At 40.2% G+C, this 144,179-nt stretch overlaps 7 protein-coding genes and 1 long non-coding RNA gene across 13 annotated transcripts; 5 read left to right on the top strand and 3 right to left on the bottom strand.

Annotated features, from left to right (window-relative positions):
- The first annotated feature begins 13,066 nt into the window (after positions 1 to 13,066).
- On the top strand, positions 13,067 to 22,593 carry LOC117823841 (pro-opiomelanocortin-like). Its single transcript, XM_034699087.1, has 3 exons — positions 13,067 to 13,484; positions 16,917 to 17,043; positions 21,779 to 22,593. Exons 2-3 carry the CDS (start codon positions 16,924 to 16,926, stop codon positions 22,364 to 22,366), a joined length of 708 nt encoding a protein of 235 aa, XP_034554978.1. The 5' UTR covers positions 13,067 to 13,484; positions 16,917 to 16,923; the 3' UTR covers positions 22,367 to 22,593.
- A 2,398-nt stretch (positions 22,594 to 24,991) lies between these two features.
- LOC117823840 (protein EFR3 homolog B) lies at positions 24,992 to 73,848 on the bottom strand. Of its 2 annotated transcripts, none has more exons than XM_034699086.1 (24): positions 73,741 to 73,848; positions 73,058 to 73,197; positions 55,450 to 55,526; positions 49,675 to 49,802; positions 48,868 to 49,018; positions 44,831 to 44,952; positions 44,390 to 44,539; positions 35,843 to 35,977; positions 33,152 to 33,230; positions 32,682 to 32,817; positions 32,413 to 32,574; positions 32,147 to 32,258; positions 31,951 to 32,002; positions 31,163 to 31,335; positions 30,978 to 31,053; positions 29,375 to 29,536; positions 29,073 to 29,204; positions 28,911 to 28,978; positions 28,676 to 28,803; positions 28,171 to 28,262; positions 28,000 to 28,048; positions 27,693 to 27,799; positions 27,536 to 27,585; positions 24,992 to 27,440 (listed from the first exon to the last, which is right to left on the bottom strand). In XM_034699086.1, the coding sequence occupies exons 2-24, from the start codon at positions 73,062 to 73,064 to the stop codon at positions 27,335 to 27,337; spliced, it is 2,454 nt and encodes an 817-aa protein (XP_034554977.1). In that variant the 5' UTR covers positions 73,065 to 73,197; positions 73,741 to 73,848; the 3' UTR covers positions 24,992 to 27,334. The 2 variants fall into 2 exon arrangements, with proteins under 2 accessions (XP_034554977.1, XP_034554976.1); XM_034699085.1 differs by having other exon boundaries at positions 73,641 to 73,844.
- Positions 50,585 to 54,402, top strand: LOC117823842. The gene is made up of 2 exons (XR_004633502.1): positions 50,585 to 50,650; positions 54,165 to 54,402. It is a non-coding gene; the product is annotated as an uncharacterized LOC117823842 (long non-coding RNA).
- Positions 73,849 to 84,181: 10,333 nt separating the features above from the next.
- On the top strand, positions 84,182 to 101,535 carry si:dkey-206f10.1 (adenylate cyclase type 8). The gene is made up of 20 exons (XM_034699084.1): positions 84,182 to 84,337; positions 86,439 to 87,182; positions 89,755 to 89,904; positions 90,053 to 90,183; positions 90,301 to 90,412; positions 90,524 to 90,651; positions 90,840 to 90,998; positions 93,001 to 93,235; positions 93,377 to 93,547; positions 93,652 to 93,752; positions 95,263 to 95,464; positions 96,299 to 96,391; positions 96,483 to 96,643; positions 96,806 to 96,887; positions 97,079 to 97,237; positions 98,150 to 98,296; positions 98,381 to 98,473; positions 98,606 to 98,720; positions 98,916 to 99,118; positions 100,658 to 101,535. The coding sequence occupies exons 1-20, from the start codon at positions 84,182 to 84,184 to the stop codon at positions 100,871 to 100,873; spliced, it is 3,558 nt and encodes a 1,185-aa protein (XP_034554975.1). The 3' UTR covers positions 100,874 to 101,535.
- A 4,248-nt stretch (positions 101,536 to 105,783) lies between these two features.
- parp1 (poly (ADP-ribose) polymerase 1) lies at positions 105,784 to 120,887 on the top strand. The gene is made up of 23 exons (XM_034699671.1): positions 105,784 to 106,180; positions 107,503 to 107,665; positions 107,919 to 108,034; positions 108,138 to 108,352; positions 108,798 to 108,888; positions 108,984 to 109,100; positions 110,353 to 110,529; positions 110,695 to 110,857; positions 112,175 to 112,315; positions 112,397 to 112,636; positions 112,718 to 112,783; positions 112,869 to 113,001; positions 113,894 to 114,089; positions 114,183 to 114,311; positions 115,668 to 115,751; positions 115,906 to 116,028; positions 116,112 to 116,240; positions 116,325 to 116,423; positions 116,526 to 116,678; positions 116,782 to 116,909; positions 117,000 to 117,061; positions 119,455 to 119,569; positions 120,123 to 120,887. The coding sequence occupies exons 1-23, from the start codon at positions 106,058 to 106,060 to the stop codon at positions 120,202 to 120,204; spliced, it is 3,045 nt and encodes a 1,014-aa protein (XP_034555562.1). The 5' UTR covers positions 105,784 to 106,057; the 3' UTR covers positions 120,205 to 120,887.
- A 3,082-nt stretch (positions 120,888 to 123,969) lies between these two features.
- Positions 123,970 to 125,034, bottom strand: LOC117824579 (adenosine receptor A1-like). Its single transcript, XM_034700111.1, has one exon. The coding sequence runs from the start codon at positions 125,032 to 125,034 to the stop codon at positions 123,979 to 123,981; it is 1,056 nt and encodes a 351-aa protein (XP_034556002.1). The 3' UTR covers positions 123,970 to 123,978.
- Positions 125,035 to 126,423: 1,389 nt separating this feature from the next.
- Positions 126,424 to 139,905, top strand: lin9 (lin-9 DREAM MuvB core complex component). 4 transcript variants are annotated; one of them, XM_034699966.1, is made up of 16 exons: positions 126,589 to 126,636; positions 127,116 to 127,180; positions 129,286 to 129,318; positions 129,694 to 129,785; positions 130,946 to 131,059; positions 132,954 to 133,084; positions 133,231 to 133,356; positions 134,329 to 134,486; positions 134,658 to 134,791; positions 134,974 to 135,102; positions 136,850 to 136,951; positions 137,038 to 137,118; positions 137,216 to 137,341; positions 137,443 to 137,625; positions 138,702 to 138,799; positions 138,915 to 139,905. In XM_034699966.1, the coding sequence occupies exons 4-16, from the start codon at positions 129,777 to 129,779 to the stop codon at positions 139,018 to 139,020; spliced, it is 1,497 nt and encodes a 498-aa protein (XP_034555857.1). In that variant the 5' UTR covers positions 126,589 to 126,636; positions 127,116 to 127,180; positions 129,286 to 129,318; positions 129,694 to 129,776; the 3' UTR covers positions 139,021 to 139,905. The 4 variants fall into 4 exon arrangements, with proteins under 4 accessions (XP_034555856.1, XP_034555859.1, XP_034555857.1 ...); XM_034699965.1 differs by lacking the exons at positions 126,589 to 126,636; positions 127,116 to 127,180 and adding an exon at positions 126,424 to 126,518; XM_034699968.1 differs by lacking the exon at positions 127,116 to 127,180 and having other exon boundaries at positions 126,537 to 126,636.
- Positions 139,906 to 141,887, bottom strand: mixl1 (Mix paired-like homeobox). 2 transcript variants are annotated; one of them, XM_034699970.1, is made up of 4 exons: positions 141,589 to 141,887; positions 141,186 to 141,406; positions 140,935 to 141,061; positions 139,906 to 140,658 (listed from the first exon to the last, which is right to left on the bottom strand). In XM_034699970.1, exons 1-4 carry the CDS (start codon positions 141,683 to 141,685, stop codon positions 140,087 to 140,089), a joined length of 1,017 nt encoding a protein of 338 aa, XP_034555861.1. In that variant the 5' UTR covers positions 141,686 to 141,887; the 3' UTR covers positions 139,906 to 140,086. The 2 variants fall into 2 exon arrangements, with proteins under 2 accessions (XP_034555861.1, XP_034555860.1); XM_034699969.1 differs by lacking the exon at positions 141,589 to 141,887 and having other exon boundaries at positions 141,186 to 141,573.
- Positions 141,888 to 144,179: the final 2,292 nt, after the last annotated feature.

Raw genomic sequence — 144,179 nt, 5'->3', positions numbered from 1 at the left:
AGTGTTAACCGTCCTGTTATGCTTGTTTCTCTGGAACAGCAATAATGTTCCTGGGTCAATTTGACCCGGGGCATGTTTAATTATCCAGAAGTGTCAGAACTCAAAAAAATCCCAATAAACATTTTTTAATCTCATTAATAACTCCATTACTAACCATTTAAATCAATATTTAGTGCAATGGTGTTCTTTAATCTTCACAGATCATGGTTCAATGAGGATGGAACCTCTGAATGCCTCCAGCCTTTCATCCACTGTGACATTAGGCCCTGGGTTATAGAGTAGTGGAAGTTGCTCTACCCACTTGTCCCTCACTGTTCTAATGACTGACAGCTTGTCTCTATTTGATCTCAGCTCCTGCAGTCAAATGTCGAAGTGTCCTTGGGCAAGACACTGAACCCCAAACTGCTCCCCCAGTTGTTCAGCAGTGTATGAATGTCTAGAATAAGATTAGCTAATACTGATGGTACCTTACTATAGCAGCCTCTACCATCATTGGGTGAGCGAGTAATGTAAAAGAGCTTTGAGTGGTCAGAAGCCTGGAAAAGAGATATATGAGTACAAGTCCATTTACCATTTACTATCTATTATGACCTGCTCAAAAGCTGACTTGATGTCTGTTACACGAGTCACTGCTATCCTAGTGGCTCTGTCTTTATAATGTTTTCTGTAGACAGTTTTGCCTGACGTATATTTGGGGATGAAGATCGCTGTATATCCCCATTATTGATGTGAATGTCTGCTTGGAGGAATATGAATATCTGTATCCTCATTTTGGTTCAAGATCAGAATCATCAGACTCAGAATTGACCACAAGATGGTCTTCATCTTCAGACACACCCTCCTCTCTTTCACTGTCATGATCAGGAGTGCCAGAGTTATCACCTGTTTACTTCTGCTGCTCATTTTGTAAAGCTCTCACAGAGAATGTATCATTTGTAGATGCAGAGTATAATGTTGACAGGAATCCAATGCAGAGAATCTGAATGTTTTTCCCCTCCCCTGCTGTAGTGATGAAAAGTTCGGCTCCCTCCAAGGCTGTAAACCTAGGGGAAACACTGACTAGGGTAAGGGTTAGGGTTATGAGGGTTAAGGTTTGGGTTATGATGAGGGTAAGGGTTATGATTAGGGTTAGGGTTAGGGGTTGGGTGGGTTGCTGGTGTCCCCGTCACCCTCCATCCCTCTGCTGTCCCCTCCGCTGGGGGGGGCAGGGGGGATTGGACCTGCCCCCTCCGCCCTCCCCCCGCTCCGGTGTGCTGGTTGGCTGGCTGTGGTCCGGGTCCTGCCCGGTTGCCTGGCTGTCTGCTCCTGGTGCTGGGCCCCCTTGGCCCTGGTGGCTCCTTTGGCTCTGTCTTTGGGGGCTGTGGGGGCGGTGTTGTGGAGGTGTTCCTTGGGGGGGCTGTGGGGCCTCTACCCCATCGCCCCCCTTTCCTCCTGCTGGGTGACCTGGGGGTCGCCCTGGATGCCCCGGCGGCACCTGTTTGCTTCCAGTCTGGGTCCTTGGCTTGTCCCCTGGCCTGGATCTCCCGCGGCGTGTTGGGTCCTTCGGCCTGACTGCTCTCGCGGCCCGGGTGTCAGGGTGGACCACTCGGCTGATCTGTCCCAAGGGGTATCATCTGCACCAGTGGTGGTCTTGTTACACAAATAGAACACAGCACGGCGACCCTCTGCAACCCAAGCTTCAGTAATGATTGTGGACACTAAGGGTTGCTTAATCATTAGTATCACCGCACAGAGTTTTTGGAGTCATTAGGATTAGGATTAGGGTTGGGGTTAGGGTTAGGGTTAGGATTAGGGTTAGGATTAGGGTTAAGGTTTGGGTTATGAGTAGGGTTAGGGTTAGGATTAGGGTTAGGGTAAGGTTAGTGGTTATGAATAGGGTTTAGGGTTAGTGTTAGAGTTAGGATTAGGGTAAGGGTTAGAGTTAGGATTAGGGTAAGGGTTAGATTTAGGGTTAGGATTACTGTTTGGGTTAGGGTTAGGATTAGGGTTAGGGTAAGGGTTAGGGTTAGTATAAGGATTAGGGTTAAGATTAGGGTTAGGATTACGGTTAGGATTAGGGTTAAGATTAGGGTTAGGATTAGGGTTAGGATTAGGGTTAGGGTTAGGGTTAGAGTAAGTGTTAGGATCAGGATTAGGGTTAGGATTAGTGTTAGTGTTAGAGTTAGGGTTAGGATTAGGGTTAGGGTTAAGATTAGGGTTAGTGTTAGGATTAGGGTTAGGATTAGGATTAGGGTTAGGGTTAGAGTAAGGGTTAGGATTGGGATTAAGGTTAGTATTAGGTTTAGGATTAGGCTTAGGTTTAGGATTAAGGTTAGGGTTACTGTTAGGGTTAGGATTAGGGTTAGGGTTAGGGTTAGGGTTAGGATTAGGATAAGGATTAGGATTAGGGTTAGGATTAGGGTTAGGGTTAGGGTTAGGGTTACGATTAGGGTTAGGGTTAGGGTTAGGGTTAGAAGCTGAACCAAACTAATGCAAACAGATCCAGAACCAAACTCAAGCAAACAGAACCAGAACCAAATTCAAGTAAACAGAACCAGAACCAAACTCAAGCAAAACTAACCAGAACCCAACCAGAACCCAACCAGACCCAAATCAGAACCAGAACCAGAACCAAACTTGTGAGGGTTATGATTGGGTTTATGATTAGGGTTAGGGTTATGCTCTATTTGTTTTTCTTACTATCATCAACACTCAGGAACCACTAACAGGTGAACTGTCTGTAGACATGGGCTTCTCTGTTTCTAAGGTGTTGATTTGACAAGCATCTATTTTCCTGGTCCCCTGACTGACCAGTACTGCTCCATCTATGTTATGAATGGCTTGAGCATCAACATTTGTTACTAGCTGGAATATTGCAGTAACAGGTCCAGGAGGAGATCAACACACACCAAACAAACACTGGGTGCCCTGAAATAGATTCTGAGTGTTTTTTTCCCCCTGTATAATCACATGCTTCAGGTTACGCTCCCTTCTTCTTTGGAACAGCTCTACAAAAATGTTAAATGAGTTACGTAGAATGCAGGCTGATTGTGGGGAACTCTAATGAGCTAACATTAACTCATGATCGATCACCTCGCTGTCTCTCTGCTGCATGCACAATAAAGCAAAAGGTGCCTTTCTACAGCTGGAACTAGGAAACTTTTTAGGAACTCAAATTCTGATAGCAGGAACCAGGGTCTCAATTTGGTTCTTGGGTAACTGATCTACCCCTTAAAAAGTACCTGCTTAGGGGATAGTACTTTCTGAAGGTACAGGAACTTTGGGAGACAGGGTCTCATTGACATTAAAAACAGGTCCTGATTTTGCGTATTAAAAACTAGTAGCAGTGTGCTCAGACACAGACACAGACACAGACACACACACACACATGGGGGGGGGGGGGGGGGGGGGGCAAATAACTTGACTTGATCCACTGGCTCCCCATACAGCATTGAATCCACTTCAAGATCCTGCTCATCACCTACAAAGCCCTCAATGACCTAGCCCCCTCATACCTGACCGACCTCTTCAAACGTCACTCCCCCCATCTCGCCGCCTCAGATCATCAGATGCCAATCTTCTGACCCCTATCACCTAGTCCAAGCACCGCACCTTGGGGGACAGAGCCTTGCCATCGCTGCCCCGACTTTCTGGAACTCTCTCCCTCCACACATCCGCAACTCTAACTCACTTCAATCATTCAAAAACCACCTCAAGACCTACCTGTTCAAAAAAGCATACAACACATGACCTCTACCCCCGCCCCACCTCTCACTCACCCATGCTAAAATAGTGCATAATGTCATATTTTGACACCATTAGTGAGTGTGTAAACATGTGAATGATGAATGCCGTCTCAGTATCTTGTTTTATCTCTAACATTTCCTGCTCGGAGCAGCACACAAGCAAGACGGAAATGTCAATTTTCTGCATTCACAGTCTCCAAAGCCCTGCAGATTAATGAGATGATGATACTTGTTTGCATGGCAGTTGGTTAAATGGCAGAGGTTTTATTAAGCAGTGATTCACACCCTGCACAGCTTTGTCTGGGGGCTGCAGTATTATTATTATCAAGCAGTAGAAGTGGGCAAAATGAACAGGGGGTTGGTTGAATTTCACTTTAAAGTGTCAAAGGAATGCATCATCATCTAAATTAGTTTATGATCTTTATTTATCCATTAAAGAGGAGGCTGAGAAGGCATTTTCTCTCTCTTTTTTTAACAGAAAGAACAAACACCTCCAGCAGAGAAGAGGCCATGTGGAGGTTAAGTGGGTTAAGAGAGGTTTAGGCACCTAACACTGAGGACTGAAACAGAATTATCCCCACTTCAGATCATCCAAGTTTACGTGTTAAATCCTATTTCTCCTTTTTCTGCAACCGTTTTAAACCTGAGACCGTATCCTTAAAATCATTACATCTACTACGCGCATGCTCCTTTTATGGTGACTGCTGTTCTTGAGGTAACCAAAGCCCAAAGATCAAACTCGGAGCAAAACTGTAGATTGGTGGTTCAATTTGGCTGGGTTCTTCTTTTGATCTGCAGTATTTACTTGAATTTCTTTTTTCTAAATGCATGGCTACAGGGCATCTTTTCCCCCTTTTTGTTTCAGAATTTATACTCTGTGTAATTCTAACTTTGATTTCAGCACAAATATATCCTTTTTTATATAAAATCCTGGCCTCCAGACAAACAAATGAACCCTATCAATGTCTCTTGGCTCAACATATCTGTTCTGCAAACTAAAAATGTACTTTTTATACTTTTATTACTTGTTTATAAATAGAATAAAAAAAATCTGAAGAATGGATGATATTCAGATAATGTTTTTTTTTTTTATGACTTAAATTTTATTGGTTTTAAAATGTTCAACAGCACATATCCACAATATACAGGACCAAATAGTGCCAGGCCGAAGAGTGAAAAAAAAAATAAATAACGATAAAATATGTGCGTTTGATCGGCATGAAAAATAACAAAAAAACAAACAGACAAATAGACAAAACAATAAACAGAGAAGAGAAAATACCACATAGACAATACATTTAAAAAAACATTATTTTTTTATAATGCACAAATAATGAGAATAACAAAATTGAGCTGTCATTGGCTAATCAGCAGCGGCGTCATCCAATAGCTCAGTGGCACGCCCTTATCGTCAGCCTATCAACTTTCTGCTGTCTTTTTAAATGTATCTCTCTCTCCTGCTAGTTCCTTCTTGCATTGATGGTGCGCACCCCTCCACCTCCCCATCTCCACCTGGTCTCTGCAAGTCTTCAATTCCTAGGATCATCAACCATCACCACCAGAGTCTGGACTCTAGGGGGATTTCTTCAGCTGCCAAATTCACACATCCTACGCTCACAAAATTATCCCGATAGAGTCCTTACGCCAAAGATTTATGTCAAGTTTCATCATTCATTCAGTTGTAATAAATAACATTTAATATTCAAATTGTGTCTCTCCTGATTGAAATAGATATTTAATCAATGTCCCCATCCAACAGTGTCCACACTGCTTCCTTTCACCGTGCCATCGCCACACCTCCTGCATTCAGTTCAGAGTCCCAACAACCACAACGCAATGAAAATGTCTCTATATGTTTACAAATACAAACAACATCATACAGGACATCTCTGCAGCATTAGCTAACATAAAGGCTTTGAGTTCATGACTGAATGACATGACTGGAATTCTTGATATTATTACAGGAAGGGCGCAGAAGCAGGACCATTGAAAACTGTCTGTGTGGTGGGTCATAGAAGGTTTTATTCACTACTTCTTGTGCAACATAAGGTTGCATAAAAACAAAGGGTTGAGTAGGAAGTCTCCCTAAACCATGAAGATAAATACCCTCAAGGTGGATTTTGTGATAAACCCTCTACATGTGATGAGTTATATAATTATATGAGGAATCAACATTTACCAGGAGTTTTATTCTTGTTGATTACATGTTATTCTCAATCAATGTTTGCCTTAATTTCCTTTCACTTGATGAAAACTCTTCTTAACTGTCCATGAATGTCTATGACTTTTGTTAAGGGAAAAGAATTCAGCCTCCTTGAGTCTTTCTTCCGGACAATACATTTCTCCCTCCTTGCATAACAGGAGGAATGTTGTAAACAAACTGTTTCTTTGTATTTTACCAAAACCAATAAGCAGAGCTATTTGTTATGTCTGCTGCCTGGCCCGCACTTCCAAATACAAGTTTAATAGTCAAAGGAATGTGGATTATCTCATTGAATTCATGATTTTCAGATAAATTTGGTATCCAAACATGATTTGGGTTGACAGAGATACATATGTATTCATCTTGTTGTTGGATTTGAACAGAAAAAAGGTCAAAAATGAAAGAAAATTTAAAAGAAAGTCTGTCTCTGAACAATATTCTCAACATTCTGTCTTTCTATGACTATAATTAAATCCTGGTTTAATCAAAAACTTTGTCATTTAACAGTATGTACAAAATAATGCAAGCCATTTGGAGTAACAGGTATTGTCTTTATTACCCGGCTGTATTCATGAATTAACTAAGGACAGCTGAAGATACTCAGGAAATGTAGGGGGGAGAGAGTGGGGGGAGACATACAACAAACAGCCGAAGCAAGGCGTCAAGGAACAAGGAATACAGCCTCCACACATGGCGGGCGTTTAAAGCACTAGGCCAATGGTGCCCAAGTATTTGATTCTTATTTGTTGAACCCACATGAAAATGGTGTTTTATTTCTCCATAGCACATTTTTGCCAGACAAACTGATCCCACAAGTCAAATCAAATCAATCCAGCACATTTTCCCCTCTGCCTGTTGACACTGTGGCCAAAACGTAATTTCTGTTCACATTCTGTATCGATTAACTACTCAGAAGATTCAGGAATAGAGGAAGTGAACGGCCCAAAAACAGCAAGGGAAGTGAAAACACATGAGGAGCTGAATTAAAGAGACGCCGACCAAATTGAAGAAGACAAACACAGAGATCACAAAATACGGTATGGACTTTGGCAGAGTTAGAGGACTGGTTGAGGGAAAATAAAATGTCAACAGAAATTAAAAGTCACAGAGAAGAAGAGTTTAATCAGATGCTGAAGTCATTTTATGCGTCAGTTCAAAATGCCCACCAAAAGTGCCGAAAGATGTTTTGACTGAAAATGAGTTTAATGTCAGTTCAACCCACAAGATGATGCCATCGCCAAGGAAGCACTATCAGCTGTGGAATCTGAGAGACCATCTTTGTAGCTGTACAAATACATCTGTTTAAGATAAAATAAAACATCTTTAAGTCAACTTTGTTCATTTCTTTGGTAAATAGTCCGGTAGTAAGCGGGATAATGTATAGTGACTGGGTCATTTAAGTGAAATGAAACATATGAAGAGACTTAACACTTGCAGAGGAAGAAGTAGAGTAGGATTTGGTTTTAAGACTACCAAGAACTTTTTCTCTTTCTTTATAAATCCCAAATCTCTAGGTGATGTCAAAGTTAGGGCTACAACCAGGCATAAAATTAACTTTTATCTTCATCTGCCATTGGCTAGTAACCTCCAAAAATGTACCCACCAAAAAATATTTTTCACCAGCCAAATAAAAAAATCCTGCCTTATTTGATTTAAAATGATGACCATACGTCTTTTATTGTGAAAATCGAACTTTAGCATCACATAAAGAATACAGTTATGTACAGATAAAATTAGATAATTGCTATTTTATTAGGTTATACTTAATTTCAAGGTGACTGCTGCATCATCATGTATTAGAAATATTCAAAAGTGCAACCTTTTACATTGACTGAGTGAGCCAAATGTCTGTCTCACAGCTTTAACAGGAACGTTCCGTTTCCGGGAATGTGTCACCACATCTTCGCCGTGCTTCTTCAATCAAGCGGAATGAATAGATCTCCAGTAGCTGACGTCACGCCGTTCCCGATGTACCAAATCACAACACAAGTACAGCGTGCTGCGAGGGTCAAAACAGCCTGACAATCGGCAGAAATGGGCAAAAGTATGAAAACAAAACCTCACATGCAATACAAACTATTCCGTCAGCCACCGGCGGGATTGTGTTTTTGTTTTACAAGCCAAACAAATTTTTTACCCACCATTGGCACTTGGCGGGTGTTCATTTTACACCCTGGCTACACCACAGCAGAAGAAATGAAAAAAGATGTGAAACAGAGACAAATAAAGATTAATAAATAAGTAAATGAGGGTGATACAAACAGAAACATATTCTTAGTAACAGATAAATAGAAAGATAGATGAAAAGTCCAAAGATTGATCCGTAAGGCAACTGGACTGGTAGAAATTCTTGAAGACATTTCAACCATAGACTGTATAAATAATGGACGTAGTATCCGTGACGTCACCTATCTGCTCCTGAGCTCTGTTTTGAAGCCAATCGGCGGCGGCAGCCATAATGGAAATGTAGAACTCAACCAGGCAGAGTGTGACGTTAAGAGGCTGAGTTTGAGCCTCCTAGCCAACAGCTATGTGTTCCCGTCTGGGAGTCAATCAAGTCATGTCCTTATTTGGGGAAAAACTTGTAATCTTAATATCTTCTGAACCGATAGAGAAATAAGCTACGTAGAGCCAAGCTGTTTTTTGAACCAGGCTGTAAACTTGTTTATTAATGCTGCAAAGATCGTCTTTTTTTGAATTGGTGTCTATGTGGTTTCCAGTGTTTCTGCAGCCAGCCTCAAGTGGACTCCCAATGAATTGCAGTTTATAACACTTCCGCATGGGCTTCATAGTTTGAGACCGGAGGTTGCCGCTTGGTTTCACCTCTTCTCCAAAAGGCTTCTTCAGTACTGACCAGACTGGGGAAGAGCTAGAAAATATAAGCCTCTCACAGTCGTGGGTGACTTAGTAGTTACAAAAGGGTCCTAAGTAGGGTCATTAGTCTAGTTCCGGGCAGTTGTTCTCCTATCACCTGACAGTTGTTCAGAACCTCCTGACAGTCGTTATAGTGATGGGTCAGCTGTGAGTCATCAGAGTCACATGCTGTCTTGTCTTACTTGTTTTGACAGGGAATTCAAAACAGCATTGTATGTAGGAGACAAATGGTGTCTTAGTCCACTGCCTCTGTTATGAGAAGGGTGTTCAAGCTTCACGTGGATGGCTTCCTTGACCCCTCTTTCATACCAACACTCTTCTCTGTTTACAAACTGAACCTTGCTGTCCTCAAAGGAGTGTCCCTTCTTCCTTGAGGTGCAGATGTCTGGCTGAGTCCTGGCCTGAGGAGCTGGCTCTTCTTTGTTGGGCCATGCGTCTGTGGAGAGGTTGTTTTGTTTCACCAATGTACAGTTCCCTGCAATCTTCGTTACACTGTATGGCATAAGCTACATTACTCCTTTTGTGCTGAGGTGTTTTGTCCTAAGGATGAACCAGTTTCTGTCTCAGTGTGTTGGAGGGCTTCAAATGAACTGGGATGTTGTTTTTGTTGAAGATCCTCACCTCTTCTTTTGTAACTAACTGGACTCACTGACGACTGTCAGAGGTTTATATTTTCTAGCTCTTTCCCAGTCTGGTCAGAACTGAAGAAGCCTTTCGAAGGAGAGGTGAAACATCTTCAATAATTTCTACCAGTCCAGTTGCCTTATGGATCAAGCTTTGGATTACCATGACCTGGATGACTGAGAACCTTCACAGACATAGATGACAAGTCTTTAAAAAGGCTATGAAAGGGAGTTTCAAGGAGCAAGGTAGGTTGTTCCAAAGTCAATGGGCCCTGATGTCAAAGGCAAGGTCACAGGTATAAGCGCCCCATCAGAGGACCAAAGGATCCATGATGACTGATGAGGGGTCTGTATTCTACAATGTAAATATGGGCAAGACCAAAACAAGCTTTATATGTGGCTACAATCTAGACATCAATTCTAAACTGGACAGAGACATATATTTAAGATCTGCTGGAAAAGCTCAGAGCAGCTAGCCTCAGACTTCAAGCTATAGTTTGAAATCTGGACATCAAATTCGAACAGACCCAGGCTTTCAATTTTAGGCAAGGGATGCAACTGCTGATCTGGTCTAACTCAGAGGGAGATCTTCAACATGTGTTGCAGTTTTTTAAAACACTGAAACTTAAAACCTTCTGCTGAGCTGAATCCATTTTTACTGTTTTATTCTGCTCACGCACACTCCCTTCAACAGGTTTCATTCGACAGATCTTGTGTCTGCCCTTTGTTGAAAAAAGAGAAAGACCTGCTGGATTGTGCTTCCTACAAACCAATATCATCATTAGATACAGATGTAAACCTGCTTGCCAGAGTCCTGGCCCACAGGTTGGAGGATATCCTCCTTTTCTTTGCCAAACTGGGTTTAAAAAAGTCATTCGTTTTACAATATCCAGCGATTACTCAACATTTAGCATCCCTTTAAGCTGAGTGAGTTAGAATGGTTTGTGGCTGAAAAGGCATTCAATAAAATACTACATAGGACACTCAGAAAATATAGTTCTGGACTGTTTTTTTCTTGGGTTTAACTACAGTATACCTGTTCCTAAGCCTCTGTACTGTACTCAAATATTTTGATGTTTACCAGGTGGCTTGGCAGGGTTGCCCTTTGAGCCTGCTCCTATTATTGCTTGTATTAGCAATAAGAAGCAACAAAAGAAAGAATGATAGTCAGGGGGGAAGTTGATTGACTTTAGGTTTAAGATATATAGATAGATCTTTATTTGTCCTTAATAAGGAGATTTGTTGCCACCGTCTGTACAGGAATACATGTATGAACACAATAACCATAAACATCCAGCCTCACAGCAATGGTGCCCCGCATCCCACAAATATACACACCAGACACATATGCACACACTGGGCACATATAAAACACACCGAACACATATGAACACACTGGACACATATATGCACACCGGACACATATAAACACACCGGACACATTACAGTGGCATTCTGTTTAGCAGTGCTATGGCCGATGGGAGGAAGCTTCTGCCAAACCGGGCTCGCCTACAGTAAGGGGATCTGTACCTGCGACCAGAGGGGAGTAGTGTGAAGACCGAGTAGAGGGCTTTAGATGGCTGATTTTGGTGTCTAGTTTGTTGTTATTTAGATATACTATGTTCTGGCTGAATAGTGTTGTTGAAGGGACAAAAAAATGTCCCTGAACAATTAATTTCTTACTGCTGAATCATAGACTGTATAAAATAATGGACATAGTATCCGTGACGTCACCCATCTGTTCCTGAACACTGTTTTGAAGCCAATCGACGGCAGCAGCCATATTGGAAATGCAGAACTCAACTAGGCAGAGTGTGATATAAAGAGGCGGAGTTTGAGCCTCCTAGCCAACAGCTATGGGTTCCCGTCCAGGAGTCAAGTCAGTCATGTCCTTATTTGGACAAAAACTCTTAATCTTAATATCTTCTGAAACGTCGCGTTAGAAAAATATTCACCACCGTACAGTGTGTGCCGATAGAGAGATTAGCTCCATTGACTGAAGCCGTTTTTTGAACCAGGCTATAAACATGTTTATTAATGCTGCAAAGATCGTCTTTTTTTAATTGGTGTCTATGTGGTTTCCGGTGTTTCTGCAGCCAGCCTCAAGCAGATTCTTGATGAATCGCAGTTTGTAACACTTCCGCATGGGCTTCATAGTTTGAGACTGGAGGTTGCCACTTGCACTGGGCCCAGCAGCTCCTGTCTGCTCTCGGCTTCAAACATGCGTCCTGTGTAGCAGCACGCGCACCATCGGATGGAGCAAATGACGGCACACAGCTCCCTGTATAAATTAGGCGGAACAATCATTATTTCCTGACTCTTAAGACCTACCTTCCATGAAAACAAAAGGTTTACCAGTTTACAATGCTAACTCAAACTAACGTCTTTGCCACAGTGTCAACAGACTGAGGTGAGATGTTCCCAACACCTTAACGCAGACTGATTTGTTGTTTGTGCGTTCAGTTTGTCTCTTGCATCTCTTTCTGTGAGAACTCACTGTCACTTCATTACCAAGCTGTATTAAATCCTTGGTGTTTGACCTATCAAAACCAAGGATTTAATACAGCTTGGTAATGAAGTGACATAAAACACACATGTGGCTGCTTCATATCTAAAGGATTTTCTCTGTAACCGGCAACCACAGCACTAAATCTGCAAGACGGATTCTCATACGTCCCCAGGGTTTATTAAAGTGTAACATAAGTTCTTTCTCCTAATGAATAATCTTTCTGATTTATAATAAAAGCATAATAGTGGCTGTTTGAAAGGAGAAAACAAAATTTTCTGTAATTTGCTTAGAAAAAAACATGAATGTACTTTAACAAGATTAATGGAAAAGAGACGTTAAAAAATCACAGCATGACTCACAATTTATGTTTTCAACATTTGTACAAACTGTAAGCTTTTGTGCTTTGTATAAACAAACAAAGAAATGTCTTTGCTTTGCTGTAACATTCTGCTTACCTTACTGGAAGTCTATTCATGATTTTAGTTCAGTTCCAACTCATTATTCAGACACAATGAATGAAGAATGAATGAACTTGATCTGAGGATACTACAAAATGACCCATTTCCAGGCTTCAAAAGAAGCTCAAATTATCACAAACAAGAACGCCTCTTACGGCTGTCCAACATTGTGCCCCTGTGCTGTTCTGCGCAGTCCTTCTTGTGTTTTGCTCTAAGAATAAATCAATGCCCCTGTAGGAAACACAAAACTAAATGTGTGAAAAGAAAGTGATTTTCTTTAATGGTATCCCTTTATAGAGCACTGTGTGTGTGTGTGTGTGTGTGTGTGTGTGTGTGTGTGTGTGTGTGTGTGTGTGTGTGTGTGTGTGAGTGTTTGTGTGCTTCTCCATCCAAGGTGTTTTCATGACGTCTGACCAGTGAGTCAGGTCTTCCTAATGAAGTTTCCACGCAGGGAAACATGCACACCTTGTAAACCCGAACCGCCAAAAAAGCATCCAATCAGTCAAATTGATTTGTGCGCTTTGGTCACTTCTGAAAGGATATCGCTCTCAGCATTAAGATGTCAACAATTTTCTCTGACCTTTGGGGAGATTTAGAGCATGGATTGACAAGAGATCACTAATGAACTGTTATTGAAAGCACAAAAAATCACTGAATAAACACACTAAAAGCTAAACAAGCAGGAAGATCCAGAAAAAAAAGCAAGTTAACAACTAGTTATGTTAATGCTTCACCTGTTGTCCAGTGACGTGAGCTCTGCGCCATAGATTCAAAACTGTGTGGGCGGACACACACACATACACACACATATACACGCAAACACCTCCCCGTCCAGAAAGGAGCTGGAGACCCCTTACCTCAATCACACCCCGAGGCCTTGAAACTCCCAGCTCCAAGCTTCACGTGTCTATAAAAAGAGCATCTCCTCAGCCAAGGAAGCAACAGAGAGACCTTTTTCCTGCAGAGCGTTTTTCACCGAGGAGCAGAGAGAAAGCAGAAGAGGAGGAAGAGACGGATCAGGGTATAGAAGATCTGTGGACAAACGGAGAGAGAACAAGAGGAGAGAAGAGAGGAGGAAAGCATTTAGAGAAGGTAAAAACTAATTTCCTGAAGTTGGGTGTGGATTACTGCATGACATTTGTTTCTGGTTGTTGTTGGATTCTTGTTTTTTTTTTTGTATGTATGTATGATTGAGCTCTTCTGCACTGATCACTGAGATTCTGACATCTACAGCGCTAAATTCCCTTCAAGAGGATTTATTATCATGTTTTCAACTCAAGCTTTTTGAGGAATGTGCATGATTGTCTAAGGTGATATCTGATTCACCATCAGTGTACTGTACATGCTCCTTATCTAACTTACACACCCTGTAGATGTCTCTGCGTACTGTTAACACATAAGATTTCAATCTATTCCGATGGCAGCTCTCAAGCATCTCTAATCAGAGAGCGTCTGTAGAGAGCAGCTGAGTCATACTGAAGGAGGGAGAGTGGAGACAAGTCTCTGCCAGAGTTTCAAAGGCGATGGCCCACCAAGGAGTCACTCGTTAGAATAATGAGTGAGGCAGGGAGAAATAACCAAGATGCAATTTTCCAACAAAGGAGAGAAAATGAACTCTGTTGGAAATTAGATGCGTAGACATGGGAAATGTTTTTAAAAAAGAGGGCAGGGTTCTGATGTCAACATGATGGAAATGTATCATAAAGAAAGGCAGTCACAGTTTTTGAGTATTTTTAGAGTTTATTTGTACTTTTCCTTTTTTATATTTGGAACATAGGGCTTCTAAACTGCCTGAATCCCTTGTGTATTAGTTCTCCTACGACGTGTGCTCAAAAATGTGCACTGATTGCCAGAACATGTACTCACCACTTACCGCCCAGGGTCATTTGACCTCACTGACCCTATGATTATTGGCTGCAAATCAGCGAGTAACGGTTCAATAGTAAATCCATCTTCCGCTAACTGACGTCATAGAGTTACTACCACTGTTATTGGATTGTGTCCTTGATAGGGACCTTTATGTTCCTTTTCCCTTTTTCTAGTCTGGCTCCATCCTTTCCAGCGTGTTACTACACTAAATTGGACATTTTCCAAGTACTCTTTGAAAACTCTGAAAATAGATGGGAGACTTGTGTTGTACTATATGAGAGGATGAATGACGTGACAGCTCCCACAAAGTGAAGCCAAAACTTTAGGATTTACATACTTAAGAATCCTGCTTTCTCCATGTAAACAGATGAGAAATCATCATACAACAATTCTCATACATGTCTGCTGTCATTACAGTAAGTTCTGATCTATGTCTGGTTGTTCATTGCCGTGCTGAGTTGCATGTTAAATGGCTCTATGCTACAGCAACACAACCTCAGGCAGATTACTTAAACACAACTGAAAAGCAGCCAATATGAAGCAAACAAAATCACATTGTTTTAATAAAGACGTTAGTCATAAATCTGCCTTTTTTCCATTCGTCCAAGAGTACCCACAATCTGATCTCGTGCTCGGTGCAACACAAGTCTTTTCTATCTAATGGCTCACAGTGGCTTTTTTGTCTTGTCCTCTCACTTCCAGACAAAATCCCCCTGATAGGACACACACACACACACACACACACACACTCACACGCGTGCGCGCGCACACACACACACACACACACACACACACACTCACAGATCTTTGGTGGACAAATGAAGCCAGTGTAAATCACCACATGGTGTTTCCTCCTACTTTTAAACATCAGCCTCCTCTGGTTTTGCAGGAGTGGTTTCAAAGATGCCTAGTTTGCACCCTCCTGTTATGTTGCGGGTCAAATTTACCCTTTTTATAGTCTACTTTAAGGCAATATATGCCTTCCAAACCAGCTAAAAACAGCATAAACACCTGGGCAGCATGTGACAGAAGAGGTGTCAGGTTAATTTATCAACATCACTTCATAAAAAAATCAAAAAAATCAAAATGTAAAATAAAATTTTAAAAAAATCGATGTCATGTTAAACTATTGTATTTATATTTAGGGCTTTCCAATGTACATTTAAAATAGTTTTAACATTCATTTCAAGGAAAAACGAGTGAGTTATCCCCATTGAACCATGATCTGTGAGAATTAAAGAACACCAATGGACTAAATCTTGATTTAAATAGTTAGTAATAGAGTTAAAAAATTAGATTTAAAAATAATGTGTAATGGGATTTTTTGGGGTTCTGACACTTTTGGTTAATTGAATATGCCCCGGGTCAAATTGACCCAGGAACATTATTGCTGTTCCAGAGAAACAAGCATAACAGGAGGGTTAATTCACCTCTGAGCGATGATGAGGATGACAAAAGTGAGAGCGGCGAGGCTGGTCACACAAAAAGGCAATAACAAACATCAAATAGACTCAATACACCACGATGAGAAGTTTTTTAGGTGGTCATGAACCAGTTTTGATGTCTCTGTATGACCTATAGAAGCACAAGAAACTATCAGAAATACGTCTGATTATTTTTTAATGTTATTTTTAACACCTTTAAACAACATCATCAGGTGTGTAGCAGAACAATGTGAAAAAATTATTGATTTTTCAAATATTTATATGATATATTGGATTGTTAAAGGGGAAGCACTTTTTTATAAGGACTTAAAAAAATGTTTCGAAATGCAACTTTTTTTTTCAATTTCTAACATGCAGTTAAAATGCATTCAACCACAATTAACTACCGAAAATGAAGCAACTAATCAAGATTTTAAAAATGAAGCCCCACTCTTAATCTATACGGCACTACTCTACACATTATTTCTGACGTTATATAGGCCACTGAAATCTGACTCCACTACCTTTGACATAACTGTTGAATATCAAATTAAGTTTATTTACAGAGATGTGAGCACTTTTTAATGGTCACAGGCAGACATGTTGAAAGACTGTTGTGTAACAATTCACCATTCTTTATTAGAATCCATAAATCCTGCCAGACAACCATCAGATAAACTCTAAGTACGAGGCAAGAAAAGCATGAAATCTCACACTTCTTTTCTCAAAAACTTTCAGGGACTCCCTGAACTTTTCACCCCCTCCTAATCACTTCCATACATCCTTCAGTTCATCCCTTATTCCAGCCGTTTTAAGAGAGTCATATTTCCCAGCTTTATTGTTCTGAACCCCTTTTTTTTAAAAGCAGGATGACTGTATCTGATAAAACAGGACCATCTGCAACAATATGTGTAATGACCGGTTGGGGATGTTGATTTCATTACTTGAGCTCACAGTTATTCAGCCATGACACACACACACACAGCTCTAAATCCAACCGTTATCTCAAAGACAGTGTTGAAACACAAGAAGTTATATAAGGAGGGGAGGAAGTATTATGCAAGTGTAATGAGGGACACCTACTGTACTCCTTCACAGTAGTGCCAATTTCCTCCTGTTTGCGTATGATGAAGTGAATCCTTCAGCCTGTGGGGACATTTGTTTCATTACAGGCTTTCACTGTGTTTTGGAGTTCTGTTCAGCTCACTTGTGTCTTTGTCATCCTCACCAGGCTGAAGATGGTGTGTGTGTGTTGGTTCTTCTTGGTGCTGATGGCGTGCGTGTGCGTCCCCGGGTTTGGCTCGTTGTGCTTGGACAGCTCCATCTGCAACAACCTGAGCAACAAGGGGAACATAATGGTGAGTTCATATGTCTTTTCCATTGTCTCTGTCTCTCCTTTTCTTATTGCTCGCAAGGCAATCAGCAACTTTATTGCAAAGAGATTCAATAACTGGAAAGAGACTGGAAGAAAAACGAATGAAAGGAAAACAGGCCTTTCTTCCTTTTCAATCAGTTTTTACAGATTCACTTTTTTTAAATCAAGTTTTCGATCTCATAAAACATTTTTCTGACTGTTTTCTGGATTGTCTTTGTTCAGCCCTTCTTCCACGACTGAGAAGTCCTTACAGATGTCGCAGAAATTAAAATTTGAATATTAATGACAACAGAAAATACAGAAGGCTCCTGAACACCTGCTAAACTAACCTTGAGATGGGATTGTTTACTGAAAACAAACATCTTACGTAACTTTTAGACCTCTATATTTGAAGTATATTCATATATCTGCAAAAAACAAAACATCCTGGACCTTTATAGTATTGTTTTTGTGACTGCAAATAGCCATGGTATTACTTTCTACCATCCTAATGTAATTGCATTCACATCACTGATAGCAGGGAGATTAATCTTTGTTAAAAGGAAGGCTGCAGGCCCCCGCTCCTTTATACAGTGGATTGAGGAAGTTATGATGTGTCTTCAAATAGAGAAGTTTAGATTTATGTTTAAGGTGTAACCGGACAGCTAATAAATCTAAATGTTACTTATTTAGTTTTATTATTATTATCTTGTATGATTTGTTTAAAGTCGTCACTTATTTAAGATAAGGTAAGATAAGATATACTTTATTTGATCTCCCATTGGGGGAAATTCTCTTGTTACAGCAGCTCACAACACGGGACAGGGGAATAAAACAATGTACTTACATAGTTTGAAATATAATAAGAATAATAAAAGTAATGAGAAAATAAAATAGAATAAAATTAAAATAAAATATGGCAAATATTACAGATATAAACACGCTATGTACACTTTTATCTGATGAATAGATAGTAAGTTACTGCACAGATAAAATTGCACCAGGTTATTAAAAAACATACACACTATGAGAAATCAGAGCGATTCAGATGTGAGATTGACAGAATAGTTTGTCGGTGTGAATCATAAACAGTGACATTTAGGACCAGTTGTTGTCAATACTTCTGTATTGTTGTAAAAGCAAATGTATTATTAGAGTGTTCAAAAATAAGATAATTAATTTCTTAAAACATGTCAGAACAATTTCAATTTTAAATGTCAATATATGGCAAGTAAATGGTTGAATCCTTGACCAAAAAGCAGGGGAAAAAAACATTATTTAAAGGAGAAAGACCCAATTTTCTCAATTTTGTGCCAATCAAACCATGATGATGTTGTGCTTTGTCATTATTTACAGTTTTAAATATAGTATATCCGTTCTTTGGATATTCAGCCTGAAGAACTAGCACTCTTTAGCTATAAATAATGGACTCTGAGATATTCTAATTTGAATTTATTTAATTGTTCTTTTAATTTCGTGGGTAGCTATTCATAAAGAACAGAATAAGTCTGATACTCTGATAATGACAGTGATCAATATGTGTCATAGTTAATGCTGTGTTCATATTGTAACCCTCTGTAAGCTTCTCAGTAGTAGAAGAAAGCTTATCACAGCTCAGGGGGTACAACGTGGTGAGCTCAAATTACTCTACAGCTAAGCAATGACGTCTTTCAAGTGTTTGATATTAAACTCAGAGATGTTGTCATTCATACCACATGGACAAATAGCATTTTAACCAATAAAAATACACTTTGTGGTGTGTTTTGGTGGACAAATCAACCCACCACAGCAGGATAGCATACAGCAGCAGACAGGCAGCAGACAGGCAGCGGTGTACGGGGCGCGCCCCTCAAGTCTGCAGGGGCTCCAGCAGAGGGCGCTAATGTGCGCAAAACACAAAACAGAAGTAGCAATAGTCCTCTTCGCAGAGGTCGTAGATTTGATTCCAGCCTCGACCATTTACTGCATGTCCTCCCCCTCTCTCTTCTACCTACATTTCCTGTCTCTCTTCAGCTGTCCTGTCAATTAAAGGCAAAAATGTAAAAAAATATAACTTAAAAAATATGGAAAGGAAAGCTCAGAGCCGGTCCTAACCGACATAGTGCCCGAGACAAGATTTTAACTGGTGCCCCTTGTATTATAACCAATTCCAACAATCACATCACATATACACTGAAAGGCAACTGACATCCAGCTTTATGTTTTACAGGTTTCCTTTGTTTTAAAATAAGAATAACCTCTAAAAGAACATTAATACAATGGTAATAACACTGATATTTAGCAGGAACATGATTATACAACTTCAAAATGTATGTTGTAACAGTAGTAGAATTTATTCAGTCATTATATAACACAATAATTTTCACAGTGCAGACACTTTCAACAAAGCAACAGTCTTAAGTGATGTCTGAAAAGGCAGAAGGAAAATGTTTATTTACGCCTAGCCTACATTTTCTATCTAATCAAGCTAAGAGCTTCCAAAGTGTAATGAAAACAACAACAACAAAACAATAACAATTAAATCCTGAACACTTAAAGACTTCAAATACTGATTTGTATACCATTATTTTTAAAAACAAAAGTGAATCACAAGCTTTTAAATGTTTACTGGCATCATTCCACAATTTAATCCAAAATTAAATTAGATAAAACAATATTGTTTTTCCTATTATCTTCAAATTTTCTTCCTCACTCATTTAGCGGCGCCCCCTATGGATGGCCGGCGCCCCTAGCATTTGCCTGTACTGCCTATGCCATAGGCCGGCCCTGGGAAAGCTACATAGAAAGAATACATTACCACTCAGTGTAAATACCACTAATAATAATAATAATGAGGGCAATTAGTGGTAAATAATAAAAAATATTACAAAAAGATGGTAAGTGATGTAAAGAGAAATTATCAACATTAATACATCAGAATTGTGTTCTAATTGAGAACACAATTAGATCTATGTATATTTTGTTTTCCAGAGTAGGTATGAGCGCCAACAACCTCCTACTACTGTAGAATGTTAAAGGTCTTTAATGTCTCGTGGAAAAGTGACTGGCATCCCTGTGAAAGTCAAAAGTACTAAATAGGAATACGTTTTTCAAACCTCCCATTTCAACCCACCCCTTTGTAAAACATAGTGTGGGCTGTTTTCGAAACTGCCCACTATACTAGCAGTACGTACTGATTTGGCCAAAATTCAGTATGTAGTATGCGTACTGATTCGGGAAAAGTCTGCCTCACGTAGTTTCCCACAATGCACAGCGCTCATTCCGCTTTCTCCTTTCTCTTCTTTTTTTGAGATGGGGAAACTCAGTTTTTGCTGTGAAAATTATTAAATTCCATATAAACCACTTCCTAACTTTTTAAAACATTAGCGAATGCTGAAGAAGCAGTTTTGCTCTCAGCTTGGCCATTGTTTACTTCCGCTTTCTGAAACCGGAAATTCAGTGACGTCTGGCCAAACTTACTGTATGTAGTATGTAGTATGTAGCAGGCAAGCGGTAACCTCCGGTCTAAAAATATGAGTCCAATGCAGAAGTGTTAAAAACTGCAGTTCATCGAGGATCCGCTTGAGGCTGGCTCTGAAAGTACCAGAAACCACATAAACACCAATTCAAAAAAGACGATCTTTACAGCAGAAATAAACATGTTTACAGCCTGGTACAAAAGACGACTGTAGTCTGGATGGTTCATTTCTCGATCGGCTCACACTGTAGGGGGGGTGAATTTTTTTCTAACGCTGCAATTTCGAAGATATTGTGATTACAAGTTTTCCAATGAGAGGCACAGCTGACTGCGAGAACACTGTAGCTGTTGGCTAGGAGGCTCAAACTCCGCCTCTTTACGTCACACTGGCTCGTCAGCAGCAATATGGCTGCCGCCGACGATTGGCCTCAAAACAGCGCTTCAGAAACAGATGGGTGATGTCGCAGATCCTACCTCCATATTTAATACAGTCTATGGTAGCAGGCTGTTTCAAAAACAGCAATAGATTTACACAGTGACTGGCTATTACCATAAGTGCAGCCAAAGGCTTTCCTTGCGTGAGTCAAGAAGTTCTTACTCATTTGGTGATATATCATCTGATGATCAGAGACTTAGTTGTGAGGCATGGTCAGCTTCAAAATATTTGCCAAAAAAATTAAAAACTAGAGTCAATTGCTCATTTATGTATCATGGTCATTCTTCTTGCTGCAAATGTCTAATTAATACCAGGTTACTTTAACCCTCCTGTTATGTTGCGGGTCAAATTGACCCTTTTTAAAGTCTATTTTACGTAATATATGTCTTCCAAACCAGCTAAATGCAGCACAAAAATCTGGGCAGCATGTGACAGAAGAGGAGTGGTGTTAATTTATCTACATCACTTAAAAAAATAAAATAAAATAAAATAAAATAAACAAAAATGTTTGTCATGTAAAACTATTGTATTTATATTTAGGACTTTCCAATGAACATTTAAAAAGTTTTAAAATGAATTTTAATGAAAAACGAGTGAGTTATCCTCATTGGACCATGATCTGTGAGAATTAAAGAACACTAATGGACCAAATCTTGATTTAAATGGTTATTAATGGAGTTAAAAATTTGATTAAAAAAAATGTGTATTGGGATTTTTGGGGGTTCTGACACTTTTGGATAAATGAATATGCCCCGGGTCAAATTGACGCAGGAACATTATTGCTGTTCCAGAGAAACGAACGTAACAGGAGGGTTAAATGTTTGCTTTATGTTTGTTTTCCTACAGGACTGTATTCACCTCTGCATGTCTGTGATCCAGACTGAATTCCCAGAGCTGGATGCGTCAGGCCTGAAGAGCAACGATGATGAAGACCTTTTACTGAGCATTGTTCTGTCCAAAATGGTCTCTGAAGACAAGATCTCAGAGTCAGAATTGAAAGCCCACAGAGACCAGCGGCGCTCCTATTCGATGGAGCATTTCCGCTGGGGCAAACCCACCGGCCGTAAACGTCGACCTGTAAAGGTGTTTGCCTCTTCCCTGGAAGGAGGAGGCTCTTTCGAGAATAATTTCCCCTTTCAGGCTCGCAGGCAGCTGAGCATAAATGAAGAGGAAGCAATGGGAGGCCCAAATGGGGAAAGTCATCAAAACAAGGTATTGCTAAATGCAAGGGTTGTCCAGAAACCACAGACTCAGTTGAGCGCCCAGCACAGAAAAGATGGAACCTATCGGATGAGTCACTTTAGATGGGGCAGCCCACCTGTCTCTAAACGTAACAGCCTTTTGATGAAGACTTTGGAGAAGAAACCTCAGGCGCAGCTGGTCAAGCTCTTGAGGAACATTTTGGATAAGGATGTACAGAGGATAATGGAATAAACGGAGGATGAGGAAGAGGAGAGGGAGGGCCGCCGCGTTGTGTAAAAAGTCTAATAGCTGTTGCATGTTAGTTCCCACAGGTTTTACTTTTAACTGACAGAAACTTGTCATTACCATAAGCATGTAGCTTAATGTTTTCTTAGCAAAAGGTTTGTCTCAATGGAACATGAACTGAACATAAGAAACAAGACCGTTTTGCTGAATAAAAACCACACTGCACCCACTGACTGCTTTGTCTTCTTTGACTGACTTGACAGATTTATTGTGGGAAAATTAATTAGTGATCAAAGTCACAAGGGAGCTAATTTCCTCTGACAACACACTGAGGGTGGGAAGCTCAAGGGCTAAATACAACCTATCTGACAATCATGTTTCAATGAGCATGTGAAACATTTCTGGAGGATCTTTGAGCCACATTTCAAAGTGGCAACATATTGGATTGTCTGTTTGTTCGAGCCGAACAGCTTACGTTTGCATTCAACCAGTTGCTAACAATAAAGCTGCTGTTGGTAGGAATGGTGTAAAAAACATTACTTGTTTTTCTGCTGGGTTTGGATAAAAGGTCATAACACCAATCGGTACTCATCGGTAAGTGGAGTAATTTGAGACTATCGCGAAATCTCTGTGTTTTCCAATACCTATGTATAGAGCAATGTTATTATTCCCCTTTCCCGTTATCACGGACCAATCATAGCTAATCTCCAATCCTCTGTCCTGATTGGTCGATTGGCGGCCCCACTGCGTCACCCTGATTAGCTGGGAAGCCACTACTTCCTCATAGAATGTGCACAACTATATTTTGTGGGTCGGGTTATTGGAGCAGAGAGGGGAGAGGTAGTGTTAACATTCGAAATCTCTCTACGAACTGATTTTAATATCACGACTACCAACAGCAGCTTTAACTGAGTTAGGAAGCAAATTCCTTACCAGCTTGTACGAGGTATTACTTAGCAAAAAAATCTTACCCACTTCATTTGAAACCAGGGGTGCAGCTCGCTCGGCTGAGCATGAAGCTTCCACCAAAGCGTCTGCCCCCTGGTGGCTGGCTGCAGTATAGGTAAAAAACTCTGTCTCCCCCATTCATTTGAATGGGGCTACGGTCAAACTTTAAAAAATAAATACACGTCATACGAATGTTTCTCACATCTGTATGCTGTGGTGATATGTAGTTATTATTTGACTGTTTTGTGTTTTCTAAAAAGTTTATTTTTCGTTAGTTATTAGAGGTTTAAAAAATGAGATTTTACATCCAGGTTTACTTTGATTAACAGCTGCCGAAGAGAGAAACTCTGTAGGACCTCGGGACGGTACGCTGTAGAGCTTGGAGTGGAAAAACACAGATTCCCTACTTGCAGACTCTGGCTGCAGAAAATTTACAAGATGTCTGCGTTCTGGAACGGGATATTTTGACTTCAAAACCGTACAATGGGAAAAGGCGGAGCGACGCTGTCCATTTTATATACAGTCTATGGGGTTTACTGTTTTGGAACCATCCTTCAGTGGTCACCCGAGGAATGACAGTTTTTGGCAAAACCCTTTTTACCATCTTGTAAACTGTTGCTGAAAAGTACTCAAATGATGATTCTTGAAATAGGGGAGAACGGGGTTGGTTGTCACACTTTTTACTGTTTTGATGATCGCTCATCATCAAAAATCTTTCAATAGTCATTCCTACATTAAATTGAAGCTTAAGGTGTTGGCTTGAAATGTATATCCCTCTCATTTTCCAACTCATTGTATCAAAGAGGCAATTAACTATCAAAGACACTCTGACACATTGTGACAACCAACCCCGTGATGGGGTTGGTTGTCACAATGGTAATTCAATGAGAAAAATCTTTTAAAAAAGGCAAGAAGGCAGAACTAAATTTGAAAGTTTAATTGCACTGACAAGTGATAGGCCTACATAACTTAATGCATTTTAACATACAATGAGCAAGGAACATGAACAGAAGACACATCTTTAGGCCAGCCTATATAACAAATAGGCCTAACAATAACGGCCTACTCAACTAGGCTACATGCAGTCACTGTCTGAGTTACAGTGATGGCAAATGTAGGGTCTGCGCACTCAAACTAATTTCACCATGCATGATTTTGCCAACATAGGGGTTGGTTGTTACATGTGACAAACAACCCCAAAGAGAATGTGACGACCAACCCAAACTGGAATTTTTTGCTAGCATCAAGGCTAACAACCATCTAACAACTAGTTAGCTAGCTAATAAAAATCTAAACTATAGCTTTCCCCTCACACTTTGTAAGGGTAACACTTGTTTTGTTATAAACCCATCGTTTAAAAGCCTAGAAGGAAAATACTGAGGAGCTGAATATTTACAATTTGACATGAAAAACATAACAAGTCCTCTCACCTCAAGTTCCGCTGTCTTACTCCAGAGAAGACTATGTAGGTGAGTTCTGATCCTAATTCTTGAAATGTCCATACCCCAATTTGAGAGAAAGTGCCCTCTGGTGGCGAGATATAACGAGTGTGCCAACCAACCCGAGTGACAACCAACCCCATTCTCCTCTATTGTTGATACCTCAATCACCTATCCTGTTTTTCCTCTATCAGATTTCTAAGTATCATCAGCTGTAATAAAGCATTGGACACACATCAGACTGTTAATGGTTACAGACAAATTTATTGTACAACACATCAACATCACAAGCATGCAAAGTCAGGTATGACACTCATAAGGCATTTCCTCCAAGTAAAAGCTGCCTTCGTCACTAGGTAATCCAGTTTTTAAAGTGCAAAGTTCACAGAATGAATAGATTTGACCTACAGCACTACTTTGTAAACAGATCTATTAACCAGACATGTAATGACAAAAGTAAGATTGGATTACCGTCAGTTGATATTACATTACTCTATGCAATGACGACGAGCACACTTGTAGATTTACAGGTCTTCACCTCAAAGTCGCAAGATGCTGAAACAGACATTTTACACACGGGTGTTACTGGAAGTTTAAACAGCTGCACGTTGCTTTAGATAGCTCGCTCTTCATGAATGTGGTCGCACTAAACTGTAAACTGTCTGAAGAGTTTGGTCAAGGACGATGATGATGAAGATGAAGATGATACAGATTTTCAAATAACATGAACAAACACACTCAGTCAAACGCACACCTGCACTGACGACGAGGGTAAACATGAACAATCTTACACACTGGCATGTGTGGACATAAATATGCATACAGGGGGAAACGGCATTGAACAAAAATGTGGTTTAAACGAACGACTGGACTGTAACACGTGACAATCAGGGACGAACCAGACAGCATTTTTACATTGAACAAGATGGTTGTAACACATTTCACGCCAAATGCAGTTATTTCATAGAAGCACAGAAGCAAAGCAGGAGGGGCTGTTTCTCACAACTTTACAAAACTGAACCATCACAGCACAGAAAATACAGTTTCAAACACACACAAGCATCTGCTACCAACAGTTGGGCTAGTGCCAAATTATTGCCATTATACTTTCTATACCTGTGTGTGTGTGCGTACATGCACACAGAATGGCTTTTAGACTTTTTTTGAATACCTTGCTGAATGAGACAGATGCACTACTCAGAGGCTGCGGCAGAAGCAGTGAGGCATAAAAAGAGTGCAAAGTTGTTGCAGCAGGACTGAGTGTGTAATGGCAGCAGTATACTCGGTGGTGCCGTCTAAAATTTGTGAAAGGAACTTGTCTTCTACGAAGATGAGCTCATGTATACTTGAGCAGGATGCTTTCAGACTTCACTAGTGTTTCCTACTGGCCTCGAGACGATGCAGGTTTCTGCTGTTTGCTGTTTGGACAGTTGAGAATTTAGATTTCATGTGTTGCTTGTTACTTATCGGACAAGATTTGAACATCTGAATACTAACCAAGAGGCTTTCTCCCTCGTTTATGGACACTATCAGTGCAGTGGCAGTCTAAAATCTGGAGTAATATACAGAATATATACACACACAAACTTCCCCTATTCTGTACATCAGCTTAAAGATTTATATATTTCTCTGTATATACACATTTATATGGGAAGGAGAAAAATAAAGGGAAATTATTTTCTGGTGTTTCTGGTAAACATGACATAAACGTTTCAGAAGTTCAGTGTGTGGATGTGACTGTGGCCCAGTGTGCGTTTTTTCTTTTGAGTCACCAATAAGGCACACTCACTTTGGGAGTATAGCACACAGATTGACGGTTAACCCTTTTTGAAGTAGCGACATAAAAGCAATAAATAATAGTTAGAAAAACAGAGGTGCAGTAAACTGCCTGTCATAAAAGAAAAAGCACTTTTGGCTAATGCTAAAAAAGGCAAATAAAAAAAAACCTAACAGCATAAAAAACACTGAAGAAAGGTTTTCTAGAGATGAAAAACATGGAAGGTAGAAAAGAAAATCATCATATTTCTATGTATCTACCTGTTTTTCATTTCAACTTACATAAAAATCAAGTTAATAAAGCGCACCTAATGCATACACACGCTTACTGTCATAAAATCAACAACAATAAAAACAAAGCAGATGATAAATAAACACGATTGGTCGACCTTGTTATGTGATTAAGGGAAGTATGGCAACCTGTTAGGAACCAAAATTAAGATGTGGAAATAAAAAAGTTCAATAAAAAGGTCCAGTTACAGGCCATGCAGCTCACTGATCTTTCTAAAGTCAAAAAATGTAATGCTAGTTTCCTCACTTCATTTTGTCCTCACAGTTCTTGGTAACTTTGAATTTTTCAGAGTCCAGACAGTGGAGTTTCTACAAACACGTAATGAGGGTTAAAGTTACAGAGTAGCTTGTTTTACTGTGTTATTTTAAACAAATCAGCTTGTTTTAGCTGCATTTAAAGAATCTCATCCAGGGCTTGTTTTTTTCTGTTTTAATCCACGATCATGATGCAGTTACAGTGAGGACTGAAAGCCCTTCTCCCCCCCAAAACCCTTTCCCTATCCTCAAACTTGAAACAGTTCTAGTACACACAAAGGTCGGGGAACTTCATCTCGTAGATGGGGACAGATCGACTCTGGCTTTGGCCGTAACCTGATGAAATGGTTCCAGACGGGCTGGGTGGGGGTCTGAAACAGAAGAAGGAAACAGTCATCGTCAATGATTTAAAAAAAATGATCATCCAGAACAAATTCACTTATACACATCCACAAAAAGCTTTTACCTGATTGTGATCTCGAAGATCTGATTGAGTTTGCTCTGCAGTAGTGTTGCCTAAAGGGAACACAGTATGTCATATTAAACAACAACAAGACAAAGATCCAATTAGTTTTTAAAAAAAGGTTGAAAAATGCCAGAAAAGGAGAAAAATATTTATATACCCTGGCACCGCAGTGGGCAGCTATCTCCTCGAAGGGGGCCTTCTGAAACTTCTCCACCACCTGTCTCCTCCGCTCCCTCTCCTGCTCCTCCATACCAACGCTGTCCACTAGAGGGAGACACCAACAATGTAATACAGTGCATCATGCTGTGGCCATTTGTATTTGGAGCACTATGACCTCATTTCTTATGTTAAATCAATGCAGCTCACAGTTGTAGCAATAATAAAATCAAAAGAAACAAATACAAGTCAAAAGAAGTCTGAGAAAGAAAGAATGCTTTCTAAAGCATGAAAGTTAGAGAACGTACCGATGGCATTTTTCAGGGTTTCAAATGTGATCTCCTCTGCCGGGGTACGCTGCAAAAAAAGATGAATAAAAATAAAGTTTAATGCATCAAAATCTCTGTAACAAATATTTCCTCACAAGTGTAAAACTCCTCTAAGGTGTGTAAATGTTATGAATGATTTTGCCTCTTTACCTCCTCTTTCTCTGGGCTATTCCGGGACTCCACCTCAACCTGCAGGGAGATGGTCTCACCAATACTCTTCCTCTTGGACAGACGATCCTCATCTGGAGATAGATTTGTAATCTTAATTTTTCCAAACAACTATTAAAAGTGTAAACACTCATGTATATGAGGAAACAGAGACTTCAATATGGTGTTCAAAGGGTTGCCACTGTCAGAGAGTGACTGTCCTTTAACTTGAAAATCTTGGCTCAAAGGTCTGCCCCTGATGAAGTGTCCTTCAACCAAACACTAAATCCCCACCAGCTCCAGGGGAGTATTTCAACCCCCTCACTTTAAACAGAGATCAATAAAGCACCCGACAAAGTTGTACTACACTTGCAAGTCGATGAACATTATCAATATTTACTTAGAGAGCAGACAGCCTTACTCACTTGAAGAATTCCCCCACAGCTTTAAGACTTTAGAACGTAGTCTTATATAACGACATCAGAGATGTATTGCTTAAGCTCCTTACCAGTAAACTGTGGGACATAAGGCGTAGCCAGTCTATCTGTGTTATATCCACTGCCACCAAGGACCTCAGTGATCTTCGACTGGAGGAACAGAACATCCCCTTCCACCTTCTCTAGTGAAGAAGGCAGCCTAGAGGGAGAAAGAGATGTGATTTAAGAATTACAGTAAGAAGAAAAACTGTCAACATAAAATGTAATGTTTTTGAAAAAAGGAGGATGAATGTGGTCGGCACTCACTTTGGAGTATCAACAAAGACGTCCTCAGGCAAAAGATAGGGACTTTCCTTCTGTCTAACCTCAATTACCTGCAGGTCAGAGGAGCAAGTTTACTGAAAGAGACTCTTGGAATTAAGACACACACACACACAGAGACACATGTATTGACAGAATAGCACAGACCTCGTGTATGTGCTGGCAGAAGGCTGGCACGGTGGTGAGCTGGCAGATGAGGTTGAGGTAGGCAGCGGAGAGGGCGTGAACAGCACAGCGGTTATAAACAGGCATGGCCTCGTCTGTGGAGAGCGCCAGGTCCTGAGAGAGAGAGAGAGAGAGATGTTGGATGTTCACTACTGCACAAGAAAGAGCTACACGTCTGCGTAGAAACTCTACATTGCTGGATGTAATAGAAGCCTTCATGCAAGAAGGAAGAACATGAAAGAACATGAAAACATAAACGCAAAACACATCCCATGCATCAGTACCTGCAATGCAAGTGCCAGCCGAATGAGGTCCACCACCACCTCTTCGTTGGCGAGCTCCACACTGAGGAGAGCCAGCAGAGTGAAGAGGGACTCGTAGTGCCGTCGGCCGCTGCTCTGCTCCTTACAGCCCATGTATATGTGTCGGTACAGCTGCTGGCCGTGCTGGGAGGGAAAGAGAAGAAGGACAGCGAGTCAGACAACAGAAAGTACCTCTTAGTTTTCATGGTTTTCATTTTCCCCCTCTATTACTCTAGTCCTCCCTTGGTTCCCTGTCACACAATGTAAAAACAAATGTCAGAAACCTTGGAGTGACCTTTGACAGCAACTTATCTTTTGAAAGACATATTAATAAAACCATCCAGTCTTGCTTTTATCACCTTAGGGATATTGCTCGGAGAAGATCTATTCTCACTTTTAATGACACCCAAACCATTATTCATGCTTTTATTTCTTCTAGACTAGATTATTGTAAAGGGCTTTTAACAGGTTTAACTCAAAAATCCATCAATAGATTACAATTGGTACAAAATTCAGCAGCAAGACTTTTAACTACAACCAAGAAGAGAGAGCACATTACTCCTGTTTTAATGACCCTACACTGGCTGCCCATTGCTTTTAGACTACATTTTAAGGTTTTACTTATTACTTTTAAAGCACTTCACAGCCTGGCCCCTGAATACATCTGTGATTTGCTGTCACCCTACCAGCCCGGGCGCAGCCTCAGATCCTCAGGCAGGAACCTCCATAAAGTTCCCGTCACAAAGTTAAAATCTAAGGGTGACCGAGCGTTTGCTGTGCAGGCTCCAGAGCTGTGGAACGACCTGCCTGAGGATCTCAGGCGAGCTGCATCAGTATCTTCTTTTAAATCACAGCTGAAAATATATTTTTATCTTAAGGCCTTCTTGTAATATTGTTTTATCCACGATGTTACATTTACTCTTATTCTACTTTTATTCACTCATTGTTTTATTTGCATTACTGATTTTAAAAGTTTTATTGTTTTAATTGCTTTTAGTAGTTTCTCTTTTACTCTGTTCTTCTTAAATTGTCTTGCCAGCCCATACACCCCCCCCCCCCCCCATGCTTTGTTCTCTTTATTGTGGGTTTTTATGATGTAAAGCACTTTGTAACATCTGTTTTGATAAGTGCTTTATAAATAAACTTTATTATTATTAAATATTATATTATTATTATTGTTATTACATGGTGTGCCTCAGGGGTCAGTTCTTAGTCTCATTCATTTTTCCTTCTAAATACTTCTCTTGGGACAGATCATGAGTCTTTGTCGTTGTATGTTGTAAACCTCAATGACTACAGCAACCTGGTCTCTCAGGAGCACTGTTTGGCCCCAATCAAGGACTGGATGTCTCTTCATTTTCTTCAACTGAGCCTCTTTTTACTGGCCTCAAACACGACACAAACAACATCCTGTGGCTCATTAGTCCACTCTACCTATTTCTCAAGAAATCTTGGCATTTTATTTGATCCTCCTTGACAGAAATTTGATTCTCTCAACTGAGAAACTTTGTAAGAATGAGCCCATTTCATCAGCTCCAGAGTGTGTGATTCATATATAGGACAAGAACACATGTGGAAGTTTCACCTTCTTCATGAACAGGTTGTCCTGCCTGGAGCATTTGTCGACTTTGAGCTTGAGCACGGAGATGTCTGAGATGATACTGCATAGAAAACAGTAGGAACGTAAACACAAGATGTCACTCAAGTTAATTTAAGACACGTCAAAAAAACAGGCCCTCAGTTGATGTCCCTGCAGACATGCCCACACACCTGATGTTGGAGAACTTGGGCATGCTTTCATGCCTGTCGATGAGACTGATGAGGATCTGGAGAACCAGCAGTCGAACCTCCGGATCCTCTGTTAGTGAGAAGGAGAGCAGCGGCTCCAGGAAGGAGGTGGGCAGTGCTGTCAGCATATTGGTGGTCTGGTAACCCGCCGTCACCTGAGAGATTAGAGATCAGATGCTTGTTTGAATTTCATGCCGCTCACCATATTTTTTAATCTAAGAAACATAACATTTCTGATGTCTGATGTTCTGAGTTGGTAACTATTTTGATAATTTCATTCTTGTGTAACCATTCTCAAGGATTCTTTGAAATGTTGAGCTAAACAACACTCTCACTGTCGACCTCCTAAAGCCTGGTTTATACTTCTGCGTTGACCCTACACAGTACTGAGGAAATTAAATGTACGGCCGAATCTATCAAGGTGCACGTCAGGCTGCGTGCGTAAGCTTCTGCGTTGAAAAAGAGCTACACAGACCTACGGTGTGGGTTCAACACAGAAATATAAGCCAGCCAGTTAAATATTTAAAACAAAGTTCCCCTGGTGCGTAAAGATTCCTTGGATCACTGGAAGACAAATCTGGAGCCATGCAGCCTAACCAAAAGGTGAAGAAATATTAAAAACATGAAAGAAGAAGAGCACTGGAATGTTCCTGAGTGTTTCTCAAGGATACTTAATAAATAACTGAACAGACCACAGCCAGGACTCCTGCTTCAATAATATATAAAGTGTATCATTTCATATCAAATATAATGCCAGGTTTGACACTCACCTGGACCAGTGACTTCAGTAACATAACCTGGATCATCCTGGTGCCTTCAGGCCTGGAGGAGACATCAAACAAAGACATCAATTAAAACCTTTTAATCCACCTGCTTTCAGATCTGAATAGATTGAGGAAAGATACGTTGACCTTTATAAGATTATACAAACATAACATGTGCTCGTGGGATTTATGGGTAACTTACCCAGAGCTTGTTGAGAGCAGAGCTGGGTGAACCCCAGGCACAGGGATCTTGCCCATGATGAAGAGCATGACCTCTGACCTCTGGTATGTTGGGAGAGTGTTGGCAAATGAACCTGAAGAGGCAGAAACAGGCAGATGAGCATCAGATGGAGAAATGGAATATTAAAACACATCTGCAAAAGAAAAACTCCCACATGTACACACACATAGTTATCACAAACACAAGTGTGATCAACGCACACACACAAACACCGCCCACAGACTCACCAATGGTCCTGATGACTGCCTCCTGCAGCTGCCTCTCTTCATGAGCTTTGATGATCTTGGTGCCGATGTTGGTGTTGCCGTCATAAGAGCCGGTGAGCTCGTAGTCCACGCTCAGGCGGAGCTGCCGCAGCAGAGTGTTGAACACCTCCAGCACAGTAGGACCTGCATACAAATGATCACAAAGCTAATTCCCTCCAAAAATCTGATCTCACATGTCTCTGATTCCACTTCTGCACGAGCCAGTGTTGTGTGTTTGTCATTCTGCTCACCTACGGAGCCGCTGGCAGCGATGGCAGCTGCCTCCAGCAACACTTCTACTATGCCAGCTCGCACTGTGGCTGAGTTCTTGCTGTTAGCGTCCAGGTGGCCGAGAAGCTGCTGGATTACCAGGTGAGAATGCTGGGACTGGGAGGGAGGAAGAAAAGAGGATGAATGACTGGAACCAAATGATGGAAAACACAAGAGAACATGAGTAGAATGAAAAATAGGTAGTGGGACAAAACATGCCAGTGACTTGCATTTTTTTATGAATGAATCACAGCTTTAAGCAGAGAGGTCGTGATGAAGAGGGTCAGTAAATTAGTTAAATGTTTCTGCTCCTACACCGAATAATGTAAAAACACTTTCAAATATTAAAAAAACACACTAGCACCTGGATGTTTGACTGCCAGAGTGAAAGAGAGAGAAACATGGGATGAAGAAGAGGACTCAGTAGATTTGTTGGAGCTGTATCACTCACCTGGATGGAGTACATAATGATTTTGAAGCAACGCACTGCAAAGGTCTTCCCCTCCCATAGAGAGTGGTTATCTAAGTGCCTGTAGGGGAAACACAGACAGGAGGAGAGGGATGGTGAGGATAACAAGAAAAAGAAAACAACTTTTAAATCTGGCTTTTAACTCAGAGTCATTTCTTGCATTATGACCATTATTACCGTTGTTTTAGCTTCATTTTTATTTTATTCTATCATATTTTATGTCATTTATTTTATGATATTCATCTGATTTTATTTAATGTTTTTATTGTAATGATTTTATTTTATTTGTCTGGTATTTATCAGATTTGATTTTATTGATTTTATTGTAATCTTTCTATTATATTTTTCTAATATTTTCTGATTTGATTTTATTGATTTCACTGCAATGATTTTAATTTATTTAAACCATTTCATATTAATTTTTCTCTATCTTGTTTTAGCCTTGTATCATTTTACCTATTGCTGTCATTTTCTGTTGTTTTTTTTTGAAGCACTTTGGGCTGCATGCTTGAATGTAAGAAAGGTCCAATATAAATAAAAACGAGTTGAGTTATGTGTAGTGATATTATGTAGGAGTGATTAGACACAGACAAAGATAGAGAGACTATGTTGATTTTTTCGCAATTAAGAATAATGCTGAATCTCTGAAATGACAAATATGGATGCACAGTATATTTTCTGGTGTGATAAATGCACCTGAATACACACATGTATTAGACAGGAAACCTCTCAATTTCCATCATTGCAATATAGTCAGGAAGTATAATATTTTAAACATTGAACATTTTCAAACCTACACTGACATCTGTCTTGTTTTTAAAGTTTTAAATGGGCTTGCCCCTCCATCATTGCTCAAATTTATAAAAAAAAAAAAAAACACAATATGATAAATACTAGAGTACAAACTAGTGACTAACAGTGATGTACCGCAACGTAAAACCAAATTCAGTCAAATGATAGTGTCTGTCAGAGGCACACAGTCCTGGAACAAACTACCAGCTCACATTAGGGAGCTTGAGAACTACTGTACCTTTAAAAAACAGTTAAACATTGGTTAAACACAAACCAGTCATTTACTCATGAATAATCTGTTTCCTCATTTGATGCCTGTTCCCGGGGGCTTTGGCCTCACCTTCCATCCTGTTTTTATAATGTCATAAACGTTTCGTATGTAAAATCTGTTTGTAAGTCAGTTCCTGTATTGTCCTGTTAACTGTTTTGTGACATCCTGTAGTTTTAAATCTTGTTGTTTTATGTTTTATGTGAGTACCTGCCTTAGGACTACGGATGAAATTTAGCTATTGTGCTAACTCCGGCATATTGACATTGAGGCATACTGTTGAAATTTTGATTAATGTGCATTGTCCTAATCAAATTAAATGTTTATTACAATGTGCTGCAATGTAAGAATGCACAATCAATAATTAAGGAATTAAGAGACATGAGCATCTAACTTGTGGTAAATGTCGTCAGGATTTGCTAGAAGATGCAGAATGAGTGAAACAGAATGACCCAATAGGGGTCAGATTTGTTACCACCACAAAGCTGCTGGGAGTGAGATAAATATCTGAAGCAAAAACAGGAACACTGATGATGAGCGAGAGCCAGTCTCACACGGGTAACGACAAGTGAGACGAATTGAAGGTACTATTAAGGACAAAGCTAAAAATCGATAGAGTAAGAGCATTCAAAACAGACCCGAATCTAATAAATAACTGCACAGGTAAAATGCTAAATAGTTATTGGAGTTGCAGTCCCATGGATTCTGGAGTAGAAAAATCAATAAAGGCATTACAAGCTTGCAAGACTCTGAAATTCTGTCGATTCCAACTTGCCCATGCATCGCAAGAAATGCTTGTGTGCTTTGTATTCTTGGTACTTTTTATGTCTTCTATGAGGCTTTCAGAAACACTGTGTTATTGTAAAAATTGTGAAACATGTTTATGATGTATTTTATTGTCAGGAGATCTCTGAACTCCACTACATTGAACTTATATTGTAAGCTGTTGGAGCCCAGAGCCTCTGTGCAATAAAAAGCAGGACTGGCTATAAGCCCTGGTTCTGATGTTGGGAAGCCAAGTCGTGCAAACAATAGGTGTATACACAACAGACAGAGAATTCAAAGTCGTTAGGAGAAAGTGTTAATGTCTGCAGCTCTGAGAAACACAGACACATCAGATCACAGTCGAGGCGGATAAAAAAATAATAGTCCAAATGAATAAATTGAAAAATGTTATGCAATAGAGTGATACAGGACGGAGGACAGATGTTAAGAGATACATTCAAGAGAAATAGAGAAACACTTGATGTGGAGGATAATGCTCAGAGACGCCAAAAGTTAGAGGAAGATGACCTTAGAAGCACCAAAAGGAGTCTGTCTGAACGAGGGAACTGTAAGTGTAATAAGATTAAAACCCTGATGATTTCAAAATAAAAGCAAAAATATATTATTCAAATATCTGATCTGCAAATCATATACTCACCTCTTTGCAACAACAACTACACAACCTTGCATTGACCTTGTTTGAATCGCCATTCTAATCAGTACACAGATAAATACGCAGCAACATTGCCCTCCGATTCATCCTCCCTGCATGTTAAGTCAAGAGCAAGATACAGAAAAATATAAAAAGGTTAGATCTCATGCATAGAGGAGTTTAGAGTCAGTCTCACATCAGCACGGGCGTGACAGCGTTCTTGATGTTTCCATACGCAGCTCGTCCCAGCAGCTCCCTGAAGCAGCGCTCCGTCAGCTCCACCGGGCTTTCCTTCTCCTTCTCCGATGCCTGCAGCGGAGACGGGGAGCGGCTAGGGTTGGGAGTGATGCAGGTGAGGAAGCAGAAAAAGAGGCAGAGAGGAGAGGGAAAGAGAGGGGAGGGGAGGAGGCGAGGAGAGGAGAGGGGAGGAGGAGGAAGAGTTGGGAGGGGGGAGAGAGAAGAGGACAAATAAACGAGAGAGAGAGGGAGAGAATGGAGAATTAGAGACTTTATAATGATTCAACAACATCTTTAAAAGGAGTGATTTGGATCACAAAAACTGCTGTGCTCTTTTTTTGTTTCTGCAGACGTCCCTCCCGAGCTGACTTCCTTCTCTGCAGTGTGTCTGCAGTTAACACTCGGTGACACAGCTGGGCTTTTAGCATCTACAAATGTGTGTGTATAGTTATGACTGCGGGGAAACACATTTATGCTTAAGTGTGTACATGTGTGATAACTAACACAGGGTCCTGCCTTCCTTTGTTCTCATGCATAGTTAAAACCTCTGCCACAACTCCATCTTGGTCATGACCGGCCTCGGGTGGTCCACCAATGATGACATTATTTATTAACAGCCTAAGTCTTTCATCTTGTCTTCTGCTGCTGCTGCTGCTGCTGCTGTGGAGGAAATGTAGCTTCCTGCCTGTCACTGGCTCATTTTCTTACTTCAGACAAATTTGAAAAAAAAAAGGCGGAAATTTGATACAGGATTAGTAAACCGCTTTGACTTCAGGAGTGGGGACTTAAGAGGATGATTCTTGTATTTTTTAAACCTGGTTCTCTATTTCAAGCTTTTGGGATATAATGACTTTAAAGGTAAAACGGTTTCCGGGACAGCTGTTGACCTTGAATCAGGCTGCAGTGGTTGCAACTTGTGGAATTGAAGTCAAGTTAAGTCGGTAAGAGGGAGACGTTTGTTGTGTTGGAGTTCAAAAGGTTGGTACAGCTTCATAGACTGTATAAAATATGGACGTAGTATCCGTGACGTCACCCATCTGTTTCTGAAGCGCTGTTCTGAGGCCAATCGGCGGAAGCAGCCATATTGCTGCTGTCGAGCGATTGCGACGTAAAGAGGCGGGCTTTGAGCCTCCTCGCCAACAGCTACAGTGTTCCCGCCTGTCAATCAAGTCAGCTGTGCCTGTCATTGAAAGACTCGTAATCTAAATATCTTTGAAATTGCTGCGTTAGAAAAAATTCACCCCCCCTACAGTGTGTGCCGATCGAGACATGAGCTATCCAGACTACACCCGTCTTTTGTACCAGGCTGTAAACATGTTTATTTCTGCTGTAATGATCGGCTTTTTTGAATTGGTGTGTATGTGGTACTTCCGGAGGCAGCCTCAAGCGGATCCTAGATGAACTGCAGTTTTTAGCACTCCTGCATTGGACTCATATTTTTAGACCGGAGGTTGCCGCTTGTATAGCTTGTTATGCATTTAGCAAAATGATGAGCCCAATGATGCAGGATCATTGGGCTTCAAAACTAATATCCAGAAACCAATAAAGCTTATAGTTAGCGCTGGCTCAGGCTTGGACCAGCTCTTAGTTATACTGCTATAGGCTTAGACTGCCAGGAGAACTGATACTTGCATCCTATCTTTCCATCTCTCTCCTCTGTCTGCCTGTCACTTCCTTTAAGTCTTCCTGTTCCATTAAAGTTACTAACCATAGACCTTTCTAGAGAATCCACGAGCTCCCTTGTCCCGTAGGTTCCTCTGAGTCGCTACTGTAGATGTGCCATACTCCAGCTGCTACAACTACTATCCGTCTCACCACTTTCATCTCTCTCTTTCTGCATCTCACTCTACTCCTCTTTCCAACCCCAACATGGTCTCAGCAGATGTCTGTCTAACATGAGTCTGGTTCAACTCGTGGTTTCTGCCTGTTAAAGGAAGTTTGTCCTTGCCCCTGTAACTTGCTAAATGCTGCAAAGTGCTCTGCTCATGGTGGATTAAGATGAGATCAGACTGAGTCCTGAATGTAAGATGGGACTGGATCTTATCCTGTCTTGATGTTGGGTCTTTGTTAACAATATAACAGAGTACGGTCTAGACTTGCTCTGTTTGTAAAGAATCTTTAGATAGCATTTGTTGTAATTTGGAGCTTTATAAATAAAGATTAGTTGATTGATTGATAACGCTGAAGTCACAGCACAGCTTTGTTATGGTTTCAGTTCAGGTGTTTAGATCTTGTGCACTTGTCCCCATAGTTGATGATGGCGGCCTGTTTTGGTCTGAAAGCTTAAGTGATCTGCAGAAACACTTCGAAATTGTTTTGCACCTTAAGTCATTTCGACCTGAAAATTCAAAAAAGTATTCAAAGTCACAGAATCAAAAAGTTTTTTTAGTGCTGCATAAATGAAAACTAGCTTGTAATGAAAGCTCCTGCTGTTGAAAGGTTGAGCATTTGTTCTGCCGTTCTCAGTGAGCCGTGTCCAACGAAAAAGTGCATCTAAAAGCATCTGTGGGAGACTTCACTCTAAGGTCTCCCCAAATTGCCTCGGTCTGCAGATTTTGTCTGATGAATTGGAAAATTACAGGAAAATGTTTGTGCGTGAGGATGTAAGAGCATTACCGTCATCTCAAAGACCATTTGGCTACAGCGGCCTGACCTCATATCTGCCTCATCTAACAGCTCGACTGTTTGTGATTCAGTGGAGAGAGCGCAGAGGAGAATATTTAAGGTGAGGATCATTTCCTTTAAAATTTTCTGCTGAGGCAATGCCTGCAGGGACGTTGCCTCGAGAATATGAAGCCTTTGCAAAGTATCTCCACGCAACATTTAAACCAATCAATCGTGTTCTCCGCAACACTCCAGATTTTAGTATCCCCAGAAATACACTTTCCACATAAGATTAGCCCTTGCCTGGAGCTGATCTTTGAATGAACCTGTACATGTGCATGGGGATTAATGTGGAGAAAAATGCACCATCTGTGAGTTTAATTAGACTGCACCGACTGCTTTGGGTTTTATGACTGGTAATGTCTGGCTTCACTCAGTGCAGGGGAGGAATGGAGGACACAGCAGGGACATCTTACACGCACGCACGCACGCGCACGCACACACACACACACACACACACACACACACACACACACACACACACACACACACACACACACACACACACACACACACACACACACACACACACACACACACACACACACACACACACACACACACACACACACACACACACACAGAGTAAAAGGAAGCTGTGAGGTAAATGTGTCCCTCTGCTGGAGTGTGTCTGTCTATCTGTGTCCATCTGTCTTTCTATCTTGCAATAACCTCCACATTTCAAATCATTCTTCTCTGTATTATCCCCCGTCTGTCCAATCTTAGCGTTCGTCTCGCTGCTGTCCCACTTTCCCCCTCCTAACCTTCATATCTCAGCATTGACGTCAAAGTGAATGTCAGTACGTGGAATTCTGCCAAAGAGGGGTTAGGCTTCAGACTCTGCATTTCTCTCTCTCTCTCTCTCTTTCTCTCTGACGACTGCTAGCTTTCAATGCTTACAATGCTTTTATTCTCACCACATTATGAACACTCCCCCCCTCAATATCCCCCCTTTATCTCCTACTGTTTTTGTCCTTGATGCTGCAGGTGGACCAACATATGCACATATGCACGTGAGTGCTGCAGAGCTGTCAGCATGCTCTCTTGGTGATGAGAGTGATGATGAATGACAAGTGTGCCAGGGCAAATATGGCGAAACCCAGGATGAACACGAGAGGGTTGGCTACAACAGAACGGCTGTGGACCGATGTGGCTGTGTCAAAACGGACACGTTTAAAGTCATCAACTTTCACAGTCTGCATACACGTTTGGCATGGTCTGCTGGCCTGTTGTGTAATACACTGAAGTCGTATTAACCCTTTACAATGTTCACAGATTTTTTTTTTTAAATCATGTGATCTTCAACAAAAGGAAAAATACAAAATGACACAACAGCCTAAAAGCCAGTAAGAAGTACAGACTCATTATTTTATGTAACAGATTACAGTAAGCTATGAATATTATGTATATAAAACATAATTATGTCTTACCTTTGGGTATTTTGTCTTTGATAAATGTAGACAAACAGACAGAACTTTTATCATAACCTGTCTACTCTCTTAGTCCTTCTTCCTCTATCCTCCTCTTTAAAGTACTTACTAGTACTACTAGAACTACTATTACTAATTAAATTCAACATTTTTCAAATATATTTTTCTATGTATATTATCTCTATAAGTGTTAGTTAGGGCTGTATGTTTGTTCTCTGTGTCACCTTTTTTTTTCCAGCAGGTCGATCTAATCAAGTTAACAAGGTTCACCTGGTCTTGTGTCTTTAAAAGCTCATTGCTTCCTGCAGTAGGAAGAGGCATGTTGAGTTGGGGACTGCTGCCCTGCTGCCTCTCCTTCAGGGGATTGCGTATGCTTTTGTTGTGTTTTAGTTGATTTAGACTTTTGTCACTTTCGTTAAAGTATTTAATTATTTGTGTCAGTGTCATTTCATATTAAATCCCATTTGTTAAGTGTTTTAAGGTGTGATTTTCAATGGGTCTTGGGGTGGATTGTTGTTAGCCTCACAGGACCGTCTTAGGGTGGGCGTAACAATATGTTTCATTACTATTAAGTATTAATAATTATTATCATTATTAATATACACTACCGTTCAAAAGTTTGGGGTCACCCAGACAATTTTGTGTTTTTCATGAAAACTCACTTTCATTTATCAAATGAGTTACAAAATGAATAGAAAATATAGTCAAGACATTGAGAATGTTAAAAAATAATGATTTTTAGTTGAAATAATAATTTTGTCCTTCAAACTTTGCTTTCATCAAAGAATGCTCCCTTTGCAGCAATTACAGCATTGCAGACCTTTGGCATTCTAGCTGTTAATTTGTTGAGGGAATCTGAAGACATTTCATCCCACGCTTCCTGAGGCACCTCCCACAAGTTGGATTGGCTTGATGGACACTTCTTGCATACCATACGGTGAAGCTGCTCCCACAACAGCTCCATGGATGTTGAGATCTGGTGACTGCACTGTCCACTCCATTACAGACAGAATACCAGCTGCCTGCTTCTTCCCTAAATAGTTCTTGCATAATCTGGAAGTGTGCTTTGGGTCATTGTCCTGTTTTAGGAGGAAATTAGCTCCAATCAAGCACTGTCCACAGGGTATGGCATGGCGTTGCAAAATTGAGTGAAAGCCTTCATTATTCAAAATCCCTTTTATCTTGTACAAATCTCCCACTTTACCTGCACCAAAGCAGCCCCAGCCCATCACATTACCTCCACCATGCTTAACAGATTGCGTCAGGCACTCTTCCAGCATCTTTTCACTTGTTCTGCATCTCACTAATCTTCTTCTGTGTGATCCAAACACCTCAAACTTCGATTTATCTGTCCATAACACTTTTTTCCAGTCTTCCTCTGTCCAATGTCTGTGTTCTTTTACCCATATTAATCTTTTCCTTTTATTGGCCAGTCTCAGATATGGCTTTTTCTTTGCCACTCTGCCTAGAAGGCCAGCATCCCGGAGTCACCTCTTCACTGTAGACGTTGACACTGGTGTTTTGCAGGTACCATTTAATGAAGCTGCCAGTTCAGGACCTGTCAGGTGTCTATTTCTCAAACTAGAGACTCTACTTTACTTGTCTTCTTGTTCAGTTGTGCACCGGGGCCTCCCACTTCTCTTTCTACTCTGGTTAGAGCCTGTTTGTGCTGTTCTCTGAAGGGAGTAGTACACATCGTTGTAGGAAATGTTCAGTTTCTTGGAAATTTCTCACATGGAATAGCCTTCATTTCTAAGAACAAGAATAGACTGTCGAGTTTCATATGAAAGTTCTCTTTTTCTGGCCATTCTGAGAGTATAATCGAACCCACAAATGTGATGCTCCAGATACTCAACTAGCTCAAAGAAAGGCCAGTTTTATAGCTTCTCTAACCAGCAAAACCGTTTTCAGCTGTGCTAACGTAATTGCACAAGGGTTTTCAAGATGTTTTCTAATCATCCATTAGCTTTCTAACGCGATTAGCAAACACAATGTACCATTAGAACACTGGAGTGATTGTTGCTGGAAATGAGCCTCTATACACCTTTGTAGATATTCCATTAAAAACCAGACGTTTGCAGCTAGAATAGTCATTTACAGCATTAACAATGTATAGAGTGTATTTCTGTTTAATTTAATGTTATCTTCATTGAAAAAAACAGTGCTTTTCTTTCAAAAATAAGGACATTTCTAAGTGACCCCAAACTTTTGAACGGTAGTGTATGTTTCCTTTCTTCTTTTGTTTGAGTGCTGCTCCTAATTTTTTTTTTGTTTTGGGGGGGGGATGAAAAAATCTCCACCTGGTCTCTGCAAAGTCTTCAATTCCTGGAATTCATCAACCACCACCACCAGAGTCTGGACTCTAGGGGGATTTCTTCTGCTGCCAAATTCACACATCCTACGCTCACATAATTATCCCCATAGAGTCCTTACGCCAAAGATTTCTGGCAACTTTCACTATTCATTAAGTTGTAATAAATAACAATTAATCTTCAAATTGTGTCTCTTCTGATTGAACTATGGCTATTTTCGAAATGGCTTGCTACACACTACCTAGAAATGTAGTATACAGTACGTACAGCATACTACATACTGCATTTGAAGGTCGTATGTCGTATGACTGTTCTGTAGGATCTGGTCTGCAACATGCTGAGCCAGGCGTCGCTTGATTTTCTATTTCGGAAAGTTGATGTCAACAACAGCCAAGCTGATCATGAAACTGCTTCTTTAGTGTCCAGTTAAGATTTAATAATTACTAATTGTATTAGTAATGTGCCTATCATTAGTAGTATGTGAAGTAGTTCCGCTTCCTCATTTTTCCTCCTTTTTCTGAGTGCCCCACATCAAAAAAGGAGGAAAAATGAGGAAGCGGAACATTAGCGCTGTGAATTGTGGGTAGGGGACAGTCCGCAAGGGAGACTGGTTCGCTGCATACTGAGAAATGTTCCCGTATCAGTACAACATCAGGGAAGTTTTGGCATACTGCAGAGTTTGCTCTTGTTCACATACTACTTACTACATACTGGATTTTGGCCAAATCAGTACGTACTGCTAGTATAGTAGGCGGTTTCGAAATCAGCGGAATGCAGAATGTCAAGAACAGGAAAATGCAAATAGGCAGTGAAAATGTTTGTAAAACCTGAACTCATGAATAAAGAAATGAAAAAAGGAGAGGTTGATTTGCATTTGTGTTTGGCTGCTCGTCTCTGGTTCTTTCTGTTGACACAGCTGGCTGATATGTGGATGAGTTGCATTATTTGAAATACACCACTACCACCACAATAATATCAAAACATTTTTTTTATGGTTTTTTAACTTTTATCATGTGGAAGCTCCAGGAGTAGAGCAAGGACAGTGAGGGCAGCCTGGGAGAGAGTTTGTTGGTCCTACACTGTGGACATTAAGCCCGGGCATACACTGTACGATTAATGTCATAGTGGTATGTAATTTCACACTGCAGCAGAGGAATGTTTACAATGCACAACCAAAGCTCATGAATTATGTAATCACACTGTATTGTCAAGCCCGACCTGGGTGCTCACATAGTACAAGCTTTATCAGGATGAAGCGTTGACAGTCGACAATAGTTTCCTTTAAATAAAAAACACTCACAGGGAAACTTCTCTGTAAGATGTAACTGTAATCAAGGTGTTATTCTAGTTTACATTTATTACTGAAGTCATAGTGAGTGGAAGTGGTGAACTAGAGTGCATTACTTGAAAAGGTGACCCTCATATTTTGCCCTACTTATTAACAAACATGTCTGCCATTTATCTCCAGTGCACCAAGGACAAAAAGTTCCACTGAGTCTCTGAATCTGCTCTGCTTTCGCTGCACGAGTATGCTTTCAGCCAACCAGAATTTCTGGCATGCCAGGAGTTCATCCAACTGGCTGGGAGCAGCTGATTGAGCTGTGATAAGCCACCATGCCCCCCCTGTAGATTGCATGGCAAACAAGCTGAGGAGCTGAAATTCGGATCGACTTCAAAATCAGGCATGCGGCCCGAAAAACTGGGTCAGAAACGGCTTCAATTCAAACTGTGTGTGCCCAGCCTACCTGGCAGCACTTACTGCAGGAGGGAGGGATATAAAAATTAGAGAAAGCTTTTCATTGGTTGCATAATTTGTAATGCCAATGAGTGTCAGATTAATGATCAGCATTTGTGAATTATTTCCAGGAAGAATCAAAAACTCTTAACGCTTCAGAAAAACACACAATGACTTCAATCATATCTTTGATGACATTCTTAATAATCCACATTAAATAGGATTTCATAAGCCAGATGGGTTCCAAAACACAGGGATACCACAAGTGTCAGTATGCCTAACTTCTCTGTATACCATAAAGTAAACAAGAGCTAAATAAAGTTCATAAAAATAAAACACAGATGATATTTCTTCTCAACACTCACCTCTCTGTTCGCTCTCCACTCTGCAGGTTGAAAAGCAGCGAGGGGACGATCTTGTCCATGTGCTGAGGGTCCCAGATGTTCGCCTGCAGCTCATCATTCACTGTCTTCCTCACCACACCTTGAAGACCCTTAATACCTGCCATCCGGATCCTTGACGGGAAAAGACACAGACATCCTTTGACTGAATCTATAAATGGACGATTATATTTAGCGAGTCATATTTGTCTCGTTTTATCCTGTACCCTTCATTCTTCGGTTGTCACCCTCAACTTCTGCAAAGCTATATTTAGCGTTCAAAGGTGTCACTTTATCTAATTTTAACAGAAGGCAACAAGATAAATCAAAAGAGAAATGACAAAAATAAGCAGTCCAAAAAAAGACCCTTGAAACAGCAGTTGAAAAGAATCCACCTCCTGTGTTATCAAGCATCTGTCCACTCACTTGGTGCGGATGTCAGGGTCTTCGTAGCTTGAATGGCACATCTCACTGAAGCGTGACACAAAGAAGTCGTAGCTGCGGTGGTAGGATGGCGTATCCTCCTCTATGTTGGCAAACTTCACAAACTGAGAGGGGAAAGAAAGAAGAAAGGAAGGACGGAAAGGGCAGGAGGAAGAAATTAGAAATAATTTTCATGCCAGACCGAAACTGAAAGACTCCGGAGATTCCTTTTAATTAGTGAGGCCAAGTTATTAAAAGTTTATTTCACTCTGATTAAACACTCTTTAATGAAATAACCCCAGATCCCTGCGGTGTATATCTCCTAAATTAAAGTCAAACAGTGACATAACATCTCATTAGAAGTGACAGTCACAGGGCAGAGAGAGGCATTCCCACTGAGCCTCAAAATGTCACCATTTAAACACGCTGACATTTAGCTTCACAACACTCTGCAATTAATAAATTATGACCTGCAATTATTTTGAATCCTGACAGAAAGGATGCTACCTGTAGAGATAATTATATTGTGAATATTCAGATAAACAGATGGTTATTAAAGGGCATAAAGTCCCCATTCAAAAACACAGACCGGATTCATGCAGCAACCTATAATGAGAGAATAAAAAGAGCCTTTAAACATCCAAAGATGCATGTTGCGAATCCATTTCCTGTGTGCACAATGAGTATTTGGAGTGGTGCTGAGATTAAATAAAGCACCCTTGAGTAAATCAAATGAAGTGAAGCCATAACTGCTCTTGTGAAGCTACACGGTAAATTGCTGCAGCAGCAGCAGCTGATACCTGGAAGCTGCCCAGTGCTCAAACTACTCACCCCAAGCAGCTTTACGGTATCAATGTTTCAACTCCTGTCACTGCTGAAGCAGATTTTTATCTGATTGAAAGCTTTAAGAATAAGTCTAAAACCTGAGGCGATGGAGAGCCGAGATTATCAGCGCTTTTTGTGTTGCAGCTGAAGGCTACATCAGGAGAAATTAAACCTCTGCCCTGAAGTCTTTTTTCTTTCACAGAACCATCCATATGGGTATAAGACAGAAGCAGTAGCTCAACTGACGGATGTGTTGGCGTGTATTAGACAGAGCTCAGCTGCACAGAAAGGTTAAGGTCATTGAAAAGTAGTGCAAGGCAACCTGGCCAAGCTTGTGTCATGTGGCGATAAACTCTCTAATCCTCTCCTTTCTCCTCTCCTAGAAACTGATCTGTCTTGGATGAGACAAACAGTTCCCTCTATAAGACTGCTTTGTGGAAGTGAAGCGGGACAACACGATATCTGTTTGAACGGACATTGAAAGCATGTGTGAGAAAGCTCAGCGCTTCCTCTGCCCCGGATGAAATGTATGAACTGAACTATTGCAGGGAAATTAATCCCAGTTAATATGATCACAATGTTTATGCTACACTAACTCTTAAAGCAAAGCTTAAAATTAGCACACACTGCACAAATCCTCTGCAGGATTGTAGTAAATGGAACTTGTGATGCACATTTAATTACTCAGCACATATGTGTGTGTGCATGTGTGCGTGTGACTAGTTAAGCGTATAGCCTTGCATTGGTCCTAAATACACACCCAGGACAATGTGAGAGAGAGACTGATAGCATGAAGATTATGAGTGCACGGCTGGCGTGTCTCGTCAATCCATGTAGATGACTGCAGAGAGTTTGGTGTACGGCTAATCTGATTTCCTTTATTTGTCCTCCTCTGACCCGCCGCTGAAAGCCGCTCCCCACATCGGATGAAACTCATCACTCCCACTCCCTCCGTCCGTCCAACACTCAGGCGCTGAGCTCTAAATTTTCCTCAAATACTAAATCAAGTGTTTTCTCTCAAGGTTAACATCTTTTAGTATGTGCCATCACATCAGGAGAGGAAATGGGCTCTGTCAACTTTTGATTGGATAATACCGCTAAATCCACTCAAATGGACATGTGGCAGAAAAGATTAGAAAGTGAGGCACATTAGAAACACATTAGTGACCAAAGGTTTTTAGGAATGGAAATTCAGCTTAATGTATTTCTATAAAAGCGGGCCTTGGATCTTTATGTTTTTTATCAACACAAATGTATAACCCAAATCCCAAAAGAGTTGGGACCCTGTACAAAATGTTTATATAAACAGAATTTTCAAATAATTTGAACCCTGTATATAATTGTAAATAGTGCAAAGACAACATTTAAAAACAATTAAAAAGTTGATGCCAGCAACACGTTTCAAAACAGCTGGAACTGGGCCATGTTTACTATTTTTTTGCATCCAAGCGGCAACCTCCAGTCTCAAACTATGAAGCCCATGCAGAAGTGTTGTAAACTGCAATTCATCGAGAATCCGCTTGAGGCTGGCTGCAGAAACACCGGAAACCACATAGACATGAATGGGAAAAAGACGATCTTTGCAGCATTAATAAACATGTTTACAGCCTGGTTCAAAAAACAGCTTGGCTCTACGTAGCTAATTTCTCTATCAGCACACACTGTACGGGGGTGATTTTTTTTCTAACGCGACGGTTCAGAAGATATTAAAATTACGAGTTTTTGCCCAAATAAGGACATGACTGACTTGACTCCCGGAAGGGAACACGCGGCTATTGGCTAGGAGGCTCAAACTCCGCCTCTTGACGTCACACTTTGACTGGTTGAGTTCCGCATTTCCAATATGGCTGCCGCTGATGACTTGCTTCAAAAAAGAAAAAACAGGAAAATGCAAGGAGAAATTTGAAGGCAGAATTGTGTTTCTGTCATCAATCTGTCAATCAAAACTGTGTTGCTCCTGTAGTACATTTCAAAAATGTTTAGAAATAAGAGGATAACAAATGTAGAGATTCATTTTGAAGTATTTTGAAAAGATTGAAACTCATGGTTGTGTCTTGTTTTGAGTATTAAAAAAAGCTTGGAGCGTTTGTTTTCCCTTTTTAGTGTTACTAAAACGTAACAGTTAAAGGTAGGCATCATACGCCCAAGTTTCAGACTACATCTCTTAACATAGTGTTGCTGTTAGACGTTGATTTAGTTTCAATGTGTAGTGCGGTTACTATAGTGCCTTAGTAAGCGTTTGCTCCACTGATTCATGGGAAGAGAAAAGGAAGAAAAAGAGATAAGAAGGGGAGAAAAAAAAGATGAAGTATCTCACGGGAGAGCTCCTAGTCTAGCGCTGAGTTTTGTGACCTTGTTGTGTTTCATCAACCGCTGCCATTCTGCTATGTTTTGTTTACCTGTCACTTCCAACAACTCTCAGCAGAGATAGGAAGGATGCTAGATGGCTCACCCCTCAGAAACTCAGATCTGGAATTCTGTATATTTTTTCTGCTGTGTCAAACTAATTGTTCATTTCTAAATGTTTCACTTTGGAATTTTCATGAAACTTCTTGGAGCTTTTGGTGGGGAGAACTTGTCCATCAACCACTACAACATATTTACTGCAGTTAACAGCAACTACATGTGATTAAAGCTGGGGTTAGTAGTAAGATTTAGATACACTTTTTGTTATACTGGTTAAAATGATCTTTATGTCCCGATGGCAATCAATACGTAATGTGTTCTTAAAAAAGAGCGCTATCTACAGCCGGAGTAAACCTGGGAAAACACCAACCAATCCCTTCCATCAGGAGCCAAACTATGAAACCAATCAAATCCTGTCCTGCCATTCTGCCTGCCTCCTGCGCGTACATTTCATGTTTGTTTGTGTTTTTAACTTTCACTATGATAATGTTTTGGTGTTTTCTTACCGGTGAGTGAGACATAAGTTGACGTAGTGCAAAACACAAACGATGTGCTGAGGACCGGTTTTGAATCAGTCACGATCATATGGTCGCGAATCAGCGGCGCTCATGCATGTGAGTTTTGGAGGAGGGTTAGACGGAGTCCTGAGGAAATACTACATTCAAATTCATGCTAGTTTTCTGTGACTACCAACACGAGGCTTTAATGTTGGAAAATGCATATCTTGAAAGAGGACCAAAGACACCATTTATATAAGTTGCAGGGTTTTTTTCCTGCCGGATTTAAATAGTTTAACCCATGAAACTCACAGAATTGGTTCCTAGGATCTGCAGGTTGGGTTTGTCTGACTCCAGCAGCTTGCGCACCATCTTGAGGAAACTCTCCACAAACAGGTTGATGCTCTGACAGTGACAGGCCATCAGCAGCTGGTCCAGGGCTTCCATAGCTATACACACATACCTGATGAAGAAGAACAGACACAGAAACATCTGGATAGCACCTTTAATTCTGTTGGCTAACATGCATCTGGATTTTAAAACACAGACATTCAGAATATATGCCTTCATTTTACTGACGAGCTGCACACATCGCAAACAGAAAAAATCTAAATGTGATCATCTCAGACGGATCAAACTGATGAGACTCTGTCACTGAACAGATTTCAGCGAGACTCTGCCAAGAGTAAATGTAATCTGTGCAGGCTGTTTGCATTGGAGAGAATCCTTACAGAGCGACGCAGGCATGAGTCATATAAGACAACAACTTCTGTGCCTTATAAAGTTAGGACAGAGTGTACGGAAGCATCGACCCTGCAAACATTCCTATCTGGTGGCTACTTCGCACAAAAAGAAGACAATAAATAAATAAATACATGATAACCTGGTTATCATGTATCATAAATATTTTATGTATACCTATAGGAGGGATCTTGATAAGGACTGATAGACTCTCTGAATGAGGAGGCCAATCCTTACAGTACTTTTTAAATTGCTGATAGTCCAGGCAAAGAATAAATAACACAAAAGTATGTAAACAGAATCAGTTCTGACAGAAACAGCCTGAATGTTTCCTCCAGAGGCTTCTTTTTTGATTGGCACCTTACTGGTCATGCTCACCCGTATCTGTGTCTGGCCACATCCCTCGAGAGTCTCTCAGACAGGTAAGCTCCGATACGGTCGAGCTTCTCTGGAGCTGACAGGGCGTAGAATGTCAGCTTCTCCATGTTGGCTTTCACCAGACCATCCTAAGGGAGAGGAGGGAGAGGGGCGTGACCGGGGGACATGATAAGGAAGAAGAACAAGAAAGAAAGTTTTAGGGTCTCATTCATACTCTCATAGATACTCAAAATGTCAACAGTGTTAGGGTAGGTAGTTGCACATAAGGCTGGTATGTTGACTCAACAAAGAGGACGCTGGACAAGATTGACAAAAAGGCTTAACTGAGAGGAACTTCCTTTGCACTGTAAATGACAGAGTAGACAGGAAATGCAAACCTAAGTTACTATTCCAAAGCAAACATTTTCAAGCTAATGTATTAGTGTTTGTAGTAAAGTGTAGACATAGGTGCTGTGTCCACTTCCATCATTTTTTGCACTGGCAGCATCTATTTTCTATTAAAACTCTAAGTGATTTAGCGGTTTGTTGCAGCGCTCTCAGCTGAAAACAGTTCAACTTTTGGATCCCCGTCGCGCTCATCAATGTCACTTCTTGATCAATGACCAACTAGAATCAAGAAAGGGCAGGACTTCTGATTAGGGTTGCAAAATTCCGGGAATTTTCAAAGTTGGAAACTTTCCATGGGAATTTATGGGAATAAATCAGGAATTTACTAAATTGAAGGCTCTTAATAGGGAACTTAAATATAGTTGGGGAAAATATATTTTAGCTTAATCCTGACTAAAACAACCAGATTTCATGCAAGTACAGTTGAACATCTATGCTATTCCTCAATCACATGCACATAGCACACTGCTACTTGCAGGGCTATTGAGATCACGCCCCCTACATGCACTGTGCATTCTTCCATCACATGCACAGATGATTTCTAGAATCCTGGACCACACATTTGAGCCCATGAACTACACAAAGTGAAGTAAGTTTCAATGATATTATGTGGTATTTTTAACAAAGTTGATGTATGGTCCTAATGTTTAGCTTACAAATATGAGTGGGTTAGGTTGGGGGGGATGAGTAATATTTAACTCAACATTCATGTTTGTGTTCTTTAATGAAAGAATTGATTGTTCAATAAGTATTTAACACTTGATAAAGTTCTACTAACAAATAAATCTGTTTTAATTGTATTATTTTGGATGGATGTCTGCTTATAACAAAACAAACATTTATGCTTGGAAATGATACCTTTCCATTAAATTACCAGTTAATTTCCAGTTAATTCCCATAATTCCAAAATTTACCGGAAACTTTCTGGAAATTTTCCATCCCTTAACAACCCTACTTCTGATACCAACTTTGTCAACAACAGTGGCAGAGGGCCTGTATGTAGGAGAAAAGTTATCACACTCATTTTTTTTAAGGCACAATTTCCAAATTTAGAGCTGCTACTAATGCTTAGACACGATTTCTATCAATAGTTTTTACAGTTTCTTGTTGAAATGCCAGTGAATGAAAGAAAATAAGAAGCATACAGAGCATTTTAAAACAGACCTACAGTAAACTGTAAACGCCCACCCACAGTCAGTGGCTGAAAGACCTTGTGTCTTGTTTAGACCTTGAGAAGATTCTCTACTCGGTCGTTGGCTGTAACAACAAATTTAAAAAGATATGGGGACCTTTCCTGGACCACATTCAGAAACTCCCATCATTTTAAGCACTCTCTCTTCTAGTCTTTTTCCTTTTGAACAAGCATCTGTGAATTTGAGTCCTTATTGTCTTTCTTTCTTACCTTTTCACTTTTCCGTGACTCATCTACTTTTGTATTTTTCCCAACGCACAGAGGCTATTTAATTTAATTTCCTTTTTATTTTTTGTTTCTCTGTGTCTTCAGGCTTTCTGAAACCTGAATTCCAGCACTTATTTGTCCATTAACTCCAGAATTTGATATTTAAGCACAGTGACATGAATATCCGGCAGTAGACAGGGACTTGAGGGAACGAGGGAGGGGGTTACTGATTATTTCCTGTATCTTTCACTCATTCCAAGAGCTTACTGTACTGTATTAATCTGTATAAAAAAACTAATAAAAACATTGTTGAGTAAAGTGAACCGTAAACGCTGGTAACAAGCGCTCTGAAATTGAGGTCGTGGGGCGCTGCAGGCACAAAAAAAAAGGCCTTAGTGGACACAGAGAGTTTAAGTAGATCACTCTGACTTTCTTCTCTGACCCATTTTAAGGATGTCAAAGGGAAAAGAGGGCACAGGACAAATGAGATCCAGCGTGAGTTTAAAACAGAGGCAAAATATGCTTTAAATTAAGCTGCATGTCTTTAAAAAAATCCCTGTAAACTTTTGTTCAACAGTTTGGTTTGCTAAGACTGTAAATTAGTGGACATTTGAGGACAAGCAGAATGAACTTCATGAACCCTGCACACAGCTGAGCGGGGCAGAGTGATGCTAAAAATACTAACTGTGATACTCGTTCATTATTTACAAAGAGATCCAGCCATGAAAGTCACACCAGCATTCCAAATATAACAGATGAAAACAGGACAATTATAGATGAGACGGGCCTTGATGTTGGAGCAACAAAATAACACTTCATAAAAACTTTTCATCTATTTTTATATGAGAGACTTTAACATCTAAAACTTCCCTGAGCATTATCCGTGTTGAAGATGGATTTATTTTAGTCAAAGGTAACTTCAATCAGAATTGCTGATAATTCTTGTTTCAGTTTGAGACAGTTCTTACACAATATATAAAATCTGAGAACATAATCATCTCCAAGTCTTTGATCTTTATCATTAAACTGATAGCTTTTGTTGGGATCATGACAGGAATCTTAAAGTTATCTCTGGAATGATCTCAAGCGATGACAGTCAAAATATCTTGTTGTTCTGCTTTTCTCTTCCTCTGTATTTTTCTTTCTATTGAATTTGCTCAGACTTATAAAGACAAGGTTTCTAATGTATGGCCTTCTAACATTTTGTATGTGTTGGCCCTAACAAGGTGAGTGTTTTTGCGACTTCCTAAACAAACTAAATATGCTTTAATCTGTCTGTGTTCTCCATCATCTGAAAGAGGTCCCGGCCTGTTAAGGGAAGTTCGTCCTTGCCATTGTTAACTTGCTAACTGCCAGCAGAACTGAAACACTGGAATCCTATCTCTCCCCTCTGTCTGCCAGTCACTTATTTTAACTCTCCCCGTTCAATTAAATTTACTAACCATAGACCTTTCTGTAATCCCTGAGCTCCCTTGTCTTGTAGATAACTCTGGATCTCTGCCGTAGATGGCCTGCTGCTGTGGACGTTCCAGACTCCAACTGCTACAACTACTACCCTTACCACTATCATCTCTCTCTCTCTTCATCTCACTCTATCCCTCTTTCCAACCCCAACACAGTCGAGGCAGATGTGTGTCTAATATGAGTCTGGTCCTGCTCGAGGTTTCTGCCCGTTAAAGGAAGTTTGTCCTTGCCCCTGTAATGGCCCTTTTTCACTACACAGTTCTAGTCCTACTCGACTCGGCTCTACTCTACTCGGTTTGGGTACCTTTTCCACCAGCCCGAGTACCGACTCACAGTGGGCGGGGTCGTCATAACACAGCTGCATGAAACTGCGTTCACGTCATTTTGAACGCGACACAAACACAACAACCACAAACAATGGAGGACATAGAGGCAACAGTTCGTTGGCCACTAGACCCAAAAAAGTCTGGACCTCGTCAACGGACCACGGAGAAACTTTGCGTGCAGACATTGTACAGTACTGATGTTGTTTTTTAAAAATGGCGGGTTTGTTTGGTGTGTTGGGCGTCGCGCTCATGACTCTTCGGTGACGACATTTTCTGACCAATCAGTGGCCGGCAGTCTGTCGACGTCACCTTTTAGTATCGGCTCAGCTTGCTTGGAACCAGAGCAGAGCAGGTACGAAAAACTGGTATCTGACACGAGGTACCGCGCCCAAAGCAAAAACTGAGTAGAGTCGAGTCAAGTCGAATAGAGTATGGCTAAGACGGGCCGGTGAAAAAGGGCCATACCTTGCTTAATGCTTCAAAGTGCTCTGCTCATAGTGGAGTAGGATGAGCTCAGACTGAGTCCTGTCTGTAACATGGGACTGGATTTTCTCCTGTCTTGATGTTGGGTCTTTGTTAATAATATAACATAGAGTATGGTCTAGAGCTGCTGTTTGTGAAGCGTAAAGATTGATTGATTGATTGAGGTGAATCAGCTGTGATTGGTTGTGTGGGATTGGAGACAATGACTCAAACTGCACCCTGACAGCTGACAGCAGCTGAGGCGTATGACTTCCGTGTCCTGCATGAACTAACACAAAGCGTCATTATTAGAAATGGCTGCTTTATTCAGTTAAAGATATTCCAGTTTCTCTGCCTCGCTGTAACACTTTAATTATATTTTATAAATTGCTTTACCTGCGATTATAAGTCGAAACGTCTGCTGTTTGAAAAACTCATTCCTCTCTTTATAGGGTTATTCCAGCAGTCTGCGCAAGGCGACAGCTGTGCTCCAGTCCGCGTCTCTAAAAGATCTTGTGGCCAGAATCCATTATCGATTGATCCCTCACACAGAGTATGGAAGCAGACTACAAAACAACTCTTCCAGTAAAAGGCCTCTTTTTTCGTGTGTTCATTAAAGTAAATCACTTTGTAGCTCTGTAGACCCACACTACTGGCCTCTATGGAGTAAATAAAAACACATCTGAGACACTTTTTGTAGTTTCTTCCCTGCTGCTAAACTTCAATTACATCCAGCAGAAGTTGAACTGGTAACAGACACTATGAGAGGACATTTAGTGAGTGCAGGAGACACACAGGGAATAAAGCCTATGCTTAAACACAGAAGCACCAATTATCTGGGAAACACTCTGATGGCACAGTGAAGGTGCACACACACACACACACACACACACACACACACACACACACACACACACACACACACACACACACACACACACACACACACACACACACACACACACACACACACACACACACACACTCACTCCCACAGTGGGACACAATTTGGAGTAAGTGTTATCAGGAGGTTTCATCACTCCCGAGCTTCTGGGATACTGTTAGTTACTTTCTCATCTGTTTCAAGCCAAACATAGAAACCGTTTTTTGGGAGCACCACGAGCAGGTGCTACACACACACACACACCTACACACAAACACACACAGAAATGAGGTCTGCTTGTGCTAGTGTGTCCTGTGTATTGCAGATTTGGCCACAGATCTGACAGGTAAAGTGGGTTACTGCAGCATCACAGAGACACAAATGAAAGTTTCAGCTCCTTCTTCTCGGCCCAAATTAATTCTCTTTGTGACTCATCGGACTCAGATCTGAGAGAAAACAGGGGGAGGATGATGTCTATAGTTTAAAATCAACAGCTTAAAGAAAATAAGAAGGGGATGAAGGTTTTCTTCACACATCTACCTCAATCACTTTTCATTTTAGCACACACTATATATTCATATTTACCTTCAGATGGGTAGACATGAAGGTTTCCAGCTCCGCCTCATGGTTTCTCTCTATCTTTTTTAAAATCTGTGCGCTCTTTCTGTCTAAACAAATCTTTATTAACTTCAAAGCTCAACTTCTCTTTACAGAGACATTACATCATTTCTCTTTCAACCACAGCCTGACCCTTAATTGAACTAATGCATTAGCAATATCCACACAGTCTTACAGGAGGACAGAGGAACAGTCTTCAAGTTGTAACAGGAAACAGAAAGTGTCAAGTTTCTCACCTCTGGGTCTTCTGGGAAGATGTTGTCTACCAGTCTCTTGTACCGGGGCCTGAGTGCCCCGCAACAGCCGCAAACCCCTGAAGAGAACAAGAAATGAGGAGAGAGGGGGGGGAAAAAACAGGAAAGAGAGAACTGGTCAATAAAATGCACTGACAAGAAAATCACATAAACATGTCGTCTTTCTTGCTGCTCTGTGCCAGTCTGTGAACATGACAACCCTTTCAAAGTGTGCCTATAAATCCAAATGTGAACCACGGTCGGATTCTTTTTGCAAGAAATGAATAGATTACAAGTTTTTTGTCCGTGCATGATGATGCATGTGGTAAACGAAGAGGAAAAATATGTACAAATCAAGCAAAATATCTGCAGCTAACACGTTCTTGGTCCGTCCAGTTGCAGCAGCTGGCTGTTCACTGTGAGTCTGGTTCTGCTCAAGGTCGCTTGCGTCAACTCACTGTTACCAAAATCAGGAACTAGCAGGGTAAAGCAGGGTTTAGTTTCTACACTCATCAACTGTGGAACAAGCTACTGGAGGAGGACCTGAGGCTTTTTAGGCTTCTTTTAGCAAAATAGGTCTGAAGACATTTTTATTTACTGTTGTCATCACTTCAATCATTTTTGATCCACTTTTACTTCATTTTTGAATTGCTATGTATTTATTTACCTTTTACATGATCTTATACCTTGATATATTTTGATTTCAATGTTTAATTTTAGCTGAATAAATTAACCCTCCTATTATCCTTGGGGTCAATTGGACCCCATTCAATGTTTAACGTCTCTAAATTAATGACTAACATCTTCCTTTTGGCTTCATATTTCATGAATTTTCCTAATTTAATGGGGACAACTGGGAAAACGTAAAATTAAAATGTTGATATGTTCCAATTTCCTGTATAAAAATTACGTATTGGTGTTCCTTGGGGTCAATTTGACCCCAGGCTGTTTTAGATGTATGTAACATAAGAAATATCAACATTTTACATTTGTTTTGGTTGTTTTGGATGATACTGAGGTCACTATAACCAAGGACACTTCTGCATGTGACTGCAGGAGCTGGGATTAAACTGCCAACCTTTAGATTGAGATATAACATTTCCAGCCACCATGTCTCTGAAGACATTCAATGACATGTCCTGTGTCATACGTTCTGATAACATAGAAACAAGACAGGGCCGACGAGAGCATGACAAACTCACAGCAGTTTGATGTTCTGTAAAGTCCTTCTAAATGCTTTAAATTGTGTTTGTGCTTAAAATATATTTCATTTAAAAGGGCTATTTAGGTAGTCAACAAAGAAACAAAAAGTAACTGACACATAAACCTGGGTAACAATCAGTTTCTGGAGGTTTAAATTGCTGGGGTCAAAATGACCCCAAGGATGAAAGATGTTATTAAATTGGAAGGTAACAGGAGGGTTAAGTCATTCTTTCTGTTTCGATCTCATGAGTTGTTGGGTTAAAAAATATTAACCTAAAGAAAAATAATCAACTTGATTGGGTGAAAGTCCTGAAAACATAAAGGTTGAAGCCTTCAGGTCGGTTTTAAATCCTCATGAGCATAAAGGTTAGAGTCCTCTTCCTCCACAGAAAAAAAGAATAAATGTGACAGACGAGTTCCCTTAAAGAGGACACGCTGATGCTTAAAGATATTTGAAGAGGTGTCCTCAGGGGAAGAGTCTTCAGCCTTAGCAGGCGTGTTGTTTGCACTCGATGATTCAGGGAAAGACGAATAAATAAATAAACACTAAATAACACTTGTGCAGATCTGAGTGTCAACACTGTCAGCTTGTCAGGGCGGTTATGGGCTGTAAAGAAGTGTATTTTCTTAACACTGTGCACTGTGACTGTTATAATTTAATACAGTCTTATCCTATTTTAATTTCTGTTTCTGCATTTTTATGTTAGATGTTTAATGGTCTCTTTTAATGATGGTTAATTGTCCTCTTTCAAGATGTTTTACTGTCTGGTCCCTTTTAGCTGTAATGAGCTATATAAATAAATTTGCCTTGCCTGTTAAAATAAAGTCTTTCCTTAACACTGTAACCAAGTGCTTGTGTTAAAGTGTCATGAGATGCCATTTTTTAATTCAAAAATATATCTTAATACAAATAAGTTAAATGAAAATGAACTCCACAAATGGCACATAATTTATCAGACCTAAAGCAGTGGTGGACATGTGGTGACGCTGCTTTCAGCCAATACACTCCTAAACTATGGAACAGCCTGCCGGAGGATCTGAGAGGAGCTGACAGAGATATTGAGACTTTTAAACGTAAACCAAAAATGTATTTATTCAGTCTGGCTTTTATGTAGGGTTTAACAATTGTATTACCTTTTACTGTAATATTGATTTAAATGTTGCTTTATTATTTTAGAAATTTTAACTGTTATCTGAATCTATTTTTATGTATTTATTTATTAATTTAATTATTTTATTTATCTACTCAGCTTTATTGATCTTTTTAGCCTTAGTTTTATTTTCAACTCTTATCCTTACCCTTTTTAAATATATTTTATATATATATATATTGTTTTATTTTAACTATTTTTATTCTTAATTTTGATGCTTTAACATATTTTAATTACACATATTTTATTTTTGGTGTCCATTAGTCTCTATTTTATTTTATGTTATTTTAATTTTATTTTTATTATTATTATTTTATTGTTTTATTATTATTATTATTAATATTATTCTGATTATTATTATTATTATCATTAAATTATTTTTTTATTATTTCTATTATTATTTTTATTATCATTTTCCCCTAATATGTCTTGCCATTGTTTTATTTCTGCTTCTTTCTTGTTTTTCAATAGCTGTAAAGCACTTTGGGTTACATTTTATTTGTATGAAAGGTGCTATATAAATAAAGCTTGATTGATTGATTGATTGTTTAAGTTCTTGATTGATTGATTGATGTGAGTGATAAGAGGATATAGATACGACAAATGAAGTGAGCATAGCGGTCACAGCTTTTAAACCTACAGCTTATTGACACATAAAATAATAAATGGCAAGCAGGTAGTGACTATAACCTCATCAGTTAGGACGGATTTAAATAACACACTTAGGAATTGTTAAACGCATCATTAATTTAATTAGGTACGTGGATGTTTAGCTGACAGTGAAAAGAACAAACAGCCAGCTGAAGTACTCAGGAGACAGAAACTTCCTTGTGGGTTTAATGGATACAAAAGACATACAGACAGCTCTCTAAAACTCAAGCAGGAGTACTAAAAGCGCCAAATGCTATTGATCACAAGTTTCAGTACTGGTGGGATGCCTTCATTCAAACCACTGGTTACAAGCATTAAGACTATGGAAGGTTGATCTGGTGAAGACAAGCTTGGGGGAGCATAGGTAGACCTGTGCCGACATTTATGGAAAGCCAGATATGGGAAGAATGTGGCCGACAAGATAATTACATTCAAAACAATGCAGATCAGTTGATAATATGTACACACGCACACACACACACACGCACGCACGCACATGCACACGCACACGCACACACACACACACACACACACAGTCTGTCAGTGCAATCAAGATAGCCTTGAAGATAAAACTGCTTCGCACAGACAGTGATTTCTCTGACTTTGCTTTGAGAGTAGACTAAACAGCAGAGAGAGAGAGAGAGAGAGAGAGAGAGAGAGAGAGAGAGAGAGAGAGAGAGAGAGAGAGTGTGTAAGAGAGAGAGAGAGAGAGTGTGTGTAAGAGAGAGAGAGAGAGAGAGAGAGCTGCTTTCTGATTGGTTGAAGGATCTCAGCAGTGGTGAGTCATAACGGGAACTTGGGAGAAGGAGAAATGGAAAAAGAAGGGATAACCTCCAAAAATACCCAATAAAGCCATTAACCCTTCGTAGAGGTTTCATAGGTAACGATCTACGTCCTATTTACATCGAATGAGGATATACGAGTTCAAGAGGCACACAAGCGCATGGAAAAAGTAGGTCATGAACAGTGCAATGAGGTCCGATGACGGATGAGATATCATGACACTCAAGTAAACCTCATACAAAAGCCAAACAATCTCCAAAAGACCAGCTTTTCTTCTCTTTCCTCTCTCCTAATGTCCCTTCCTGCAAGGCTCCCAAAGGAAAAATGTTCCATTATTCATTATTTTAGTCCACTGTTACACAGATTGCAGCTATTTTTTTATTTGCTGAGCTGCAAAATTCCTTTACCCTACCTCACAGTTTACTGTATCCAACACACAGCTGATTCTCAGCTCAGTCTCAACACTCAAACGACACGTCTTTTTAAAATGTTAAAAAGGACCTTTTCACATACCAGCACAGGCGGTCAGAAGCCATGTGATTAGCACAGTTCACACTATGTGACAACAAGCATCCTACAGAGAGTTAGAATGCAAACCAGCTGTCAAGTTGTATATTGCACATTTTTTTTCTAAAAACAGACTGTGAATTGGTCTTCAGAAGTTTCAGTGCTCAGGAGAGCTTTCCAGTGGGCAGTTCCTCTCCAGAGTTTTTACTGGCACAGAGTGGACCTTCAGAGGAAAAACACTGGGCGTAAAAGGAAGCATGATTGGGCCACTAACAATTCATGAGATATAAAGAAAGTACAACCTCAATTCCAGAAAATTGTAAAATGTCAATCACACAGAATTTGAAGGTTTATCAATAATTTGAACCATGTATTTAAGTGTAAACAGTACAATATGCAACATATCAAATGTAAAAACGGACACATTTTATTGTTATGAAAAGTCCGGACTTCACCCAGGCCAGTTTAGCACCTGGACTCTTCTGATACAGTGCCATACTGATGAAGTTCAGGCAGAATGGGGTTTGGCATTGTACCGCTGAAATAAACTAACTCTTCTCTGAAAAAGGTATTGTCTGGATGGCAGCATATGTTGCTCCAAAACCTGAATGTTCAACATTAATTGTGCCTACTCTCTCAGATGTGTAAGCGATCCATGCCATGGGCACATATGGGATGATGGCTTTAGAACTCTGAACTGAAAAGAAGCAAGTTGGTCTGTCCTCTCTAGAGCAGAGGACGCAGCGTCCATGATTTCCAAAAAGAATGTCAAACTTAGATTTCTCATTTGGTTTCCTCTTTGCATGGTACAGTATTAATCAACATTTGTGGATACAGTAACAAACAGTAACTGGTTTGTAGACCATGCAGCAATTTCCACATGTCTGTTTTTAATGCAATGCCATCTGAGGGCCCAACCTGTAAAACAACTGTTTCTTCTTTTTTGGCTTTGTCCCTTTTGTACAGAGATTTCTCCACATTCTTAAACTCTTTTAATGATATTATGGACTGTAGATGACAAATTCCCAAAACTCTGATGAACATTATTCTAAAACTGTTCAACTATTTGCACTACCACTCTAGCAGTCTCTCCTGGAGTTGTGACTCTCATCTCATTTTATTCCTGAGTGACTCAGCTTCTCTGTAAAGCCCTTTTAATACCCAGCCACGTTGCTAACCTGTTGCAAATTAACCTCATTAGTTGGCAGATGTTCCTCCAGGTGTTTTTTATCATTGTACAACTTTTTCTGTGTTCTGTTGTCCCTGTCTCAACTTTTTTGAAACATGATTCTCACATCTTATTTCAAATAAATATATATATTTCATAAAACAGTTGCAAAAAAAATCTATTTGATATGCTGTTTTTTGCTGTTTTTTTATTTTTAAACTGTGTCCCAACTTTTGGGAAATTAGAGTTTAACTTTCTTAATGCATTTTTTGGCAGTTGCTTTCTAAAGCACTGCCAAATCTTCACAGAAACCTTCAGTAAAGAGCTGGTTTTTATCAATTTGAAGAATCCCTGTTTCATACTGTCTTTGGACTTCTATTTAACAAGACACCTGCAGCAACACATCCATGACAACAGCAAAGAGCAGAGCAGAGAGACAAAAACAGTGATGTAACCTGGTGTCTATGTTACTGTGACCTCAAACTTTAATTTCCTGAGAAGGCATAGGGAGCCCCTGCTCCAGTTGGAGCTAGCTTTGGAGTAAACACCCAGGCCCAATGAGAATAACGCCGTCCAAAACCAGCAGCAAGTGTAAAATTCTTAATTCTTATTATTCCAGCACTGGCTGCTTTCCTATGGTGAGGGCTTACACCTCTTTGGAAGACACCAAAGCTTTGGCCTTTGGAGCCTCAACAAAGCTAGCCATGATCTTTCACATTGATCTTGCAATGGCATGATATTGGTATTCCAGTGAGTGGTTTTAAATTGTGTTACGGCATTGCAGAAGCATGGGAAGCATGACATGTGAACTTGCATGCGAGGCAGTTTTACATTGATTTGGTCTCGCTATAACTATAACTCCTCTGTTATGCTCTCCAATGCCGGCACAGCAGTGGTACGACTTGGATCAGCAATTACAGCTACACAACATCTACAGTGAAGTTGTGGTGTTACACTGGCATTAAAGTCCCACCTTCAATAAAAAGGGCTCTTGTCTCTGAAGAAGAAACGCTCCTCTTATGGAGTTCTTACAATTGTTTGGTTTGAAATGTTTCAAATGTGAGCAGAGAACATATTCTGTTTCATAGAGGCACTCTAAAAAGAGGACAATGAAGCCTTTAAGTACTATTAGTACTATATAAGGTGCATTTTGACCAAGAGTTCAGGGGTCTTTTAGCCCCAAGAACTACTTTCCCCGGAACTAAAAGGTTCCTGTGCCCCCATTGTTGTCTGCTGAAGTCCCAGGTAGATTGTGCAAATCAGGCCAGTGGCGTATGGAGAAAAAAAATTATATTAAATAATTTTGAAATCTTAATAAAAAACTAAACTAGTATGCATTCCCAGGAACTCCCTGTGTGTTTCAACAACTGTGTAAACTCCACAAACACCATTACGTTCAACTGAAAGTCCCAGGATCTTTGAAAAGTACTACTCCCCAAGCAGGGGCTTTTCAGGGGGAGATTATCTACCCCGGAACTAAATTTAGACCCTGGTTCCTCCGGTCGAAACGCACATAGTTCAGGGGTTAAGTCCCTAGTTCCGAGGTTAAGTTCCTACGGCGGTCTAAAAACGCCTATAGGTACTTCATGTATCTTCATACCAAAGATATGATACTTTGTAAACCAGCTTTGGGGCTCAGTTTCCTGCCCAAGGACACTTAAACAACCGCACAGGAGGAGCCAAGTATTGAGCAACCTCACTCTTCTGGGTTGATTCAACAGCCTTCTTGTGCGCTATCATTGAGCCACACCTGGGAGAAGGGCAGTCAGCCCATGCAGGATGTCTTTGAAAAGCCTTTTAGTGAAAGGCATCTTCAGTGTTTAAACCACTTAAAGGCCCGTCTGTTTCCAGGCCTCTCTCTCCCCCTGCTCTCTTAAAGTTGTGTTCAAGTCCGCAGCAGGAGCTCTGCTGGAGCTCCGGCTTATCTCTGAGAGCTCTGTGTCTATTCATAGTGCGGCCCCTCCATCACTTCAAACGCTAATGAGACCTCTGCTCCCCTTCGCCATGCCTCTCTTCATCCCTCTGTCCCTTTCCTCCTTCCTCCACCACCTTCTCTCATCCTGGCTGTATTGGCCCAGGGCCCTGCATGTAGGAGTCACTGATGAATTAATGAAAACGCAGCAGCAGGACCCATGTGTGGAAAGGAAAAAAGGGTGGAGGACAAAAAAGTGATAGGGACACAGGCGGCGGACGAGAAAGAGACAGGGATGGAAGTGTGATGGGGGAGGTGGACTGTGATGCATTGAGTGAGTCACAGATTAGTCCTACTTATTACATTTTCTGTCCAGCACAAATCTGTCCTGTCCTCTTCATCTCGAGAGGTGGGCAGAGATTTTGGTGAGGAGAAGAGAGTCACAGGAAAAGTTTTTCAGGTTGTACACAATTAATCAATTGGAACAAACATCATGTGGTCTTATATTACACTCAGCTATCAGGGAGGTGTTTTAAGTTTAAAGCATGTTTCAATGTGAATCAGCTGTTAAAGGTGTTACGCACAGCGGAGATGCTCAGCTGGCGGCTGCAGCTGTGTGTCAGGTCTCCACGTGCGCTTTTTAAAAGAGGATCAATACGCAACTGCTGCCAACAACGACACGGACACGAAGGTTGACAACTTTAAACAGGACATTTCCCTACCTTTGGATACAAAGCAAACAGACTGGTGGGAATTACTAGTACTCTATGTTTGCAGACCAGCAACATCAGAGCCGTTTGAGCTTTTCTGCAGCTGGACTGATTATGACCTGGTTGTGACACCTGACCGAATACACGTTTATTTTTCTCAATAAGAATGAGTAGGCAGAAAACTGGACACTGTGAGTCTGAAGAACTTTTCTGTTGGTATTATGAGCCTTCACATTATAAGACTAGGTCCACGGAGAATATTTTTATGAGCCTGACTGTTGATAATCAGTGTTAAACATGTACCCGTATTCAATGCAGTCAGTTATATGCATTTTGTTGCTGAAGAAAATATAAATTAGGGGAAAAAAACGCATTTGGCCCAAGCAGCAACCTCAAGTCTCAAACTATGAAGCCCGTGCGGAAGTGTTATAAACTGCAGTTCATCGAGAATCCGCTTGAGGCTGGCTGCAGAATCACTGGAAACCACATAAACCCCAATTCACCAAAAGACGATCTTTGCAGCATTAATAAACATGTTTACAGCCTCGTTCAAAAAACGGCTTGGCTCTACGTAGCTAATTTCTCTATCGGCACCATAGACTGTATTAATAATGGATGAAGTATCCGTGACGTCACCCATCTGTTCCTGAGCGCTGTTTTGAAGCCAATTGACGGCGGCAGCCATATTGGAAATGCGGAACTCAACCAGGCAGAGTGTGACGTAAAGAGGCAGAGTTTGAGCCTCCTAGCCAACAGCTATGTGTTCCCGACCGGGAGTCCAGTCAGTCATGTCCTTATTTGGGCAAAAACTTGTAATCTTAATATCTTCTGAACCGTTGCGTTAGAAAAAAATCCCCCCCTGCTGACAGAGAAATTAGCTACATAGAGCCAAGCCGTTTTTTGAACCAGGCTGTAAACATGTTTATTAATGCTGCAAATATCCTCTTTTTTCCATTCATGTCTATGTGGTTTCCAGTGTTTCTGCAGCCAGCCTCAAGTGGATTCTCGATGAATTGCAGTTTATAACACTTCCGCATGGGCTTCATAGTTTGAGACTGGAGGTTGCCGCTTGATCAGCACACTGTACGGGGGGTGAATTTTTTTCTAACGCAACAGTTCAGAATCTCCAAAGTATCTCCAGCAGTTAAGCAGTTAACACATTCTACTTGCAATGTGCTAAATACTTGAAAATGTGCTGCAATAGCATGTTCCTACTGGGAGTTACTCCAGATGCCTCAACAATAAAAGAGCTGTTCTGTGTCTCTGCCGTTGATAATGTAGGGTTAGAGTGAAGGAAAAAAATAAACAGCAGAGAGCAACCAGGTGGGTGTACAAGAAGAATTCAGATGACAGCGGTGAAAAAGCACACATAGGGGGGGTCTCACGACATCCACCCACTCTGCATGGCAGGCTGACAACACATCTAGGGGCTGTGCACAGCAAGCTCATCCAGAGCTACATAAATAGACCCTCACATAAACATGCTTGTGCACACACACAGAGAGGAGCATGGAGCAGAGGAACAGCAAATTACAGGTTGTTGGTGGACGCTGAGGAGGAGGCGGGCTTCTCTCTGGAGCAGAGTTCAGGAACTTTGGCCTCTGTGATTTTTGCTTATGAGCCTAGGCTGCATCTATGTCAGATTAATTCATGTGACTATTTGAAATATGTGTACCAGTGGAGAAACACCACAGCCAATCACAATGCTATCTGTATACTAATAACAATGGCCTGGTACATTAACAGATTATGCTCTCCATTTCCCTCAGGATGTCGGCTTAACATTTCCATGTTGAGCGAGAGAGAGAGAGAGAGAGAGAGAGAGAGAGAGAGAGAGAGAGAGAGAGAGAGAGAGAGAGAGAGAGAGAGAGAGAGAGAGAGAGGCTGTATACTGAAGTGAGAAAACATGACCAAACTGAAATCGCATAGCTTTAAAAGGGCATGTTTATGCATGAAAGTGTCAAAAAAAATCCTCCACACTTTCAGGAACATGCTCAAGTGTTAAAAAAGAGAGCTGCATTAGCATTAAACGTCCACACAAAACAAACCGATAAGTCCTGCTTTGACATCAGACACAAAAGATGTTATATAATGGAACAAAACAGTCTAATTGCAAACACACAGACAGATACAGAATCAAGCAGCCCACTGCATCTTGCCGTGTCATATCTGGACCTGCAGTCCAAAAAGCTGCTCTGTTGTCCCAAACTGTCACGTGGCTGACAAAAGGAGAGTAAATATTGTTCTGTCGCCCTGCAAGGAGAATATTAAACACACTTTTGGATCGGTCTGTGTTTAAGTGTGTGGCTGTGTCTGCAGCAGCACACAACTAGGACCTCACCTTCACCCAGGGGGTCATGCAGAGAGCCAGGTTCTCAAAAACACACGTGCTGACATGTCTGCGAAAAAACACACGACACCTCTCAGGGGTGGTTACTAAGCGTGCTGTCCTTCAGGAGTGTCGTTACGTAAAGAGAGGAAGTGAGGAAGACACACAGAGACTGAGTCCTGCTATTTATACGTTAGCAAACAAGGAAGGATGGAGCGTCTTTAAACGGTTGAGTCACACATTTACATGCGAGCACACACACACAGAAGGGTACACAGAGAGGAAGACAAGAGACGTGGTGAGTGTAAGCAAATAATAAATTATGAGGAAGGCTGATTTAACACCGCACAGAAGCTGCTGCTCAATGAGCTGAAGAGAGGGGAAGAGGAGGAGAGGATGATGGAGAAGAGGCTTATAGCATTAGGGAAAGCGTGACAAAGAGTAAGAATTGTAATTTTCACCACCGAGGCGAGTAGAGAGTGACGGCTGTTCAAATTCTCTCCATGTGTACTCTATCTATCTCCCACTCGTCTGCTTCATTGGGAGCACTGTGTGTTTAGAATGTATCCTGAGGCCATTACACACAAACACACTACACACACTCCGCTCACATCTTAAAGGGACGACATAGCTACTTTTTTCAGCCATCATCACGTCACATCTAACATTCAAAGCTACACGTCTGATCCAGTGTGGTCGTTGGCTTAGTAAGCTGCCAACAAATCCTCCTAACACTAGAAATCTGAGTCAAAGAGGCGCTAAAAACTGAGTTACGAGGGACTCAAGATCAGAGCGCCAATTCCATATGGAAGCTTAAGAAGAGCGTGCAGCGTGATGAAGCCAAAGTCAGCTTTTTTTTTTCAGAGGGAAGCCTCTATTTTGACGGACATGAAAGAGGTTTCCATTGATAGTCTCAACCCAAAGCAAAGACAGCTACGTTTTTAATTAGTGGCTAATCAATGAGCTATATATCAATGTGACAGTAACAGAGGGCAGAGGCATTTTTCATCACTCGAAAAACAATACAGAAAACAGCCCATTAAACACATCCTATATGTGCTATTTTTAAAGGCAGAATTCATTTAAAGGTAAGTTTAGAATAAGCTTCACAACAACCCTGAGTTAACAGTTAGCTGGATTTGTAGAATTTAACATAAAAGGAAACAATCTGTTTAAAAAGTGTTGGATCAAATGAGTGTAATTTACCGAAGAAAAACATCTCCAAAGCAGCTTCTTCCTTGTTAGCAAATCCTATTTAACAGAGAGGTATCCTTGTGAGAGTCCAAGTTCCCATAATGTGCTTTAAGGAGATACAACACACTAGTGACAGCAGGAGTCCACGACACGAGAGCTCAACGCAAATATGTTTGCAGAATGCAGGAAAACTGGCTAAACGTGACATGCTTCACATAACTAGCATGCTTAAACAGCCTAAAGACACACACACACAAACACACACACACACACACACGTACACAAACGCAGAGTAGCTGTTATTCTTACCGTACATCGCTCCTGGTGTTGGAGTCCCTCACTACAGACGCGTATGTTTCCTTAATGCAGCTTCAGTCTCTCATGCAGACACACTGTTGTGCCGAGAGAGGCAGACACACACACACACACGCATACACACGCACAGATGCACCACTCACTCTGGCATGGATGCCTGCACGTGTGCTTGGAGCTAAAAATGCGCACCGTGATTGGTGCAGAGCCTGGCTTGACGTTATGAATTACACACACACACACTCCCCTGCTGTGCTGTGCAGGCACACACACACATTAACAGGCATGTACGCACACACACAAAAAAAAGGGGGCTGAGGACGGGAAAGGGAAACGTCAGAGAGAAGCGTGCCGTGATGACCTTGGATTTCCCCCCCCCGTTCGTCTTCTGCACAGCGCTCTCTTCTCGAGGGAGCAGTGCAGCTTTCGCCAGGCTAGGCAGCCACGCACACAAAAACACACCCGCCCCACTTCTAATCGTTTTCTCTCAGCTGTGGAGAAAAGGAGCTGTGCTGGGGGAGTGAGGGAGAAAGAGAGAAAGAGGTAGAAATGTGCACCGCTGGGACAGAGAGAGGGAGAAGACCTCCCACCCACGCAATCTCCTCTTCTACCCTCTCTCTTTCTCCTCCCCCTGCCAGCATCACTCTCTCCCTCCTCTCTGTCATTAATCTTCCCATGCCTGCTGCTTTACTTACTGTCAGTTTTTCCTTCCATTATGCAACTTTCTTCCATATTTACTTATATTTTAGTGCCCTATGCAATGATGTTCATGCCACTGTTCCTTTTTTTTGGGTGTGGGAATAAATCTGCTTTAACCACCATAAAAACTGCATGATGAACAACCTTCAACATAACAGCCATTTATGTTATCAGTTCTTTTTGGATCTGCAGCATTAGTAAAAAGCCAAATTATAAAGGTTATAATCTTTTTCTAATAATGTCTCATTTCTATCAGATGGCAGAGTTTCTGTCCTGAACATGAACATAATTAATAAACAATTCATGCTTTTATCTACAGAACCACACAGCTATAATAACTCTGACACGTGCAAGAAACTGATGTGATGCTCAGTGAACTGACTCCATCAGCAGATTTGTTGCGAATGCGCCAACTTGATGATTCTGCAACATCCTTTTATATCAGTATATAAGGTTCTTGCATTAGAAATTTGACGACTCAGCGATTCCAGTTCAGAATTTACATTATTTTAACATTTTTCAACTGCAAGCATCAACGTTCCAGGACATTTTCAATGATGATCAAGCTGGTATGACAGTCTAAATTGAGTTCCTACTTTAGTTCCTAAATAGTCTAATATGTTCCTCTCAGTGGAAGTCTACACTGAATGACGTGCAGTCTATGGCTATCAATGAAATCATCTCTATTCTCTCTCTGCTTTTTGTCTGTTTGTTTCTTTTGTCTTTGCTAATCTTACTTTTTGTCATGTGTCATGTCTTTTTGAGTCAAAGGTCTGTTATTATTATTTTATTTATTTGTGGGTTGTTTTTTTTTTTCTGTGCTTTGTGGAAGGGGTGATAGTACATATCTTTGTCTGAAAATCTGCTTAGTACTAGAAACGAGCCTTGAATTTTGTTGTTTTGTTCTGAAAATGATAAAATAATAAAAACATATAGGAAAAAAAAAAAAAGAAGTCATGTCTTACATGCTTAAAAATTATGGCAAATTGATTATAGAATAATGCAGCCACAGATGTACAGCACTTCACTTTATTAGTGCAACCAAGTAACAATGATGGGCAACATCTCAGCTTTCTCTTTTCTCAAAAAATATATACTTAGCTAAGTAAAAAACAAAAGAGCCAGCAAAGGAATCTGGAAGCTGCCTTACTGAAATAAATAAATAATAATAATAATAATAATAATAATTATATTAATAATAATAAGAGGATCAGTGCATTGATTGACCTAAATAGAATTTAATGAAAAAAAAATGTCCACAAATGTTGAATGGGGATGTGTTGTTTTTTAACTGTGTCAGGTCGCACGCAGTCAGGTTGGAATAATTTTCCAGGACATTTTACTTTTTCTCCCATTTTCCAGGTGTTTTCCAGGACTGGAAAACTGGTCAACTGTTTTCCAGCTCTTCCCGGATGCGTGGGATCCGCAGACTATATAAAATATGGACATAGTATCTGTGACGTCACCCATCTGTTCCTGAACGCTGTTTTGAAGCCAATCAACGGTGGCAGCCATATTGGAAATGCGGAACTCAACCAGGCAGTGTGTGACGTAAAGGGGCGGGGTTTGAGCCTCCTAGCCAACAGCTATGTGTTCCCGTCTGGGAGACAAGTCAGTCATGTCTTATTTGGGCAAAAATTCGTAATCTTAATATCTTCTGAACCATTGCGTTAGAAAAAAAATCACCCCCTTACAGTGTGTGCTGATAGAGAGATTAGCTACGTAGAGTCAAGACATTTTTTGAACCAGGCTGTAAACATGTTTATTAATGCTGCAAAGATCGTCTTTTTTTTTCCATTCATGTCTATGTTGTTTACGGTGTTTCTGTAGCCAGCCTCAAGTGGATTCTTGATGAATTGCAGTTTACAAAACTTCCGCATTGGCTTCATAGTTTGAGACCAGAGGTTGCCGCTTGCTGGGAACCCAGTCTAAGCGGCAACCTTTTAATGTATGATGCTATCATCAGCTTCATTTCTCTCAAGTTTGAGGCATATCTATATTTCTTAGACTCCTCTTGCAGAAATTACTGACAATCCTTTGTTTTGAATTCATGTTTTTCCCTGAGAATAAAACAGCAGCCTCGTCTGATATCACTTTGCTTGAACAATCTACAATCGCGCTTTGTGTTCCTCGCTCTCCAGTGCCAGACACTCTTGATTGCTGGCATAATCAGCAGAACTCCCTGTGAAGATATATATTGCTCTCTTTCTGATAGAGGAATAAACATGCATCTAGTCCACAAGAGTGCATTTGTTGATGTAACATTTTGCGAATAGGTAAACAATTGTGCCAAAAACAATAACATAATGCCCTTAAAGATATGTTTCTTTAATCAACTCTATGCTGCAGCTAGCCGTGCCAAGTACCAATCACAGCCAGTGTTCCTTTTGATGGTGGACTACCCAAGCACTTAAGTATCCTCTACAAATTGGGACAAAAGCTGAATCAATTATGTGGAGCAGGAAGCAGCTCAGAGTGAGTAAAAAAAACGCCAATTTGTAATTTTCATTTCCTGGTATATTTTTTTAAGAGAAAAAATATATGCAAGTCAACTTTCAATTATTTAAATCTCTGTTTGTGCGATTTAGAAGCAGCAAAGGACCCAGAGAGTGAACAGAAGAGATGCTGTTTCCACTTACCCTTGCCAACGCGGTGGTCCAGAAGGGTACGATAGTCCAGTGCCAGCCTCTGAGAGGCCGGGACATCAGGCGCGGGCAAGGGCATGGCAGGCAAACAAACACTCAACAGTCCACGGCCACACACACTCACACACACACGATCGCTCAAAAGCAAGACACTCTTTCCAAAGACTCAGAAAACCTTGCAACCAAAGCCAAAAACAGTCATCTGAAACTGCAGGCGGCAGACTTGACCTCTGAGTTTGTTGTAAGAATTCTGTCACAAACTTTCAAAAGTGAGCCTCAAAAAGTTCAAAGGTTGCACAAACTCACAGTTCCACAAAGCGCGTGTCCCTGCTGAGGACCAACATGCATGTATCTCAAGGCTTAATAGATATTAGTGCGAACACAGATGACCGTATTAAATAGAAGATTAGCAATAATTCCCTCTATAGCAGCTCTGCCCTCTGTGTGCGCCTCTCCTCTCTCATTAATAAACATCTCACTGCCACAATGGACCTCACTATCCACCCAAAGTCTCTCTCTTGGGCAAGGGAGAGGAGGGTGGAGAGAGGCAGGGAGAGAAGGGCACCATGGGACAGACATCCAGTCAGTGGGCTTGAGGTTCAAGGAATGTTGCCATCAGCAGACGCCAGCACGGGCAAAACATCTGGTAAGTGATTTCAATGCAAATCCACACTAAACATACTGCTATGATAGACACATTGCACACTTAAACACGCAAACCTGCAACTGTGATGTAAAAAAAACATCCACATTAAACAGGGTGTTACTGTGTATTGGGGTTAGCCAGATCAAAAACAAATCTTATTATAGTTCCAGATGTATTATTTTTCTGTATTATCCTGGTTACAAATGTTCTAGTATCCTAACTAAAGATGTGACGTTCGCAAACGAGTCGGCATTTTGAACGGCTCTTTTAAGTGAAAGATGAGAACCAGTTCGCAGTTGCGAGCCGTTCATTTGGGAGCCGTTTTTATATGCAGATTGCCCACGCTGCCTTTACGTGTCACCTGCGTGCCCCATGTGTCTTTTGTTCACACTTATTGTCTACACTTCGTTATTGTTTACATTGTTTTGATGTGGGTTCGAGTCAAGAAGCTGAGCTCCTGTATGTGAAGTAGTTCAGGTGTAGAAACACCAGGTGGGGTAGTACAATTCTGCATTCACATTTTTTAGAATTTCCTAATTTTTATTCTAGTTGTATTTATATTTTTTATATACATATATATTTATTCGTGTTTATTACTTGTATATGTTTTTCTGTATTGTTAAAATTTTACAGTAAAGTTGTTTTGCATGGAAGTTATCTGTAGCCCGCATAGTTTTTATAATGCCACAAAGTTTTTTAAGTGATGGAAAATTCTAAATAGTGATCTCACTGTCGAAGCACGGGGATATGGCACCATCATACAGTTTCTTCCCGAGAGCCATCACAACACTAAACACCCACAAACAGCTGACATAAACAATCCCCTCATGTGCAATATTTATATTCATAACTGTGCAATAATATTCATGTTAAGTGCAATACCGGGAACTGTGAAAACGTTCACATAATGAGCAATATCTTAATCAAAATACCTCTTCTCTCTAACTGACTCTATATACTTGACATTTGTTTTATATTATTACTGTATTATATTGTTTTTTATACATATTTTCTACCTTTTTTTATTTTATTTGCATTTATCACATGCACCTTCAGGAGCAGCGCTTCTAATTTCATTGTACACCTGACTTCTATTCTATCTTAAGAAATGTTTACAATGCCAAATGAAATTATAATCAATATTTCAGAGTAATTCCCACCAATAGCGTATATATATATTGGTGGGATGTGTAAGTTTGAATTATTCTGATCCTAATCTTATTTTATAACTGCTGCCAATGATCTCACTGTTGAAGCATGAGGATATGGCACCATCTTATGGAATGTTTACAATGCAAAATGAAATCATAATTAATATTTCAGAATAATTCCCACCAATAGAGTATACATTGGTGGGAAGTGAAAGTTGGAACCATTCTGATTCAAATCTTATCTAATAACTGCTACCAGTGATTGTTTCCTTGATAAAAACGAGTTACCCCTGGTTGACTTCTAAAAAATAAATAAATATAACAATGAGCCAAAGAGCCAGTCTTTTGAACGGCTCCTCAAGATCCAGTTCCCCTCAAAGAGCCATAAATCCCATCTCTAATTGGGGTTAGCCAGATTAAAAACAAATCTTATTATAGTTCCAGATGTATTATTTTTCAGTATTATCCTGGTTACAAATGTTCTAGTATCTTAGCTTTGTCTTCATACACATAAATAACAGGTGTATAATATTAGTGTGATGTTGCCCACCTGTCATGTTGAATACTAGTCACCAGGCGGCGTTGCTCTTCCAGATTCCCAGTGGCCGGGATATAGGTGGCACCTCAGCCCGCAAACAAGTCTTCACCGCTGGGGTTGAGAATCAGGAAAACCGCCGGTTTGAGTTCGGCCTGTGGAAGTCAGGTTGCTAAATTAGCCCATGTGTTGACAATTATTCTTGGCATTTAAACACGTTTCAAACCACAGAAACACACCACAAACCTCTCGTTAACACTAACACGGGTAATGAGAATAAAACCCTGAGATGTTACATGTTGTAACCCTGATAAGGACTGAAATATTAAGAGTAATTTCATTTCACGCTAAGGGTAGTAATGCTAGTTGCTACAGGTTTTCAGTGATCTCTGTCTTCTTGTGTTAGCTTTGGAGTTTAAAAACTTTTTAACTGACTTGGACCGGGTGAAGACATGCACCCCAGGCCATTAAATCAAACAAGTCATATTTTTACAAAGCTAATATTCGCCTATGCTTGAGCTAAGTGTGCTAACGTGAAGCCAGCTATCTGTTTGTTTAACGAGAAATCACTGTCTGTGTCAACGCCCATTGTACTCACCACGAAGTGAACATAATGGACAATCCTTTAAATAAATAAATTAAATCCTTTCAACGAGAGCCGGTTTGATTCAACTTCAGCTTTTGCCAGAGTCACATACATGTAGTTACTGTTTGGGTGATCTCTTCCTGTAGCTACCAGAGGCTAGTAGACAATCTGACAGCTCACCACTGGACAGTAACAGCTTCAGTCATGTTTGAACACAAACAGCCTAGGCGCCCTGTGATGGATTTACACTCACATTATGTTTGTTGAGCACAGATTGGAAATATATAGAGTATCAATACAACACAGATGTTTTTGTTTGTTTGTTTGTTTGTTTGTTTGTTTTCCATATCTTTTTCTTAAAATGTTGCAGACAGCACAAAAAGATGTCATACAAGAGTCAGATAGGACATAGTTTTTTATGGCTTGTTTTTATTTATTGTTTTATTGTTTTTATTGTTTTATTATCCTGTGTTTAAATTGTTTTTATGCCTGCGTTGTTTGTCTATTTATGTACAGCACTTTGTTCCAACTGTGGTCGTTTTAAAGTGCTTTATAAATAAAGTTGAGTTGAGTTGAGTTGAGATAGTATCTGCATAGGATAGAACAAAAATCCCAAATTAAACAGAAAGGACAGATAAGACAATAGAAAATAAATCCCTGTTACCCTGTCAACCCTCACCCTCCCAACTTCCTAAGGTAGTTGTCCATTAGTGACTGTCTCATTACAGATACTAGTAAACAATACAAGTAGACACAGAACAAACATAAATATAAGTACACACAGTTCAACAGTTAGTGAAATTAATACCACAACACAGATGTTTGACCATATAATGCTTCAATATTACAGCAGGATTCAGTGGTGGACAGTAACAAAGTAAATCTACTTTACTCATATTTTGAGTATCTATACTTTACTTGAGTATTATTTTTTGGTGATACATGTTACTTTTACTCCACTTCATTCTGAAGACAATTATTGTACTTTTGACTCCACTACATTTCTATCAATGCTCTAGTTACTCACTACTTTTGCTTTGAAGTCAGCTCATGAATTTCCTTTTCTTTTTACAATGTTACAATGTCATTTTGCAGACACTTTTATCCAAAGCGACGTACATACGAGAACAAGAACAACACAAGCAAAGATCTAGACAAGAGGAAACAAGATCAGTACGGGTAACAAAGTGCTTCAAGTCAATTTGGGTGCAGGTACTGCCAAGCAGTGTAAAGGCAATGCACAAAAGTAAATAAGTTTTTTTTTTGTTGTTGTTGTTTGTTTTTAAATAAAATAAGGAACATCTACAATGAAGCAACCAAACCATTTAAGACCTTCCATTATCATCAACAATTAACATCACAACAATAATGACCAAAGTACCAAGTGCTGGGTCATTCAAGAGCTGAACACTTTTCTGAAATCTGATCCCTAAGACAGTAAAATGTGTTTGTGTAGTTCTGTTTGTCTCAGTGGTTTAGCCATACCTGTATGTCGTGCGTCTCCACGTTTGTCAGTGGAGCAAACCCAGAACAAATTTCACTCAGATCAGGCAGTTCATTTAGAATCAGAATCAGAATCAGCTTTATTGGCCAGGTATGCTTGAACACACAAGGAATTTGTCTTGGTACACTGTGCTCTCTTTGTACAAAGGCATATGAATAAGGCATACAAATAAAAATCCAACTATAATACTAATAACATCAACTATAAACACAAAAGAACAACAAATAGGCATGACTAATATGTACAGGCTAAAAATAATATGATAATAGTGCAGTGGTGAGTAGTGAAGAGGTAGTTAGAGGTGGTAATGATGGCTATAATTCTCCACCTGAGCTCCCATGGTCATATCTTCAGCCCGTGTTAGAGGTTTTTGAAAATGAAGAATGATACGTATCGTTTGAAATGTTCTCCCTGTTTCCTACTCTGCCCAAACAAGAAAAAAAGTCTGAGTGGTTTAAAAAATATTTTGAAAAGAAACCAACTGATGTTTCTTTAACTAATTTCTTTATATTGATTATCCTTGATTGATTACTTTTGTGACAAATGCACACGTTTGTAAAATCCCTTAATATTGTATATTTATGTGACATACATTAGTCTTCAATTTCCAAAGATCTTACAATGTTGCTGTTTCTTAAGATGTGTTAAAGTTTATGGTGCTGTTCAACCCACAGTTTATTTGTTTATTTATTAAAAAGAGGACTGATGTGATTATTTTTTTTACCCTGTTGGGTCATTGGCACATGATTGTAACCTGGAACAAACCACTAAAGACTCCTGTGAGAGATCACATGCATGTGCAATACTTTGATTTCTGGTGAAATACCTCAATAACCATGTGCAATATTGTAATTGATTCCATAACATATCTTATTATTATATTCATCTGCTACATGTGCACTCTGGCTTAGGCTAATTCAACTTATTTCAGGTCTTTAAAAGTACTTATTTACCTTTCTTTGTACAGATAGTATTTTTATGTAGAATTTTTTTATTTGTGTTTAGGTTTATATATTTATTGTCTTTACAGTCTTGTTGTGTCCTTACTGTCTTGTTGTGAAGTACCAGTGTTCCATTCACCACGTCAAATTCCTTGTGTGTGCGAGCTCACTTGGCAATAAAGCTTTCTTGAATCTGAAATCTTGAATCTTGAACTTAAAGCCATCTGGGCATACAATTCAAACCACCACAAATCAAATGTGTCCAGTGGTTCAGGAATAAAAAAAGGAAGTCAATACTGGAATAAAAGGCAATGATATAGTGGAATTTAGGCATATTAGGCTAATACATAATGTTTTTACTCCAGTACCCATCAGTTTATCTGTGAATGGAGGGCTCTTGTTTTTATTTAGCCTTTTTCCCACCACCTGGTGGCAGCAGTGGGTCAGGAGAAGCTGGTAGGATCATGGGTAGGATAAGCAATTTGACTGATAAGCAGGACTGTGTGCAATTCTGTTTGATAATAAACAGTTTAATTGCAACATTTCCTAAAAGTAGTTTCAAGGAAAATATGATAACCTGATATTAGGTATAAACCTGGTGCTTCTAAGGGGACTACTTCACGTGCTAAGCCCTTTAACTCCCAGGGTCTCTTAACCAGACTAATCCAGTATATCCTTGAGTCTTTTATGAGACATTATTTTTGTCTACCTCTAATGCCACGTGCTGCTGCAATCTCATCTTCTGTTCAGTACTCTGTTAGGCGGTTGTTGGTGTGGGACCCTTTTTGGAATGGGATAATTCCATCCTAGCTATGTTGAGAAAATAATGCCAATAGCTAGATCCTACTTTGAGGCCCATGCAGGACGGACTATACATCCAGTCAGAACACTCAGCAATTACCCTTTACATGTTGTAGATGCCATAACACTGAAGCTGGCTGAACATTACATTTGTCAATTTGCAAAGGATATTAAACATTTAGTGTGATGGTGAATAAGTGGTGATATAAAGGTGTTGCGGCACACCTTTGTTACGCGTGAACTTTACAGACCTGTGCATGTATTCACTTTAAACAGCTTTCTGCGACTGCCAACAAAAGCTGGCATGCATCCGCTGTCTCACTGCAGTCTACACACACACGACAGACACAAATAGATCCCTGTGTCCACCATTACTTAAATGTTTGATGAGCACGTAGGCCACAAGGTCTGTTCAATTGCTGGTTTTGGCAAGAGTGCATATGAGCATCAGCTGATTAGTGGACAGCCAAAGCAGTTAGCCTCTGTGGTTTTTGCCCACAGCAAACTAACTCATCCCTCAGGTGGACAACAGTTCAACCTTAGAACAGAGATGCTTAATAAAATTACAGATTGCATGTGAACAGAAGACGCTAATTTATTGGCATTAGCATTAGCTAAATTAGCTTATAATGAACAAAAAGGCTATGAGGGTTAGCTACAATTATTTACTCATTCTCTCTTATTGCCTCTAGCGGTGATATCTCATTAAATGTACTCAAAGGTGCTTTATCAGGAGCTTGCCAAGTGTCAGAGAGCTGCAATGATGTGGTAGAAGTAATAGTAGATCTAATTGCCTTAGACCTGGACACTATTTTTAGATGCTCACTAATCAGCAGGAAAGGTCTGAGCCATAGTCACGGTTGGACAGATGGGAACTCATTAGATCAGCTTTGCAAGCCTTGTGCTCTGCCTGAACACAATTAGCAAAGCATGTCTCAAAACCCTAAACCAGCTTACAACTAAGAGAGCGCAGGCCTGCTGACGCTTTCAGGCTAGAAAGTGTTTATCATCATCAGTACTAATGTCTGTTTGTCATTAATACACTTTTTACAAAAGGTTTCTTCTTTTGTATTGTGTCTGATTATTTGCCTTGATGATATGCATTACAATTGTCTCAACATTGTGTTGTATGATATTTTAAACTTCCAACAAATGGTCAAGATTCAAGATTCAAGAAAGCTTTATTGCCAAGTGAGCTCGCCCACAAGTAATTTGACCTGGTGAATGGAATACTGGTACTTAACAACAAGACAGTCAGGCCACAACAAGACATTAAGGACACAACAAGGCAGTAAGGACACAACAAGACTGCAAGGACACAACAAGACAGTAAGGATACAACAAGGCAGTAAGGATACAACAAGACATTAAGGACACAACAAGGCAGTAAAGGCACAACAAGACAGCAAGGACACAACAAGGCAGTAAGGGCACAACAAGATATTAAGGGCACAACAAAACATTAAGGACACAACAAGGAAGTAAGGGCACAACAAGACAGCAAGGGCACAACAAGACTGTAAGGACAAAACAAGACAGTAAGAACACAACAAGATATTAAGGACACAACAAGACAGTAAGAGTAAAACAAGACAGTAAGGGCACAACAAGACGGTAATCGGCAAAACAAGACAGTAAGGACACAACAAGACAGTAAGGACACAACAAGACAGTAAGAACACAACAAGACAGTAAGGACACACCAAGACGGTAAGGACACAACAAGACAGTAAGGACACAACAAGATTGTAAGGACACAACAAGACAGTAAGGACACAACAAGGCAGTAAGGACACAACAAGACATTAAGGACACAACAAGGCAGTAAGGATACAACAAGACTGTAAAGACACAAGACAGTAAGGACACAACAAGACAGTAAGAACACAACAAGACAGTAAGGACACACCAAGACAGTAAGGACACACCAAGACGGTAAGGACACAGCAAGACAGTAAGAACACAACAAGACAGTAAGGACACAGCAAGACAGTAAGAACACAACAAGGCAGTAAGGACACAACAAGACAGTAAAGACACAACAAGACTGTAAGGACACAACAAGACAGTAAGGACACAACAAGGCAGTAAGGACACAACAAGACATTAAGGACACAACAAGGCAGTAAGGGCACAACAAGACAGCAAGGACACAACAAGACAGTAAGGACACAACAAGACTGTAAAGACACAAGACAGTAAGGACACAACAAGGCAGTATGAACACAACAAGACATTAAGGACACAACAAGGCACTAAGGGCACAACAAGATATCAAGAACAAAACAAGACATTAAGAACAAAACAAGACAGTAAGGGCACAACAAGACGGTAATCGGCACAACAAGACAGTAATCGGCACAACAAGACAGTAAGGACACAACAAGACAGTGAGAACACAACAAGACAGCAAGGACACAACAAGACAGTGAGAACACAACAAGACAGCAAGGACACAACAAGGCAGTAAGGGCACAACAAGATATTAAGGACACAGCAAGACAGTAAGAACACAACAAGACAGTAAGGACACAACAAGACAGTAAGGACACACCAAGACAGTAAGGGCACAACAAGATATTAAGGACACAGCAAGACAGTAAGAACACAACAAGACAGTAAGGACACAACAAGACAGTAAGGACACACCAAGACAGTAAGGGCACAACAAGACAGTAAGGACACAACAAGACAGTAAGGACACAACAAGACAGCAAGGACACAACAAGACAGTAAGGACACAACAAGACTGTAAAGACACAAGACAGTAAGGACACAACAAGGCATTAAGAACAAAACAAGACAGTAAGGGCACAACAAGACGGTAATCGGCACAACAAGACAGTAATCGGCACAACAAGACAGTAAGGACACAACAAGACAGTAATCGGCACAACAAGACAGTAAGGACACAACAAGACAGTAAGGACACAACAAGACTGTAAAGACACAACAAGACTGTAAAGACACAAGACAGTATGAACACAACAAGACATTAAGAACAAAACAAGACAGTAAGGACACAACAAGACAGTAATCGGCACAACAAGACAGTAAGGACACAACAAGACAGTAATCGGCACAACAAGACAGTAAGGACACAACAAGACAGTGAGAACACAACAAGACAGCAAGGACACAACAAGACAGTGAGAACACAACAAGACAGCAAGGACACAACAAGGCAGTAAGGGCACAACAAGATATTAAGGACACAGCAAGACAGTAAGAACACAACAAGACAGTAAGGACACAACAAGACAGTAAGGACACACCAAGACAGTAAGGGCACAACAAGATATTAAGGACACAGCAAGGCACTAAGAACACAACAAGACAGTAAGGACACAACAAGACAGTAAGGACACACCAAGACAGTAAGGGCACAACAAGACAGTAAGGACACAACAAGACAGTAAGGACACAACAAGACAGTAAGGACACAACAAGACAGTAAGGACACAACAAGACAGTAAGGGCACAACAAGACGGTAAGGACACAACAAAACAGTAAGGACACAACAAGACAGTAAGGGCACAACAAGACAGTGAGAACACAACAAGACAGTAAGAACACAACAAGACAGTAAGAACACAACAAGACAGTAAGGGCACAACAAGACAGTGAGAACACAACAAGACAGTAAGGGCACAACAAGACAGTGAGAACACAACAAGACAGTAAGAACACAACAAGACAGTAAGAACACAACAAGACAGTAAGGACACAACAAGACAGTAAGGGCACAACAAGACAGTGAGAACACAACAAGACAGTAAGAACACAACAAGACAGTAAGAACACAACAAGACAGTAAAGGCACAACAAGACGGGATGTTCTGGTGCTCAGAGTTCTGAAGCGCCAGCCGGAGAGCAGCAGGTCAAAGAGGTGGTGACCCGGGTGAGAGAGGTCTTATGAGGATTTTTCCTGCCCTCATCCTGGAGGAATACAGGTCCTGGAGGGAGGGCAGGGGGGCGCAGATGATCCTCTCTGCAGTCCTGACTGTCCGTTGCAGTCTCCTCATGTCTGATTTGGTAGCAGAACCGAACCAGACAGTGAGGGAAGTAAAGTCCCTTCTGACCCTTTTTCACCACAGAGTCTATATGGGTCTCCCACTTCAGGTTCTGGGAGATGATAGTGCCCAGAAACCTGAGGGACTCCACAGCGGCCACAGTGCTGTTCAGGATGGTGATGGGGGAAGGCGCAGGGGGGTTCCTCCTAAAGTCCACTGTCATCTCAACTGTTTACTCTCACTATTTACGGTGAACTATTACCTACTTACCTTGCACTGTACATTATCTGCAGTGCAGTATGCATTAATCACTGTTCTATATACATGAACTACTATGCAAAACCCATTGTCCATGATGCAATTTATATTATTTCTGTGCAATATACACTACCAGTCAAAAGTTTTAGAACAGCCCAATTTTTCAAGATCTTTATTGAACATTATTCAGTTCAATGTCTTATAGTGCTCTGAAATGAAAACATCAAGCAAATGAACAATTGTATTTAAAAAAAAATCATGCAATCAATTCATAAACCAAAATGTAGTCTAAACTTTTTACTCATCGAGGTAGCCATCTTTGGCACCCTTTTCTGGCCATTTATTAAGCAATACATTACTTTCTGCAGACAGAGGGGGGTTGTAAGTAATCAAGGAAAGTTGGGACACCTGTAAGAATTGGTAGCATCAACTTTCAAGGTTTGACTAACCTCAGTTGCTGCAGAACAGCAACCCATTTCTAGTTCCCTGAAAAAGGCCTTTTCATATCATTCTAAAATGTACATACTTTTTCAGTTTTGGGTAATCTTACCCTTTCTTTTTTACCTCTGGCAGTTCACCACTTACCTTTGTACCCTTTCAAGCTATTCAATGGACGTGAACTGCTTGGATTTCAATAAAAAGGTGAAAAAATTGGGGTGTTCCAAAACTTTTGACCAGTAGTGTATGTTATCTTCTGTGCATTGTACGCTATTAACTGTGCAATATACGTCATCAACAATACAATACTTGAGTAAGCCACAAAATATGATACACCTGTGGAATGCCTAGTTATGATCTTTTAAGAACTTTTAGATGAAATCTGCATGGGAGGGGGAAATGGTTAGTTTTGGTCTCAAATAACAACTTCCTGACAATATCACTTACTACTACTACTACTACTACTACTACTACTACTACTACTACTACTACTAGAAAGTTGCATATGTATTCCTGCAAGGAAACAAAGGCCTCTTTGAAATGTTGGTTGAGTAAACTGTAGTAGACTGTTTCATTGACTGTCTTGGAAAATGTTGAAGGTTTGCTGTTGGATCCTCAGGGTGTTGTTATCAGCAAATAGCTGAATCATCTTGTTTGCTTTCACAGTCTGCATGCTTTGTTTGGCATTAACGTTATGTTATGTTTGCTCTGTTCATCCTTACATTTCTCATTGTATCTAAAAGCAACTGATCAGCGATTTCATTTCATTCAACTCAGCTTTTACAAGACTTTTGTCAACTTGGCAAAAATTGATAGCATTGCTTTAAACTCTCTATTGTCTTGGTGCCAATGATCTCGGCTCTACGGGCCAGTGAGAGTGGCTGCTGACTAACTAATCCTCTTTGCACCCCTCACTCCTGCAGCTCAGCTCTCTCACGGCTGGAGTTGACTTTATTTTGAAACAGTCTAGGTGGTGATGACCTACAATCCAGTCAGAACGTCACCAAGCCTCTTGGCTGGGATCTTTACCTCCCTCTGCTCTTTATTTTGGGATATTTCACCACAGCAGGGGACCACTTCAAGTTTTATGTTCCCTTTTTCATGGATTATGCCTTAATTTTCAGATCTGCATATGATTCAATTGCCATGGAAAAAGTGGATAATACAGGGCCGGCCGAGTTTATCCTACGGCAAATGCTGGACATGAGGGGAGGATACAAAATATGTAAAAGAATACAGGTGAGTTTTATACACAGTGCTTGTTGGGGAGACGTATGGCCCTCAAGGTGCAGATGCTTTATGATTACATCACTTTAACTTCTGAAGGCTTCTTCATCTCTAATTTTCCTCGTTCTTAAATTGAAAAAGTGTATGTATTTATCCATGCTTTATTCTGATAGTTTTAATTTCAGTGTTATTAACAACCTCGAAGAGCTTAGTTTTTCAGTCTGCGCTCAGTGGATACATTATATTAGTGAGAATGAGTCTGTTGACGCTGGACTGTGAGCGGGTTGTTCTGCAGCCCCGAGAGCCAGAAGGACCTGGAGGAATTTAACGCATTAACCAGCTCAAGTCTAAATCTGTCCACCAGATAATTTGTTGGAAAGCTGCCTTTCTTCTGGCACACACAGTGTCAACACGTGGCGCTTAGCAGATGGCTCTTTTAACGTGCTGAATGTCAAACCAGTTCCATACACATACATGATCATTTCTAACATTATTTATATGTGGTATGATTATCTTTTGAAGATGTAGATGTTTTATTTGGATACTTGACCAAAACTTAGAGGTAATAACAGGACAATAACTCTATGGATTAAGAATTTAGAGTAAGTAAATCTAAAACCAAGTCTTTCCAAGACAGTATAAGTGAAATCTAAAAATAATCTAGAAAGGCAATTCCACTTTTTAGAGCTTGCTTTACACCAATGAGCTATTGTGTTTAATATAAAGTCTGATTTGGACCTCAAATTATCTATTTCATCTGGCTCTTTCCCTTCTTTGTTTTTGTAAACTAAAATATAATACAGCATCTCTAAGAATCCAAAAATACACTTCAACAACATCGTGTTACATTCCCAGAAATTTCAGGACTTGCATGAGACAAAGAAAAACAAATGATGAAAGTAGAGGATGAGATATCCTGACTTCTAGTTCCCTTCCTAAGATCATACTTCAAGTATAATTGATCCTTAATTTCCTGTAATGCAACTTTAATTTCTGTTACTCACCACTGATATCACAACATCCTCAGTACCTGACACTCCTACTTGGGTCCTTTAGTTAATAGTATGAATTCAAGCAGAGATTAGCCTGATAACATCACTGTGACATAATCTGGGTTATTTTCTTAACAAAGGTTCTTCAGAGAGAATTTGTGTTCACCATGTATAAAATCCCCGTAGTGGCCCTTCAAGATTGATTTTTGTTTCATCTGTATTCTATGAATAACATCCATATACATAAACATTATAGCCTCAAACAAGTCTGACTCTAACCCACGTGTTTCCTCTTCGTTTTCACCCCCAGACATGTCTCCAAGCTTTGTCCTCCTCCTGATCTGACTCCAGCTGATGAGGTCATTAGAGGTCATCACCATGGTGACCTTTGCAGAGACAACGCAGGTCTCTCCTATGGAGCTCTGTGAGCCGCCCTGCATGACGGCGACCCTGTCCCCTGGGCTGCGGAGGAAAAAGATGCTGTGGCAGAATGCTGTGAAACACATCATTACCCAGCGGGAGCTGAGCGCCCAGGTAACAAACATATCCCAGAGTAACCTGCAGAAAGGTAGAAGTTATTGTAGAAGGACTGACACATTTTCCTCTGAGCACAGCCTTGTTTTACAGAAACACAGAAAAAATGGGACCTGTGTTTGATGATTGTACATAACTGTGTGCACTGACGAAAACTTCCCCGTGCAGTAAAGAAAAGTACTTGTAAATTAATTCACCCACACAACCAAAATAACTACTGGAACCCTGACAGTGTCTTTAGTTATGCAATTAGTTTATAGCATTATAGTATTATTCAAGTCTTCTGAGATTTCAACCTTAAGTACATTTTAAAAGAATAGAGTTCATTTGCAAAAACAGTTAACTCACTTTTGAAAAATTAAAAAATGTTTCAAAAAACAATTTTTTTCTAATACTAGCTTTTGGTATTATCAATCAGCTGAGGTTGGGTGGCTTTGACTAACTCAAAATGACTATACTAATCAGAGATATCTTGAAAATGTAACTTTATCAGGAATCTATATAAAAAAGAAATGTATTTTGAAAATGTATCAAAAACGGAGTTATCTGTAAATGAACTCTTCAGATGTTAATGGATTTTAATGTGGGGTTCATGAAGTTTATTAGTTCTTTATTGTTGCCAAAATAAAGCACATAGATCTGAAGCGATAAGATGCGAAATAAAGCGAGTATTCAATGAGAATTCAGTGCATACAATTTAAAGTTATGCTGAAAAACACATAAACACATGACCAACACAACCACATAGACATCTGCATTCAACTGTTATTGCACAAATCCCTTTAGGCCAGGTCTGATTTTACACGTGAATGAATTATGTTTTAGCAGCACAATCAATCAACCCCTGTTTGTATTCAAGAGATCCTTAGGGGGTAATTTTCAAATACAATGACATCAAGTAGAATTAGAGAAGCAATTAAAAGACAGACAACAAAGCAATGAAAGAGAAAAGAAGAAAGGTTGGTTTAAGGCCATTAAAATCACTAAATGGGATCACCAATGGGGCATAAAATATACAAATAAAAGGTTACAAGTTCCATGATAAAAATGATAGAATAAAAGGTACATTCTTGTAAAAGTAACAAACAAAGGTTAATAGGTTAAAAAGGAAAAAGTGCATTTAAGTCAAGAACCTGCTGTGATAAATTAAGGTAGTGGTAGCGGATGAAATATAAAGATAGAAAATATATATAATAATTGAGGCTGAAAGCTTTAGGGAGGAACAAATGAAAAGATAAGATATGATGATAAGATTATGCCAATAAGATACAACAATACAGTACGATACGCCAATAAGATACAACAATATGTAGTGATATAATGCGCTTGTGCGCTCTGTTGCAGAGAAAAATCAGTTCCTATACCTTGCACTACTCTTGTTTTATCTGTTCCTTGGGTAAGGACTGAATTTGGAAAAAGAGCTTTTAGCTTTGCTGCCCCATGGCATGGAATGCTCTACAGACTAAACTGAAACTCTCTGAACTCATCCTACTATGCTGTCTGTCCCTCAGGACAGACAGCGTGAGAGCACTGAACCGGTGTTTTAAACCTTAAATTATTGTTTGTTGTTTTGTTACAGCCTCTGCACCTCTTATTCCTATTGTAAAACACTATGCATCTATAACCTGTATGTTTTAACTTGTACTGTCATTTTCGTGTAACTGTCTTTATGGCATGGGCGGCTAACTTCTTGGCCAGGTCACCCTTGTGAAAGAGATCCTGATCTCAATGGGTTTTATCTGGTTAAATAAAGGTTTAATAATAATAATTTTAAAAAATGCAATTAATTACCCCCTTAAAGAAATCTGTAGAACTCAAGCTCTGCACACAGATATAGAACAGGTCTTCACAAAATTTCAGCAAAGTAAATTACTACTATTTACATGGAAAACCAACCCCTTGAAGTATTGTTACATGGGTATTGTATTAATCTTACATTAAAAAAAGAAAACCTACTTTCTTAATGATCACAATCAGTTTGCCTTCAACAAAGAAGCTATTTCTGTTCCTTTACAAACCACTGGTCTTTCCTTATAGCAGAGAGATCAGTTTCTGTTATCATAAAGACCTGGATAACAAATTTGTCTGTCCTTGTTGTTAGGTGGGTGTGGAGCCAGCACGTAAGATCTTCGTGACAGATGCCTACATGGAAGAGATCAACAAACAAATTCGTCACAAGGCCTCACGCGGTGGCCCAAAACGCCGAACATCCTCATTCAAAATGAACTCATCTCAAACCCGTGGCTCCACCAGCACACATAACAGCGCCAGAACTTCTATTACTGACTACTCCAGCGATGCCGACTTCTTCATTCACTGGGGCCACACAATTCACGGAGTCTACATCCCCACCCTGAGGCACACCTTCAAGTCACATGACCTGGAGACACTCTACCAACAGCACTACACCCACCAACGACGCAACTCTCTGGCCATCACAAATGTAATCGACGCAGTGGCCAAGCTAAATATACTGGTACTCTATCTGGGTCTGGCCCCTGAGGCGGTCACTGACACCCTGCGTGGCTGCCTGACAGGAATCTTTATGGTGTTAGCTATAGCGCTGTGCATCATAGTGCTAACTTGCAAAGACTCCATGACTCCAAGGTGGCTTCGTTTTGCCGGCTTGGCTAGCTGGTTGTCGCAGACCACACAGGTGTTGGGAGGACTGGTTTATGGACTGGAAAAAGACCCATCGTGGTATGTTTTGTTCACATTGTTTGCCACATACACGCTGCTGCCGTTACCTCTACTGTGGGCCATGTGCGCTGGCTCCCTCACCTCAGTACTGCACCTACTGGTGGAGATATCGCGCAACTACAATGACTCAGTGCTTTTGAGAAAGGTAAGGAAATTAGCCTAGAAAATATTAATGTCAAATGAAAAATGAAATATCACATTCCCCTTTTATGTCCTATGTCAAAGTAATAATATTGTGAGTATGTCATCAATGTTATTAGTATCAAAAAAACTCCTTAGATCTCTGGGATATTTCAAATCTTAGGACAGGACTATTCAATTAAATATTTGGTCGGGCCGGATTTTCAGACTAAGGACATGAGCTGGGCCGGACACTTTTAGCAGACAGTGAGCAAAGTTAACCATTTAAAAGAAAAACAAATAGATAAGATGACAAACACACTGGATGTTTATTATCGTATTGCCACATCCAAAAGGGCATAAACACAAACACAATAAAAGAGCAGAACTTAAACTAAACCTATGCTGAAATACTGCCTCTTTAAATTTTACATTTCAAACACATAACTTCAAAACATTTTGACAGATAAATACAAGCACATGTTATGGTGTATATGAACAAAAAAAACAAAGTGCAGATTAGGAACATCATCTTTTGTTTTGGTCACATCTGGAAGTGCATAAAAAAGTAACTTGCTTAAGAGCAACTTTTCAGGACTTTAGGTATTTTTCTTCTTTTGAAATAACAAAAAAAACACAGTTTGTGCCTGTCCATGTTTCGTCCCACCTGAGACAGTCACAACTTCAGTGCATATAATCGAAAAATAAACAGTGGGCACATTTTTTCTTGCCGGATCCAAGTCACAATCACTCGCCAGTCGCTTTCAGGCCACTCAAGGGTTGCTTTCGGGCCGCATGTGGCCCTTATTGAATAGGGCTGTGTTAGGATATTCACTGAAATGCAAATCATTAGTTAGTTTCAACCCAGTTCAAAGCTACTTTACTAAACAGGGCCTTCTCTGTCGCTGCTACCACCCTCTGGAACTCTCTCCCCCAACACCTCAGATTCTCTCCCTCACTCACCAAATTCAAATCCGGACTCAAAACACATCTTTTTACAAAGGCTTTTAAACTATAATTGATTGTTTTTTTTCTTGTTTTGTTTTATTTTGCTGCCTTGCTCTTCTTTGCTTTTTTTTTTGCACTGTTTTCCTTTGCTTTTCTATTGTATAATTTTATCTTATTTTCCTGTAAAGCGCTTGGAGAATCTTTTAAAGTGCTTTTATAAATAAAATTTATTATTATTATTATTATTATAAACTGTCAAAATACTCACAAGATGCTAGATATAGAACAGAGTGTATTTTTGGAGTCAGCTATTACAAGATGTAGGTGCCCACCACACAGGGGGGGTTTACATCTGTGAGCAAGTCATAAAACATCAAAATATTAGCTCTGCAATTTAAAGCTGCTGTTGGTAGGAATGGTGTAAAAAACATTACTTTTTTTCTGCTGGGTTTGGAGAAAAGGTCATAATGCCCAACGGTACTCATCGGTAAGTGGAGTATATTGAGACTATTGTGAAATCTCTGTGTTTTCCAATGCCTTTGTATCAAGAAATGTTATTATTCCCCTCGTTCCCGTTATGACGGACCAATTATAGCTAATCTCCAATCCTTCGTCCTGATTGGTTAAGGGGCAGCCACTACTACGTCCTCCGATTGGCTATGAGTCCGGCACGATCATGACTGCACAAGCCGATCTGTGTTGGGGGGCTAAGAGGAAATCTGGTTGGGAGGGATAGTGTTGACATTCGAAGTCCCTCTCTCTGAACAGATGTTTACTCTGTGACTACCAACAGCAGCTTTAACTCACTACAGATTGCTTACTCTGCTAAAAATTCAAATATATCTGAACATTTTGGAGAATTGTTCATGAAATTGTAATGGGTGAAACTATGCTCGCTTTAAGAACAAATTTAGTACATAAGGAAACTACCGCGATTTCACTAGGAATGTAGATTAAGGCAGAAGCACTCAATCTCAAATTAAAACTTAAATTACTCTACAATTAAAACAAAATAATATTAATAAAAATGTACATAAATATATGAACGTTTTTTAGAATTTTTAATGAAATTGAAATGGTTGACATTAGGATAGCTTTTTTTGCACAAAATTTGTAACTACCGTGATTTCACCAGGCAGGTTGGTAAGGCAGAAGCAATCAATCTCAAATCAGGAACAACTTGCAAATAATGATTTACAGATCAGCTCCACTGCGATTAAATCCGAACAATAAAGGAAAACGTCATCAATGTGAAATAATTATATTCCAAATATTCAACCGTTTTCAAGCATCCAACTTTTTTAACTGTATTTAATATTTATTTCCTTTGAATCAGTCTTATATAATATCTCAAATCCTCGTTAGAGATTTTGCTGTTTTGCTCATTTTTTAGTGTCAGTTTTATCTTGAGTAATACATCATATCAAGCAGTAAAGCAAAGTATGACTATAAACATGACTTTTTTTATTGATACAGAGAAACAGATCTCTTTTATACTTGTAATTTTACACAAAACACCAAATATTATAGAAGTGTATTCTCAAATTAATCAAAAGGGGGCTCAATTTCCTATTTTCTCCCAGCCTTTATGAGCTGATGTATTCCAGCAGAAATTAGTTGTCTCAATGAAAAATCTCTGTTGTTTACAGGTGTTTGCCAAAGGCCTGCTGTACCTAAGTATGAACACAGCTGGCTTATTCATCCATTACCTCACAGACTACGCCCAGAGGCAAGTTTTCCTTGAGACGCGGCGCTGCATTGAGGGTCGTGTCAAGCTAGAGCAAGAGAACCAAAGACAGGTAAAGTGGCTGCTGACTAAGTAAAGAAACACTGTGTTATTCTCCTGAACTTGGTTGTTTGAACCAACTTATATCAGTAAAATATTGAAAAAGTGCCACTGCCTTGCACCATACTCTGTCAAAAAGAGTTGATCCATTTGGTACACAGGAGCGCCTGGTGCTGTCGATCCTGCCTCGCTTTGTTGCCTTGGAGATGATCGCTGACATGAGCTCTATGGAAGATGAACTAAATCCTCAGGAGTTTCACAAGATCTACATCCACCAGTACAGAGACGTGAGGTACACACACACGTGATACATTTCCCACATATTACTTTTCTGGACTTGATGTCATCCTTTGCAAATTTCAAGCATGTGTTAAAAGTATTTTTACAGTCCCCTTCCTTTTCTTTGTAGCATCCTTTTTGCAGACATCAAGGGCTTCACTTTATTGTCCATGAATCTATCAGCTCAGGATTTAGTCCGAACCCTCAACGAGCTCTTTGGACGCTTTGACCGGCTTGCAGAGGTTAGAAATTGGAGCTGCGTTTTGATTTGCAAAAAAACCCACTATATTTTACAGTACACAATATATCAACAACCTAATACTTATTTGTTTTGGTGTCTTGTTGGATCACAGGAGCACAGCTGCCTGCGGATAAAGATTCTGGGAGACTGTTACTACTGTGTGTCTGGAGTCCCAGAGCCACAGCGTGCACATGCTCATCATTGTGTTGAGTTGGGCCTGGCTATGATTAGGGCCATACAGTAAGTCTGAACTTACTGGAGATCTGGAGGAGTTAACATGACTACTTGTACATTTCATGATAGTGCAGGACCAGTGTAACTGTAATGTGTTATCTCAGTCTAATCCATCTACCACACAATTCCTTGTGTTTCTATGTGGAAGAAGAGTAACTGATCTTTCACTTTATTCCCCCTACCTCCCACATCAGGTTTGTGCGTCAGCAGTTGAACTTTGATATGGACATGAGGATTGGGATCCACTCAGGCTCTGTCCTCTGTGGGGTTCTGGGTCTTCAGAAATGGCAGTTCGATGTCTGGTCGTGGGACGTGGGCATTGCTAACATGCTGGAAGCAGGGGGCATACCAGGGTGAGTGGTCTCTGCTCCTGCTAGGAAGCAGGGTAGCCTTAAGAATGTATCGCACTGAAAAGCCGAGATAATTATACTATTTCTCTGCAGTAGACTGTACAAAAAGATGGGAGGCACAATGCCTCCCTGATAGTGAAGTCATAACACTTAGTGCAGGGGCGTCAAACTCATTTCAGTTCAGGGGCCACATACAGCCCGAGTTGACCTCAAGTGGGCAGGACCACTAAAATCATAACATAATAACCCTCTAAATAACGACAACTCCAAACTTTTCCCTTTGTTTTATTGCAAAAAAAGTACAAGTATATTTCAAAAAATTTCACATTTTATGAATTATATTTTTACATAAACAGCTGTTGTATTTTTCGCCATGATGAGTCTCATAGTGGGGCCGAATATGAAATTCTTTAAGGACTGAAACCTGCTGCGAACACACCATACTCACAGGTTTCCCAGTCACCTGACACAGTAGTGCTAGTGTTAGTAGTGAAGGAGCGCACCTATGACACACCCACATGTATGGTAAGCACATGCACGATATGAGGCTGCTTTCGAAAACAGTGGATCCGCCGCTTCTACATATACATAAACTTTAGTGTTGATTGGATCTTGAAGTGCTCTGAAAAGTCTATGAAATTCAACCAGATTATGCAAACTGCAAATATTCTATTTACCCCTCATTGTGAAAATGTCCTGGAGCGCCGTTCATGTGCACTCCGTCAGCCGTTTGATTGTATGCGCCCCCCTAAATTTGAAATAGCAGTTACAAATTTTTCACTTTGCGAAGTCATCCCAGGGGGCTTTATGTTTGACACCCCTGATTTAGAGCATCCTCAGGTGACTGACAGTCGTATAGGTCATTAATCCTGATTCTAAACATGCTTTCTGTCATTAAAGTTGGTGGTAACATGCTGATTTATTTGGAGCAGTTTATTTATTACTCAGGGGATGTGATGTTATGATTGACAGCCCTGTTGACAAATGCAAACTGCTGCAGTGTTCTTTACTAAATAAACAGAGTAGAGTAGGAACGGAGAGTAAGCAATGTAACAAACATTAACACAAGATTTATTGAACTTTAGTTAACTGTGTGTGCTTCAAACTGACACAAGAATCTGTTCTGCTGTAGACTGTACACATCTTAGAGACATTTCATTGGTTAGTTAAGCATGTTTTGGTTGGTGGAAGGAGTGAGCCCAACCTGTTAGCGCTCATTGTGGCGGTATTTTGGCTTCATTCTTTAATAACAGAAGGAGATGGAGGCGCATTGTAAATATTCATATATTTATTTATCATTTGAAAACAGGTGAATACTATGGTTTTTTTTAAATGCATTTACCCTGAACCAAGTTTCAATTTCCTTTTTTTGTCAAGAACTTTTTTTTTTTTTTTTTCTAAAACTGGGTAAATCCAAACTTTGGTTTTCCTCATCAGTTTATGCTTGATGGTCCGAAAACCTTCTTGGTTAGCCTGTAGTGGTGGGCGTATCGATGAGAATCGATATATCGATTCTCACACACTACTCATTTGAGTATCGATTACTCTAATAAAATATCGATACTTATTAATACATGCGAAATAAAAGCGCATGTGTCACTTCTGATTCTTTTAGGCTGAAGAGGCTGTTTTAAGCTTTCCACTCAGAGAATTTAAATAAAGGATGTTAATTATTTATGGGTTTTTCTAAATGTATTTCATTGTTTAAAAAAAGGCCACCAAAGGATTTGCATATTAAAGTTGTTAAATGAACAGTATTTGTCATGGGAGTTGTCTTTCAAGCATTGCATTGTATTATTTGTTTTAAATCACTGAAAGTATCGGCATCAGTATCTGGTATTGAATAAATTGCCAAAAAAGTATTCGGTATCGTATCGAATCCTAAAGGTGTGGTATCGCCCAGCACTAGCAGCTTGATAATTGTGAAAATCTTAGCTAGTTATAAAGTGGAAAACTATGGCATCCTTTGTGTTTAATCTCTACCTATGTGCTCTCTCTCACTTAGACGCATTCACATATCAAGGGCCACGCTGGACTGTCTACAGGGCACCTACAAGACAGAAGCTGGTCATGGGCACAAAAGGAACGAATTTCTGCATAAGCACAACATCGACACATTCCTCATCTGTCCTCAGGAGAGGAGGGGCAAGGTTGACCACACTGAGCCCCCAAAAGTCCTGAAAACGAATAAAACCTGGAACCAGGAGATACCATTTGGACCCAGCATCGATATGAACAGTGTAAGTGATGTGGGATTAATGAGAAGCACTAAAAGTAGTCTAAAACTTTTGGCATCAGGTATGTTTTAGATACTTAAACCATAAAAATCAGAGGTCACCTGTATACATTTGTTTTCTTTGAGACCATTGTTGTGCTTGCAGATCCTGGCCTCATTTACAAATGGCTCACTGCCCAAAATTTGGCTGTCTACCTCAAAGGAGATCAACAGACGAATCAAGGAAGCAATAGAGGTCCAGAGCAGTGAGCGTATGCACAGGGAGCACATCACTCCTCTGACCCTGGTGTTCAAAGACATGCACATTGAGGAGAAGGTGAGCGGGTTCTTGTGATGTTGCTGTAGACAGAAATAAGTCAACACTCAGAAGGAACTGATTTTGACTGGTTTTTTTTATTTGATGTTGTTTGGTTGCTCCAGTTCTCCCAGATGAGAGATGAAATGTTCAACTCCAATCTGGTCTGCTCCTTCATCATGCTCCTCTTCCTCATGTCTACACAGGCCCTACTTCCTGCACCCAGGTAGCAAAACACAATCAGTTTTATCAGATACAAGCTAACATTGTCACCCCTAGTTAATAATGTGTTGTTTTTATGATTTTGAAATTGACCAATTCAGTGTTTCCTACTGATATAGCTTGTGTTAGCAGATGTTTCTGTTAAACCCAAGCGGCAACCTCCGGTCTAAAAATATGAGTCCAGTGCGGAAGTGCTAAAAACTGCAGTTTATCGAGGATCCGCTTGAGGTTGGCTCTGGAAGTACCGGAAGTCACACCAATTCAAAAAAGCTGATCTTTACAGCAGAAATAAACATGTTTACAGTCTGGTACAAAAGACAAGTGTTGTCTGGGTTGCTCATTTCTCAATCGGCACACACTGTAAGGGGGTGAATTTTTTTCTAATGCTGCAAATTCAAAGATATTGATATTATGAGTCTTCCAATGACAGGCACAGCTGACTTGATTGACAGGCGGGAACACTATAGCTGTTGGCTAGGAGGCTCAAAGCCCGCCTCTTTACGTCACAAGAAAAAGCAAATTAGACCATAAGAGAGAAAATTTATCATTCTGTGTATTCATATTACACACATGTGACCCCTGCTGCAGGTTAGGTGTCAGGGGAGGCAATTTACAGTTCTTAATGTAACAGCCTTTTGGTGAGAGTCTAAACAACACAGGAGCAGGGTTATATACAAGACGACGAGGAAGAGTTTCTCTCTTTGGCATGGTTCCTTCTTTATACATAAATATGTATAGGACAAGATATGAAAAGAGATAAATCTGACATGAATGTCAGAGGTCATGGACAGGGACACTAACAAAAAGAAACTTAAACCCCTCAAATACAAACAAATGTAAGGCCTTTGGGGTCTAAAAGGTGGAGTGAAGGTGTAAAGCTCCATAGCCACCCACTAATTCTTCTACAAAGAGTAGACAAACTAAGGAACAGGCCTAAACCAAATGTTATCTGCAAAAAACTCTCCTGAGAGCTCAATCTTCTTTTAATTATCCCTTTGCCACCCTCCTTCCCTCCACAATACATCCACAATACATCCACAATACATCCACAATACATCCACAATACATCCACAAACATACACACTCTCACAACACACTCGTCAAAGAAAACCCAGAGGAAACAACTAAAGGTGTTGTCTTCTCTGTTGCGCACACCTAACTGAGGGAAAGGAGCTCCTTTTATTGAGCAGCCAGGCTGATGAGCTCAAGCTGGGTGCAATGAGGGCAGGTGCTCTCAATGATGGGCTCGTTAGGAGCCCTGGAGGTCTCACACTATCTCCATCTGTAACACCTCCCCCCAAAAAGACAACAAATGTGACATTTGTTGACAAACAAACTACCAATTTTAATTATCCACAGTGGGCGCCAAAATCAAAACAACCCAAAAGATTCTCACAGAAGATGTAAATCATGAGATGCCCTCACCCTAGCTTTGCACCCCTGGAGTTGCATTTTTCTACGTTACTCATTTCCTCCCTCTTCCTCTTTTATCCTCCTTTGTTTTTCCTCCACAGGCTCTTCCCAGTCGTCCTCCAGTTCTCCATCTTCCTGCTCGCCTACATACTGCTGCTTGTGGTGGCCCTGGCTGAGGAGTTCAAGTGGGCTCCTGCAAGACTGCAACAGTTCTGCTGCTGGATCCATGAAAACAACAGTGCCCGAAACCTCCTCACCTTCACCGCCATCTTCATCAACTTTGGTGTGGTTTCCACTGACATGGTGAGAGCAGTGGCAGTTCTGGGGAGGGGCCAACAGGGGCCAGTGCCCCTGTAAAACTGAACCTGTACCCCCCTGTGGTCCCCCCTCCACACCAAACAAATATTATGCAATAAAAAAAGCTTTGGTATCGCACCGATGTTACAGGCGGAACACATGCGTGTGGCACTTGGTTCCAGTCCCTTAGAGTGCTAAGGGACTCATGTTGAATATAAACAGCCAAACAGCTGCTGTCAGTCTGTATTTTGATCTAATACACAGTAGTATATATGTCTAGTATATAGGGATGCACTGAATTTTTGCCAGTTTGTTCTCAGCCGGTCCTCGCCCTTCTCAGTCTCTTTTGTCAGGGTTGAATGTGTCCCTCTGACAACACTCTTGGCCCCAGCCTGGCCCCCCAAGTGAAATTGGTCTAGAACCCCCACTGGGTGAGAGTCTAAACAACACAGGAGCAGAGTTATACACCAAACAATGCTGATTCAGATTATCTCGACTGCATGGGTTCTTCTTTATACTACTCACAAATTGTGCCTCATCTTTGAGGTGTGGAGTCACCAGAAAATAAGTACCTCCTATCATTCCTTCTCATGCTATTTGCATGATAGTCCCTATTATACATTATGTGTAAATAAAGAAGAGAGTTGCATCTCTCTAACATGTTAACTTTGCTGCACATAATTGATTTAATTGCACTGCCAGGAACTTATTATATTAAGATATGTATAAAGGAATAAAGTTGTCCTACGCCTAAATGAGAAAAGTTGTCACATTCCTTCTTTTAGATGATTGAAACTAACCTGTTTGTGTGATTTGTGTATTTTTTTGTGTTATATCCAGGTGTGGTGCATCCTCACAGACCGAGGAGAAGCTGATTTAACGGACAGATCTAACACAGCTTCGAGTCCCTTCACCCTCTGCACTCACCCCGAGGTAAGGAACCTTTTGAATATGTTCACTTTTCATACTCCAAGAAGTGATAACAGAAAAACATCCATCTTCTCTCTTCCCTCTGTCTCCTCAGGTGTTTGTTTTGAGTGGAGTGATTGCCATGGTGACCTGTGCCGTTTTCCTGCGTCTGAACTCTCTGCTGAAGCTGGCCGTGTTGCTGCTGGCGGTGGCTGTTTACTCCTACCTCATCCATCTGGCATTTCTCTCACTTACCCGCCACGATGTGCTACAGAGGTCAGAAACAGCTCTGCCCACACAATGTTGATTTACTGTTTGCTTTAAATACAAATAACATATAATTAATTTATATTAATTTGGTAATAATTGGTGTTTAGATGATGCCACTGGTGCATCTTACAGTTTTTTACACCTCTATATTCCACCTCGTCTGCACAGGTCTCATTATGTCAGGAGAAAAGGAATTTCCATCCTCCTCATGCTCATGTTTATAGTTGCTGTCTTCTACAATGGACGGCAGGTACTGCAGTTTTTGAATACTTTATTTTACAGCTATTTATTCAATTTTTCCTCATAGTATTTTCAGTTTGAGTGAGTCAAAATCACATCATTTTTCTAACGAGCGTTAATAAGAACAGATCATTTGACTGGCTTGCTGACCCCAACTCACAGTGTATAGTGTTGACCTCTGACCTCTCCTTTACTTTCAAGTGGGAGGCCACCGCCAGGCTAGACTTCCTGTGGCGTCTGCAGGCCCAACAGGAGGTGGAGGACATGAGGGAGTTAAGGGAACACAATGAGTGCCTCTTGCACAACATCTTACCTCAACACGTGGCGAGACATTTTCTGGACCGGAGCAACAACGATGAGGTGAAAAAGCATGACTCAGTTGGCATCTCTGTGTTTACCAATAATTCATCCATCCATGACACCCCAGATGCAGCACAAATAGACTCAAGAACTCCTTTGTCCCTTGTGCAATTAAACTGTATAACTCCTCATTTGAAGGGAGGAGGATGGGGGGGAGAAATAGGCCTGAACTGACCTCAACACAATTCAAACAGCTTGCACTATTCATTATTCATAATTAATTATCTATTTATAAACAAATTCTTTTTTTATTGTTGCTCCTATTTTATTATAAACCTGCACCGGTATTCCTTATTTAGACTTGTATATTGCTGCTACTGTGTGCTGTACTGTGTGTGTATATAACCTGTGATTTTTTATTTTGTGTATGTGCTTTCTGTTTTCTGTCCTTTGGTGTTACCTGCTGCTTGAATCTGATTTTCCTGAGGGGACCTTCCCATCTATCTATCTATCTATCTATCTATCTATCTATCTATCTATCTATCTATCTATCTATCTATCTATCTATCTATCTATCTATCTGTCTGTCTATCTGTCTATCTATCTATCTATCTATCTATCTATCTATCTATCTATCTATCTATCTATCTATCTATCTGTCTTTCTTTCTTTCTTTCTTTCTTTCTATCTATCTATCTATCTATCTATCTATCTATCTATCTATCTATCTTTCTTTCTTTCTTTCTTTCTTTCTTTCTAAACTGAAGTGTTGTTTATATTGTATTTTATTTTGATTGTTGGCGTTTTATGCATTTGGGAATCAAAATTACAAACACTTTCTTTATAATCCAATGGTTGAAAATCTTCACGTATGGGAATAACACCTGACCTCTAGTCTCTACAATAAGAAGTTACATAAATGGTCTTAAATCAGTCATACAAAGAGGGTCACAAGTAATATTTTTATTTCAGGAGCTGTACTCCCAGTCCTATGATGACGTCGGTGTCATGTTTGCCTCCATCGCTGGATTCAATGAGTACTTTGAACAGAAGGAGATCAAACATGAGGGAGTGGACTGTCTCCGGCTGCTGAATGAGATCATCGCTGGTTTTGATGAAGTGAGTTTTGGACTCTGCACCACCCTTGCTGTTTCATCTGAAATAAATATTTCATTTTAATGTAACTCTTCCCCCTCTGCCCAGCTGTTGGAGGAGTCGTACTTCCACTTCGTAGAGAAGATAAAGACCATTGGGAGCTGCTACATGGCCGCCTCTGGCTTAGCTCCAGACAGACAGGTTTGGAGATCTTCACCTAAACACACTCAGCTGTTATTATGTTTTGACTGCATTTGCCCTTCCATCTTCTATTCCCCCTCCCCTCTCTCTATGTTTCTTTCATCCATCTCTGTGTGTGTGTCTCTCTCTCAGGCATCCATGGATGAATGGAATCACCTGAGTGAGCTGGTTTTGTTTGCGTTGGCAATGCAAGAGACCCTGAGAGAGATTAACAGGCTGACTGCCAAAAACTTTCAGCTGCGTGTGGGTAAGTGGCTCGCCTCCAGCACACACACACACACACACACACACACACACACACACACACACACACACACACACACACACACACACACACACACACACAAACACCCACACATGAATAAAATATGGTTGACAAGAAAAAATCTTTAAGCACTTATTAATGACTTTTATTGAGTCTGTGCATTTTTCACTACGACAGGTATCGCCCATGGGCCGGTGGTGGCAGGTGTGATCGGCGCCACCAAGCCGCAGTACGACATCTGGGGTTCCACTGTGAACCTGGCCAGCCGCATGGACAGTACAGGTGTGAGCGGACGTATACAGGTCCCCGAGGCCACGCGCAAGGTCCTGGCAGAGTGGGGCTTTGTCTTAGAGTTACGAGGAGAGATCTTTGTTAAAGGGGTGAGTGGCTGAATGATGGAAGCTGATTCTGTTTGATGTGTTACTTGTGATGTTTGCAATACTGCTTGTTTAATGTACCCTTCTTCTTTAAAGTTCCCATGTGAGGGCAAACTATCAGCTGTTTGATTCTGCTTATTATTGGGTTTACATTTTAAACAGAAGCCTCAGGAGCCTGTATTTGTTCACATTGATTAGCATTCAGAAGACAGTACTGGACGGTGCTGGATGTCATCTCTCTTTTGTTTAGCTTAAGGTATCAAAATATATGGGGCGCCGTTTGTAAAGATGTGCACACTGAAAATAACATCAACAATTCTCCACATTTAGCTCCAAAACTTCATAACAATGTTGAGTGAATTTCTAAAAGTTACTTCTTTTTTTTTATCACATTAAGAGGAATATTTATTATTTTCTTCACATTTAGTTTTGTTGTGAAAAATACATATTAAGTCAAAATCATTGTTAAATCCAAATTCTAAATATAAATATAAATTTTAAATATAAATATAAATGTTAAATATAAATGTTAACTCTGCTCCGCGATCCTAAATATTACGCTGATATGCGGCAGAATTTTCATTTTAGCTAAATATTTAGGATCTTACAGCAACATTTAACATTTATATTTATATTTTAATATTTATATTTAACATTTACATTTATTTCTAACATTTAGATTTATCGTTGAACATTTATATTTAATATTTATATTTATATTTAATATTTATATTTATATTTAATATTTATATTTATATTTAACATTTATATTTATATTTGATATTTAGATTTATCGTTGAACATTTATATTTATATTTAACATTTATATTTATATTTAATATTTAATATTTAGATTTATCGTTGAACAATTATATTTATATTTAACATTTATATTTATATTTGATATTTAGATTCATTTTTAACGTTTATATTTAATATTTAGATTTATCGTTGAACATTTAGATTTATCGTTGAACATTTAGATTTAGATTTAACATTCAGATTTAGATTTAACATTTAGATTTATTGTTGAACATTAAGATATTTATTCAACATTTAGATTTATATTTAACATTTAGATTTATATTTAGCATTTTGATTTAACAATTATTTTAACTTAATATATTTTTCACAACAAAATTAAATGTTCAGAAGATCACAAATATTCCTCTAAATGTGATAAAAAGGTGACTTTTAAAAATTCACTCTACATTGTTATGATGTTTTGGAGCTAAATGTTGAAATGTTGCAATTATTTTTAGTGTGCACAACTTTACAAACGGCGCCCCATATAAATAAGCCTACCAGTGGTCTGTTATATGTTATGTTATAGTAAGCATGTGTGTGAGCTTGCCACACTGAAAACAACATCAAGTGTAAAAGTAAAAAGTCCAAGAGTGTCATCTAGTGGTGAAAAGAAGTAACAGCTGCACTAAGGAAGGAAAGGACCTTAGTGCATGAAATATGAAGATGAAAAAGTAGTGATTAAATATTTTATGAGACAAGATTCCCACACTTTGTGACCTTTGCTGTCGTTTGCAGGTGAGCGAGAGTCAGGGGAAAGTCCGCACCTACTTCATCAGCACCATGCGCCACAAGAAAGCCAACCTGGGGACAGATGGCCGCACAGGGGGGCGGACAGGAGGACGCATGACGCTCGCAGGAGTCGTATTCGGCCTTGTCCAGGCCAGAAACAAGGAGAAGATTAGAGAAACCAATGGGGGGTTCGGCCGGACTCCCTGCACCCTGCAGTGCTGAGGGAAGTGATGATTACAGTCACATGACTACAGGTGGAGGAGGAGGACACCTGCTTTATACTTTCTCATGCCCTCCTCTGCTTCCTGTCATCTGAAATTAAAGTTCATGGCTGTAATGTGCTGAAATCGCCTTTCAGGAACTCAGGGGTTATTTATAGAGCAGAGGTTTTTTTAACTAAACTTAAACAGGACCTAACTGTTTATCTGACCTCTCTTATAGTAAGTATGAGTGTTAGAGCTTCACCGCACTGCATTCTGCTTTCATTGCCATATCTTCACTTCAAAAACAATGTGCTCAGTTTATTTTATACAAAACAAAAACACCAGGATGTCTTTCTTCTTTCTTTTTTTTTTGCTGGGATAATCCTCCGGCAAATCCTCAGACCTCTAAGCCAAAACCCAGAACCAGAATACCTCAAAACAACCAGCTGGACCTCACATAGACCAAAGGCCTATACGATACAGATTGTTTGTTTTTTTCACTGCGTTTCCTTACAGCGCTCTCTTGTTATTTCACTTCATTTTGTCTTATCTGCTGACGCATTATGTCTACTGAGCAACTGTGATCCAAGGAGTTCAAAAAAACAGCTCTAGTGGGACTTTAGTCACCATATTTCTGTTTCTCATGTCTCATGTTTTTCAAATAGATTCAGCTTGGTGTCATATCGCTGTTTTGTTGTCATCTCTTGGCTGCTCACGTTAGTGTCAGTATTTTTGTTTACCTTTGTCAAATATCTGAATGTGTCAAATGTCACTGCACTATGTCCACTTTTCTACAGCACATCGCTCTCACTTCTGTTTCATAACACTAGTTCTCTACTCGCATCGAGGCCATCTCTCCACGTCCCCATACATATAGATTATGTAACTGAATGGAAAAATAGTCTCCTCATTCAGAGAACCAAGAGTACGTAACTGTTATATTTCCGTGGCAGAAGCAGATGATGCCAAAATCATCTTCCTTATTTTAAGTACACAGAAGGTGGTAATTATGATCAGTGGTGGACAAAGTACGAAGCTTCATTACGTAAGTCAAAGTATAGATCCTCCATGTCAAATATTACTCCAATACAAGTGAAAGTTGCTCTGTCTGAGTACATTCTGTTACATTATGTTTATATAGAAATCATTACTTGAAATCTCCAAGAACTATACCATGGATTAAAACAGCAACTAAATTACTCCAAGCACAGAAAACTTAGTTTGAAATGTTTATCTGGAATAAAACAACATACATAGATCAACACGCTTTCTCAGGTTTGACAGTGAATTTTTGTATGTTTGGGCAGAGTGGGAAACAGGGAGAACATTTCAAATGATACTTATCATTTGTCATTTCAAAAACCTCTAACACGAGCTGAAGATATCGCCATGGGTGATCAGGTGGAAAATTATAGCCATCATTACCACCTCTAAATGAACTGCCTGATCTGAGTGAAATTTGCTCTGTGTTTGCTCCATGCTCAACCGTGGAGATGCACGATATACAGGTACGAGTAAACCACTGAGACAAACAGAACTACACAAACACATTTTACTGTCTTAGGGATCAGATTTCAGAAATGAGACGGAAATTCATGAGCTGACCTCAAAGCAAAAGTACTGAGTAACTAGAGCATTGATAGAAATGTAGTGGAGTAAAAAGTACAATAATTGTCTTTAGAATGTAGTGGAGTACAAGTAATAAGTATCCCCCCAAAATAATACTCAAGTAAAGTACAGATACTCAAAAAAATTACTTTGTTACTGTCCACCACTGATTATGATGTAAGTTATATTTTAGGACTGGTGCATAATAACACCATCTCTGAAAAAATGACGTGTTCAATACTTTTAATGAAGGATCTCATCGGGCATCTTGATGATTTCTGCACAGTTCTTTGACATGTGAACTTTCAAAAACAGATCCACTTTTCAAATATGATCAGTATGTCAAAGAAAAGTTTTCCTGATATCTGCTTGTTTGAAAGCATTACTGGACCTCATATCAGTCAATAAGCTTGTGTTTTTTACTTAAGTTTTGCTTACTGGACATGAAATGAGTAACCGCTCAATTGTACAGAAATAGTATTGTTATTAAAATTAAGTTTATTATGTGTGGATTTTTTTTCGGCATTTTTACAAAAGATTTGTTAGTCTGCATTGTCTGCTAATAAAATCAGTACTGATAACACATAATATGAGTTGTGTTATTTCTGTTGCAACATGGAAATGATTCATTCAGATGAACAGCTGTGCTTCGTGCCACTTGTTTACTTGTTTTCTGTCAGGTGGATAAGCAAATATTTGATGACTGTGTCTCCTGTAAAACAAAGAGGAAAGAGGGAGGTTGATTTACTTTACTGACTGTGCCACAGGAAATTAAGAGTTGGAAAAGTCAACATGACAAAGTGTATTGCTCGCCAGCAGCAGCAGCAGCAGAAGCAGCTCCTAGAATGATTGGACTGATTTTTGCTGCATCATTTATTGTTTTTTTCCAAGAACTCGAGTGAAAACCCTCTCTGTCTGTTCCAGCCAAGAAGATGTACTCCATCTGCTGAAGTCTGCAGAACCGTCTTGTCTAAAACAGCTGAGTGAAGAAATGATAACCCAGATTTGGGATGTAAGAGGCTGTTTTCTTGGATAAAAAACTTAGATGTTCTATTTTATAGAGGGACAGTGAGGACAGGATTTTCTAATTCAAACAAGATAGATAGGCCCTATACTAATCAAACAACGATTACAAGGGGGGAATAGCCTTAAGCCAACAGACTGGGTTAATCATTATTACATATTTTTTCTGTTTTTATCTCTCTTTAATCTTGAATCCACAACGTTTTAATAAAACCTGTCCTCTTATTTATGCAGTCTATGGTGTCTACCCAGAGTCTGAACGATTTCTCTTCAATCGATTTATTCTGCCTGCTACTCGCGCGGGTAATCTAAGGCCGACTCATAGATCGTCTATTATGAATGATGAGTCACTCCACAGATGGTAAAATACTTTTACTTTGATTTGTTTATGAGAAGCAGACAACTAGGCTACTTCTAAGGTATTTTCACGTATAAAAACTTGACAAATATAAATATAAGCAAGCCTTCATGAGGCTTTTTCTGCCACGCTCTGCCCTCACCAACAATATCATATAAAATATTGTGTTTTTTCCAATTTCTTAAGGCTCATAAGTATTTTTGGTTTCACTGTATATGATCTTTTTGTGTCTTTTTTGTATGATCTATTGTCTTTAGAGTAAAGTCCAGGTAATCACAGATCCTTATAAGCAAAATTGTAAGGCACAATTCTCTCTAAATGGCCTATTACTCTGGTTAGACCTTTGAATGTACAGCCCAATAAACTAAACAAAATTGCAATAGGCCCAGGGGCGTCGTAGTGGGGGGAAAAGTGGGACTGACTACCCACTAAGTGGGGAGGTGGCCCCTAAATGGACCTGAATTAAAATGTATTTTTCTACTACGCTTTTCTTTTCTTTTGTTAGAACTGCAACAAGATTACTAAAATTGTCTGAATAAATAAACAAACATTCAGATTTCCTTTCTGGAAAAAAGGGGAGTCTTATCCTGCCGACTAGATTGATCGGCTCTGTGCGATGCTGTCTAATGCCTAATGTGGGGAATTGTCATATTTTCATAGCATCAAGTGTGGCTGAATCTGATTGAAAGTAAACTGTAGGTTTTTGGAGTTTTGTTTTACTTCATGAGGTTAGATCATACCAAATAATGCCCCCTTTTTGTTATTCAACAGGTGGCTTGGCTTCAAATAATCTTGTTTAAAGATGTGGACAGTCTGAAGTGTCAATATTGTGCAGTTGCATAAGGAGAAATTGTAAAAGAAAATATATATTGATATGTAGCTTAGACTTGAGTCAGTTAACCAGGATATTTTAAGCATATATTTTTGTTTAATGCAAATAAACCAGTATTATAGCAGCAATGCTATATTTTGTAGGGTTGGCTGTGGTTATGGGGCCTACTGATATATCTTTTCAGGGGGCCCAGAATTCCTGGTGACACCCCTGAATAGGCCTACCTGCCTCATTCTGTCTCGTTAGTTTTTTTTTAGTGGTTTACAGTATAACAATTTAAAGATGTCCAGTTTTTCAATAAAGCCACTCTATGTGACCTAAGACAAACGCTTAAGTTGTGAAGCAGATGGATTTTGGAATACATATAGTGTTTTCATTATTTTTAATCCTTAATACTGCATGGTAATAATAATAATAATAATAATAATAATAATAATAATAATAATAATAATAATAATAATAATAACAATAATAATAATAATATTAATTACTTTATTTATATAGCACCTTTAAAAACAAATGTTTACAAAGGGCCTTGACATACAAAGCATGGTTCAAATAACAGTAAAGATTTCAAACAACAGGGAGGAGGAATTTTAACAATGCAAAACAAAATGCAACGCAAGAGGTTAAAAAGAATACACATAAATTAAACAGAATGAAGTGGTGGGACAATAAACCAGTAAATCGTTGTTGAGAGGTTTTTCAAGGATAAATAAATAAATGAAAATAAGTAAATAAAAATGAATAAGTAAATAAAAATGAATAAGTAAATAAAAATTGATATGTAAATAAAAATGGATAAGTAAATAAAATGGATAAGTAAATAAAAATGGATAATTGAATAAAAATGGATAAGTGACTAAAAATTGATAAGTAAACAAAAATGGATAAGTAAATAAAAATGGATAAGTAAATAAAAATAGATAAGTAAATAAAATGGATAAGTAAATAAAAATGGATAAGTGAATAAAAATTGATAAGTAAATAAAATGGATAAGTAAATAAAATTGATAAGTAAATAAAAATGGATATGTAAATAAAAATGGATAAGTAAATAAAAGCATTAAAAGGACAATAATGGAGGTTTTCAGAGTAAGAGGACGACATAGTATTTGAGAATATGGAGGGAGACTTCAGTGTGTGACGAAAAAACCTTGAAACTTGCAGACCACTAATAGCCCAACTTTAAATGTATGAAATGATGTTTTAGTATCAGGAATCAACGACGGAGTGAGAGCTCCTCTCTTGTGTCCTCTCTCTCTTCCCGTGCAGGCACGCGGGCATCATCGGCTCTCTCTGATTGTTGTGGCTCGTCTTCATCCGGAGAAAGTTCTGCTAACAGTCAGTTCGTTATTATTTGACGGATATATTGAAGAATCATGGCGGAGTCTCAAGAGGACAAGCTCTACAAGGCGGAATATGCCAAAAGCGGCCGAGCGTCGTGCAAGAAGTGCAAAGAAAACATCGCCAAAGACTCTCTGAGGATGGCCATCATGGTGCAGGTACCACAGCGACGTCTGAACCAAACATGCTGCTGGAGAGATCAACACCAAAGTGCAATGTCTGATACATGAAGGAGCTGTTTCTGCAAATATATATAGTATTTATGAAGTTATATGACTAAATATCATGTTTATAACGTGGTTTCAGTTGTGTTGCGTTCAGGGCCTCGTTAGCATTTAAATGGCTGACATTGTCTTCTTCACAAAGAGCCGCTTTCTCTCAATAATGCATTCTTTTATATTCATTTGAGTCTCATTGGTATACTTCTATACATCATGAGGTTACAACCCTGATATCAAATATCAGTTTTTAGCATCTATAGGAAATACACCGACAAAGCATGACTCCTCAGTATCACAGTGTGGTGTCTGGTCTGCAGCCTCACACAGATTTAATGCAGTAAGAGGCTTCAGACTGTCAGCATGAAGACACACTCGTGGCGTGTGAAGCTGTCCCAGATGATCTCTGTAAGGCCTGTGAATCTGTCTGCAACATGGGCGTGGGTTCATCAAGTCCAGTGCTTATTGGGACTTTTTAATGAATGGGCATGTCTCAAAAAGCAGTGCCAGTCATAGTAAAAGAAACTGAAACTCTAATCCGGATTAAACCATACGGAAGAGGATTGGGGCCACTGAAAAAAAAATACAAATAAATGTAAAAAAAAAAATAATTCTTATTATTATTCTGAAAAAAAGTCAGAAGTCTGAGATTAAAGTCAGAATTTTATTCTCAGAATTCTGACTTTTTTCTCAGATTTCTTACTTTAATCTCAGAATTCTGACTTTAATCTCAGAATTCTGACATTAAGAAGTCTGACTTTAATCTCTGAATTATGACTTTAATCTCAGAATTACTTTAATCTCTGAATTCTTACTTTAATCTCTGAATTCTTACTTTAATCTCAGAATTACTTTAATCTCAGAATTATGACTTTAAGAAGTCTGACTTTAACCTCAGAATTCTGAGATTAAAGTCAGAATTCTGAGATTGAAGTCAGAATTTTGAGATTATAAACTCAGAATTCTGAGATTAGAGTCAGAATGCTAAAATGAATGTCAGAATTCTGACTTTTTTCTCATAATAATAATAATTTAAAAAAAATTTGAACCTAATTTTCGTTTAAAAAAAATCAGTTGCCCTATTCCTCTTCAGTAAAACCAGATTACATTGGTCACAGTGATGTCATGTTATTATGCCCGTACAGATTTAGATGCATCCCCTAAAAAAAGTAAAAAATGGCTCTGTATTGTCTTGTGTACAGTTATATAACACTCAACTCCCAGATTCATGCTCCTTTTTCCCCCTTTTTTGCTGTCATCAGTCCCCGATGTTTGACGGGAAGGTTCCCCACTGGCACCACTTCTCCTGCTTCTGGCAGCGAGCAGCAGCTCAGTCCCCCGGAGACATAGCTGGGTTCTCTGACCTCCGCTGGGAGGACCGGGAGAAGGTGAAGAAGGCCATTGAAACTGGAGGAGCAACAGGAGGTGAGAACTGGAACCTTAATATTTCTCTTACAAATGAAAGTTTGATAAAAAAATACAATATTTCTACGCACACCAGTGGGATTTATTCACGTTTTTTTAATCCATCTCTGGCAGCAGAATAGATGACACTTAGCTTTTATTTATTTAAAGGCGTTATTAATTAACTTGACATATTTTTATAAAACATTTGTAAACGTTTATTAACAATCTATTGCCGTGTTCATTCGAGTAAATACTCTCTTTCTTTTTTTAGGAAAAGGGGACCAGAAGGGAGGAGCTAAAGGAGAGAAAACACTGAATGACTTTGCTGTTGAATACGCCAAATCAAACCGCAGCACGTGCAAAGGCTGCGAGCAGAAAATAGAAAAGGTAAGCAACAGGAAAATTCTTGCTGAAATGTAACCATCAGTAGTAATTGATGTAAATAGTATCACAATTTTCAATATCTGTGATCCTCTGCTGTTCCCTCCAGGATCAGATCCGTGTTTCCAAGAAAACGGTGGACGCCGAGAAGCCTCAGCTGGGTCTGATCGACCGCTGGTACCACACGGCGTGTTTCGTTAGCCGCAGAGAGGAACTTGTCTTCAAACCCGAGTACAGCGCTGCCCAGCTGAAGGGCTTCAACGCACTGAAATCAGAGGACAAGGAGGAGCTGAAGAAGAGACTTCCTGCAGTCAAAACTGAAGGGTGAGAGGATGAAGAAGGGATTGTTTTATTCATTTCAGATTGTGTGGTTTAAATTTGAGGTGTTTTATTTCATATTGAGAATAAGGGCGTGAAGATAGAAACATGGGGCTGGATGTTCATCTCTTATAGAACTTCCTGTTTACCTCTTGATGTCAGCTGTTCTCTGGGTCTTTAACAGAGAGGACACATACACACTGATGAAGGTCTCAGGGAGGATAATGAATATTTCTTGTCAAGGCAGGATGACTGATAGCATCAATGATACCTGAGAGACTTGTAGAGACCTGTTCCTGCATGTGTGTACATGTTGTCCCCATAAACTAAGGGGAGCATCCCTCTTGGCCTCATTTGGAGAGTGTTTTCCTCTCTAATGATTTAATCTGTATTGAATTAAAACAAAAGTTTGAAATCCAACCTGATTCTAAGCTCAGATCTGCTCTTACAGAAAGCGTAAGGGGGATGAAACAGATGGAGTATCAAAGAAACAGAAGAAGGAGGAAGAAGAGGTGAAGAAGAAGCTGGAGGAGCAGTTGAAGGTATCTCTTTGTTTTCCTCTGTTCAGGTTAAATGTGACACCATATTTGGTGACAGGTTGCTTTAACTCCCTGTCCTGCTTTTTGTGCTCCTCTAGAACCAAAGCCAGCTGATTTGGGGAATTAAAGACAAAGTGAAGAAGTTCTGTTCAGTCAACGATATGAAGGAACTGCTGATCGCAAACAGTCAGGAGGTTCCCTCTGGAGAGTCCAACGTAAGAGAGCCTTGCTTTAATTCACTCCTAAAGACTTACCATTACAAGAGTCCTCACGGGCTCTTTATATGACTGCTGCATGAACACGTTGAAGTTGATTTTTCTCTTTTAATTGGGTTGTGTTGCTCTGATGTTGCAAGATTTAAATTTATCTGTCAGGGTAATGTACAGGAGCTGTTATTCCTGATGGCATGTTTGCTTGCAGCACCTCTGCCAGTGCCCACTGACCACTGGGTCAGCTGGAGTCACCACTCACAGATGTTTCACCCCCTGCCCAGTACATCTCCCATAGTGGGGGGCAGTGGCCTGGACTACATTTTGGTCTACCCCAAACCTCTGGGTCGTTTGACATAGCCACTGTGCACATCGCTTTGGAGGAATGACCCATCAATCAATCAATCAGACTTTATTTATAAAGCGCTTTTCATACAATGACATTGTAACACAAAGTGCTGTACATAAAAACAAACTAAAATAGAAAAAATTAAGAAAAAGATCAAGATAAATAAGATTAAAAAAGATAAATAAATACAACTGTTAAGAATAAAACTCAGTTAAAAGCGTGACTGCAGCCCTCAGATCTTCAGGTGTTCCACAGGCGTGGGCCATGATGATAAAAAGCTGCCCCACCGTGGGTCTTAGTTCTTACTTTTGGTACAATTAAAAGTCCACTACCTGAAGACCTGAGGGCTCTCACTGGCTCATATGATAAAAGCAAATCTGAAAAATAAGACCATTAAGAGATTTAAAAACAATAAAATAATCTTAATATCTATTCTAAAAGATACTGGAAGCCAATGCAGAGACTTTCAAATTGGTGTGATGTGGGCTCTCTTTCTGGTCTTTGACCCATCTCTTGGTTTGCTTGCTTCCTTGCTCTTCTGGTGACCTCCCAGCACTGTTGGGTCCGGCTTGGGTCTCATTTCATCTAATCTGCTGGAGCGGTGCAAAGTGCTGGACGACACTATATCTCCATATTGATATTTTGTCTCACCCCTAATATATTCTGGAAAGGTCTGGAATGTCGTTTTTTAATCAAATCAAATCGAATGAATTTTATTTATAAAGCACTTTAAACACAACACAGTTGATCTAAATTGCTTTGCAGAAAACACACTGAGGAAAAGCAAAAAGCAAATGAAAGAAAAAAACACAAATAGAGGAAGAGAAGGAGAGTAATCCGCCCCATGTACAGGAGAAACTTTGTACTACATTAATGATGCTGTTACACTATGTGTTGTCAAACTGACAGGTGCTGGACCGCTTGGCCGACGGCATGGCTTTCGGCGCCCTCGAGGCTTGCAAGGAGTGCAAGGGCCAGCTGGTGTTCAAGGGTGACTCTTATTACTGCACAGGCGACATCTCAGCGTGGACCAAGTGTGTTTTCAAAACTGAAACACCTGATCGCAGAGACTGGGTCATCCCCAAGGTAGGTCACCTCATTTCAGGACTGCATGCTGCTCTTTATATAGGGATAAATGCTGAGTCAGCACTTGAATCACATGAGCAGGATTCATATCGTTGTTGGGATTAGATGATCTTGTATTAACCAGCTTTATTTTTCTGTTTGCTTCTGTGTCGCCATCGCTTTCAGGAATTCCATGAGCTTCCTTTCCTGAAAAAGTTCAAGTTCAAGCAACAGGACAGAGTGTATCAGAAGGAGACTCCTAGCCAAACCCTCTCAGCAGTGAAAGCTGAACCCCTGGCGAGTGCATCCCGCGCCCCGACGGAGCGTCTGCCAGAGGGAGCACCTGCAGGTTAGTTGGAGGAACCAAATGAGTGTGTAAATTCTTCCAATTGTGTATATCTCTCACTTTTAGAATTAGATTTTTGATAAACAGACGACAAAGTAAAAAAAAGACATGTCAAAGCTGTAGTTTCGTTGTGGTGTACAGGGTTCGTACCGGTTTCTTGAAATCCTTGAAAATGATTGCGTTTTAATGTTGTGTTTTCAAGGTTTGAAAAATGCTTGAATTTTGGGTCTAAATGCTTATAAATGCTTGAAATTGTAATCGTATATATTTCACAATTAACAGCAATTGGTTTCAACAGATTGATTAAATTGAGAGAAATAAAATAGTCAAATGTAAAAATAAAAAAAACACTCTCCCTGATGGGCTTGCGTGTGTGACATGCTGGTCTGTTGTTGTGTGATGTGACGTTGCCCCCTAGAGGACAGTGTGACACCACATTAGCCCTACACGTTAATTAGTCTATTATTTGTTGATGCTAACCGCCTGTTTAAGCTACATGCTAGGCATGTGTGATGTAGAAGTACTGTGCCATATAAAGTGTAGGTGGTGTGATTGATTCCCAGCAGCTGTACCGCTGTCACCCGAGGGGCAGGTTATCGCATGACCGCGGTCTGTCTGCGACAAGTCTAAAAATACTGTGTCGGGCCTGAGCCAGCGGCCGCGGAGTTGGAGGCTCTCCCACTGGATACGAAGGCACGACACGATGCTTCTCATCTAGACCCGTCACAGACCGACCACGGTCATGCGGCGACCGGCTCCGAGCTACAAACACTCCGCGAGTGACAGCGGTGCGGCCGCTGCTTGTGTCTGAACATTGAAGGCTTATTGATAATAGTATCAATAACAATATCTTTTTTTTTAAGTTATATTTTTGGCCTTTTTGCCTTTATTTTATAGGACAGTTGAAAAAAGACAGGAAATGTGGGGAGTAGAGAGTGGGGGAAGACATGCAGGAAATGGTCGACCGGCTGGGAATCGAACCAGCGACCCCTGCAACAAGGACTGTAGCCTCTGTATGTGGGGCGCTTGGACCGCTTGGCCACCAGTGCCCCTCAATAACAATATCAATTTGAACAGAGCAAATGATATGAAAAAATGAAACGATTTCTCCTTAGAAAAGAATGAGGCTGATGTGCCCTGTTAAGGTCTTAAATGACATGAAAATGTCTCACCCAGTGCAAATCTTCATGCCATTGTCTTTAAAAGTAGTACTAGAAAAGTTTAAAAATTGACCTTAAAAGTCCTTGAAAAGTACTTGAATTTGACCATGAAAAAAGTGTACGAACTCAGGGTGTAAAATCTGTTTTTTTGTCCCAACAGACAAACCTCTCACTGGTATGAAACTCTTGACTGTGGGTAAGCTGACGAAGAACAAAGACGATCTGAAGGTGTTCGTAGAGGAGCTGGGAGGAAAGATTACAAGCACAGCCAATAAGGCCTCTCTCTGCCTCAGCACCAAGAGTGAGTGACCAATCACATCCTTCCTCTCAGAGCTTTAAACGTGTGAGTGTGTTCTTAACTTTCACGTGTCGATTTCTGCAGAGGAGGTGGAGAAGATGAGCAAGAAAATGGAGGAAGCAAGGGACGCTGGTGTGCGGGTGGTCTCTGAGGATTTCCTCACAGACATCAAGTCGTCCGGTAAAGCCCTCCAGGAGCTGGTCTCCCTGCACGCCATCTCACCCTGGGGTGCGGAGGTCAAGGTGGAGGCTCCGGCTCCGTCTGTGGCTTCCAAGTCGGGGACGCCGGCTGCAAAGAGCACGGGCAGAGTGAAGGAGGAGGAAGGTAAAAGATGTCTTTTATTATAGCATGGACTGTCGTACCCTTTGTGTGTAATTGAACATTATTGCATCTTGACTTTTACAGGGGGTAGCAAAAGCAAGAAGATGAAACTGACAGTCAAAGGAGGAGCTGCTGTGGATCCTGATTCAGGTCGGCATGAGCGCCCCAGAATTTCCTCTTGTCTGGTTTTTCTTTCTAGTCTTCTGATCCTTACTTGTGTCTTTGATTCTTTCAGGTCTGGAGAACAGCGCTCATGTCTTGGAGCAGAGTGGCAAGATGTACAGTGCTACTCTGGGTCTCGTGGACATTGTTAGAGGAACTAACTCCTACTACAAACTGCAGCTGCTCGAGGATGACGTACAGAAACGGTCAGTGTCGATACACAAAATCTTCTTTGTGGTGCAAAGGTTATTAAAGGTTAAGGATAGGGGTGGGAATTGATAAGATTTTATCAATGTTAATGCCATTGTCGATTCTGCTTATCAATCCAATTCCTTATCAATTCACCTAACGATTCCTGTTTTTGAGGGGGAAAAAAGTAGTTCTACACAGTCTTCCGCACAAAAGGAGCCATTTCATTTTTTCCGAAATGATATCTGCACAAGACTTACTGAACAATAGGTTGACGGCATTCTCGGCCACGTTAGTCCAGATATGGACTACGAGCCTGGATAAAAAGACTTTGAATTTGGAGAGGAAAAACGCTTTTCCTCCGGGGGTCATCGCAGGGGTATTTTACCCACTCTAGATGCCTCATTTTCGGCCGCGAGAGTCTGGACGTGGCCCCTCAAGCCTGAGGGAAAGTGTTCCGACTCCAAAAGGGCAGAGGTAGGCGGGGTTCACCTCCCCGACGCAAACATGTTATGGAACCCTTCTCCACTACGGTCCGACGCGAACCCCAAGCTTTGAGGCCGAAGTGGACATATGCTTCAGCATATTTGAGGTTTTTGCACCTTTACATGAGATGACAGCGTTGCATTGATTGCACACGGCATTGTTCTCATCTCTTTTACTAAAATGGAGCCATGCTTTGGACAGCCTCTTCCTCTCCATGTTTGAAGGAGTTCTGCTTCACAGAGTGTGTGACGTAATGCAACGTATGTGACATCGTGCTGGGAAATGAATCATTAAGAAGAATCGATAACATTTGAGGTGTACAATTCTGATGGAATTGATTAATTAGAACCGGTTCTAAGTTGGATCCGGTTTTTGATTCCCATCCCTATTAAGGACATCTTTGATTACATGATTTCGGTGCAGGTACTGGGTGTTCAGGTCATGGGGCAGAGTGGGCACCACCATCGGGGGCAACAAGCTGGACAAGTTCCACGACAAGAACTCAGCTCTTGACAACTTCTTGAGTGTCTACAAAGAGAAAACTGGCAATGAGTGGGGCTCCAGCAACTTCACCAAATATCCCAACAAGTTCTACCCTCTGGAGATCGACTACGGACAGGTACACACAAGCACACACAAACTGAAAGAGCAGAGAGCTGACTGTATGTTTTCATGCATCCTGCCTTCAGCTTTCTCTCACATTTCCTGACAGGATGAGGAAGCAGTCAAGAGGTTGACGGCCTCCGCTGGCACCAAGTCGAAGTTAGCCAAACCTGTCCAGGGGCTGATCAAGGCTATCTTTGATGTAGAGAGCATGAAGAAAGCCATGGTGGAGTTTGAGGTAAGGCACTGCTGTGTACACATCAGCAGCAAATCTTAATGACTTTCACTATTAGACAGTTAGAAGACAAACAAGAAACAGCCACAGTAAAAACAATACAGCCTGTATCATACTACATCTCTTAACCCTTAGCCACCTAATGTGCAAATGTTCCACCAATAAAAGATCCTTCCATCCTACCCGTATCCTGAACGGACTGATGCCAAAGACAACAGTGATTGGTGCAAGAAAATTCAAACAACCAACCCAGCAGACAAAAAATTCCTACAACAGAGTATCAGGGCCACTTTATAGATGGAAAAAGAAAGAGAAAGGGGTTTTCAGAATAAAGTAGTAAATGTACAAGAATAAAGTCACACATTTATAAAAATTAGGTCTTGTTTTAAAAGAATAAAGTCATAATTTAGTCTGTGGTTAGCCTGTGTGTTATTTTGAAGAGGAAAATCTGCTAGCACTAAAATGAGGAACTTGGAGTATCTTGGGAAGTAATACTGAATCAGCACTACATTGTCACAAGTCTCAGGATTCTGATTTGATTGTGCAAGACATTGAGTCTACTGTGAAGAAGGGCAGGCGAATAGGCAGCCTGTGCACGCTCCTGTAAACACTGTTCGATCACAGCTGTTGAGTTTGACTTTATATTCTAACTTTACAAGATGATCCACATTCCTCAGTTCAGTGCAGGCTGCTGATTGCCCTTCTGATATATGTTGATTTAAATAAAGATTAATCATAGCATAACTCCTTTCTCATAATCTCTCAAATTGAAATTCTGTTCACATAAAGTACAACTTTTTTCTTGTAAATTTTACAACTTTAATGTTAATTTACTTTTTTTTTCTCATAAATGTACAACTTTAATTATGTTAATTCAAAAATATCTCCTCAAAATTATGACTTAATTCTGATATTATTATGACTTAATTCTCATATTATTATGACTTAATTCTCATTATATTGTGACCTAATTCTCATATTATTATGACTTAATTCTCATTATATTATGACTTAATTCTCATATTATTATGACCTAATTCTCAGTATATTATTACTTAATTCTCATCATATTATTACCTTATTCCCAAAATATTATGACTTAATTTCTATTAAATTAGGATTTTATCTTCATAATATTATGACTTCATTCTAATAGAATTTTTACTTTATTCTCAAAATATTACAACTTACAATCTCAAATGTCCTCCTTAATGTGTCCCTAAGCCTCCGTTGTAATTCCCATATCTGGCGTAATACCAAAATAATTAGTGGAGATGGGTCAGGCTATGAGAGACTGGTGGAATGGCATCTTGAATCTAAAATGAAACCCCCTCATACTCTCCCCTCTCCTGTCCTCAGATCGACCTCCAGAAGATGCCCCTCGGGAAGCTGAGTAAGAGGCAGATCCAGAGTGCATACGCTCTTCTCACTGAAGTACAGCAGGTCAGTAACCTAGAGTTCCTACTTCTCACCTAACCCCAGGGATGCTTTCTTGAGAGACTGTTCTGTACAAGTAGTACCAGAAATGTACAGCGTCAGTTCTCCTCTGACTGCCCTGTCTGTATATGAATAACTCTACCTTTACTTTTGATCATAGGCTGTATCAGATGAACTGCCCGAGGTTCAGATTCTGGATCTCTCCAACCGCTTCTACACCCTGATACCTCACGACTTTGGCATGAAGAAACCGCCGCTGCTCAGCAACCTGGACTACATTCAAGTAAGGACACATCGCATCCAATTGTACAGTGTTCTATTGTTTTATGCATTGATCTTATGACATCTACATACATTTCTCTTCAGGCTAAAGTTCAGATGTTGGACAACCTATTGGATATTGAAGTGGCGTACAGCCTGCTGAGAGGAGGGGCCCAGGACAATGAGAGAGATCCTATCGACATCAACTACGAGAAACTCAAAACTAAGATCGAGGTGAGAAGAGTTGCTCTGTTCCCATCGTGATTATAAATTCCCCCCCTTTTCATCTAAAATGCTCAATATTTATGTTTTTAACAGGTTGTTGACATGTCGACAAAAGAGGCTGAGACCATTACGCAATATGTCAAGAACACCCACGCTGCTACTCACAACACCTACACACTGGAAGTGCAAGAAGTAAGTCTTTGGAAAGAAGAGCTTTTTTATGACACCTGCTCCTCTCACGTGTGCCTCTGTTGCTGAGCATGAAACATCTCCTCCCTCCTTCTCTTCGTTTAGATCTTCAAAATTGTTCGAGAGGGCGAGCATCAGCGTTACCGTCCCTTCGAGGAGCTGCACAATCGCCAGCTGCTGTGGCACGGCTCTCGCACCACCAACTACGCAGGTATCTTGTCTCAGGGTCTCCGCATTGCTCCTCCAGAAGCACCAGTGGTGAGTTTGTTGTTTTCTAATAACTACAGTATGTTCTATGATATTTCTAGATACCATTGAGTTACCTGTACATTACACTGCTGTGTCTCTTCTTCCTCCACAGACTGGTTACATGTTCGGCAAAGGTGTGTACTTTGCAGACATGGTGTCCAAGAGTGCAAACTACTGTCACACCTCCCAGTCAGACCCCGTCGGTCTCATACTGCTGGCTGAGGTCGCTCTCGGCAACATGTAAGTGACAGTCGTAGTTCCTGAAAATGATACAGCAACCTTTCACTTGTGTTAAAAGACGAGAGATGATAATGTTTGTTTTTATTGCAGGCACGAACTGAAGAAAGCCTCCCATGTTACGAAACTGCCCAAGGGCAAGCACAGTGTTAAAGGTGAGAAAACGTTTGTTTCTGATGTTTCTATGATGAATGCTCAAAAAGAAGCAGAATTGAGACGCCAGTTTAGCTCAGAGGTTAAAATCACTCACCTCATGCACAGAGGCGAGAGCTCTTAAAGCAGCAGCCCCAGACGATTCAATACTCTAGGTCAGGGGTGTCCAAACTTTTTTCAAAGAGGGCCACATATGATGTTGTCAGAATACCTCAGGGCCAGTGGCTCCTACTGAGACTTAGGAATCATAAAAGTTATATATGAAATCTCTATTTAATAGCAATTATTTAAAAAAAATGTCTCCATAAAACAGTAACTAAGTCCTCAGTTCTCCACAAGCCATGTAAACATTAGCAAACTTTATCTTCTTCTGGAGGAAAACGTTTTTCATGAGGGTCGGGTAAAAATAGTGTCTCATTATTTTCCTATGGCATGATCACGATCTTGATTACATCACACTTCTTTTTCATGTTGTTTTTAAGACTTTTCTGAACTTTTAGTGTTCATCAAGGACATTTTCAAATCATGATAAAACATTCATTTGAAAACCTGTCAAATTTAAGGGTTCTTGTGTTTCCTCCTAATTATATTCTTGCAGAATTCACAGTGCTTTGACTTTATAAAAGTAGGCCATATGAAGCTTTTTGAGATGTTTCTGGATTTATTTTAGTTTTGTTTGTGCGCTTGAAAGGAACTGCAAAGGTACAGATGATTCAGAATGTAATTAATTTCTTTGATATAAATAAAACAATTTTGGAAGCTTGGGGCCATAATTAAATGGACCATGGACCGCGATTGGCCCTTGGGCCGTACTTTGGACATGCCTGTGTGGGTCTTTTGCCGCATGTTATGCCCCTCTTTTTCTGCATGTTTCTCAATAGGCATGAAAATGCTCGACAACAAAAAAAATATTTATCATTATTTTTTGTTATTTTACTTTACAGGGACAATATATATTAATCAATGCATTGTATGCTACAGTTAGCCAAAACACTAGCTTCCATCTGCAGTCCCAGGCCAGATGTTAGAATAGCAAAGTAATTGTGTCGTCTGTTTTAACCAAGCGGCAACCTCCGGTCTAAAAATATGAGTCCAATGCGGAAGTGCTAAAAGCTACAGTTCAACAAGGATCTGCTTGAGGCTGGCTCCAGAAGGACCAGAAACCACATACACACCAATTTTAAAAAGACAATCTTTACAGCAGAAATAAACGTGTTTACAGCCTGGTACAAAAGACGAGTGTAGTCTGGATAGCTCATTTCTCGATCGGCACGCACTGTACAGGGGGTGAATTTTTTTCTAACGCAGCAATTTCAAAGATACTGAGATTAGGATTCTTCCAATGAGAGGCACAGCTGATTTAATTGACAGGCGGGAACACTGTAGCTGTTGGCTAGGAGGCACGGATACTATGTCCATATTATTTTATACAGTCTATGATTTTAAAATATTATACATTGTAGCATTTTGTTCATTTGTTGTTTCAAAACCAAAATTAATCCAAGACAGCAGTTTTTGAATTTAGAGGTGCGCCTCCATACCTTCTGTAATGTGAGGTAAAATGTACTGAATTTTAAAGGGTGGCACCATCAGTGATAGTCAGTCGTCTATCAAGCTTTGGGTTTTGATCCCAATTCCTTCTGTCCACGCAGGACACTTCAGTATGTGGACAGTAATATAAATACAGTCCATCTACTATTTACCATTTAGTAAATATAGATGGAGACAGATTCTGGAGTGAGCAGAGAATGGAGAAAATATAATCACAACAATTTCAAGTTTGGATTACCATTAATTGGTCCTGATAATGCTTCTCTGTCACCGTTTTTAGTTTCAGGACAAGTTAATGATAATATGAGCCCATGATGATGAACAAATACAAGTCAGTGTTGCAGGTGGAGGATGAATTGTGTTTATTGCTTTCTATAGTGTATCCCTGCATCAGTAGCTAATGCACTAAGATTTGCTGGAAGTGTACATGAAAGGATTCATACATGATGTGGAGACAGCCGTATTTAAGTGGTGAGCTTAATGATTTAGTTTGATGATCTGAAGACTTTGACATGTTGAAAAATGACTCAAATAAAATAGTGTATTTCAGGTCTTACAATGTATGACTTTTATTAGATGATTTTTAAGTCAGTTTTTAGTGAAGTGGTGGATTGTGGAGGATTCATTGGTTTGAATATTTGGTCAGTGTAGCCAACAATTTAAGCCTGAATCCAAGAGAACATTTGGCTGAGTTTAATAAAGATATTAACAAAGACACAATGTTGGAAGATGAAGATTTGATACATTGTTTTCACTTTGGTCAGACATTTTGGAAGTTTGGTCAGTTTCTTGCTTTAGACTTTCAATCATTCTCTTGTTCATCAATGTTCTATTTTTTCTCCAGGTTTGGGAAGAACGGCTCCTGATCCCAGCGCCACAGTCACTTTAGATGGCGTGCAAGTACCTCTGGGAAAAGGAATGAACACCAACATTGATGATACTAGTCTACTGTACAATGAGTATCCTTTCACACTGACAACCTGCTTCTTCAGATTGATATTTATACCACCAAATGAGCCCACATTTTTCCTGCTTTACTATAAAATTGACTATTTAACACTTCTGACTTTGATTTTACTCTTATACAATTTTTTTTACAGCATGACATTCAGCCTAAATTTAGACCAAGGATGCATCTCTATTGATTCAAATTGTGCATGGCGTTTTATATAAGAAAGTAGTTCTCCCAGCAGCTCTTGTTTTTATCTAAGAATTTCTAACTTCTTTATCAGGGTGAAGATCACTCCACTCTGTTGTTTAATATGCAGTTAGCAGTGAAATAGACTGCAGACTGCAACTTCATGATTATTTGAAGACTGAATGACAAGTATATTTATTTGAAGCTTCTCTTTTTGGTGCTTTTGATGTAGAATTCATACAACAGTAACATAAATTCATGATCTATTCCATCAGATCATCTGTTTTTGTTCACTTTGATGTCTTTCCAATTCCGCTTCTTTTGCTGTTTGTTAGCCACACCATGTCTGTTCTTCTTAACCGCTACTCCTCCAGATACATTGTGTATGATGTAGCCCAGGTCAACATGAAGTATCTCCTGAAGATCAAGTTTAACTACCAGACGTCCCTGTGGTGAGGGAGAAACAAATCCTGAGCTATCGTCACCGAAAACAAAGACCAGAGTTGCCTCCAAACGCCTGGGCTTCATTCTCTGCAGCAGAAGATGTTCGGCAAAGGAGCAATGCTTTACCACGCTTTACAATGGTCATTAGAAATCTCCAGTCACTTTATTGCTTTTTCATCAGGTTAACTAGCTGACAGCCTTTCTTAGTAACACATTAGGTACTTAAATACCTACTTCAGAGTTGCTCATATGACATAGAGAACAGTACAGTACAGCAAAGTTGTTGATTCATGTTTCATAACATATAGAAAGAGTTAGAAAGAGTTGGGTTAGTGACAAACAGGAGAAATGTTAGCAGTTTTCTGTCTCATATGGTAATCTTCATTCTTTAATAACCTTGTAGTTAATCTGCAGACACACACACAACAGTATTTGTGTTTTGAGAGGGTTTCTAAGAGTAATAGCCACTAAGACTAGCATTTTGTAGACTGTCGCGTTTCAAAGATACTGTTCAAGGTTTGACATGTATATATTTGTTCTGTTGTTTGTTCGCTCAATCTGTCTTCCTTGCCATTTGAAAAGAAAACGATGTGGTTAGTGTTTACGCAGTCGACTGACATCGACTGCCATGTGGTAAACTTTTTCTTAGTGTTTTTTCCCGCTTACCTCAAAATAAAACCTAAAAGTTCTCAAAATGTCATGCCTTTGTGATTTTTTTCATGGTCTTTGACTGCATGATGGATCCAATTTCAGCTGATGATTTACTCTTCTTTTTTATAAGTTACATTTTTGTTAATAGGACAGCAGAAGGGAGACATTAATGTAAGTAAGTAAGTAAAAATGTATTTATATAGTACTTTTAAAACTCTCAGTTACAAAGTGCTTTACAGGCACAAAACAAAACTATAAAAACAAGTAAGGTATAAACAAAATACATGTGCAGAAATAATCAGGCAGACAACAGTAGAGGTTAGATGGGAGGTTCTATGAAGGCTTGTGTATACAGATGCAATTTGAGTAATTTTTTTAATCTGTTAACACCGACAGACCTGATGGCTTGAGGGAGCAAATTCCAGAGGGAGGGGGTGTAGATGGAAAAAGCACGGTCACCTTTTGTTTCATAGTTAGAGCGGGAGATGGATAGAGGACCGAGATTAGATGATCTGAGTGGACGAGGGGTGAAATAAGGAGGACGAGGAGTTTTGAGATGTCACTGGGGGCGAGACCATGCAGATTGTATGTGGTTAGATGGATCTTGAAATTAATTCTGAATTTAACCGGAAGCCAGTGGAGTGATGCAAGAACAGGGGTGATATGGCACTGACGGCTGGTGCGAGTTAGTAATCTGGCGGCTGAATTTTGGATTAACTGTAAGCGGTGTAGAGATGAGGCAGGGACCGTGGGGAGTATGGAGTCGGGGAAGACATGCAGCAAATAGTTAAGGCCAGGAGTCAAACTCACAACTGCTGCGACGAGGACTATAGCCTCTGTAGGGGCATGCACTTAAACCGTTAGGCTAATGGGGACCCTATAATTTAAGATTTACAAGTTAAAATACAGGATTCCCTTGTTCTAATGTTTCTTGTACAGATCTGGGTCAGCTACTGAAAAGAACCCAAGGAGGTTGAATTAGGTCTTCGGCAGATCAGCTTTCGCTAAGGGAGGCAACAGAGAACAGTAAACTGGGATGAGGGGGCGTACATGCTGTCACATACCAGGGATACTGTCCAAAGACAATCGGACAACATGGGGCATGGTCATCATGCCACTTCAGGCGAGGAGTTTAGTTCAGTCGAAACATGTCAAAGTAAAAAAACTTACACTGGTCTACTGAAAAAAACTGTTCAACTTTCTCTAGAGTAATTCATCCATTGTCAATCCATTGTCTTTCGCTGCTTATCCCGTTGGTGGTCCCACGGAGGCTGGAGCCTATCCCAGCTGTCATTAGGCAGAAGGCAGGTGACCTAACAACCTCACAAGCATGTATTTGGACTGTGGTAGGAAGCCAGAGTACTTCAATAGAACATAAAGACTCATCACAGAGAGGCACCTGCCCTGCCAGGGATTCGAACCCGGAACCCTCTTGCTGGGAGGCACAACACTAACCACTAACTATCATGCCACCTCTAGAGTAGGGAGATTATGTATAATCAAAGCACTCTAACATTTGTAATCAGATTACATGTTTTTACATTACTCTCATGAGGGTATTCAGATCACATGTAATCAGATTAATTTACTATTTAATCAGAAATCATGCAATCAGTTTACTTTCCAGAAGAAAATAGATAAATAAGAGTCATATGTCTACATGTATTAAAAGAAATTTAACCTTCTAAACAAAGTACACTGGATTAGAACCCATGACCATTTCTCTAAAAGGCAGTAGTCCTATCCACCACACCACATTGTTGCTTGTCAATGCCTGCTTGTTTAAGTCTCTTCATTCAACCCTTTCGATAAAGTGGTTCCACAAACTATGGTGTGTGGAACACGTTTCATTCTCAACTTACAACTGAAGTCTAGGCTTGGGATTTGAACCCAGAATCCTTTCATTGAAAGCAGCACTCCTAACAACCATGCCACAGGGCAGCCTGGCTGTGACTGTCTTTTTCGGCTTACCACTTCATTATGGTACTGAAATAGCACAGCTCAGTCTGCAGTTTGGGGGACACATTTCATTCCTACCCTACACAGAAAGTCCCCATTCGGGATTTGAACCCAGGACCATATCACTAGACGGTTGCAGTCCCATCCATCACACCACAGGCCTGCCTGGCAGTGCTTGCCTTTTTTTTAAGGTCTTTCCATTTAACCATTTCATTGGGATAGTTTAAAAAGAATAGCACAGACAGAATTAGAAAATCCGTTGATTTCAGCTTCACATGGAAAGCCACTGTCAAGGATTTGAACACTACACACTAAGGGGTGTAGGTCTTTTGATGGACTATTAAATCTTCCTGCTCTTTCCTCTCCCTGCACTTTTCCCTGCCTCATCCATCTCTGTCCCTGCCTCAACCTTGTACTCTCCCTGCCTCAACCTTGCTCTTTCCCTGTTCTGGACCTAAATCTATGACCATTTCTCTAAAAGACAGCAGTCCTATCCACCACACCACATTGTGTCTTTTTTGGCTTACCACTTCATTATGGTATTTCAATAACACAGTTCAGTCTGCAGTTTGGGGAACACATTTCATTCCCACCCCACACAGAAAGCTCCCATTCAGGATTTGAACCCAGGACCATATCACTAGAAGGTTTCAGCCTCATCCACCACAGGCCTGCATGGCAGTGCTTGCCTTTTTTAAGGTCTTTCCATTTAACCATTTCAATGGGATAGTTTAAAAGCATAGCTCAGACAGAATGAGAAAATCCGTCGATTTCAGCTTCACATGGAAAGCCACTGTCAAGGATTTGAACACTACACACTAAGGGGTGTAGGTCTTTTGATGGACTATTAAATCCTGCTCTTTCCTCTCCCTGCACTTTTCCCTGCCTCATCAATCTCGGTCCCTGCATCAGCCTTGTACTCTCCCTGCCTCAACCTTGCTCTTTCCCTGTACTGGACCTGAACCCAGAACCATTTGATTGAAAGGCAGCAGTCCAAAACGGAATACAGTGATACCCAGCTAAAGGGACAAGGAGGAACTGAAGAAGAGACTACCTGCAGTCAAAACTGAAGGGTGAGAGGATGAAGACGGGGTTTTTTTTATTTCAGGTGGTTAGATTTAAATTTGAGGTATTTGACTTTATATTGAGAGACCCTGCTCAGGTGTGATGAGCGTTTCAGACACTCACCCCATCCCTGTCCTCACTACTGGCCAGATTTGACATCTGTCTTTCTCTTACAATCCTGCAGCACAAGAAAATTGCCTTGAAGCTGTCCCTGAAAGCTGTCATGGTGTATGCATACAGGAAAGGGTTGACAGCAGAGTTGGCGTGAGACAGGATGATGGCGGTGAGCAGAAGCTTAAACGGCACAGGGCAGTGTGGGCAGAGCAGCAGGAAGCAGTTTATGATATGGAGAGGGATCCAGCAGACGGTGAAGAGAAAGAGAACCAGGAAAAGAGAAGTTGCTGTCTTCATCTCTCGACGCATCCTTGTTTGTCCTTCCACTCTGCTGCTCTGCTCAGATGCTATCCGCCTAACCTGCTGCTTCACCGTGGCGAAAATCTGTGCGTAGATAAGAAACATGATCACTAAAGGCGTCAGCACGCAAGCGAAAAAGTTGAAATAGACCATGTAAGTCATGTCCACCACCAGGACAAAGAAGCAGTAGCCTGAATCAGGCGGCGTCTTGTGCCAGCCCATCAGAGGAACAAGCCCAATAAGAAATGCCAGCAGCCAAGTGGCGAGGATCACCAGCATGGCGTTACGTTGGGTCATCAGTACCTGGTAGCGGAAGGGCATGAAGATAGCAATGTAACGCTCAACCGCCACTGCTAGAAGGCTGAAGATGGAGCTCTGTGTGAACATGATCAAAACACTCAGCATGAGCAGACACAGGTAGAAGCTGTGACGCGGTATACCAACGTCGGTCAAGATCGCACAGGGGATTGCGATGGCACCCACGCAAATGTCTGCAACCGCTAGAGACACCAAGAAGTAGTTGGTGACTGTGCGCAACTTGCGGTTGAGGCCCACCGCAGCACAGACCAACAGGTTTCCAAAGGCGGAGAGGAAGGCGATGACGAGCTCAGCCGTCATGTAGGCAATGTTAGGAGAGATAATCAAGTCAGTAGGTGGGGAGGAGGAGGAGTTCTGGAAAGAGGAAGATGCAGGGGATGAGGTCCTTGTTGGGTGGAGAGTTTGGAGGTTTATCAGTGCAGTGGTGTCCTCCATGATCGTCCTTGACATAGAAACAGGATTCACATTAGAAACCAAGCTGAGCTGTTTATTACTGCGATAAAATGTTAGAAAGCAAGAACATTTCCTCACCAATCTGCAACAGTGTGGGTTGTTCGAAAAGGTTTTCCTTAAGACATTAAGGACTCCATCTTCCCTCTTCTGACATCAGCCATCCTGATTCTTACCCCTGTCCTTGCATCGGAGATCACACTCACACTTCTGTTTGAACTAAACTGGACAACCGTGTTTTATAGAACTCCCCTTTTCCCTCTTGACGTCAGCTGTTGTCTGAAGAGAGATGTTTGTCTGATTCTTTTGTGTATAAATAAAAAAAACAGGAACTGCTGCTGGATGGGTCAACAACAGAAACATGCACTAATGTGTGTCTCACAGGGAGGATAATGAGTATGTCTTGTCAGGGGAGAGAGATTGATATCAACTTCGACACCTGGGACTGTGGAGACATGTACCTGCATGTGTGTCCATTAACTTATTACTCAGCCTAATAAATGAAGGTGTCACTCTAAGGATAGTTGTTCCAAATCTTGTCCAGTGTCCCTCTTGGCCTCATTTGGGGACTTTATTTAGATGTTTTTTCCCCTCTCATGTTTGAACCCATACTGAATTAGGAAGAAAACAACAACACTTTGAAATAGAAATACAGTATGTTTTAAACTCAGGTCAGCTCTTACAGAAAGCAAAAAGCTGATGAGATAGGTGGAGTGTCACAGAAACATAAAAAGACAGAAGATGATGAGAGGGAGAATCTGGAGGATATTTTTGTCCCACAGACAAACCTACCACTGAAACTTTTGGCTGTGGGTAAGCTGACAAAGAAGCAAGACGATCTAAAGGTGGCTGTAGAGGAGCTGGAAGGTAAGATTTCAGACATGGCCAATAAGGTCTCTCTCTACCAGAGCACAAACAGTGAGTGACCAATCACATATTTTACCTAAATGCAAAAAGAAAAAAAAATTGCACCTCTTACTACAGCACCCCCAACTTAAAGCCACTTCCCACGGCTCTGAATGTCAAATATATAGTCAGGTGGGGAGAAGAGGTATTTGGGTTTAGGATATTGCACATTATATGAAAAGTTTTCACAGTTCCTGGTATTGATAACTCAAATTAAATAGTAATCCCTCTTTCAAACAATGAATGCAATTTATAAATCAATTTTTAAAAATGAAGATGTTACTGAGGTTGTTTGAAAAAATGGAAGGATGCTGAGTTTTTCATAGGAAACATTATTAAGCATCCTCCATAATAGTTTGAACGTAATGTTATGTTTATAACGAGCAGATATAATTGTGTGTTAACATATTCAATACAAGTCAGTTTTTGCTAAATAATAGTCTTTTTATTTCTCAAATCGCCCTCCAGACAGCGTCCCGACCCAGAATGCATTTTGACAAGGTCTTTGAAAAAGCGGCGCGGCTAATTCAAGATGGCGGAGATGGACCAGCTGTTAGACGAGAGTGAGTAACAACAAAAAATTCAAGGAGTTTTCCCCTCTAAACACGCAGCCGACCCCTTTACAATCAGAATTAATAACCAGTGACACGCTTCTATCTTTTCCCCCGTGTAACCGGATCCGTGAGTTTGAGTCTGAGTTCATGGAGTGGGTTTTTAAACAGATACCGGTTCTGTTCAAGTGAGCTAACGCTTGTTAGCTCGAGAGGCTAACCATAGCTAATGTTAGAGTTGAGAGAGTTACTTTAGCCGACTGGGTAAACAAATAACGTTAGCTTAGCACTGAGCTAATGTCTGCTAACATTACACAGCGAGCAACAACAACAAAAGAGCTCAGTCTTGAAGAGCAGAGCACACAGATAACCCTGGTGTTAGCTTTATAAAAGACAGGGCGGAATTTATTCTTTCTGCTGTTTTTCAACGTTAACGTCCGTCAGCGCTGGTTAACGTTACATGGTGATACAAAGGGAAAGTAGTTATATTTATAGTAACAGATGTGATCCCAGTCGTTGTATATGTAGTTTATAATCATATCGTAACATAGTGATGATCATATCGTTGAATTGATCTGCTCAGGTGATGTTATGTTATGTGTTTGACAGCTCAGTTTGGGGGTTAAGGCCTAACTCACTGCGACAGCCAACTTCATTTAACCCACCAGGCTGCTGTCAGTGTAACACACTCACACACAGATCACACACAGATCACACACACATGACAGTATCTTATCTTTCTTTAGTTGAAGTTAACATATCATGTGATGTTGAAGCTCACAGCCACCTCTTTAATTTAGTGACTAGTACAATATCACAGTGATTCCACCCTCCTGTTATGCTGTGGGGCAAATTGACCCTTTAAAAGTCTATTTTAGGCAATATTTATGTGCACACTGAAAATAATAGCAACATTTCTCCACATTTAGCTCCAAAACCTCATAAAAATGTAGAGAGAATTTTTTAAAGTCACTTCTTTTAATCACATTTAGAGGATTATTTGTGATCTTCTTCACATTTAATTTTGTTGTGAAAAATATATTAAGTTTAAACATTTTTAAATCCAAATGCTAAATATGAATCTGAATGTTAAATCTAAATGTTAAATATTGCTCCTCAATCCTAAATATTTACCTGATATGCGGCAGTGTGAATTTGCATATCAGCTAAATATTTAGGATCACAGAGCAACATTTAACATTTAGATTTAACATTTAACATTTAGATTTAACTGATTTTTTTTAAGCCACTTTTTTTTATCACAATGAGAGGAATATTTGTGATCTTCTTCACATTTAATTTTTTTGTGAAAAATATATTAAGTTTAAACATTTTTAAATCCAAATGCTAAATATGAATCTAAATGTTAAAGCTAAATGTTAAATATTGCTCCTCAATCCCAAATATTTACCTCATATGCGGCAGTGTGAATTTGCATATCAGCTAAATATTTAGGATCACAGAGCAACATTTAACATTTAGATTTAACATTTAACATTTAGATTTAACTGATTTTTTTTAAGCCACTTTTTTTATCACAATGAGAGGAATATTTGTGATCTTCTGCACATTTGATTTTCTTGTGAAAAACATATTAGGTTAAAATTTTGCTAAATACAAATGCTAAATCTAAATATCCAATGCAAAATTTAAATGTTAAATATAAATGTAAATTTTAAATATAAATATAAATGTTGCTCTGCGATCCTGAATATTTAGCTGATATGCAAATTCACACTGCCGCATATCAGCTAAATATTTACGATCAAGGACAACATTTAACATTTAGATTTAGATTTAACATTTAGATTTAGCATTTGGATTTAACAATGATTTTAACTTAATATATTTTTCACAAGAAAATTTAATGTAAAGAAGATCCAAAATATTCCTCTAAATGTGATTTAAAAAAAGTGACTTTTAAAAATTCACTCTACATTGTTATGACGTTTTGGAGCTAAATGTGGAGAATTGTTGATGTTATTTTCAGTGTGCACAACTTTACAAACGGCGCCCCATATATATATATATATATATATATGCCCTATTTTTTGGGATTCTTATTACTTTTACTCCACTACATTCAGAAGACAATTATTGTACTTTTTACTCCACTACATTTCTATCAGTGCTCTAGTTACTCATTACTTTAGCTTTGAAGTCAGCTCATGAATTTCCTTCTCTTTTCTGAAATCTGATCCCTAAGACAGTAAAATGTGTTTGTGTAGTTCTGTTTGTCTCAGTGGTTTAGTCGTACCTGTATATCGTGTGTCTCCCCGGTTGAACGTGGAGCAAACACAGAGCATGTTTCACTCAGATCAGGCAGTTCATTTAGAGGTGGTAATGATGGCTATAAATCTCCACCTGAGCTCCAATGGTCATATCTTCAGCCCGTGTTAGAGGTTTTTAAAATGAAGAATGATACATATGGTTTAAAAAGTTCTCCCTGTTTCCCACTCTGCCCAAACATACAGAAATGCACTGTCCAACCTGAGAAAGCGTGTTGAGCTACGTAACATTTGTTTTATTCCAGATGAACATTTCAAACTAAGTTGTCTGTGCTTGGAGAAACCTAGTGTCTGTTTTTATTCCATGGTATAGTTTTTTTTTAGTTTTAATAATCTGACAGAGCAACTTTCACTTGTATTGGAGTAATATTTGACCAGGAGTATCTATCCTTTGACTTAAGTAATGAAACCGTGCACTTGGTCCACCACTGGTTTTAAATGCCGGATGTGTTGCTGTTGATTGATGTAGACCATTTTGTCCTCTTCCTCAGGCTCCTCGGCAGAGGCACTTGTCAGTCTAAAAGGTATGTGGGTAGTATTTTTAGCTGTCCATGTTTCTGTACATTTGTTCCTGGCACTGTTTCTAATTACGTCTGGAATTACTGGAAACTGCAGCCAATTTATGACTTGCAAACACTTTGGCAGCAAAGACGATCATGTTTCCAATCTTGATATTGTCTGCATGTCTTTTTTGAAAGTGTTAAGAAATCCTAGTCCCCAATTGGATTGGAGATGCATGACACGCTAAGATAATGTTACAGCTCTAGACAACACTATATCTTAAGTTTTTGATGTTATGAGGCTGCTAAAATTCAGTCTACATCTCTTGAAAGTGATGAATATCTTTGATTTGATAATAAAAGTAATCAAATAATCTAAATAACTTCTTTGTTTTTCAGAGGGGAGTTTGTCCAACACTATAAATGAAAAGAACAACTTCCCAAGAGCTCACAACACCAGGGGACGGCACTCCTCCCTAACAATGGACACGGTAAGAGACGCCCCAACAAAGCTCTGCTCCGGGAGTATTATGACTATTCAGCTTTATGTCATTAAATTGATATTCAGTGGATACACACTGTTCAGTTTAATGCAATTCTCAGTTTATAGAGTGGAATCATGTTTCTTTTTCTACTGCACTTTGCTGAAGGTGCAAAAAATCAAAAACCTTTATGGTAATAATAAACTTAGAGCACTTTTTCAAACATGAATATATTACACATGAATAAGTATTAATTAAGTATTCATAAAAAAGTGCAGAATTACAATATCTTCTTTTAGGTAGAGAATAATGTAATTACATTGTTTTTAACTCAGTTGATATTGATTGTATGTATGATGATCTTATCAGCTGCTGTTCATTATTCTTTTAGCATCTATTCCAGCTAAGTAGTTCATTTGATTTTTTTTTTTGCATGTCACTTTAATACATAGACAGTATTAAATATGGACGTAGTATCGTGACATCACCCATCTGCTTCTGAAGCGCTGTTTTAAGGCCAGTTGGCGGCGGCAGCCCGAGTGATTGTGACATAAAGAGGCGGGCTTTGAGCCTCCTAGCCAACAGCTACAGTGTTCCCGCCTGTCAATCAAGTCAGCTGTGCCTCTCATTGGAAGACTCGTAATCTAAATATCTTCTAAATTGCTGCGTTAGAAAAAACTCATCCCCCGTACAGTGTGAGCAGATCGAGAAATGAGCTATCCAGACTACACTCGTCTTTTGTACCAGGCTGTAAACATGTTTATTTCTGCTGTAAAGATCGTCTTGTCTACGTGACTTCCGGTACTTCCGGAGCCAGCCTCAAGCGGATTCTCAATGAACTGCAGTTTTTAGCACTTCCGCATTGGGCTCATATTTTTAGACCGGAGGTTGCCGCTTTTTTCAATATGGAAATACAGATTGGAAATTATTATTTCATTCCATTCCTCTGAGAAAATGAAGAAATATGCTTCTTAGTTGTATCTGAAGTGTTAAATATGGAGCAGACATCATGAATGTTAGTGTGGAAACATAATGAACTGATATCAGCCTTCTGTTTCACTTACAGAAGGTAACTTGCCTGTTTAGTGAACAGATACAAACAGATACACAACAAAATGTTGACCTGGTCTGAAAAGGTTTTGACTCCTGAACTTATTTGTCTTCATCAGCCCACACGGAGCTCAAAGAGGAGCCGTTTGTTTCGGGAAGAGGATGATTCCCCTCAACAGCGTGTCCCCTCCAGGTCCCCTCGGAGGAGCCAGAGGGTCAGCACCACACCTCAGGTAACGACTGAACATTCAGATTGGAAAAGTGTTTGTAATCATCTTGGAGTGGACTGTAGATGTCGCACTTTGCACTCATTGCTTTACAGAAGGGATCGTCCAATATGGGTTTTTCAGGGCTGATAAGAATACCAATAATTGTAGTTCATGAGACCAATAACTGATAATTGACGTGTTTACAGTAAAAATGTGTAAAAATATGTTAAGATTTAGAATATGGAATACAGTACACAGTTGTGTGACATCTAGCCAATCAGATTGAGATGTGAGCAGGTTATTAGGTGGGACAGAGTGGTGGGCGAAACACACCCAGAAGGAGTGACACACCAGTAACAAAGCCGAAGTAGCATCCTTTGTATTCAAATTATTTTATCGGCCATCGTTAAAAACAAACCGCAGTACTGATAATCGACCAAATGCTAAATATTGAGTCTCAAAAATCAGCTAAGGCAGATAATCACTCCACCTCTACTTTACAATAATACATGGCTTCCACCAGATCTGTGTCCGGTCTGTCTCCAGTCCGCTGCGGTCCGGCTCCATGCTGTCTCGTCCATCAACACCCACCGGTTGCATTTTTGGAACGCAGCACGGAGCAGGACCGCCGGACAGCTCGAGTGATGTGACCGAGGTTTTCCCACGGCAATCACTGAATCAAATATTCTCCTCCTCCTCTCCTCGTCCATGTTGTCTTTATTAGCCTCTGAAAACCTCTGACCTGTTGACTCCAGGCCTGCCTCCGCTCGAAATGACATTTTATTGTCATAGTTAAGTTAAAAACGATCTAACAATAAGTTGAATGTTTTATTCTGAAAATTAACCAGGTTTTTATTTTGTTTTGGTGCCTGACTTCCTGTCCCGCTCCATCTGCTCTGTGCTGAATTGATGCGACCTAGTCATAGACTGTATAAAATATGGATGCAGTATCCCTGACGTCACCCATCTGTTCCTGAGTGCTGTTTTGAGGCCAATCGAAGACGGCAGCCATATTGGAAATGCAGAACTCAACCAGGCAGAGTGTGACGTAGTGTGAGCCTCCTAGCCAACAGCTATGTGTTCCCGACCAGGAGTCAAGTCAGTCATGTCCTTATTTGGGCAAAAACTCGAAATCTAAATGTCTTCTGAACCGTCGCGTTAGAAAAAAATTCACCCCCCGTACAGTGTGTGCCATTAGAGAGATTAGCTACGTAGGGCCAAGCCGTTTTTGAACCAGGCTGTAAACATGTTTATTAATGCTGCAAGATTGTCTTTTTCCCATTCATGTCTATGTGGTTTCCGGTGTTTCTGCAGCCAGCCTCAAGCGGATTCTCGATGTATTGCAGTTTGTAACACTTCCGCATGGGCTTCCTCGTTTGAGACCGGAGGTTGCCGCTTGGTCCGAGTCCAGCATCTGGCAAAAATAGCAGCCGGAACGCAACGGAGCGGATCCAGTGGGGGTTAACAGATTGACGAGAATATAAACCTATCAGATCCGGTGCCGTGATGGATCGTAGCAGACCTGGTGGAATTTGGCCTTTAGAGTGCATAACAACAATGATGCAGTGAGGTTGTCAGACCCTGAAGACCTCTTCCAAGTAATTCTTGGGAGTGGTTTGCTTGCAGCATCGATGGTAACTTCTCAAAGAGTCATAAATGCATCCAGTGCGTCTGTTAAGAGACTGCTGGGTTGATAGATGAAAGTAGGTTAGCATGGAGGAAAACTCCACTCCGTACAAATGCTTCTCCTTTATTTAACAGGAGAAAGTAAATATAATAGGACCTACCTGCTTAACCACACATATTTAGCCAGCTAGCTTTATTTGGGGGGAATTACATTTTTACATTTGCCTTTTTCTTTGAGAATAAATTAGATATTGCCATATGTATAAATGAATTATTTTGTTTTTCCTGACAGAAATTTTCCAATGTGGTAACACCTGATAAGAAGGCCTCCCAGAAGATCGGGCTGAGATTAAGAAACCTCCTTAAACTACCCAAAGCTCACAAATGGTGCATCTATGAATGGTTCTATTCCAACATTGACAGGTAAAGTCTCACTTTCACCTTTCATAACAATACATTTAGATTACAGAGAAGATGGGACAAGGAATCTTTTGAAAGGAGAGTTTTGATGATATGTATAACACACACAATGTCATGTTCTAACTGTATTGTCCATTCTTCTTTTTCAGACCTCTTTTTGAGGGTGACAATGAATTCTGCCTGTGTCTCAAGGAGTCTTTCCCCAACCTGAAAACAAGAAAGTTGACACGGGTTGAGTGGGGAACGATAAGAAGACTGATGGGGAAACCCAGACGGTGAGACCGTGTTTCCAAACTCTCTCTTTCGCTCTGCACAACATTTTGATGAGTCATGTTTTTCTTTAATTTCTGACATGTTTAAGACTTCACAGAAATGTTCTTGCAGCACTGAAACTCTCTTAAGGCCAAATTCCACCAGGTCGGTCTCCGGTCCGTCTCCGATCCGTCACGGCACCAGATCTGATAGGTTTCTATTCTAGTCAATGTGTTGCGTCTCTGATCCGTCAGGTCGGAACGCAACCGATCCGATACGCCAGACTTCTATTTTTGCCGGATGCTGGAGCACGATGCATCAATTCAGCACAGAGCAGATTGAGCGGGACAGGAAGTCAGGCACCAAAACAAAATAAAAACCTGGTTAATTTTCAGAGCAAAACACTCTGTGTTATCGTTAGATCGTTTTTAACTTAACTTTGACAACAAAATGTCATTTCGAGCGGAGGCAGGCCTGGAGTCAACAGGTCAGAGGTTTTCAGAGGCTGATAAAGACAACATGGACGAGGAGAGGAGGAGGAGAATCCTTGATTCAGTGGTTTCTGTGGGAAAACCTTGGTCACCTGACTCCAGCTGTCCGGCGGTCCTGCTCCGTGCTGCGTTCCGAAAACGCAACCGGTGGGTGTTGATGGACGAGAGAGCATGGAGCCGGACCACAGCGGATCGGAGACAGACCAGACAGATCTGATGGAAGTCCTGTGTTACAGATTGTGACTCCACAACAGCACTAGAACAAAGTTCTGCCATCATCTGCCTTTGTACTTACAGATTACACCACATACACACACACACACACACTCAGACATGCACATACACACAGCAATGTTCCACCCTGCCATCTCCAATGCTATGCAGCCTCAAAGGTGGAACGACTTCATCTCACTATAACGCCTCCATGCGTTACACATTGCAGACAAGGCGTTCATTTTCCGCCTTGCAATAGCAGTATGTAAGAGCCTTTGTTGTCTCATACAGATGTTCCTCTGCATTCTTTGACGAGGAGCGGACAGCGCTGAGACAGAAGAGGCAGAAAATGCGCCTGCTGCAGCAAAGGAAATTGTCTGACGTGTCAAACTGCAAAGACCTTCCAGAAGAAATCCCCCTGCCGCTCATCATAGGAACCAAAGTCACTGGTAAGATGACATAAATGCACACACCGCTGTTATGCTACTACAGCACTATTTTTATCTTCTTCTACTTCAAGTAATCAGAAGTAAGACATGCTGGAGTCAGACTCAGGATTTCCTTCTCAGATCAGTGTAGTATTAAAAGTACAGATTCTGATTGTTGTCTTTTTGTTCCAGCTCGACTCCGAGGCGTCCATGATGGTTTATTCACAGGGCAGATTGATGCAGTGGACACCAGCGCTGCCACCTATCGTGTCACCTTTGACCGCAGTGGCCTGGGAACACACACTGTGCCTGACTACGAAGTCCTGGTAAGACTTGCCTCAGGCCTCCCTGAGAAACATCCTCTACTATATCTACATCATTCACCATACCACCTGAACTGTAATGCAGAGTCTAAATATTGTGAAACTGGAATATATCATAGATGTATAATATCTGTAGTGGAGCAGTTTGTTAACACATGTCCTGTTGATGATTGTTCCCTCTCCAGAGCAATGAGCCCAATGAGACCATGCCCATTACAGCCTTTGCCCAGAAGCATCGGGCGTCTCGCTACCTACAGAACCTCACGACCCCGCCCAGAGGGCCTTACCCGTCCGCTACCACTCCTGTCCTCATGGTATTGTAGATGTATATAACGTTTTGTTTTTTTTTTAAAAGAGAGAGATCTAGTATTGGTTTACATCTGCTCTGCTTTGGAAATTTAGCTCCTGTGACAGCTTCTTTGGGAGGCAGCTGCTAACTCTGACAGGGTGCTATTGAACATTTTAGCAGGCGCAGCTTGTAGATGTCACTTGTTAGAGTGTATTAAGATATTTATTCAGTGGTGTTGCTGGATTAAATGTGTAAGGCCGAACGGATGCTTCCTTGGTCAGTGTACCTTCCGTTCATTCTATTTCCAATTCTGAAACACAAAAGAATAGACATCTTTCTTTTTTCAGTATATGTAGCTTTTAAAACAGATTTTAAAACAAACAAACAAAAGCCGTTTTCCATTAAAATATAGCAATACAATTTGATTTTGTGTTGTTTTCCTATTTTGAATTTTGATATTACCTGTTAAACATGAATAATCCAATCTATGTTCATCCAAAATGCAAAAATGTGAGGATATCTGTATGATTACAAGGTGAAGTTGGGTAAAGTTGACCTTCTCGGATCAATAACTTGCTAACGAAAGGTGGTGTAAACACAAAATATACCTCTTTCCCATCAGTGTAAGACAGAAAACGAGCTACAACGTAATCAACATAGGCCGTCTCTCGCGCTGGGCAATAAATAACACTGGTCTCTATGCGCTGCGGGTGGTGAGGCGAGTGGGCAGGGACCGTGTACAAAGTGCACTGCCGGAAACATACGCTGCTTAAAAACAATCAATGACATCACTCCTAAACAGTGCAGTGTCCTGGAAATCACTGCTAACCTTAATCATGTCCTTCTGATTATACTTCAACACTTGGTTTGAGGAAACACAGTTTTTCAGAACTTTAAGGAATTTTTATTGCCAATAATATTCAATAACTTCCCTGTTATACAGTGTAGTGTCCTGAATGTCTCTGCAAACCTTAATCTTGTCCCTCTGATTAAGGATGAACATAGTTTGGATTCTTTGTGTTTATCAGGGAATATGAAAATCCATAACAGGAAAACAATACAAAGTACAATTTTATTGCTATATTTTAATGGAAAAAGGTGTGTGTTTGTTTTAACATCCATTCATCCATTATCTTGACCGCTTATCCTGTTAGAGGTCACGGGGGGCTGGAGCCTATCCCAGCTAGCTTCGGGCAGAAGGCAGGGTACACCCTTGTCAGGTCGCAAACCTATCACAGGGCTAACACAGAGAAACAGACAACCATTCACACACACACTCACACCTACGGGCAATTTAGAGTGACCAATTAACCTGGTGAGCGTGTTTTTGGACTGTGGGAGGAAGCCGGAGTACCCGGAGAGAACCCACGCATGCACGGGGAGAACATGCAAACTCCACACAGAAAGGCACCTGACCGGCCGGGGATTCGAACCAGGAACCTTCTAGCTGTGAGGCAACAGCGCCACCCACTGCACCACCGTGCAGCCCTTGTTTTAACATCTGCTACATATATTGAAAAATGAAAAATGCCTGTTCCTTTGTTTTCTGATTTGCATTTCAGAATTGGAAATAGAATGAACTAAAGGTACACGGACCTTCCTTAATATTCACTCTTTGCTGTGAATCAGTTTGAGCTTCTTCATCAAAATGAATAAATAGAAACTGATAAATGAATTTATTTTTATACACTGGTAATAATACTGCAACTACAACATTACAGATGTATATTCTTCCTCTTGTGAAGATGACTCACTTAATGTTTTTAAAACAGGACAATGACCCTCTCATAAACCAATCACCATGGAGGAACAAACTGCCCGGAGCTGAGGGAGACACTCTGGGAGGATTTCCTGTCAAGTTCCTTGTCCAAGTGGTAAAACTACTTCCTGTCAAAAAAATGTGTCATACGAAACTTTGTCACACTTTGTTCTAACAGGTTTTTATTTTGTCCATGAGCAGACACGGCTGTCCAAGATCCTCATGATCAAAAAAGAGCACATCAAGCACTTGAAAGAAATGAACACAGAGGCTGAGAAACTGGTACAGTCATTAAAACCAAGAGTCATGCATGTTTCTTGCTTCTACTATTCCAACATTAACCCCTAACTTCAAACTGTGATTTCTATTCTGTGTTCAGAAGTCGTACTCGATGCCTATTGACCTAGACTTTCAGAAACGCTATGCCACCACGGTGCTTGAGCTCGAACAGCTCAATAAAGATCTCAACAAGGTGCTTCATGAAGTTCAGCAGTTCTGCTGTGAGGTAAGTCCACATGTAGACTTAGTGACATAATCACTCTTTATGTGTGATAATTCTTGCCTGACATTTGAATCATACGAAACCCTCTTTGTGTTTTCTTCCAGCTTGCTCCCGATCAGGGCATGGTTCCAGCCGACCATCCCACAGAGCTGCGGCGGCGCTGTGAAGACGAGGCCCAGCAGATGGTGCAGCTGAGCAGCTCACTGAAGGAGGGACAGCAGACGGTGACAAACCCCAGCCTCACGCACCTCATCTCCCGCCTCACTGCACTGCTGCTACAGATCAAGGTAGAGGAGATGGAGATATGTGGGTGTACGCACCATAGTGTGACAACTATAGCAGAGAGGTCGGCAAAGTCGTTAGCCCCACCACAACATCAACACTATGGGTTGGAATTGAAAACCAGATCTGACTTGGAACCAGAATGAAGATGTTGTGTGATGGTGGTGATGCATGTTTCAAACTAAGACAGACAGGATGAGGTAGGAGTAGCAGGCCCAGCTGAGAGAGAGTGAGAGCTCAGAGAGGCAGGCTTTTTATATCTTCTGAAGGCCCCGCCCAGCCGGGCAGGTAACTCAGACTACCCCTCCCAGCTCCACCCACATGCCCTCTCCAGATACCTGCCAGCCTAAGGAAACACATGGAGACTGAAACGCAAAAAGACATGCAGGCAAAGCGGGAGGGGTCTTCACACAATTGACAAATTTCATCGGAATTGTACACCTCAAATGTTATCGATTCATCTTAATGATTAATTTCCCAGTTCCCAACGTCACGTCACGCCACAGTACGTCGCATTATGTCACACACTCTGCGACGCAGAACTCCTAGGTGCAAATCCCTCAAATATGCTGAAGCATTTGTCGACTCGGCCTTGAGGCTTGGGTTCGCGTCGGGCCGAAGTGGTGAAAGGTTCCATGTGAACATGTTCGCGTTGGGGAGGCAAACCCCCGCCTACCTTTCCCCTTTCAGAGTCGGGACGCTTTCCCTCAGGCTCGAGGGGCCACGACCAGACTCACACGGCCAAGAATGAGGTCAACCTATTGTTCAGTATGTTCAAGTTGAATATGTTCATGTTCAGTCTTGTGCAGACATAATTTTGGGAAAAATAAAATGGTTCCTTTTGGTGCGGAAGACTGTGTAGAACCACTTTTCTTCCCCTCAAAAAAATACTCAGGAATCGTTAGGAGAATTAATAATGAATTGGATTGATAGGCAGAATAGACAATGGCATTGACATTGATAAAATTGTATCAATTCCCACCTCTAAACAACACTCTAATGAGTCTGTTGTGATCTTTAAGAACTTAATTCGACTCTGTGGTAACCTGTTAATCACTCACTTTCTCCTGATTTGTTTCAGTGTCTGGCAGATGGAGGAGACCTTAATTCATTTGAGTTTAAATCTCTGACAGACTCTCTGAATGACATCAAGGCATCAATCGACCCCTCCAACCTCAGGTGAACACACCGTTTTCTGTCCTCCTTGTTTCACCACAGCAACTTCTATTCCAGTGTCACCTATGACTCCTTTTGTAACACATTTGACACTTCTGTCTTCTCGCTTTTTTTCTAGTTGCTTCCAGAATAATGTGGAGATCCACGTTGCACACATCCAGAGCGGCCTTAGTCAGCTCGGCAACCTGCATGCATTCGCAGCCAACAACACCAACGCAGTCTGAGCACCTGCATCATCCACACACACACACACAGACACACACAGGTGCATGCACACACAGAAATGTGAGGTGTTCTTGAGATGGTGCTTTCACCAGAACTGCAAACAAAAGCTCATGTGGATGTTGAGGACTACTGCAGATTCTACCGGAGCTTTGTGCTGACTGGAGGTTGCAGAAGTATTTTACCCACCCGTTTTATTGTACGAAAATGTTTGTGCACCCAATCAAACACAAACCCTGAAAGAGTCTTTAAATATTGCCACAAATCCACATTTTCAAACCCCTCCAGGTTATTTAATGGTTTCACGTGCCAAACATTTATTCTTACAGTTTTTATAGTCCATATTTATTTATTTTTGAGTAGGTGTGTATGGTTCTGAAACAATATTTTCCTACCTGTAAAGTGTACCCCTGTAAGTGTATTGTTCTGTTGCTCCACTGACAGTAAGCACAGGGAGGCTAAAGAATGTTTTATAAAAATTGTGTATTGTAGATAATTGTACAATATCTCTGATTATTAGGACTATCGTCAACATTTCTGCTGTGTATTCAGAAATGGCTTTTGTAATTTTGTGTGCACTGAAAAGAGATTTTGGTATTTTTATAAAGGCAAACTGGTTTTGATGCCTTTTACTCCCTGAGAATATTCAAGCTTTTCCATATTTGGCATGGCTGTTGCTGCAAACTCTCCCCCACATCACACACACACACACACACACACACACACACACTAAGCCTGCATCATTCTTCACGTTCAACCCAGCAGTTTTTTTGTTCAGAGAGAATCTCCTTTTTCAGTTTTGTAAAGTTGTATATGAGAGAGCCTCAGGGCGATTGTATATAAATGTTTCTGTCTTTTTATATTAAACATAATATTGCAAAGCAGGATTTGGTCTTCTACCTCTTAGTCTTTATTTACAGATTAAACCAATCAGGGTTTCTCTTTTGTTTTTACAACATTTTTTACACTTTTATTACTATTTTACAATAAATACAATTAAATGACTTTACACAAACAGCTACCTCTCACAGCACATGTATCTGTTTTTATATCACCTCTCGTGAGTCCTCACATAAAGCCTCCAAAACCAGCCATGGCCTCGTTCTCCCAGTCAGAGTCTGAGTCAGTGAAGTCCTGCGCCTCGGTGCCGTTAATCGGGGAGAAGTGATCGAACCTGTCCCCTCCGCTCCTCACACATGGATACCGAATTTGACATCCGTTCTCCTTTGGTGACGACCTGCTGAAGTTATTCTGGGTGGGAATAGGAGGGATGACAACTTTCATCTCCGGTCCGATGGTCTTGTTTGGAGGGAAATTGTCATAATCCACCAGAACCTTGGGACCCTGGTTGCTAGTTATGTTGGTGTGTTGACTTTGATTGTCTTTGGGATAGAGGTGCACGTTACAGCATGGCACGTTCACACTCAGCTCGTGTTGTTGCATCTGCTCAGGCTTCACTCTGGTTCCCTCTTTATCGAAGATGCAAGACAGGGGTGTGTGCTCGTAGCTGCTGGTGGTAGGTTTAGTAGGTACACTGGTTCTGTGATTATCTTCTGTGTTTTGGTGCATTGTGGGTCTGAAACTACCCTCCAGCCCAAACCCACCTCTCCTGTGTGCCTCTGCTGCATGGTTGTCAAAAACTGGAAAAGGGAAGCAGAAAAGAAAGATAGGTTTTATTGTGTTTTTCCATTATTGATACACTTGCAATTAACATTTTTTGGCCAGTGATATTGCTTTTCTTTAAGCAGTTGATTATTTGATGACCTGCTTTTAAAAGTGCTCTAAAGATTTTAACTTAAAATCAAGAGTTAAATTGCATAAAAAGGGACATTTTGGTAGCATAATGCCATTTTTTGTCAACTAGATTGGAAGAACTAGTGCATAAAATGTTAAAATTACACAAGTGATTCTCTTACCTTTCTCTTGGCCCATCCTGGTCTGGATTTGACTGAAGGGTCCTGCTGCAGGCGTGCTAGCCACCTTCATGGAAACTGATGAGCCAACTTGTCTGCGAGATTTTGCCCTTCTGTTCTGAAACCACACCTAATTTTTGTAGGAAAACAGATAAATACAATTTAGTAAAATGATAAAATAGAGCTTTTACTGATGATGATAAGTCATGCACATGTTAAGCCTCAGGCATCAAAAGGTGGAATGAAGTAGTTACCTGAATTCTGGACTCCGGCAGCCCGGTCAGAGCCTCCAGCCTCTCTCGCAGGTAGATGTCAGGATATTTGGTGTCAGAGTAAACCTTCTCCAGCACCTCTATCTGCTGCTGGGTGAAGTTGGTCCTCTTCCTCCTGTGGGTCAGGATCGCCACGCATTTATCAGCCCTCGGTACTGAGTTCACAGGGCTGAAGAAGTTTGTAACATCTGACGCTGTATAGTCTGGAAAGAAAACGCACAAAGATAAGATATCCTGGAGTCTTAGTGCTGGATTTGTGCGTAAATTACGCACAGAACCAGTTGCGATTGGTTTGTTTGCGTAAGACAAGTTATGTAGGTCTCTACACATTCTGGTAAAAAACATAAGGCAGGAAGTTAAACGTGGTAAAGCAGTTGTTTCGGACCTGAGTTCCCCATGTTGCTCATCTGCAAAGCTCCATCGTGATACATCTGGAAAGGATTCAGCTCCGCGACGCGCATATTCCCATGAACAGAAGACATGATCCTCACTGGTGTATCTCCACAGAATGACTGAGTTTGAGACCCGTGCCCCTTGCTGGGGTTAAATCCCCTCGCGATCAAAGGTGTAAGCAGTCTGTACGTGTGAATGGGGCGACCATCAGAGCCGGCTGGCACTGCAGCAGCCGTGCATCTACTTCAGACGTCTGCAGGCCGCGCGAGGTGTGAAGGCCTCACACCTGGGACGCTGAAGCGGCCGCAGGTCTCTTTAAAGGGGTTTTAATGGAATCTGCATGCTCAATACACATCCGCAGTGAAAACATTTATCCGCTTTGGAATGGATGAAGCAATAATGGACGTGCAGCCTTCAAAGAGGGACAGTCGGAAGCTGCCATTTCCTCAGAGCGTCGTTGGGGCTGCAGCTTGTTGACAATGAATCCATATTTTCTGCTATATTTCATCATCTATATTTAATTTGATACTACAATAAGTTTGGGTTATTATTAACAAAATATTGGTACCACTAATTCTTTAAATATATATATATATAGCCTATATAACTTATAGGATCATCATGTTTTGTCTGTTCATTGTAAGCATTCGTCTATTAAATAAGATTATTTTCATATATTCCAATGACTTATGATGAGAGTCAGGAGGCAGCACTTCACACTATGTTGTCAGTTCCATATATGCCTCATATGCATAGGTAATCAAGTGTGTATGATATATAGTGTGCATAGTATATCATATTATATAAGTTTTGCAGAAAACACACTGAATAAATCAATTTGTTCTAACCAATTGCTACCTTGTATCAAAAGTATTTAAGTATTGTATTGTCTGTGCTTGCAGCTACATAACACAGTTTTTACATTTAAGCAATAGTAACTATTTTCCAGGTTTGGTTAAGACTGTTTCAAATATTTTACTCAGCTTCAGGTCTTTAGACGTCAGCTCCACGGATGTGTGTAGGAAATTTTCCTTCCTGAGACATTTAGTGACAACAAAGTCAATCTGAATACACAACCTTGAGTTCAAACATGCTATGGAGTGGGCACTTCTTACTTCAATGAGCCACCCTCATTTGACTCAGAGGGGGATCAAGTCAAGAGGTCAGTGAAAACACAGACAGACTAATTTGTTCACACATATTTGAACAAGTTTTGTAATGTCATTTTTTTTTAAACTTACACTTGCAGTTATAGGATGAAATTTATGACAGTATTAAATCACTTTGGGTGTGGAGTAAGGGTGGTGTTGCAATATAAAATGATTGCAAGATTTTCCATTCATGCTTTTCATTGGTTACAGCTGTAACTGGGTTTGGAGAGCAGCAATGAGATGCAGATTTTGTTTTTGCCAGCTTGAGTTAGATTCCATATTTCTTGTCCACTATGACAACTTGAAAATGGAGCTAAAGAATTGCCAAAGGTTTTCCCTTCTTACTTGAGCTCTATTGAAAAATGTCTTGACACCCAATGTGTCATTTCGTATTCCCTTCAGCACCTATGGATCTGTGTACTATGACACACAACATCTTTCAGGTATGATTTGTTTGGTGTTCACAGTTCACAGCTTGTTGTGTCTGATGGCTCTAATTGTCTGTGTGCATGGAGCTGATTGCTGTGCTAAGGCTGTTGAAGGGTCTGATCTTTTGTAAAGGACAGAGACAGATGTTCTAAAAAATAAAATGATACAACAAAGGCCATGAATATTTGTTTGTGGCAATAAAGCACTCCCCAAAATGCTAATTTTCATATATATGAGAATGAAATGATTCTCTCTTTTGGGGATTTATGCTGATATTTTGAGCTTAACAGACTTCACTTCCAAACTTCAATCATCAAAAACACAACTGGCCATTTCCAGTTGGCAGTTGACTTTGTGGAAACACACAAAAGCATCTTCACACCTTTATAGCCTGACCACAGTTTAACCTAACCACTATACATTTGACCTGCAGACAGACAGGTAAATTATCATCACAAGTTTGCAGGTACATGTTAAAATGTCAGCTGTCTAAATGGGTCTTTGTTATAAGTCCAGTCTTTGTGTATTTGAAGGAATTTTTTTTAGAGTTGAAATACGCTGATCTTTTGAGAGAGCTCAAGGGTAAAGAAGCATTAATGTTAACACAAGCAGAGGCTCATTGTGAGTGGTATAAGAAGACATGGCAGTACAGGAACTCAGTTTTATTCAAGAGCAGTTCAATTTTAAGTTCTTACATTCACAAGTCATTGTTTTATAATTACATTAAATCTCTCTAATATTGATATCTTGCTCAAATCGTTGTTATGATTTATTTATTTTATAAGAAAGTAACAAAATGTATCTACGTGCAGCAATTCAAAAACCTTCCAGAAATAAAAATGTATTCACTCTGGTTTGTGTTTTTATACATTTAAATACACCTTACATTTTTTCCTTCATCTTTTCCTTCAACCCAATTCCAAAAAGTGGGACGCTGTGTATAATGTTGAAAAAACAGACTTTGAAGGTTTGCAAGACATTTAAATCCATCTGCTCCTTTGTT

This window comes from Notolabrus celidotus, chromosome 13 (assembly GCF_009762535.1).
Source record: "Notolabrus celidotus isolate fNotCel1 chromosome 13, fNotCel1.pri, whole genome shotgun sequence".
NCBI lineage: Eukaryota > Metazoa > Chordata > Actinopteri > Labriformes > Labridae > Notolabrus > Notolabrus celidotus.
This window is presented reverse-complemented; position numbering and strand designations above follow the sequence as displayed.

Excerpts from the sequence above, each read along its gene's own strand:
- LOC117823841 (XM_034699087.1), top strand. The coding sequence starts at position 16,924 with ATGGTGTGTGTGTGTTGGTTCTTCTTGGTGCTGATGGCGTGCGTGTGC. Across the intron at positions 17,044-21,778 it reads GCAACAAGGGGAACATAATG|GACTGTATTCACCTCTGCAT; the intron begins GTGAGTTCATAT and ends GTTTTCCTACAG.
- LOC117823840 (XM_034699086.1), bottom strand. Across the intron at positions 32,818-33,151 it reads TCATTATGTACTCCATCCAG|TCCCAGCATTCTCACCTGGT; the intron begins GTGAGTGATACA and ends CCTCCCTCCCAG. Across the intron at positions 27,800-27,999 it reads AACCCTGAAAAATGCCATCG|TGGACAGCGTTGGTATGGAG; the intron begins GTACGTTCTCTA and ends GTCTCCCTCTAG.
- si:dkey-206f10.1 (XM_034699084.1), top strand. The coding sequence starts at position 84,182 with ATGGTGACCTTTGCAGAGACAACGCAGGTCTCTCCTATGGAGCTCTGT. Across the intron at positions 97,238-98,149 it reads ACCGGAGCAACAACGATGAG|GAGCTGTACTCCCAGTCCTA; the intron begins GTGAAAAAGCAT and ends TTTTTATTTCAG. Across the intron at positions 98,721-98,915 it reads AAACTTTCAGCTGCGTGTGG|GTATCGCCCATGGGCCGGTG; the intron begins GTAAGTGGCTCG and ends TCACTACGACAG.
- parp1 (XM_034699671.1), top strand. The coding sequence starts at position 106,058 with ATGGCGGAGTCTCAAGAGGACAAGCTCTACAAGGCGGAATATGCCAAA. Across the intron at positions 106,181-107,502 it reads GGATGGCCATCATGGTGCAG|TCCCCGATGTTTGACGGGAA; the intron begins GTACCACAGCGA and ends TGCTGTCATCAG. Across the intron at positions 108,353-108,797 it reads CCTGCAGTCAAAACTGAAGG|AAAGCGTAAGGGGGATGAAA; the intron begins GTGAGAGGATGA and ends CTGCTCTTACAG.
- LOC117824579 (XM_034700111.1), bottom strand. The coding sequence starts at position 125,034 with ATGGAGGACACCACTGCACTGATAAACCTCCAAACTCTCCACCCAACA.
- lin9 (XM_034699964.1), top strand. The coding sequence starts at position 127,093 with ATGTTATGTTATGTGTTTGACAGCTCAGTTTGGGGGTTAAGGCCTAAC. Across the intron at positions 137,626-138,701 it reads CACTGCTGCTACAGATCAAG|TGTCTGGCAGATGGAGGAGA; the intron begins GTAGAGGAGATG and ends GATTTGTTTCAG. Across the intron at positions 138,800-138,914 it reads ATCGACCCCTCCAACCTCAG|TTGCTTCCAGAATAATGTGG; the intron begins GTGAACACACCG and ends CTTTTTTTCTAG.
- mixl1 (XM_034699969.1), bottom strand. The coding sequence starts at position 141,548 with ATGTTTTTTACCAGAATGTGTAGAGACCTACATAACTTGTCTTACGCA. Across the intron at positions 141,062-141,185 it reads TGCCGGAGTCCAGAATTCAG|GTGTGGTTTCAGAACAGAAG; the intron begins GTAACTACTTCA and ends TACAAAAATTAG. Across the intron at positions 140,659-140,934 it reads CAGGATGGGCCAAGAGAAAG|TTTTTGACAACCATGCAGCA; the intron begins GTAAGAGAATCA and ends TCCCTTTTCCAG.